The sequence below is a fragment of the Pseudochaenichthys georgianus genome, chromosome 16, assembly GCF_902827115.2.
Source record: "Pseudochaenichthys georgianus chromosome 16, fPseGeo1.2, whole genome shotgun sequence".
Taxonomy (NCBI): domain Eukaryota; kingdom Metazoa; phylum Chordata; class Actinopteri; order Perciformes; family Channichthyidae; genus Pseudochaenichthys; species Pseudochaenichthys georgianus.
In genome coordinates this window covers 30,873,591-31,013,808 of record NC_047518.2, presented here as the reverse complement: position 1 = coordinate 31,013,808, position 140,218 = coordinate 30,873,591, and the positions used below count along the sequence as shown (strand labels likewise).

At 40.5% G+C, this 140,218-nt stretch overlaps 6 protein-coding genes and 1 long non-coding RNA gene across 8 annotated transcripts; 4 read left to right on the top strand and 3 right to left on the bottom strand.

Moving 5' to 3' along the window:
- Window positions 1-17,992: 17,992 nt before the first annotated feature.
- On the bottom strand, window positions 17,993-25,427 carry LOC117460402 (uncharacterized). The gene is made up of 6 exons (XR_011644631.1): window positions 25,339-25,427; window positions 24,920-24,952; window positions 23,689-23,813; window positions 21,746-21,842; window positions 18,732-18,761; window positions 17,993-18,628 (listed from the first exon to the last, which is right to left on the bottom strand). It is a non-coding gene; the product is annotated as an uncharacterized lncRNA (long non-coding RNA).
- A 27,067-nt stretch (window positions 25,428-52,494) lies between these two features.
- On the top strand, window positions 52,495-59,367 carry tmem106ba (transmembrane protein 106Ba). Its single transcript, XM_034101790.2, has 8 exons — window positions 52,495-52,657; window positions 53,890-54,082; window positions 54,385-54,448; window positions 54,594-54,753; window positions 55,372-55,512; window positions 55,927-55,976; window positions 56,062-56,115; window positions 57,343-59,367. Exons 2-8 carry the CDS (start codon window positions 53,902-53,904, stop codon window positions 57,461-57,463), a joined length of 771 nt encoding a protein of 256 aa, XP_033957681.1. The 5' UTR covers window positions 52,495-52,657; window positions 53,890-53,901; the 3' UTR covers window positions 57,464-59,367.
- An 8,162-nt stretch (window positions 59,368-67,529) lies between these two features.
- Window positions 67,530-69,273, bottom strand: LOC139435408 (gastrula zinc finger protein xLCGF3.1-like). Its single transcript, XM_071206061.1, has 2 exons — window positions 69,241-69,273; window positions 67,530-67,994 (listed from the first exon to the last, which is right to left on the bottom strand). Exons 1-2 carry the CDS (start codon window positions 69,271-69,273, stop codon window positions 67,530-67,532), a joined length of 498 nt encoding a protein of 165 aa, XP_071062162.1.
- Window positions 69,274-80,634: 11,361 nt separating this feature from the next.
- seraf (Schwann cell-specific EGF-like repeat autocrine factor) lies at window positions 80,635-83,469 on the top strand. Its single transcript, XM_034102980.2, has 5 exons — window positions 80,635-80,952; window positions 81,363-81,458; window positions 81,783-81,887; window positions 82,646-82,741; window positions 83,161-83,469. The coding sequence occupies exons 1-5, from the start codon at window positions 80,739-80,741 to the stop codon at window positions 83,271-83,273; spliced, it is 624 nt and encodes a 207-aa protein (XP_033958871.1). The 5' UTR covers window positions 80,635-80,738; the 3' UTR covers window positions 83,274-83,469.
- A 72-nt stretch (window positions 83,470-83,541) lies between these two features.
- Window positions 83,542-107,340, bottom strand: vwde (von Willebrand factor D and EGF domains). Its single transcript, XM_034102979.1, has 31 exons — window positions 107,265-107,340; window positions 105,227-105,417; window positions 103,425-103,656; window positions 102,723-102,797; window positions 101,629-101,858; window positions 101,104-101,193; window positions 100,709-100,856; window positions 100,393-100,607; window positions 100,201-100,274; window positions 99,729-100,002; window positions 99,316-99,512; window positions 97,830-98,677; window positions 97,261-97,397; window positions 93,199-93,363; window positions 92,700-92,804; window positions 92,268-92,382; window positions 91,360-91,610; window positions 90,145-90,364; window positions 89,719-89,856; window positions 89,335-89,547; window positions 88,404-88,751; window positions 87,981-88,076; window positions 87,486-87,581; window positions 87,297-87,392; window positions 86,527-86,622; window positions 86,142-86,237; window positions 85,435-85,530; window positions 85,239-85,334; window positions 84,939-85,034; window positions 84,646-84,743; window positions 83,542-84,148 (listed from the first exon to the last, which is right to left on the bottom strand). The coding sequence occupies exons 1-31, from the start codon at window positions 107,338-107,340 to the stop codon at window positions 84,134-84,136; spliced, it is 5,223 nt and encodes a 1,740-aa protein (XP_033958870.1). The 3' UTR covers window positions 83,542-84,133.
- Window positions 107,341-113,588: 6,248 nt separating this feature from the next.
- c16h7orf78 (chromosome 16 C7orf78 homolog) lies at window positions 113,589-115,740 on the top strand. The gene is made up of 4 exons (XM_034103444.1): window positions 113,589-114,149; window positions 114,366-114,450; window positions 114,581-114,723; window positions 115,047-115,740. The coding sequence occupies exons 1-4, from the start codon at window positions 113,712-113,714 to the stop codon at window positions 115,131-115,133; spliced, it is 753 nt and encodes a 250-aa protein (XP_033959335.1). The 5' UTR covers window positions 113,589-113,711; the 3' UTR covers window positions 115,134-115,740.
- Window positions 115,741-116,311: 571 nt separating this feature from the next.
- Window positions 116,312-119,714, top strand: arl4aa (ADP-ribosylation factor-like 4aa). 2 transcript variants are annotated; one of them, XM_034103200.2, is made up of 2 exons: window positions 116,312-116,455; window positions 118,260-119,714. In XM_034103200.2, the coding sequence occupies exon 2, from the start codon at window positions 118,364-118,366 to the stop codon at window positions 118,964-118,966; it is 603 nt and encodes a 200-aa protein (XP_033959091.1). In that variant the 5' UTR covers window positions 116,312-116,455; window positions 118,260-118,363; the 3' UTR covers window positions 118,967-119,714. The 2 variants fall into 2 exon arrangements, with proteins under 2 accessions (XP_033959091.1, XP_033959089.1); XM_034103198.2 differs by lacking the exon at window positions 116,312-116,455 and adding an exon at window positions 117,024-117,171.
- The last annotated feature ends 20,504 nt before the right edge of the window (window positions 119,715-140,218 follow it).

Here is a 140,218-nt window from a genome sequence, read left to right as displayed (position 1 = left end):
ACATACAGCATCAATTCCATATAAAACATGTCAATGTTACTTTAGAAACTAATAGTAACATTAATATCATTCGGCAAAAGGCAACTATGCACAATCAATATCAATAAATCATTATCAGGTAACTGCTCAGAGTACAGAGACTACAAAAACAGAAAGTATTATGCTTTATGTAACAGATTGCTTTTTCCAACACTGCACTGATGAACATAATAGTGTTTGATATTCATAATTTACTTGCAATAGACTTTCTTGGAAAGTAAATGCTAGAAGGCACTGACTAAAATTCCCAGCTCTGCTTTTTGCAAGATGTGTTTTTGTGTTGCCTCCATTGAGCTGTGACCTTTTACCCTTGGCTGGAGAGTGGTGGATTGCTGCTTTTGCTTTGATTCGGAGTGAGTTACTTCACAAGAGAAGTTGTTCAAGTATCTCAGGTCTTGTTCACAAGTGTACGATGCAGCGTGATATTGACAGACTGATTGGTGCAGAATCTACCGTGAAGTGAAAATGATGCAGCCGTGGAACAGGAATGTCATGGTAAAGGAAGAGGCAGTGGGAATAAGTAGCGCTGAATGTTGCCAGTTGTTCTGTCTTTTTGCTCTCATCTATGTCTATGAGCTCTGCTATGACGAAAATAATGAATAAATGGATAAACTGTAAGGGGCTGAAATGAGTTTCCTTCCCGGACTATCTGGGCTCAAGGGAGAGGGCAAGGTCCACGGATAGAAAGGAGAGGCTTGGAATATAATGGCTGCTCTTTCTATGGAGGCATTCCAGGCACACCCAACTTGCAGGGGACCCAGAGCAGTCCCCCAACACATTGTAGGGAATACATATCTAAACTAGCTGTGCAAAACCCTCGGAGGATGTGGCTTGGGAGGACATTTTGGCTAGCTTGCTTGAGCTGCTACCAGAATATATTGGTTGATACTTTGCCAACCCACGGCAAAAACATTAATGAGTCTTCTACAAGAAAGATGTGCAGTTATCTGAAAATAATGCACACCCTGCAGCCAATCAAAATGAAGTATTCTATATGAAAGTGGACCATTGCTGATGTTATCATGCTTAAGATAGACCGATGAAACAGTTGTACCTATATCTGTTTGACTAGAGGAGTATCTTATTGGGGACACATGATCATAAACAAAATATGGTAAGATTTGGAGCAGAAAACTTACCGTATTCTTTTTTGGAGCTGCTTTCAACCAACCCCTGTGTGATGGATATTGAGCAGTGATTTTCATTGACTCACCCTAGTCGGTAATCATTTATTCATTCTATATAACTTGACAGGGTGACAGTATTATTAAAGTGTCAGCAACGCACTGCCTATATTTCAGCGTCTTTGCTATTTAATATCAACTGCGAGCAGCACACCAGATTCAGTCAGACCGACAAGAAAAGTATATAAGACGGGGCAGATGTAGGTGGAACTGGCAGGATAAAAACGTCAACACCAGCCCCCACCTTAAGGCTGGCAGGATAATCTTTATCAGGAGATGACGAACGAGCCTTCTCTACAGATCCGCTTTGACATTTATCTAATTACCAACATCTTTCATTGAAAAAACCTAATTTGGACAATGGTGATAGGAGCAGTCACTAACTCCACTGGATAAAAAATAACTGCCAAGCAGTCTGACAACAGCGAGATCTGTATCAACGGGTGTTGACTGACATGTGAATGCCATGTCAGACCATTATCTTGCTGCCAAGTTAAAGTGAAGCCTGCTTAAAAAATGAAGATACTCCATCATTTGTCTACATTAGATGTGTTCTTTTCTTTTTAAATGCATGGCTTGAAAAGGCATTGTGTGTCCTTCATTTACTTTGTTACACTAGCTTTATTACCATTATTAGACATCAATATGTGTTTTTCTCCTGTGGAGCAATTAACAGTTTTTAAGGACAACTACTCCAGTAATAAAGTAATGTATTGACAATTATTTATATTACAGAACATGTGTGGCACCCAGGTGGTAAAGGTTTCCGGCACAACAAATAAATGTAATATAAGATAAGATAAGGCCATTTACATAAAAGCATGATTTTTGTATAACATAAAGCGTATATAAATGTGACATTTGAAGTCTATGTACAAATAGCAATAACATCAGATTTAAACAGGAAACCACTGTGTCAAGCAGTCAACATCTAAATCGTAATATTAGTTAAGTAGTGGATTCTGGACATTTTAAATGACCTTAACTTAATGTTAAATGTCATTACATTTGTACTTATTGATTTCCATGTCATAAAAAATGTCTGAAGGGAATTTTTCAATGAAATATTTATTGCTTTGCTACCACTAGGATCATTATGAAGATTATATATATGTAACTTGCAATAATTAATTTTTGTTTAACTCTTAGTTTGAAATCATACTTCGTTATTAAATTGTATAAACATATAGACTCATCTTAGCATGGTTATGGTTTTAAAAACATTATGCTGCATGAGTTACTTCGGACATTTACTTTGACAATGTAATTATTGCATGCGTACATTAAATTAATCTGAATTAAACCTTTTAGAGCATCCCTAAACAGTAAGCAACAGTGGATTATTTGTCAACCATGTGTTCTTTTTTTGTTCATTGCTGTTTTGATATTAGTTGTGTATGTATTGAATGTAGGCCTATATGCACAATTGACAATAGGTGTTAAGATGTTAAATAAAATAAAGAAAAGATAAAAACATATTTCAGCATATTTTTTAAAGGTCCCATGTCATGGCCATTTCTACTGATCATATTTCCATTGTTGAGGTCTACTAGAATAGATTTAAATTGTGCAATTTTCCAAAATCACATCGGTTAGTTAGTTTTACTCGCTACAGCAGGGGTGGCCAACCAGTCAGAGGTTAAGAGCCACATTGTTTCTATGTTACTGCAAAGAGCCACATCAAACACACAGTCACTGATACCGCTTGTTTCAGTATTTTGTTTTATGGAGACAAGATTTCAACCACGTCACTGATGCATTTTTGTGGCATTGGGATATATATTTTTTAAATCCTCTGGAGCAGAGAGAGGAGATTATTGTTATTGATTAATGCATCAGTGTTTCTTAGGGTCAAAAACACTAAACTCACAACTTAAAATGAAAGCGTTTAGTTTATTTAATAGAAGAGAACATGTTTTTTTAAACACCTAGAATTTCAGGGGGGGGGGCGCGGGGTTCCGTTGGCGGAGCGCAGCGCCCCTCCAAGACAATGGTAGGGGAAACACTGGATAGTGTTTAATCAACGATAGGTTTTCCCCCCCTCAAAGGTGATTGATTCACTGCATCGCAGGTATTATTGTGATTGGCTCTTGGGCCACATCAAAATTAGACGCGCTGTCATCCTCTCATACTGACACCTGACACCACACATACACACGTAGGGAGAGCAGGGACGAAAGTAACACGGGACGAAAGTAACACGGGACGAAAGTAACGGAGCGATTTTATCCGAGCCCAAACAACTTTGAACGGCCAAATTACGTCAGAATTATCAGCATTCAATACTTAACAGACCTACTAAATATCAGGTTTAACTGTCAGGAGTAGTGTTGTCACGATACCAACGTTTTGGTTTCGATACCAAGTCAAGAATTGCGATTCCGATTATTTTTCGATACTTTTCTTAAAAAAGGGAAACAGTCTTAAATGTAATTATTGTGCTTTATTTCACACCAGAACCATAACCATAACACAAACTTTTAAACAATGAGAACAATAAATGAAATAAATGACAATAATACGTATTAAATCAAATTAATACATTTCTCACAGACAGGCCTCGTGGTGTCCGTAGGCTTGCCCTCACTGTCAGAGATATAGCTGAAATACATACAAATTTCGCTTCTGGCGTCTTTTTTGTCAACAAGCCGAGGCGCTTCTCGTTTTCTCACATGCTCTGGCAGCTAGCGCGTGCACGAGAGAGGGGGGACTGCAGGCACGGCTGCAGTGCAGGGATTGGAAGCAGAGCGCTGAACACACACGGCCAGTACTCGAGTTGAGGGGGGATGAGGGGGGATGGCATCCCCCCTGAAATAAAAACGGTCAAAATCATCCCCCTTCTAAAACTGCCATCCCCCCTTTCCATCCCTTATGTATTTTATCAATGAACGTGGCACTGGTATTACTACTATTTCAACATTAATTTAGCGCATTTTGAGTAAAATACTGTGGGCGAGGGAGCAATGACATTTTTACCAAGTCACTGACGCTATACTATGCGAGTGCCCTAGAGGGCGCCAGAGCGCCGTGATGCGCCTGTTTGATCGATGCCAGAAGCGCAGGTAACGGTCATCACAATGGCCAAGCGACCAGAAGGACATCGCGATCTGAGGGACTTCATATTTAAAAATACTAAAAATAAAATGTCAGGTAAGTCAAGAGTCAGTAATCTTAGTCATTACTCACTACTTTAGTCACCAAAGGTGGAATCTATGGACATAAGCAGCAATAACAACTTAGTTTGGAGTTTAGCTACGTTTTTCTCTCGTGTTAGCTAGCTGGTAAGACTCAAAACTGTTGATGAAATGATACCACCAGCACCAGAAGAGCTGAAACCCCTCCTTCAAGCAGTGAACACTCTGGTCATCTCCACAGCTGAGTGTGAACGTGGGTTTAGTCAGATGAACATTTTAACCACAACTAGAAGCTCCCTAGAGGTAAAAAGCATGTCAGCCTTGCTTTTCATCAAGTGTGTTGGCTTCAAAGCCATTGCTTAGCTAACAATCCGAAAGCAAGAGCCAGAAAAATTGAGACCAAAAAGCATGATTATGAAAATCTTTGGAAACTTCTATGAGATGGGGGAGAGTGGAGTAGGCAGCCATTGACAACATTGGTCCTATTTTGTATTATCTGTATAATCTTTTAATATTTTCATATTTTGTAAACAATTTCAATTTGCACTTAATGCCCTGTTAAAAAAAGTAACATTGGGAATGTTAACATAAAATATTTGTATTTGAACTGCAATAAAATGATGACGGATCAATATTTTTCAAATTTTTTTTCTCTAATTTTTCATGAAGTGTTTAATTTACATAATGATTTAATTAATTACGATACAAATGTAACCCTTTAGATACCAGTTTTGAAGAAAAAAAGACACTATAATTCAATATTCTAAAAACTATTTTGACTTTATTATTAGTATAATCAGTTGATCCATCTGAATAATAAATGAGGGACTGTTAACCTACAAGATTTGGACCATAGACTTCCATTATAACCACATTTTGTATCCCCTCCCCCCCTTTAAATTAAAGTGAAAAAAAGATTTTGCACTAATTGTCCTCTGCATTTGACCCTAAATGTTAGTGGTGCCATGGCAGCCCGGGGACCGACTCTAATTCTGAGGTGCCTTGGTCAAGAGCAATGAAAGAAGTATCTGAACATCCATAACATGCATGTTGTTTTAGGAGTATAATAATTATCTTTATGCTGGTTGGTCTCCCACCCTCGGCGGGTTATCAGCACAAATTATGTCCCCATATGATCAAATCCACCATCCCCCCTGATTTTTTTAACGGCAGGGTATCGCGGTACCTTTCAAGTATCGGTACACCGTGCAACACTAGTCAAGAGTCAGTGTCTCTCCCCCAAACTCACACATATACAATTCGATATGAACTGAAGAGCCGCATGAAACTAGGCAAAGAGCCGCATGTGGCTCGAGAGCCGCGGGTTGGCCACCCCTGCGCTACAGGGTGTACTTTGAGGGGTTTTGACTCTCCAGACCGTTTACATGCATACAAACCTTCATAACACACAAGGGGACGGGTAATAACCGGAAAAGCATGACATGGGCCCTTTAAATACACTTCTGTGGTTGCATCTGTAAATGTTGACAAGATATATTTTTGTCATGCACACCCACGCACCACTATGACTTCTGTGCATATTTATGAGCATCTGTAGGCACATATTTTCACAACATGTACGCTGCAGGTTCACATATAAGCTCGCCTCATTACTGCATAGTGCATACATACAGTACATAGAGCAACTTCTGATGATCAACTTTTACATACTGTACTGTATTTTCCATGTTATCCATGTATAAACATATTAACCCAGTTAGTTTGCTACATGTATTCTGTGCCTCGAGCTTTGTTTGGTTATCTTGTTGTTTTATTTTACTGAAATGTATATAATTCAAGTGATTAGATATTAGCCACGCTATGTAAAGTCCTTCGAGACAGGCTTGGAATGAAGGAAACAATGACCTTAAAGTTTAAACCTATTATGTGAGTAGTTATAATGATGCCGCTTTCGTCTCATTAGTATGCATGAAACAGTGACAGGTGACACGCCCCCACGTATGCAAATGAGCTAAGTCCCGCCTCCCATTGTTCGAGATCCTTTGATGTGAGTGGGTACAATCATGTTAATGAGCTAAGTCCCGCCTCCTTTTGTTCGACATCCTTTGATGGGTGTTATAACAGGTAGGTGTGAAAAGCCCCCCTGTGTAGTGCCTTTGTTGTCTAATTCTTTAATGTATTGATTAAGGCAGTCTCTTTGAAGTTATGCTGTCTGGCCCCTGTCCCCTCAGAGCGGAATGCGTTAAATATTTTAACGCAATTAATTCAAAAAATTAATTACCGCCGTTAACGCGATAATTTTGACAGCACTATTTAAAACAAACCCTGAATCAAATTTAGAGAGGACCATTAAGAGTCAGATGCTAGACGAAATCTACTAAAACAAAGTACTTCATTATCTACTTTTCAGCTTTTATACACAAAAGTGTATCTTTCGGTAACTTTTTGAGAGAATTAAGCATAAATCTGTCAAATGTTCAAAACAGCCTTGTTTCACTGAAATAGCCTCAAAATGCTGCTGCGAATGGATCTGGCCCTTCCTACATCCAGGACATGGTTAAACCGTACACCCCAGCACGTGCACTACGCTCTGCATCAACCAAACGACTCGCTGCACCCTCGCTGCGAGGGGGACCCAAGTTCCCATCAGCAAAAACACGTGGGTTTGCTATCCTGGCTCCAAAATGGTGGAATGAGCTCCCCATTGAAATCAGGACCGCAGAAAGCTTACACACCTTCCGGCGCAGACTGAAAACTCATCTCTTTCGACTCCACTTCGAGCGATAGAATGACTAACAAAGAACTGCTAACAGAGCACTTATATACTAATAAAGGACTGGCTTATCTATAGCCAGTTGAGCAGCACTTGAAACGATTGGCTCTTTGAAACCTGATGTTCTTATATGATTCTGTTTTCCTCAAGGTTGTGTCTTCCTGGTCGAATGTACTTATTGTAAGTCGCTTTGGATAAAAGCGTCAGCTAAATGCAATGTAATGTAATGTAATGTAATGTAAAATGACAAACTGCCATTAAGAGTCAGATGATTGACGAAATCTAATAAAACTTTCTACAGATGACTCCTCCCACTCAACGCAATAAGTCCCACCCCACTCAGCAAATCATATAAAACTAAGGACCCCACTAAGACGACTGTTGAAAACTAGCCATGGATCTGAGAAAAACCAAGTCTGATGTAGCCTCCCCTTATTATTACCAGGATAACGGATATGGGCTTAATGACTGGATGTTACAAAGTAGGGGAGAGGATGTTCCCGAAGAAGAGCTCTCCTCTATATCATATCCATGTAAGGTCTTTAGGACAAAAGAGGACCATGATAACATGACATATGAAGAATATCTTTTTTTAAAAGATGGTATTATAGATAACCTTTATAGAAACAGTATATCTCATACCACTCGCCAAGATCGCAAATGACAATTAGCAGAAAAGAAAAGAAAAAGTAAAGAAAAACGAAGAAAAAGAAAAATGAAAAGGAGAAGAAAAATGATAAGCAAACGCAGAATGCGAATGAAAAGAAAAGGGGCAAAAGGACGGAAAACGAAAAAGACAAAAAGAAGGAAGGTGAAAAGAAAAAGAAACAAAGTGAAGACATTTAAACTAGAGGATGGTGTTGTAGAGCCATTACCGGATCATAATAATCTTATAGATCATCTATCGCTAACCGACTGCTGCGAATGTGTTGAACAAATACCAAAAGCAATGGCAGAGCTTTGCTTCAATATAATGAGAGAAAAAGCACGATACTATGGAATTGCCCAAATTAGCGACAGTGCCAGCACATGTATTAAAAGACTGTTGGAGGATCTCTATTCTAGTATCGGTTGTCATTGCTTATCGGGGGTTTAAGGTTTCTTGACTAATAATTACAGTAAGAACAAAATAATATACCGATAAGCCTGAGGCACTGAGGCCACATTATGGTTGTAAATCATTTCTGTTGTTCATAAAAACCTAAAATGCAAGTCTTACTAAATGTGATATTATTTAGTATACCATATATATGGAACTTTTTTCCAATTGTATTTAGATATTTAATAGGTTTTGAAACACATGTTCCTAAAATTCTATATTGTTTTAAACATTTACAATTATTTGTCAATTGTAGCTAAAGTTCTACCAAATATATATTTTTATATTTACAAAGCGGTACATGTGTATAAGCTGCTCTTCTGTGCGGCACAGCCAGCAGTTTGATACGGGGCGACTAGGTAAATGTGATGAAAAGAGAAGATGATTGAAGTAGAGCAAACACAATCAATCCACAAGAAATTAAAACTATTACAATTGATTAATCAAACACAATGAATCAACAAAAACCACATTATTGCACTCCTTGCAGTGAATTATAAATCAGTGCTCAAGAGGCGCCTGCATGAATGTTATTTGGTAATCAGAGCAAAACAACTCCAAGATCCACAGCATGGAGGCCATCATCAAATCTGGCTTCTTTGATTTAAAGGTCACATGTCATGGCCATTTCCACTGATCATAATTCCATTGTTGTGGTCTACTAGAATAGATTTATACTGTGCAATTTTCCAAACTCACATTGGTTTCGCATACAGCATCTCTGTAAAGTATGTGGATTCACTCTCTCCACTAAACGGCTCGTTGCAGCTCTTGCCCCCCCCCCCCTCCCTGTGAGCCCAGTGTGCTCCGATTGGTCAGGACCAGTCGGGACGTTGTGAATCGCGCTAAGCTCCGTGGAGGTGTGATTTCCTTGTTTAGCGATACACAGCGAAGCACAGCCAAACTCACCCTGAGCACATACAAAGTCACAGCCGAAGTAAAAACAATAAGTGTGGCTTGATATTGAGTAAGAAAAAGGTTGATAAACGCTGTGAGAATGGGTCTGCAGAGAGAATTTCGCCGCGATCCCAACTGTCTGTTATCAGCCTGCAGCCAGGGAGGAGAAATCAGCAGAGCTGCATGCTCTGAGTGTGTGAGGAAGTCCGTGGATTGGTCAATTTGGACCAATCAGCGGGGGCTTAACGTAACGGCTCCGCGGACGTAACGTAACGGCTCCACGGATTGGTCCATTTCGTTCCGGGGAGGACATGACATCATGATGTACCCGGAAGAATCAAATGGACAGTGACGTATCTCCAACGAGGCGTTTTGGGGAGGTATTTTCTGTTTTAGAGTTTTACTCCCTACATGGTATACTTTGAGGGTTTTGACTCTGCACACCGTTTACATGCATAAAAACCTTCATAACACACAAGGGGACGGGTAATAACCGGAAAAGCATGACATGTCACCTTTAAAGCAGCTTTCATTTTACTGAAGGAGAGCACGTCCATTTTCTAGCAAAGCACTTCAAATATGTCATTCAAAAATAATAACAATCCTCTCAACTGATAAGCTGAGACCATGAGTTAGATATGTTGGTATGAAAAGGACAAAAGTTAGCAATTGACAAACAAAAGCCCACATTTTAACATACATGATTATTGTGTCATTATTTGTTTGTTTCTTAAAATACAAATCCACCATTTGATCTGACACTGTCAAACTTTGATTGATGGCAGGAAATGAAATATATAACAGTCCTTTTGAAAATGAAAGCTGATGAAAAGAAACAATTATAAGACTTTTAAAGACTGAGCCTTTGTTGTCTTTTGAAATATTCAACATCATAAAATGTCACAACTTGATATTAGAGATATTAATATCACCTTGTGGCATGTTTTCTATAATAAGAAAGCTCTTTGGTACTGATGATTAAAGCTGATTCTCAGGCTGGAGTGCTTGAGGATTACTGCTGAAATACTCAATAGTGCTGATGATTGACAAGAGCACATTATTATTGGGAATGTGGCTATGTTTACATTCACTGACAGGATATAGTTATGTACTGGGGACTTGTGGTAAGCCAGAATGTTTGTTATTACATATCAGTACATATTTGACATATTTGAAGTGTTTTAATATAAAATAATGCATTTTGAGAACTTTTAGGGTGCTTAAAAGCTCATTTGGAGAGTCATTTCCCCCCAATGCTACCCTTGCTGCCGACATCAGTTACATTTGTTCAAGGTGCATTTGTTGAGGAGGATTGTGAGACAGCTGAGGCAGAGTCCACCATCTATGGACTACATACAAGTACCTTCCCTCCCTTCAAAATATTCCCTGGCAACATTAATTCAGCACCCCCGTTAATGGAAAGCAACAAATAAAATGTCCTTTTAATCAGTTAAGAGAGTATAAAAATAAATCAATATAAGGCTATTCTTGGGCTGTGCCGCATAGTTTGAAGCTTCAATGCTTTATTGATAACATAGGCATTCAAATTCTGCACAAACAATCTTATGCTGTGCAGGTTTTTATGGAAGGAGTTGAAATGTGTTTAAAGACAGTATTTCTGCACAGTAAAAGACAAGCATTTAACTTTTTGGGAGTTATTAGTATTATCCTATTTGTAGAATAAGATTTTGATTGTGGCTGCGTGGGATTGTTTTTGACTCGCTATGCACTTGACTTTAGATCAGGGGAGTCCAAACCTTTTTCACCGAGGGCCACATACAGAAAAATATACGAAGGGCTGGGCAGCTCCCTAGAGGTGAGATATATTGCCTCTTAAGTTCAGTTATAAGCTGGAAAAATCAATCCAATGTAGGAAATGCACTTTTTGATGTCTTTTATACATAACTATGTGTCCCCGGTGTGTCAGGGAGCTCACAAAGTGTCAGAAAACAAAACCCTCTCTCTTTTCCTCCGTACCCACATCTCTAAAAAAACGGGGGTGCAAACAAGCAGATCCAGAATTCTCGTTCCTATTACGTCATTGGCGACATCCGGCACACGTGACACGTCCCAACCTATCGTCTCCGGCTCACGTGACACGTCTGCAATAAAGGGGTATGAGCAGTATGAGGCATGGCTACAATGGGTAAGCATTTCTACTGCAGAATCATGACTAGAATAAAATGGATGTTGTTCACTTCAGTCGTGAAGGACAGTATCTCACATCAACGTATTGTGCTCAGACGGGCCTTTCATACCAACAGTATCATACCCAAAGTACAATGTATTTGAGTTAATTGACTGTACGAAGAAAGCAACTCTTTTGTACTGTATTTCAGCAACATTTGGATAAAAGGAGAAGGGATGGCTGCCGGCCCTCTGCCAGGTGCAGCCACTGTATTCTGCTCTGTTGAGAGCTTTATCGAGGGATTGAAGAGGCAAGTCATCACAGTAATCTCACAGAAGGCCAAACACCATTTCAAGGTAAACTGACCACTTGGGTAGAAGAAAAGTACACATACAACTGTTTTTTCTCACAACAAATAAAATAACAGTGCAGTTTGAAATTTTTTTAGCAGACCTTTGAGTAAAATAAACAATTTCATGACCTAATAATTATGACAAAAAAAAGCAAAGGGTTCATGAATGACTGGAGTGTAAAAAAGAGAGAGAACACCTTTTTTAAACACAATGGTTTTAAACATGCAATACTTGATTTTTCGGCCCCTTGAAGCAAGCAGAAACACTCAGTTTTTATAGCAAACATTTGTTTTCTTGCTCATCCAGCAGACACGGAACAATATCTTCATGTGTTTGTCCATCTTTTACTTTCGTCTAGTTATTTTCTCTCCACACTCCTTACACAATAATCTGACTGTCTGTTTTGTTAAATGCTGAGAAGGTAGAGTACAGTGGGTTTGTAAGGACTTTCTTTTGAAAACAGCAACTTGACTCCAACCTTTATACGGGGCAATGATTTATTAGAGGGTATAAGAGGGTAGGAAAAAAATGTATGGAGTCATATTGGTTGGAGGCAGGGCCTCCCCTGGCCAACTTGGGGCCCCAAGCGACATTGTGAGATGAGCCCCCCCCACCCAACCAACAGGAGTGAGAATTTTTTTTTTGGAAACACAGTAGGCTACTTTGCAAATATAATTCCTGTTTATTATTATTATTATTATCAATCACAGTTACTTTTTTATACAGTGAGGTAAATGGTAAATGTGCCTGCATGTCGTTCAGTATGCCTTTACAGGTGAATACGTCTGCATTTCCTGCCAAATACTAGCCTCAAAAAGATTAAAATATAATTAATGCAAATAAACTACTTCTACTAATAATAATAATAATCATAATCAATTCAATAATTTAATACTATATTATTTTTATTATAATATAGTTGTAATATAGTCAAGACAAAACATGCTTATGACATGCTCAAAAACTGATATTTCTTAAATCTGTATTCAAATGTAGTTCCCATTGTCAGTAATGTATCAACAACTACACACACATTTCCATCAGTATTTCTCTGTGTTGTGGTTGACATGATGATGACTGTTAGGAGTTAAGGGGAGAGGCTGAGCATCACCATGAAATGTGCAAATTGACATAAAAATGAATAAAAGGGGAACAAATGCTCCATGTTTTTTAGGCTGTAAACTTTAACTGTTATGTAAGCCAACTAGACAGACAGTTTATCACTCTTCCTCCTGTACATTATCAGATTAAAGGCATAACATACTTCAATGAATGTTAAATAAAGAATGCTGGAAATAACTGCATCTCCATTAGCCTATATGCTATGCAGAGACTGCCTTCTTCATGTCGTGAATTGCAGCTGATGTTTTAATATGGCAATTGGCAATTTGACTTATACAACATTCACAAGTTGTACATTTGACTCATACAATAACCCACCTTCGAGTGGTGCTCTAGTTTCTTCATGTTTTGTTTTTTTTTCCTGCCGGACTGAAACTGTCTTTTCACCGACATCTCTTCACCTGCACTAGTGGCCGTATCAAAGCCGTGATTGGTCAGATGATTCATTGCAACGGTGTCAGGTTACAGACGTGCTCCCCTTGTCACCTACTCGCACTCTCGCGTGTCAGCGGGGGGTGCGCGGAGAACTGCGCACAGCAGCTGAGGCCCTCTGGGCGGGGGCCCCTGCGCAAGGCGGGGCCCCATGCAGCCTGCGTGATTGGCCTGTAGGGAGGGGCGGCCCTGGTTGGAGGACTTGGCAGATACTCGCAACAAAACTCTGTAAAGCAAAGGGGAGTTGCAGATTCATGGGATAATTTACTGCAGGTTATTCAGTTTGACACCTTTCACATCCTTCTTTGTGGTCATTCAGTACATTATCTTTATGGAAATATTGAATATAGCTGCGTTAACTATAGGCAAATAGGTGGCCTAAGCCATTAACTGTTGTTTTATGGAACTGTACAAAGACACATTATAATAATTATAATTATTGAATTGAATTGAATTGAATTCCTGTTGATGACAGCATGACTCAACGGACAATGACAATGGCATTAATACTACAAACGAGTACATATTACGGATACTACTATTAATTGCCAAGAAGACCATAACTGTGAACTGGAAAAAATCTAAAACCTCCGACAATTATTCAGTGGAGGCACAGACTCAAACAGGTCTACACAATGGAAAAGATGACAGCAAGTCTACAAATGAGAATGGACTCCTTTATCAAAAGGTGGAACGATGTTAAAAGATACCTGATGTCTAGCTGGTTGTTTTAACTTAATTGAGTTTCAAAAGAAGATTATGTAAAATGTCCCTGTGTAACCGTGTAACCGATCCTGCTCTGCTAAAGATGTCCTTGTGTAAAATGCTTTTATTTATTTGTATTTACTTTACTATTATTAATTTATTTTTAGAATTCTCTTATTTATTTCCTTATTTTAAAGGTAGGGTAGGTAAGAATGGAGAAACCAGCTCGAGTAAGCTAGAATTTGAAATTACACAACCGAAACAAATCTGCCTCTTCCTTCAGACTTCCTTACAGAGCCCCTCCTCCAACACACACGAACGCGCACATGACCAATTTATTGTCAAAGCAGTTAATATATTCATTGCTATCAGGATGTTAAGAGCATTCCATGGAATATAACAAAAAGTGTTTCTGAAGTGAATTACCTACCCCACCTTTAACTTGTAACTATTTAACTTTATTTTTTAATTCATATTCTCTTTACCATATTATTATTTGTCATTTGAATGGAAAAGTCCTATGTCAGGATATGTCTATGCCTTTTATTTATTACCACCCTTTTATTTTATTTTATTTGTATTGTTTGTTTTTATTGCTTTTTATTAATTATACCGTGTCGTGTGATGTTTTTATACTATTCATGCTCACTGCTTGTAGCACTTCGGGATTTGAAGTCAAATATTAAGTGCTTTATAAATTAAACCCATTATTTTTTATTATTATTATTGTCTTGATTTGTAAAAATTAAAATTAAAAAAATTAAAATACTACAAACGGACAGCTAGCCCAGGACTGCCTTGAAACTGGGTCTCAAAGAATGACTCATGTGGTGGAGAGGGGGCACAATGCTACAATAGCACTTCTCAAGTCAAAAACATACCCTTACACATGTGCCTCATGGTGACCAGGCTCCAGTGTATGAATGCAGCTCTTGTGACACAATTGCCCCTTTCACACCAGCGCCTTTTCAGCTCCGGCTCGGAGCTAGAGCCTGAAAAGCGCCGGGTTTTCCAGTTCACACCGGAGCTGCGCCGGCTCTTAGCTCCGGAATCCGCTTCATTTCCAGCTCCAAAAAATTGTCGGTCCAGAGGCAAGAGCTTTGGAGCTAAGAGGTGACGTCGCTTACGTCTCTCTTACGTCGAGGCGTGCAGGAAACTAAACCCACCTCCCATGGGTCGACTGTTATGCCTGCCTACAAGCAGTAGTGCCTATAAACACACTTTATAAAGTCAGGCAACACTAACCAGGCTTCGTGTGATTCTGTTTATTTGTACCTTACTTTGACCATCCGTTCACTGTTATCGATCATTGTGGAGAGAGGCAGACGTGTTGTTTTGTATTATTGCAGCTATCGGATGCAAGTAGTCAGTTTAGCTTCGGTTGCTATGCTAACATCACCCGTTTTATACCAGAGAAACTTTCAGAACAGCGTTGTGATACCAAACAGTGTCAATTCAGACTGACACACATTCACTTAGGCTAAGGGGAACTGGGGATATGCATCAGCTGCTTGTGTGAGTCGGACAGTGAATACTTTAGAGCGGCCGCTGCAGTGTGAGCTAACCGGGAGCTAACGGGGAGAATAAACTCCTGTGGAAGAGCAGCACTGCAGCGGTCGGTAAATGCTGCAGAAACACATTAATAAACAATGAACCACGGCACCCTGGAGCAAAGTATAAGGTTGGAGAAGTCGTTATTCAATTTATTCTGGCTTCGTGTGATTAAAAGCAACACGATCATCGACCCGACGCAGTTGTTGTTGTTGTTGTTGTGAGCTGCCGTAATGGCTGCCGTTGGGGGGCAAATCAGCGATGTAAACGGTGATGTCATGACGCAGCAAGGGCAGCTCTGGGGCGCCAGTGGGCGGTGTGCACAGAGCGGGAGCTGAAAAGGGAAACCGGAGCTGAACCAGAAAAGCTCCCGCTCGGAGCTAGAAACTGAAAAGCGCTGGTGTGAAAGCCGCAAATGAGATCAGTGTGTTTCAGCCAGGGCACCAGAGGATAGAGCTCTGGGATGTTCCTAATGTTGTTTGTTTGAGATGATTTACTTTACATTGTGATAAGACACTGAGGCGAAGTGATACAAACACAATAATGAAAAATGCAATAACAAAAACTCTATGAAAGTTGACGACACAAGCACCTCTGGCACTGTGCTGCACACCAAGGCTGTATTCGGATCCTTCATGAAACAATATGATTAACAGCTGAATGAGCAAGTCTCTGCTGGCAAGATACAACTAACTAATAATGAATTTTACGGCAGACAATAAAAACGGCCTTTTCCTTGTCAAGTCACGATGTAATAGGCTGTTGAATCCGCTGGTTTGGTAAAATATATATCTAGTATTTATTAGGACGGGCTGATTTGACATTTTCATTCCATGTGTGACCGAGACAGTGGACCGATCGATACCAATGTTTAATTAATAAGCTGTGTGTCTCACTCTGTGACTGGGATCATTCTTTATATACATGTCATTGCTATTTTATTATCAAAATAAAAGATTGTACAACAGTAAGGTAGAACAGCTTAAAAATGAACAGAAATTACAAATGAATGGTCAAACTGTGGAGGCAGCAACCAAGTGGGTTAAGCATATTGACTTAAATAGATCGTAACCATTGTCATCCATACCCGATCTATAGCTGTTTGAGTCCATGACGCCCTGATATCTGTTGTATCCCTTGTATTTATACGTTTTGTTTTTGGTTTTTTATTATGCATGTTTGCTTGTGTTCATATACTGTACTGTAGGTGTTCAGATTTACGATCTTGTCCCAGAAGGATAGGCTAGTTAACTGCAAGTCAGACCTGCAAAGAAAAGAAAATGTTTGCATGCATGCATCTAACCATAGGCCAAAATATATATTTTTCTGGAAGAACGTGGGGCTGATGATGGAGCCTTGTAATTGTGTTTTTTTCTTATCAGATCGAAAGTCATATTCACTGGACTGGAGCAAGAATGAATCTAAACAATCAAAAGACATGCAATATGGTTGAAACATACATCAAATGTCAGGGCAGCTTGCCAGATCAATGTGGTGACCCCTCAACATGTTGTGAGGATGTGTACTACAAGTGCCACGAGACACACTGTGATGCCATGAATGTAAGTTGTAAAGGACAGGGTTTATTTGAAGTATCTTATGTGCTCCAGAGGAAATAGGGATGTACAGTAAAGAAAAACCCTGAAAATGTAAATGTGATGTTGTTGTTTGAAACTCTAGCCACATGATGCCAAGTCTCTGACATCTTGGTAAAAATAATAAAACCTTAGATTGTTGATAAGAGATTGTCACGTTGGAAAGGAGATTTTGAAGGCTCAACAGCTGGCCCCAACTGAAGAAATGTAATATCTTAACAGATACTGAAACATGAGAGAACCCTACAAAAGCACATGTTATGATAAATGTGAAAGTAATGTTACTACAGTGTGTGATATGGCCAAAACAGCACACAACAGATTCCATTCATGCAAATTCAGCCTCTATATAAATATCGTTAAATCTTTCACGATCAAATGAAACTTTACAGTAAAAGAACATGGCGGACGACTAGCAGGAAGAGTTAGCAGTTTTCGTTTTTTGCACAACTACTACTTGAACCGTAAATTCATGAAGAAAAAAGATGAATATAAATATATGTTTCCCCTACTTTTCCAACAACTTCTAACCTAGTTATAAATGTGAAGGGTTTCCTATAGTTCTAGGGAGAGTACATTTTATAAAGGAAGCCTAAACAGAATTGCACAGATAGCTGTCCAGAAAAGCCCCCCAATGCTGACACCATTTGAAGCAGGGTGTATGGCAAGATGCAAAGCTCTCCTGACTGTGATCAGAAATGTGCCTGCTACCAATATTATAAGACTACTCAAAGCTCATATCTCTTCTAAGTGAAATGTGAGTTACTGGGAGGGAGCTTTAATCCCTCTTTTGGGTTTGAAGACAAAGGTTTGTGCTACTGCTCTAGATCTCAGACTTAAACCACGCTCACACAAACAACCACTGAGAATGCTTAATTTCAGAAACCCTATAATAGTGAATTAATTCAAGGATTTCTGAAAGAGAATGTTTCACAGAAACATCACGTCTGAGTCATGCAGATCTCTGTTGCCAGCATGCTCCTGACCCCGATAAACAGCAGGAGAGTATGGAGATAAGATAAAATAAGATATAACTTTATTGGTTAGATATGGTTGGATAAAACTACATTTCATTGATACAGCTGTTTTTAAAATGTATAAAAGTTCCAGGTCTGTGCATTTATAGGTACAGTTGTTATGCAGTTAAAAATACATTTAGTTTTGCACCCACAGTTAATTCACAGTTATAGTATACATCCTACAGTTCTCTTCCAGTAACACACAATGAGATTCAAGTTACACACCATTGGCTCACCAAATGGATTTAATACTGCACTGCTCCCTCTGCAGCCGGAGGAGGGAGGGAAGCCATGCTTGATTTGTTGACCACAATGTTATGGAATTGATTAAATACTGCATTCTGTGAAATGGGGCCCATACATCTTCCCTCAGACAAAACTGTTGTACTGATTGCTTGGCGGTAACAGTAAGCACCTGTTAAGCTCCTCGTAAAGAGACACAAAACTTGAACCCGCTATGCAAGAACTCTGGGACGGAGACTTAGGTGAAGTGTCAAAAAGACTGGATTTAATAAGTCCACAAAAACCAGGCAGGGGACAAAGCAAACTCTGAACAGAGTGGGGAGAACGTGGAGCAGGGCTGAGACGGAGGTTGGGCTGGACGTGGCAGGCAGGACGGAATGTAATGTGGTGTTTCTGGAACAGACAAAAAACAGATCAGGATTAGCATACGAAAAAATCCAATAGGAAGAGTATACAAAAGAACTAGAAAATCTAGTCAGCCGGAACTGGAGTTTACCACTGTGAGTATACGAAGAACTGGCGAAGTCTGATGATCGAACCAGAGTTTTAAGCAGCAGCAGGTGAGTGGTGGTAATCAGTGATGATGAGAAACAGGAGCGGAGGTGAGTTGGCGGAAAACGGAAAGTAGGTCAACCACGCCCAGCCAGGAAGACAGACAAACAGATAGACAAACAAACAGAAAAAAGGAGAAGGAGATAACGCAATTCCTCACAGCACCAAAGTCACGGAGGGCATTTCTTGAGAGAAGTATTTTATATTAGCCAAAACCACAATGAGCCCGAGATGATTCAGCAGAGCGGGGCTTAATATTTGCAACTACAGCATCACTTTGTGTGAAAGGGGAATACAGATGAAGGATTTGCCTCTCTGGAGAAAGCAATGAGTACTAGAAACTCTTGCAAATAGTCATTTGAACTTATTGAAACTATATAGCTACCGGTACCAGAATTTCTTTATGGTCTAGTATTGCTTTCAAATCACCACAAAATAATAGACTGGTAAATACACTGCATCTCATGTTGTTAACTTCATCTATATTTTGTTCACTTAATCTGAAATCTGATAAACAAACATTCAGATGGAAAACTCATCATCTACTTTCTTTTTAGTTGACATTACCTATAGAGTCTCTGTACTGTTTGCAAGTCAGTAATCATGCAATACAAAAATAAAACAAAGTACAACAGTAACAAGCCTCAGATAGGACATCAGGGTAAAGGTGAGTCATTTTTAAATCAAAGATTAGTATACCGTAACAGGATTGGGGTGGCTTGCCTATTTCCTCTCCGATCGCTGATTTGTGACCTGTAATCCATCCTAAAGAAAAAAGCTAGGTAGGTAATGTCTTTATGAGATCAACCGAGAGGTCAGAGTTCTTCTAAGTCTTTAAAGCAGTCTCTCCAGTGGATCAGAGACCCTCGCATGCCAACAGGGAAAGAACTGCATGGATTTCTAAACATTTGTCTGAAAGCCATATGGCAAGATAAATATTTACTTTGGGTTCCAACCTTTATATACAGTCTATGGTTCCAGCGGGTACACAGAAACCATCAGCATATGTTGTAATTATGCATGCATAGCGAGCTATATGAGGTGCAAACTAATTCTCTCTGGCTCTCTGACTGAGATATGTAGGCTATGCATAAGGGGCGTTCACACCAAGTTCTTTTCCCACAATAGTTCATGAGAAGTCATTTAGTTCTGATGAACTAAAGCAGATCGCGTTCACACCGCAATGAGTCCCTGGGGGTGGATTAGGCGAATGAAGCCGCTGACGTCACTTCTTCTTCTTCTTCTTCTTCTTCTTCTTCTGCTTTATTTGGGTTTACTGGCAGGCCGCAAACAACTTCACAGCGTATACTGCCACCCGAAGTCCCCGGAGTTGGGGCCTTCCGAGTAAATCGCCAGAACGCCGACACCTCCTCATCACTCCACCGCTCCCATGTTTTATTTTGTGTTGCCACAAGTTAGTCTCTCTGTGTTTCTGCGCTGGGCTAATGCTAATAATGATAATGCGAGGATAATAAAATGGCGGCTTTACAAAACCTTTTGGGAGTTTTACGGGGCGTGGTTTGCAATCCGCCCAGCCAATCAGACACAGGAACCTTTTTCTCCCACGAAAGTCCCTGCTCTCTAGCAGGGACTGAAAAGGGGGTAAAAATGGTTCTGATTAACTAATTTAGTTCAGGGGGCTTTTTGGTGTGAACACAAATATATCTGAGTTCGGATGAACCATTGTGGGAAAAGTACTCCGGTGTGAACGCGCCAATTCTATAGTAAGGCAGCAAATGTCTCTCAATCTTTCTGTCACTCTCAAAGACCCCACACACACACACACACACACACACACACACACACACACACACACACACACACACACACACACACACACACACACACACACACACACACACACACACACACACACACACAAAGAGATTATGTGAGATCTAACCGATCTAACTCAAGTTAGCACATGAGGCCCTCTGTTTCGCGAGTGCTCATTAAAAGGTTAAAAAAGCAGACCTGAAACTTCCGCACAGCGACATCAAGATCTGTTCTTTGAACCCACCGCAGCCCCACACTTCCTTTAATCCTAAAACCTGTAGTGTAAATACACCGAAGGCTGCTGCTATCCACCTTCTCTAATTTCATCATGGAGATTATCACACGGGTGTAGCCCGATGACACGAAAAGACACTTTAAAGGTGGGGTAGACAAGTTTGAGAAACCGGCTCAAGATACACTTTTTGATATATTCCATGTTATGCTCTTAACATCCCGATAGCAATGAATATCTGAAGTGCTTTGACAAAAAATCCATAAAAAAATGTCATCTGTGGAAGCCGTAAAAAGCACGTTCAAAATGGCAGCACACTGCTCCTAACACTAGGATGGGTCAAATGCAGAGAAACAATTTCCCCACGAGGGATTAATAAAAGTCCATCTTAATCTTAATAGATAGTAAAAGAAACTAGCTGCAACATTACAGTGAACTGACCTTTATATGTCAAATCCATGTCCCCCCTGTGATATTTGAAGGATGTTTAAGTCAAGTTTTACAAAATGTGCAGAAAGGAGCTGTGTGCGTCAACTGAAAACAACAATGTTCGCTGAAAACATCTCAAGTGTACACTTTAAAATGACTACAAGTATTTCTTATCTTTCGATTGATTCTATGAATTATGTTTAATGTATTTCTTAAAATATAAGTAAGAAAAAAAGAATAAAATCCGGAGGCAATGCACCCGGAATAAAACCCACAGTGGAAGTGTAGGAGCTACTTATGGTTGTTAAAATGTGCAAAACTCTCTAAAGACATTTGAGAAAGTGAAAAAGGAAAACATTGGAAAAACTATTTGGAGTTCCATCGGCACACATTAGCCTATATCATTTAAATTAAGTTACTTTAAGTAAATACAATCCTAGATAAATGTCCACCCACATACAGCCTACAAGTCTTACAGCGTACAGAATAGACAAGTGTGTAATTGGGACACGGAACCAGACCTTTAGGGGCGAGAAATCCATAAAATGAAGGGTGTAATCTCCAGCTGACCACTCCCCGTCGACCTCATCAAGAGGTCACCAGCCAAAGCCAATTAGTCTGATGACACACAGGAACACACTTCATTAGAATCGGAGGGTTTTCACAGGGAAAAGGGCTGCTCCTTTATAAGGATACCATTGATTAATCATAGTGACTGACAGCAATGTAATCAGCTGATGAACTCCTTGATTAATATGTTAAAATGTGTATTTATGACTGCCTGGGTAAAAATGCAATCAATACTTTTAAGACATTCACTTAGCTCTTTATCATAAACCAAGCACAATGATTTGTATACACTTGCTGTAATATAAACATAACACCAGGCTACATAAATGAGAATCTATGATGTTATAGGCCATGATATTCCTCAAATATATACCAACTATAAGTATCTTTCTCTCAAGTGAGTGTGTGTTTCACATTTTGGCCATTACAACAAAGTAAAAGGTTGTGGTTCAGTAGATGAAACAAATACTTAGCACCAGTCAATGATAAATATGTTATGCAACCGATAATCTGTTGCTTTGAGATGATTAAGAGCATACTCTCAGTTTATATATGTATTGTTCTTTACATTCAAATGTATATTTAGTGCTACTTTATACATCTACTTGATTATATGTATAGGTTTTAGTCCAAAACATAATATGTATACGACATCTAAAAGCCTATGACTTTACATGTATTGGTATAGACTAGCTACTACACTAAACCAATAGTACAATCATTTAGAGTTGTATTTAATATACAGTCTCATGTAGCTATGTCTGTCACTAAACATGTCAATGCAGTACTGTGATTGAAGATTTTTACATTTTTTACACTTTTATTTACTGATCTAAATGTTCTACATCAATCAATCAATCAATGTTTATTTATATAGCCCAATATCACAAATGTTACATTTGTCTCAGTGGTCTTCACAGTGTGTACAGAATATCAGTATGACAATACGAATATCAGTATGACAATACGACATGGCTTGGAAAGACACTTAATGAAAAAGTGCCAAGTCTTATTCACTTACATTATATGTTCCTAATATAGTATATGCATCTAAGTCTACTAGAATTAAAAACACGCTAGTAAATACTAAGTTTGCTTGAGATGTCACATATAACCATTGTTTAAGCAGCATTTCAATACATTTTTACATATTTAAATATGGTAATTTAAATAATGTTAAAACAATAATTACAGGTATAAGTAAATTCCTTGTCTGAATAAAATTGTATTTTGTATTAAGTCAACCCATCCTCTTTTTCCTTGTCAAATGTGAATTTAGTGTGACGAGGATGTAAGGAACACATTATAGGAAAAGGGAAAAAAAGCAACAGAAAATTACAAAAAACCTGCAGCACTGACAGAGAAAACCATCGCAGTGACATGCAGAGTAAGCTCCGTGTTATTGGTCGGATCTATGAGATGTGTGTTTGTTTATGACCTTGTACATAAGATCGGTGAGTAATATGCATGTAGGTGTGAGGAGGGTCAATGAGACAATGTGAGAGTGGAGCTGAGCGACGTAAAGAAAGGAATTTAAGTCGTGTTTTTTCTAGATGCTTAGATAATATTTCAGAATCAATGAATCCATGCTTTCTTGGGTAATTTTAACTGCTGGAAAAACCTCTCATCGTTAGAAATACAGACTTATCTCAAAAGGACAAACTAACCCAATAACTTGCAACATTTCTCTGAATGAGTTTCATAAAATGTAAAGATGCTTATTCTGGCGTGTCTAGAAAGTACGTCTGATTTGCAAACAAGATTGTGTGACACTTTCAAAATTCACACTCACTTCAAAATTGCTTCATTTGGGCATAAAATAAACCCACATCAACTGCCATCATGCACAATGCTGTCCCTGACAATCACACATTTAATCAATTTGAACGGTTACCTGCACTCTGAAATTACAGTCTGCAAGCAGTTTGTCCCATTTCACTCGTCAGCTGATTTACGAAAGCTCAACATAATTTTTCTTGTTTTCAACTTCGTTGGTCTAACAAGCAGCTCGAACAGAACCTGTGAAGAATATCAAGTTAACTTTTTCAAGCTATTATCTATTTTAGTAAACATTTCTTCCTGTATACAATAAATATATATATATATATATGGGGGGGGGGAAAAGTGTGTCTATAACCATCCGTCACAGCAAATATGGGTCAGTTTTATTATCAAAAGCGACCAAAAGGGTCTGAAGCAGAACGAGGTCAGATCAGGCCGCTTTTTTAGTGGCCGCTCTGCCCAGCCACTGCAAATTTGGGAAATAAAAAAAACCTGACCGACATGTCGATCTCTGCCTCCCTGCCATGCATGCCAACGCAGCACCTTCCTGCTGCTAATAGAAAATCAATCACATAACCCATAATAAATGACATACGAAGCGGAGAGCTGGATGTGGGGTCATATGACCGAGCAAGCTTAAAGTTGGTCAAATCATACAGTTAACTTGGGTTTCATACTATCTTCAGGATGCAGCCCACAGGAAGTACAATATATTTGTTTATTGTATTTAATGAAAGGATTGTTTTCTTTCTGATTGTGCTCACTTTGCTGTAAACATTTACTTGGGTTTGACAAAATATGTTTGCCACACAGCGTACGACATAGCAAAAAAGAAAAGAAGAATTGGCACCATGGATTTTTATGCATAAAATATCTTCCAAATTCTGACTAAAAGGTATTTATAGCTTTGAGATCTGCCAAAAGAAGCTATGTTAGAATCGTGGAGTCCTGAAGGTATAACTTTAGATAAGGAACTTTACAAGTGACATTATAAAGTTAACACAAAACACTGATTGAGATTTGATTGGGACCAACAGCAAAGCAATTAGCTGTTTAGAGTTCTAGGTGAGGCCCCAATTAATTTATTCCGGTAAACTACTCTGACCTCACTAATTGACCTGACCGAAGTTACTGAGTCTATGTAAGTTTACTGCTTGGCTCAGATCCACCAAACGTCAGCAAGATCTCACCTCTATTAACTCCCCGAAGAACCAGGTTCAATTAACTGTTGTTTCTATTCAGACAACTCTTTTTAATCTGTTTAAGCGATCCCGAAGGATTTTGGTATCAGTAAATGGGGTGTGTTCCTACCTAAACATGTGTGTGGCAGGGTGCAATCTTACCTTTGAAGCAGGAGAGGAGAGCACAGATTTTCCCTTTTATTGTCCCAATCCAAAAGGTGAGATCAGTTTATTTGAAGAAAAATAGGTCCAAACCAATACAGAGTCTTTACCTTTTAACACATTATAATCATACAAAACATATCAAAATGGGGTTATATATTTTTTATCTAAAACCTTAATTCATATTCATTCAAAAGCCCAAATCATCTATTCCGGTCGTTATAGCAACTTCCAGCATAAAATCATGTATTCCGGATCGTTCTATTAACTTTCCAGCATAAAACCCAAATCATGTATTCCGAATCGTTCTAGCAACTTTCCAGCATCAAATCATGTATTCTGGATACAAAGAAATTCACTCAGCATTTCAACCAAGACATTCACTCAGCTTTCAATGAAGAAAATCAAGAGATATTTACCAAGTTTGAGAGAACCTTACCGAGAGCTATTAACCCAGCTCTGAAAGACAGAGCCTACCGGGAGAGAGTATACCAGGGGTTTCCCCCCCTCTCCCCGACGAAATCCAAAAAAGCCAGTCTTTTATGCTCAAAAAACCGGATAGAAAACCCCCAAACACCTCCTCTATACCCAACCAACATATTCTATTGGCTCTGGCATAAGACACACCTTCCCAAGTTTGTGTAAAACAAAACATGACTGGACATATTCTATGACTATGACATAACCACCTTTTTGAGGCCTCAATGTGTTTCTGCTTAAGTCCGGAGCCCCCCTCCCTGCTGTGAGAGGAGAGGAAAGAACCTGCCTACTCTCTTATCAGAGATTAGGGCATAAATCATAGGCCTTACACTCAACTTAACAAACCACTTTGTTTTGTTTATGCTGTAAATATAGAAAAACCTAAAATATGAAGCATTTTCATTGTGGGTTATACAAGAATATAATTGATTATATTTGATTATAACTAACTTTCGTTTTAAGTATTTACTTCATACTATGAAGCTCTCAACACCCTCTTTTGAAAACGCAAAGTTATAAAACAGCAACAACTAAAATTGTAAGCATACATACATATTCAAAAACCATCAAGAAGCATTCTCATTATGGGTTCATACAAGAATATGATTGATCATATATGATTTATAATTAACTGTCGTTTAAAGTATTTACTTCATACTATGAAGTTCTCAACATAGCTTAGGACTGTGGTGCAATGCAAGAGAGGACATATTACTTCAATATATGTACCTTAGTAGCTATTTAATGAGCCAAATATAAAATTTGAAAACATCTGCTACAAAGGAAATTGGATAAAGAGAAGATTTAAGCACTTCATCTTCACAAGACAGTTAAAAAATTGGGTGCGTAATGAGATCACCTCGTTAACCTCATGAGAAATATTAAAAGCACAAACTTCATTGTGGAGCTTTTCCAATGCTATCAATGGATCAATGTGAATTCCTAAAAAGTTTTGACCCCTTTTCTCGATGGAAAACTGCAGTTATTTCATATCAACAGCACCTCAGCGCTTCATGCTGTGTCACACTCTCATATTACAGTAAGCACAGGAGGGGAGCAATCTCTTGTTACACCAATCTCTCTGCTGCAGCCCCGTTGTTGAAGACGTATGGAAGAACGACCTGTAGACGGTCATTATTCTCTCTCTGCTGCCATAGCAACCAGCTCAAAAAAGCAGCCTGACCTGATGTTAATATGATTTGACAGGCAAGAATGTGCATGTGTGTGTGGGTGGGTGGGTGTTTTCATTGAGAGTATGTCCTTTTCCTGAGCGTGCATGTTCCCCGCCACAGTGTGTGTGTTTCAGTGTGCATGTGTGTCTGTGTCTGTGTGTAAAGCTCATGAACTCCTCAATGTGCCGTTGCCGTGCTTCTTAGCTGAGACTTAAACAACAGTGAGGGCGGAGACGGTCCTTAGTGCTCGCGCTCTCAAGTATTAAGGTTTGTGCGTGTGACACTTAAATGAAGCTCTAATTTTCACTGAAACACCTCATTACTGCAATGTAAGAGATTTTCATATTCTAAAATGTCTTGTCCCAAAGCAAAACTCTGATACACCTGCTGATGGGGATATTGATCAATAATCGGCCCCAATCGAGTCATGGGCCGAGTCACTCTTTTCTTTTGTTTGATTAATGGCGGATGCACTATAAGTGAGTTCCCAGTGTTTCAAATACTAGTGCGTTAATATAAATATGTTTTAAACAACCAGCCTTTATTTGGTATAACCTATTTGTGATCCTAGAACGCCGCTTTAAATCTTATTTATGAATTGCCTCTAAACTAGTTAAAGGGAAATATCTGTCAATGGAAATCAAAAAATGTGTCGTTAGGTCTGGGTAGAGCTGTGCCGTACCATGCAGTGGAACTGGGCAGAACATTTAACAGAATTATTTAAGACGAAGATTAAGATGGAACTTCCTCAATTCACGTGGGGAAATTCAGTTTCAGTTAAAGGCGGTATCTCACTCTCAGTTTTTGTTAGACAGTATTTTTTGCATATTTTATATAGAAATACCCATAGTTGCGAGAATTGATATTCATTTGTATCCAGCAGAACTAAAACAATAGCAACATACTCCAGAATTCCTACAATCTATATTCTAAGCCTGGTATCATCATTAAGGACATGGGTTTCTTCTTTACATGATGTTTTTAAAACATGTTGTTCCAATACAGGGATGACACAACAAGGTAACATAAATGAACTGCATGATGACCTCTACAGCCACTATTATACAAATACCGTAGCCCTCAAAAAGCAAGAACCTCTTTGGGTGGTCAATATATGCTAAAAATTACCAAAAATCGCCCAGCCAGCTCTGAATCAATTTCCTGCTCTGCCACGGCCCTGTGCTCTCTTGTTCCCTAATAAGGCTTCAATTTGGTAAAGTAGGTGATCAAGGAGATTAGCTATACTTCACAGTCATCTCCAATTGGCCATGCTAACACCTCAATTGCCTCTGGGACAGAATAAAAAGCGTTTTATTCAACATTACACATACAAAGTGTACAAACATGCCTTGATGGGATCTGCCTATCTACTGTGGGCTACACTACATGTCTTCCTATTCCTCCTATTCCTATTCCTATAGTTATTATTTCAGCCAGAACTAACTTTCTTGTAGGCCATTTATTCAGTGAGTTGTATAACACGGCCCAAACATTAGGTGCTCATTATGAGAGTCTTCCAAAAACAGAAAGTGTAATATAAAATGTTTAATTGAAGTTTAAACCTTCTGGTATCAGTCTTCCAGTTTGTTCAGACTCCAGAGCAAGATTAATAAAATGTGCTCCAGATGATTGCCTAGGTAATTGACCTTCACCTGTGTGGGAGCTCAATTACACCACAAATCTGCAGAGGATTGAGCCGACAGGAAAGCAATCGGAAAGCTTCCAAGTGTAGTAAAAAAAGCTAACAAGCAGAAAAATCATATCAAATGTTAGCCGGTGCACCATTAACTTCAAGCTGATTATCTAGTATATATAAGAACTCTGTATACATCTAGACATTTCTTATACTACAATAAGACACTCTAAGTTCTATCTTGCAGTCATGAAAATAAACTTGGAATCTCATCAATCTTCCCTGTCTTCTTTTATGTGTAACTCACTTTAACTCCTCTGGTATTTTATTGCTAGTGTTCTCTTTTTTTAAATAGAGCATCAGATTGGATTCCAGCAGGAGTCACTCAGAAATGCTGCATGGTGCTCAAAAAGATGACATGCTTTATAAGCTGGGTGGAAATAAATACCCATCAGCCTCTAGAAAAAATGCTGGCAAACTCTAACAGAATCTGGTACGTGTATAAACCATCCACTTTGGCAGGCACCCATCAATTATGTTATAAAATGTGGATTCAGAAAATCTTTGATAGTGAAAATGGGTGGACATGTGTGGTTAGAGACATTATCTTATTATTGCTTACCATCTACCAGTCACAATTTGGTTCTTACACAAAAGTGCAACTAACACCAAAGCCAATGTGTGAGGAGGAAGCGTGTAATGTTTTCTGGAGACAGACAGATGTGAGCTGAGTTGATTCACAGGTCAGCTGCTTGAGACAACAATAACTAAAGGGAGCCTGCAAACTGCCCGAGCATGAAGATCTGCTTGGAAGTATCTGACAGACTCCCTGCTGGGGTCTCTCCGGTCCCTAAAGTGTGACAGCACAGCCAGTGAGGAGTGTTGGTTAAGTGCCTGGAAGCATACAGTAGCCCTGCTGGATATCATCCCTCTGATCCATTTCTTCTGCATCCAACTGTGTTTTCATATGTGTAACCTCTCTAAAATAGAGAATGACTGCTTTTGTTTTAAAAAGAAAAAGAGCTGCTATGTTATTACTGATTTGTTGTCTTTTAAGAAAGGGAGTTCTTCTATTTAAAAATACACAATCGCAAAACAATAAAGCCGGAAGCATCAACAGTGCCATGCGGGAGCAGATTACGGGCAGCATACATTTGTTTAAATGTAGAAAAATGTACTTTACATTTTTCAAATTATCCCTGTAGCCATTTATTTGAAAGGCGCAAACAGTAATTGTGTCATTGTGAAATATAATGGAATATAAACCGAAACATTCATCAACACTCATAAACAGCAGCCATTCTTAACACAATTAAAGCATATGTCATTCACTTAACAGCAAAGACCCTTCATTTGCACATTCAGGATTTAATTTGTTCTACATCTTTAGCAGAATTCAATATTATGTACAGTCACACGCCTGATATGTTATCCTTTTCTCTTCTCAACGCTGTCTTCTTTTCCCTGCTGCGTAAAATGTCTGGTGAGTCTTAAATCCCTCCACTGCTGGGTCAGACCATGATGAATCTGGTAAATGTTATTCAATATGCTTTATTTCCATGAAACAGCTTTTTATGTGCAGTCTCTATGGGGTGTGTTTTGTTTTTGCTGAGAATCAATTTTCCAAACAGCAAGATGTTCTGTTGTGTAATCCCAATGTATGATGAATATCGGGATGATTCCACTGCATTGACTGAACACATAACGAGTGGTATTTATGTTGTCACTGACCAAGGCACATCGTTATCAATTCTCATCTTTATTATGTATTCATCAAAGATAAAGATGAGATCAGGAAATAATTTCAAATAGTTTCATCCCAGTTTTTAACAAGTGCATTGCAATTCATTGAAGAGTTTTTGAATATTATGTTTAAGAGCTCAGTCATTACTGTTTATTTTCACTGTTGCTTTATCAGCCCTCTTATGATGCTCCGTAATCCCCCTTTAAATGGAACAGCCGTAGTCGGCGCTATATGCTATCATTTCTTTGATCTTTCTTAATAACTCAAGTGGCCTTACACTGCAATGCAGTAAATTGCTGTAATACACCACAAGAGACTTGTCAATTAAAAATGAAGTGCATGCTTTTGCTGAGCAACACTTTATAAAGAAAACAGTGGCAGGAAGCTTTTAAGAGCATAAATGCATTGAGTCACCACTCCGGGGATTCATTTATCTTCTTTTTTTTAGGTTAAGAACAAGTTGACACCAGGCATCAAATACTACAAATTCTGAATATCCTCCACTTCACCTCTGCAATATGGAGTTTTACACATTCCCTCTGAAGCCCTGCTGCTGGTTTGAAGTGCTGACACCTGAAGTAGGCTGACGTGTCCTCACCACTCAGTCCTTCTTATCGGAGACACACAGGCAGCTTCCTCACACAGAAGACCGGACCATAGCTGCCTCTTTTAACCCGTCTCCTCATGCTGGTGCCAAGGAGTTTTCATATGCCTCACGGTAATTCAAAATGAATTAGTCCTCGCAGTGTACTACACAGACTGTATTGGTTTTGTGAGTTGCAGTGACAGGAGAGGATTGTGAGATTAGGGGAAACAGACTATCCGCAACCCGCATTAGGTTTATAACAAGAATGTTGACAGCACATTTTCCTCCGAAATTTGACACAGAAAGGTTTTTTAGGAGTCATTATGATGCAAACTAACTGCAAGAAACAATCAAAAAATGTAATGGCTTTAGGATGAGGGATGTTGGCATCTTTAAGCCATGAGTGCTGGAAAACCAGAGAGAACGAGCAGTGATGGCGTCCTTTAGATGCTACTGGAGCTTTGAACAATGGCTTGTTTTCCCCCAAGTGCCTAGTGAGGGGACAAACCCACCACCACCTACTGCTGCGATATAGCTGGTGGTTATTTCCAACACTAATGATAGAAGAGGAAGTATTCTGATCTCAATTCAGCAGCCGCAGATCTGCTGAATCTTTTCGAGGATACATATTCTGTTCCTTTAGGTTCAACTTACTGTTGTTTCTTGGACTGCATTATATTTAATAATGTGAAACCTGATGGCTCATAAATATAAAAATACACTGGGAATGCATCATTTTAAAGACATGTTTTCTCTACGGTTGCAAATCATATTTTAAGGGGATATTCAGGGCCATGCTGTTTTCTGTAATTTAGCACTGGCCATATGAAACTGTTTAGGATGCCAAGAAGACAACCTGTGTCAAACAGCATTCACTTTTGATGTAACTCGATGGTTGTTGCACACAATGCAGAGAAAATATTCAAAGAAGCCTCACAGGGAAGTGATCTATCATGCCCTAAATCATTAAACCAGATCTCTCTGGTACTCAAACCAACACGAATTGATTTTTATAAATACTAATTGACCAAAATCAGTTTTCAGCACAGTTGTTGCGAAAGCATTATAGATTATTTTGGAAAAGGTTATTTCCAAAGAATACTTTTCCCTCAGCTTATAAAGATATGTATTATTCAAAGTGGTTCCTCTGAATTCTAACAAAGATGAAACAGATTCAAATAGATCTGTTATCTCTATAATGTGATTTGCTCATAGGCGTTAATGACCATGTTGTTGTTGTCAGAAGCATTCACCGCCTGAGTGCTCTGAGCACATTCACACATGGCAGCACACTGCCATCCTCTGGCTCTTTGGAAGCACATGCAACAGCCAGAGACCAAGAAGAATCACTCAAGCTGTTCAATGAAGAAACACTACAAGTACAGTAACAGAGGGGTTTCATATGATGTACTTTAAAATCTACTGAGTTAGACTCAAGGCATACATTTTTCTTAAAGGTCCCATGCATGCTTTTCTGGTTATTACCCATCCCCTTGTGTGTTATGAAGGTTTGTATGCATGTAAACAGTCTGCAAAGTCACAAACCCTCAAAGTACACTCTGTAGCGAGTAAAACACAGAAAAGACCTGTCGATGCTGCCCCAGAACGCCTCGTTGGAGATTTCTCTTTTTCTTCCTGGGTACAGTGACGTGACCATACCAAAATGGACCAATCCGTGGAGCCGTTACGTTACGTCCGGGGGTCGTTACGTTCCTCACACACACACACTCAATCTTTTCTCAGCTGCAGCTCCACCGATTTCTCCTCCATGAGACGGTGGGACGCGGTGAGGCTGTGAGTCGGTGTGTGAGCAGTGAGCACACACACAAACTTCCAGCCAGGCTGCGGGTGTGTGTGTGTGCTCGGGCTGGTTTCGGGCTGGGTTTCACTGTGTCTCGCTGTCTCGCAGACGGTCACTGAGCTCATAGGGAGGAGGGGGGGGGGGCAGGAGCTCCAACAAGCCGTTTAGGACAGAGAGTGAATACACATACAGTTGCATGTGAACCCTTTGGATTCTCCACACATAGCGTTGTGTGTTCCTTCCAAACAACTCAACTTTGGTTTCATCTGTCCACAGAATGTTTTGCCAGTAGTGCTGTGGAACATCCAGGTGCTCTTTTGCAAACTTCAAAAGTGCAGCAATGTGTTTTCTGGACAGCAGTGGCTTCCTCCGTGGTGTCCTCCCATGAACTCCATTCTTGTTCAGTGTTTTACGTATCGTAGATTCGTCAGAGATGTCAGCATGTGCCAGAGAGTTCTTTAAGTCTCTAGCTGACACTCTAGGATTCTTCTTCACCTCATTGAGCATTCTGCGCTGTGCTCTTGCAGTCATCTTTACAGGACGGCCACTCCTAGGGAGAGTAGCAACAGTGCTGAACTTTCTCCATGTATAGACACTTTGTCTTACCGTGGACTGACGAACATCAAGGCTTTCAGAGATACTTTTGTAACCCTTTCCAGCTTTATGCAAGTCAACAATTCTTAATCGTAGGTCTTCTGAGAGCTCTTCTGTGAGAGGCATGGTTCACATCTGGCAATGCTTCTTAAGAATAGCTAATTCAGAACTGGTGTGTATTTTTTATAGGGCAGGGCAGCTTTAACCAACACCTCCAATCTCGTCTCATTGATCGGACTCCAGGTTGGCTGACTCCTGACTCCAATTAGCTCTTGAAGAAGTCTTTAGCCTAGGGGTTCACATACTTTTTCTTGCAACTGTACTATACAGAGATGCTGTATGAGAAGCCAATGTGAGTTTGGAAAATTGCACATTATAAATCTATTCTAGTATACCTCAACAATGGAATTATGATTAGTAGAAATGGCCATGACATGGGACCTTTAATTTAAAAAAGTTATGGTTAAAGATATTAATTTAATGTTCTTAAAACAAGAGCACACAGAGAACTGTTTTTGGGAGTTGTGTTTCACATTATTTTAAATACATTTTAGTTTTTCAACTTATCTTATCAACAATTGTGTACAGTTCAACCCATTCAGGTAATCTTAAATGAAATGTTCACAATGAAATGCAGTCAGTATTTTAGCAGATGCGTGATTCATGTGAGAAAAAATGCAATGTTCCTTATAAAACATGTACAATATATATATATTGTTAAGATATTCCTTGATTAGCTCCTGCCATCTGTTTTTTATTTATAGACTCAGGCTCTACATCTGTTTAAAAGAGCTTAATGGAATAATATGGTTAATAATTCTAGATCATCAAAGGTGACAATGGTGGTGATTGTGGCAAAACGTACTGCCTCCAGGAACTTCTTTGACATGTTTCTGTCAGCTGACAACATTTTCCAAGAAGTGCAGCAGTCCAACATCTAGGGAAAATGTCTGGTTCACCTTTTATAGGCTAAGTTTCCAAATGCTGGCAGTCTAATTTTGTGTTAACAGTATAATGAATATCATGGCCTAACGTTCATAATGCTTTGTCTTTTTTATGATTCCTTTGGTTTAAAATGTATCTGATACATGTACCAGTGTGTACCTGGTGAGGCAGATGGTCAGTTTGTTGTGGCTTGGTCCCTGCAACTGCATCCTGGCCTTGGTTTGGGTTCATCCCCTCTGTCCTCCCCTTTCCTGTATATCTTTGGCTTTACTACAATAAACAGATTAAAAGTTGTTGTTTTTTATTAGTCATGGATTTTACCAGTGCTGCTGATGAAGAATAATTTAAGAATATTGCTACAGTACGATCCTAAATGTACCTTCTGTACTTACAGTAACAACAGGTCAAATTACACTTATATGTCTTTTTTTTATTACAAATCTTTTTTAATTATAAATCAACTAATAAATTATAATGTAATAGTATTTATCAAGATATCAAGCATTACAAAGTTAATAGAATAAGCTCCTCCTTTTACAACTGCAACATTAAAGAGTTGTACACAGGTCACAGGAGTGCCTCACTTATTATAATTCAAAGACAATGTATGAACCTGAAATGGCGTATTCTGAATAGGGATTAGATGTTATTGCGGTACTTTCAGTCTGATACTATACTAATACCTGTACTTTTACCTAGGTATAATTTTGATTGCAAGACATTTCTAAAATGTAGCATTTATTTTCCTTTTTTTTCTAAGTCCAATTTCTGAATTATTCTTCCACCACTGAGTATTTTGTTTACAGTGTTGTACTATTATCGCTTTAAAGTAAATGATCTGAATCAGTGCTTGAATTGGGCCGGTACTCACCGGTATGCAGCCACAGGTCTTCGCATGAAACATGCTCGTTCTATCGTTTCCCAGCCAATGTTTTCCAAAGGAGAGTCTGGATTCGTGCCATGAGGTAAGCTGACATTACATTTTTGTCCATGTCACGGTGAAATGTAAATGATGGGTAGTGACTGTATCGCCGTTTTAGAGATGAAGCTGCTGAAAAGACCGCAACATAAGTAAAGATAATGAATACATCCTATTAAAACCTGTGTGGCTTATATGATGAGTCTAATTAGTACAAGCAGCATAACATTTCACCATGTAACTAAAGATTGTAGTCAGGGAAATCAGTTTGACATATTGAACTAATAACAAATCACCTCTGGCTGGCAGAGAACACTCTGCTCCATAGCTTCTCTTGGACGTAAAATCACATGTAGATTTCACATTTATATTCAATTTAATATTCCATCCCTCACATACATAATACATATATATAATAACTTATATTTTGTTTTTCTTGTTTTGCTGCTGCAACACAAACATTTCCCAAATTGGGATCAATACAGTAATATCTTATCTTAATTAATTAAGAAATATAACTATTATAATTAGTGTAGCAGCTGACACCTATTTTCAATATGGATTAATCTACCTTTATTTCTTTAGTTCAATTTTGATCTATAAAAATGTCAAAATAGTGAAAATGTTCACGAGACTTATCAAAGTGCAAGGTTATATCTTTAGATGTTTTGTTTTAGCCTATGTACTGTATGTCTTAATGCTCTTATATGTGACTGTGTGACCTCCATGAAACTAATATTGTATATCTTCCCAACAGATGAGCTGACAGGAAACACTCTAACAACCACAACATTGCAAAGCCGAGTAAATGTAAATTAAAAACGATTCACAATTTCTTAATTTCTTCTTCTTTCTTGCAGTGAGGTGAAGCTGACCTTGCACTTGGTGCCAGTAAGGATGCTCCTCACGCAGGCTGAATGTTTCTCCCTCCTTACTGACACAGAAGCCCTTGATTTGCAATGCTTCACTAATTGTCATTTCCCTGGCTCCGTAGGGACACTTTACCTCCAGACTATCTGGAGATGCCCCCAACAATCCTGATTGGGAGAGCCACAAACCTGACTCATGGACCTGCATCTGGGTTGCAGTGGTGAATGCCCTGACGCCCTCACATTCATTCATAGTCCCCCACTGTACAGACAAAACACCATCAAGGGCCTGTTGTTGCCCTAGCACCCTGGCAATAAGGGAAGCAGTCACACGCTTTGACCTCAGGACAGCTCCAAAGTTGCTGGCAGTCAACCTTCCTTTCCTGAACAAATGCCAGTTTGGGTTGGTTCGCTGACCAGTGGTAGCCACCTGAATTGCCCTCTGTTGCTCCTCAGACAATGCCATGCTTGCCACAATTGCCTCAGGTCCCTGATGCCCAACAGATTTGATAATTTCAGGAACAGTAAGTGTTTCCAAGCTGTAGTGTTCCTCTTCTGGCTCGAGGGAGAGAAGCCAAGAAATTCCTGAGAACCTGCCCCTGAGTCTGTCCCTCAGCCAGTCACGATCTTCGGAGGTGGGCTCTTGTCAGCGGGTTGAATGAGTTATTGGTTGGAGGAAATAGCTCCTCCACTGAATGCGTACGTTTAGCTGCCTTTGGCTTCTTCCACTGACAGGGGGTGTCAGTGCAGCTGAAATTGTGGATGGCAAAGATGGCTAATGCAGCCGCATGACTGCATTTCCATTCTCCACGTGGGCATTCACATTTTGTGGAGAGAATTCCCTCTTCTCCTGTAGATACCTGTGGTGGTGGGATTGTTTTATTATTTAAAATATATTTACATTTGTAATGCCTTCCCAATTATCCCTTTAATTGTTTATAGCCTATACTGTATGTTTATTTCATGGATATTTCTGTGTTTTCTGGTGTGTAATATTTGTAATAAAGATTTCATGTGACACATAAAATGGATTTGTTGATGGGAATTAATGTCACTAATGTGAATAAATTAACTCTAGGTTAACGGTACTCTTGCTATCACTACTCACCGACACTATAAACCTTGTCCCTCATGCTAGCCCTGACAACACCGGTAAGCACACCTTCATCTAGGCTGCACTGTTGTACGTGTCCTGACTTGTAGTGGTTCTCTCCTCTATCTACACTTCTTGTCATCTTTGTAAAACGATATCAGACTGGTCATTGACAGCCATGACTTCTAGTTAAATTCAGTGTGGCTAAAATGAAAAGCTTTGTTAAAATATGCAAGCACGCGGAAGTCAAAGTCAGCTTTATCGTCAAAAATTCTACATGTGTTATACATCCAGATATTTCTGGATACGTATGTATACATGTCACATGTATACATAAAACAAAACAAAAAGGGCCTAGATAAACGTGGTATACATTAAACAAACAAAAAAAGGGCCTAGATAACCGGGGTATACAGTTTAAAATGTTAATAATATATTTAAAGTGTTCAAAGTGCAGTTTCAGTGCAAGTCAGTTGAAACGATCTTAAGTTGGCGTGACGTTGAAGTCGTGCGACCCTGCTGCTGTACTAGCTTGTAGTTCGTTTATAGCATAACGTTAGCATTTTGCTTCTGGCGACTAGATTTATGATTCAAAAATTATAAAAGTAGGGTTGACATGTGGAGATTATCCGGCTGAACAAAACGTGATCCCTCTCTTAAATGTGTGTCAACCACAGACCTTATTTCGAGCTATTTTCCAAAATCCTATGGAGAAATTGCATTGCGTTTTTGACGAAGGAACCGGAAGAAGTTTACTTCCGGGTTTTAAGACGCGTCACTGCGGTTCTCATGGGCTGAAGTCGAATAGAGAGGCGAAGTCACGCCCATCTACTTCCGGCCCATGGGACCCCGGAAGCGAAAAATTAACATTGAATTCAATGGAGAGAGAACACGTATCTTTTGATCCCGTTTGAATTGTGCCACGAACTACACATATGATGTTTGTCAATCTTAAACAATAAGTTCCATGTCAAAAAAGTCACATTTTGTCGTAAAACTGTTGAAATATAAGACTATGAAAAATACGCGACTACAAAGACTACAAATCCCAAATCCCATTCTGGCTCACGTAAGTGATGTCACAGGCGATAATGCTCCAAGTGGTTGCGACTCGTAATTAAAGCGAAGAAGAAGAAGATCTCATAGCCGATTTATTCCCTCCAATAAATAAATTCACTTTTACAAGATGCATGTGTGCTTTGTACCAGGTTGTAACCACATAAGTGATCAAACCACTTTGCTCGTTCTATCGATTCCCGTCTGATGAAAGGACCAGGAGTCGTTGGACCAAACATATCAGGTAATACACATGTTGTGCATGGAACATATAGTCAAGTTAGCTACCTAGCTAGTAGCGACGAGTAGCGAGCACGTTAGTTAGCATCACATTACTTAGCCTTGTCATTTTTAGTAGCCTTACCATGAAGTTATTATTTTATTACATGAAGTAAGAGCAAGAGTAGATGGTAAGTATTTCGTGAAACATTTGAAGAGTAGCCTACTGCGCCATCCACCGGGTGCTATGGAAGCAGTCAGGGAGAGTCGAAGGCAGGCAGGGAGCTTTGCATGACAGATTCTTCTGGACGTGTTTCATTGTGATGACAGTAAGGGTGAGTCAATCTGTTTGTTGGAAAGACAGTAGTTGAGTGATTACTGAGAGAAAATTATTAGAAGGGATAATTATTCAAAGTGTTACTGTTGTGTTACTTTAAAGTGTTGTTACTGACCTTTTTCTCTTTTATTTCCTTTCCCTCACCTGTAACTGCTGAGACCCTGAGGAACATGCACACTGACCTGCCCTGGCAACCTGATTTCCACTGTACGTAATAGTATTTGGTTATGGTATATTATTTATATACATCAAAGGCACAATGCACCCCCCAGAGACACACATGTATTGAGTGTGATATTTTGCATAGGTCAAGTGAAATCATCTTTACACACTAGAAAACTGTAGGAGCGGCAACTTGTTTTGAAATTGAATTTTTAATATCCGAAAATGAAGTTGATCTGTTTTCTTTATTCTTCTCTCTTCCCAGCTCCATCCATCACCGTGCTCTGTTCCTGCAGGTCCTGCTTGCTAATCATTATGCTCATATGTTTTCACACAATTACAAATAAAGTCAATGTATTGTATGACATGAAGTTGTGCTTCATTCGGAGTCAATAATACATTCATTCTGCCTTCATCCATTCTGCCTTCAACTGCACAATGATTGTGGACTGCACCGACATCCATGTAGCTGCCCCCCAGTAAGATGAACCAAGCAAAGAGGGTCAACATCATGCCCAAGGACATCCAGCTGCATCCGCGAGAGGGCTTAGACTGACCTGAGACCAGCACACCCAAACACAACGGCTCTTTTAAGAGCCACCTACAGTTTCAAAGAGTTGCAATCCTACGTTATTATAATGATTCAACTGGTTCATGTGTCACTTAGTTTACTGAACCGTGATGAATGAAAGAAATTAGTAAGGTAGTGGTTTACTGAAGTTACAAAGACATTAATATATGAGTAACAGGTCAGTGTAAACACAAGCTTCTGTCAATTATGGATAATTCAAACTATATACAAATAATATGTAATAACGTTCTAAAATAAGTATTCGGTATATTCCTTGATAGCTTTTGGAGAAGGTTGTTTTTAAGTTTACTAAAATCTATCGTTTCAACTGTTTCACTTTATAAAAAGGAACAGGTGAGTAGAGCATTATTGAGTTTCTTATTCTGTCAGTAAATTATCCAAATGAATGTTTTTCATTATTTTAGTCAACCCTAAACAAATTGATTGTACCTTTTAATAATGACGGTCGGCAAAGTTAAATTAACTTCAGAAAATCAAATCTGTTCTGAGAAAAAACTAATAAATGTTTAAAGATAGGAACTTGCCATCCCACTGAAAAACAGTCCGTAGAGATTTAAAGGCGTAGTTGTAGTTCAGTCCAACGTTTCATTTGGATTCATTTCTCCAACAGTCAACTATTTTCATAAAGAATATATATATTTTTCAAAGTCAACTTTATTGTCAATCTTACTCAGTTTGTGTTTATAGACAGAGATCAAAAAGACGTTTCCAACAATCCCAAATACGAAAAATTAAATTATACAATTTACAGATATGTAATGTATACAAATATATATATCCTATATACACCATCATGTATAATGATGGTGTATGATGTAGAAGGAAGTGTGGTAGATAACAAGTGAATATAGAGTTACATACAGATCCATGTTACAGCAAAAGATGGAATAACTAAGAAGCACGCAGTATAATAATAATGACATGCAACAATTAAATAACTGCTCAGCGTCTCCACCACAATCCCAATCTGCTGTGTCCTGTTTTCCTCCCCTCTGCATAACACCCCATCACACATACGAAACACAACGCAGAGTCTGAGGGTGTTAAGAGTATGTTTATTTAAATGTCCTCCTCTCTACTGGCCAACACAGGGAGCATATGCTGGCTGTAGAATTGTTCCAGGAGGAGGAGATTTCCATGCCATGCAGGGTCTTTGGGGATGAGGATGATGATCGCCTCCTTCTGGTCCACACAACAAAGTAGCAGAGACTCCGGTCTGTGATGTGCAGCTGCCCTTGGACCTGGTGCCAGTATGGGTGATATATGACCCACCCTCCTCACGGAGACAGAAGGATGGTAACTGGACTGCCTCCGCGATGGTCATGTTCATGTCACCAAAATCCTTGAATCTACACACAGCAAATAAACTCAAATGACACAACGAGATGTAAAAGGAGATCACACATACAGTATAGAATATAGTCGATATAAAACTGGCCGCTTCAATCTGAAGAGCAACTAAAACAAAACACGGGAGTGTACCTTGTTCTTGTGAACACTAATGTTATCCACAGCATACACAGAGACCACGAAGTTCTTAAGGAGAAAACTATTTACTAAAACAAAACACGTTAGTGTACCTTGTTAGCTAATGTTAGCTAGCTGACATTAACGTTACACATTGCACTCATATTACTCACCGAAACCTTGTAAAGCCGGTCCCGCTGCTCTTACAGAACCGACTAACTCCCCTTTCGTGTATGTACAGCTCTCAACGTGTCCAGACTTGTAGTGATTTTCACCTCATTTTATACTTTTATTCTCATTCTGAAAGAAACAGGTGAAATTTGCTAACGTGACGGCCGTCTTTGTGATGGTGACGCGTATTGTGCGAGACGAGAGACCTGTAGTTCACTGAGCGGTTTCACAAAAAAAAATGTGTAACTTCACAGTTTTACGACACATTTTAATTTTTTTGACTTGCAAAATATTCTTTTAAATTGACAAACATCATATGTGTCATTCATGGCACAATTCAAACGGGATCAAAAGATAACCTTTCTCTCTCCATTGACTTCAATGTATAATTTTACGCTTCCGGGGTCCCATGGAGGCTCCCGGAAAGGGAGGGACTTCGCCTCTCTATAGTCCATGGCTGCAGTCGAATAGTCCAAAGATCAGCTCCTAAATTCTAACCCTATCGTCTATTCCTTGACCTCTGAGTGAAACGTCACGGGGTTAAGGGATAGTGGACAGGAGAATTCAAAAGGACTTAGGAGAAGAGACTGCGGTACTTTAGAGAATCCGAATGCACTTTCACTATCCGACGTGTTTATGATGCGCCAACGGACGTCATGAATGTGCGTTAATGTTTAATAAGAACGAGGGACTACTGTAAACTCATCTAGAGACTCTGCACCGTGCTCTGATGCTGCTGCTTTGCTTTATGAACGTGGACAACAGAGAAACATATTCTTCATGACCAAAGTTGGAATTGAAATAAAAAAGGAAAGTGAAACTTATGCTCGTCACCCTCTCCCTCCTCTAGAATGATAGGAAAGGAGGTTTCAAACTTCCTTTATAACCTCCTTTAGCTTAGGAACCACTGGACCTCCCTAAACAAAAGGAGAGAAGAAAATGCTGCCCCACAATGCCTTGCAGCCGCAGCATTTGCGTCACACAACAGTCGGCTGTTCATGGAAACAAACGATTATGACCTAGAAATTATATCATGAAAGTTACGGTGCTTATTAAGCATTTTAAAACGTATGTGTTAAGTTGCCAAAGTGCTTTGTTTTGAACGTTCATCAGTATTATAATCAAAAAGAGAAATATGAACGTTAGTTTTTACTGAAATTATCAAATAAAGTCAACATTTCACTGAGCTGTGTGGAGTTTGTTCAACTTTTAAAAGATGTTTCAAATCAAGTTTTATTTATATAGCACATTTATAAACGATTTTTGGTCGAGCCAAAGTGCTGTACATATAATAAAAATAGCCTACAGTAGAGACACTTTACAGCAAATACATCAGCACAGATTGTTCAGAAGATCAGTATGAGAAAAACGACACCCTCTATCCTTAGACCCTCACATCGTACAAGGAAAAACTTCCAGAGAAAATCCACAGTTTAAGGGGGAAAAAAAAAAATGGTGATGTACACAGTGATAGGTGTTAAGGACTAACTTTTATAATAAATACATTTGTATTGATTTTAAGATCTTTTGATATTTCATACAATCATACGTATTGGGATCATTTGTATTAATGTGGACCGGAGGGAGAGGATGATGAGCATAAATTTCACTTTCATTTTTTATTTCAATTCCAACTTAGGTCATGAAGAATATGTTTCTCTGTTGTCCACGTTCATAAAGCAAAGCAACGGCATTAGAGCACGGTGCAGAGTCTCTAGATGAGTCCGTTGTTCTTATTAAACATCCATGTTGTAGTCCGCTGAATAGAAAACTAGTTTCTGAAGAAACACACTCCTCAATGTCAGTCTTGGTACTTTAATGACAAAGATGACGACACCCTGAAACAGAGCAATGCCGCAGGATAAGCTGACAAAGTATTACATACATGCATGTCATGACCAATACACATATATTCAATTACATATATTAAAGACACACTAGACTAGACAGTAGTGGAAACAGTCTTACATGAGTGAGTGGATGAACGTCTCAACTCGAGGCGGAGTGAATGAACAACTTGTGAACTAAAATGGGCGCTAGGCACTTCCGGGTCAAAGCACGGCATATCCGGGCAGCGACAGCAGTGACGCTGCCCTCTAGTGGCCGGCGATAAACTCTTCATCCCCCCCAGACCGGAAAACTATGGGCCGGAATAGGTTAACGGTCTAAATCCAGCTGCCGGCCTCGGGCTCGTAACGTGCAGGCGGCCTCCTCGCGCGGCCTGGCCGAGTAGGCTGGGGCAGCATCGGCGGCGACTGCGGCACCGGTGCGCCCAGGAAGGCACCCGTAGGAACGGTGAGGTCAGAGGACGCCTCACCAGCAGGTGCCGGTGGGGAAGCGCCCATAGCCGAGTCGCGGGGTCCAACAGCCGGCCGCTGAGCGATCCCCTGGGGCGTCGCCCAGCCCAGGTGGATAGGTGGGGGCTGATGGTCCAGAGCAGCGGGCGGCGGTAAGGGAGCAGCCGGCTGCTCACGGGCGCAGGGTGTGGCCGGCGTATAGGCACGGAGGAAGCGCCGGTTGCGCAGTGTCAAACGTCCCGAACCGTCAACCCTGATCCGATACTGGTCGTGGCCCGGCGACTCCACCACGATCCCTGACCTGTCCCATTTATGGGGGCTCGGGCCTTGCTGGTTCTGGAGGAATACCCTTTCGCCGAGTGCCAATGGGCGGAGCGGTCTTGAGTGAGTCCCCAGGGACTCGGTGGTACGGGACATACGGGTCCGAAGGGCGTCCTCCTTCGCCGCCCATGCCTCGCGCCATAGCAGGCGGATGTGCGGGTTCGAGAACTTCTCGAGGCGGTTCACGAAGGAGAGCGAGCCACGAAGGAGAGCGAGCCACGAAGGGGGCGGCCAAAGATGATCTGTGCTGGCGAGAGGTTGCAGTCGGGGTCAGGCGTGTTTCGCAGCTGCAGCATAGCACGCAGGAAGCGGTCCTGATCAAGGCCGCCCGACGGGCTGGTGTTGGACATCAGGAGGCGCTTAGCGGTCTTAATCGCAACTTCTGCCCTCCCATTGGAATGCGGGAAGCTAACAGACGACACACGGTGTTTGACGTGCCATAAGCGGAGGAAGTCCTCAGTGTGGCTCGCCTTGAATTCCGGACCACCATCGCTCGAGAGCTCCTCCGGTACGCCGAAGGTGGCGAAGAATGAACGGAGGTGTTGGACCAGGTCAGCTGAGCCCGCCAGGGCAGTACCCGCCGTAGAGCTCAGGACCTCTACCCAGCCCGAGAGACGGTCGCCGACAACTAGGTAGTGGCGGCCCCCATAGTCGAAGAAGTCAGCAAACACCTCCTCGAATGGCGTGGACGGGGGTGAGGACGGCAGGGGGGGTGTAGCCGCCCGTGACGGAGCATTGCGGTTGCAGTCTGCACATCCGTCCCTAGTGGCCTGAATGTCTTCGGACATCCCGGGCCAGTAAACTATGGCTCGGGCATGCTGCCCCATCGCTGAGGTTCCCTGGTTGGCGGCATGGAGATGCTGAAGGACTCTCCCACGGAGGGATGGGGGGACCACGACGCGGTCCCGATAGAGCAGGACGCCGTCCTGTGCGTAGATGGACTCACAGACCGATGACAGACTCGCCAGGGCAGGGTCATTTACGTCAATCCCACCCTCCTGCTCGATGAGTTGGAGGAGGTGGCCGAGGCATCCGTCAGCCGCTGTCTCCCGTGCGAGGAGGGGCCAAGAGACGGCTCCGAGCTCCCGTGCGTCTTCGCGGATGGAGGCCATGAGGGGGAAGGATGCCTCGACGTGGCATCAGCGGCATAGTTGCTCTTGCCAAGCAGATGCACAATGTCAAAGCACCATGGGAGGGTGTGCTGCTTGAGTCTAAACAGACGCAGTTTGTGATCTCATCCAGCGTACGGTCGCCAAAGATCTTCACCAACGGCTTATGGTCGGTGACCACGACGAGGTTGTCGGACCCCTGAGTGAAGTACCGCGTCTGTTCCAGACCCCAGGCCACAGCTAGGGCCTCTCCCTCGACGGCCGCATAGCGCTGCTTCGCAGGGGACAGGAAACGCGAGCCCGCGAGGGTGATCCTCCATCCACCTGGACAGCAGTCCGGTATGCCCGAGGCACAGTGACAATGTTGCTGGAGCAGGATGTAGCCAATGCCACGCATGAACCAGTCAGGGCGGAGGCAGGTACGCTTCTGCATGTCGTAGATCTCCACGCCCTCACGGATGGCCTCCATTATGGCTTGCTTGGACGCCTGGAAGGCCTCCTCCAGAACGGGGGACCATAGGAACACACGGCGTGGGCTGAGGAATGGCTTAAATGGAGCCATCGTGTCACGCAACTGGGCGTAGTTGGCCACCTGGTTGACAAGGCCGAACCAACTCCTGATGTCCGTCGTGGAGCCAGGGGTGGGGAAGTCCCGGATGGCGTCCAAGTATTTCGGGAGCGGTTCGATAGTAGATTCCGACACCCTGAAGCCAGCAAAATCGACGCACCTCTCCGCGAACTGAAACTTGTCTGAGTTCAACACGATTCCTGACCGGCCGACACGCGTCAGGAAGTCGATGGTCCTCCACCAGTGTTGCTCCAGGTCGGTGTCATAGTGGATGGTGTCATCCACGCAACGTTCCTTGCGTTCATAGTCCGAGAGGACGGCAACAAACCGACGGTTGTAGCCATCCCCTGATGACAGGAAACCCTGTGGTGCCCTGGTGTAGCGCCAACGGCCGAAGGGTGTGATGAAGGTAGTGAGGTGGCGATCCGACTCACGCAGGGGGACACTGTGGTAGCCGTTCCAGGCGTCCGTGACGGTCTTCCAGGTGCTCTTCGGGACGCGGCGTGCAAGGTGGAACGGGGACTCAGTGGCGAAGGTCTCACGTTGGCAGAACTTGTTAAGGGGGGAGAGGTCCACGGTCCTGCGTGGGGAACCATCGTGCTTCCGAGTGACTACCATACGATGGCACCACGTCACAGGCTCGCCGTATGGCACACGTTCAATGACCCCAAGGGCTTCGTCCCGCAGTAGGTCATCGTGGACCCTCCGCTGCCAGTGTAGAGGCACTGTAGCCGCGGTGTGACATGCCCTAGGCGTAGCTGCGGGGTCCACGTGCATCTCGATAGGTGGCCCTTCCATGCATGGTAGTGCTCGATGGGGGCAAGTATTGAACGTTGACGAGGCATATCTCCCGAGTAGCCAATCTTTCATCCTGTTATTGTTCTCTGGCTTACAAGGGAAAGGCAGTGCTACGGGGCGCGCCGGGGGGACCGTGCGCTGAGGACATGTGCACTGGGCGTCCCGGGGGTCACCTGGCCCCACGCAGCCGCCGTTGGCTGACCATGTCGCAATGACGGACAAGGGCTGGTCTGGCGTGTCAGCCGTGTCAGGGCTACGCCTGTCCTTGTGCCCCCCTGCAACGTCGTCCGATGGGAAGTTCGCGGGCAAGAGGCCGAGGTTGAGCAACGACTCGTAGGAGAGGTACATGGCCCGGACCGAGCTGCTCACATATACCATGGAACGGCAGGATGTGACACGCCCCCCGCTGCAGGTTGTCGAGAGCCTAGCGAAGAACGCCCCCTCGATGGACATAGGGGAGCGGTTGGCGGCTGACAGGCTGAGGCTGACGGGTCGCAGGTCGTCCCGCGAGAAACCGCAGGCCAGGAACTCCTCCAGCGACCAAAGGTCCGACTGCGCGCCAGTGTCCGCGGCGGCGGATATCCGAGCTCCGTTGGCCGAGCCCCGGTTGCCGGTGCCATCCCTCAGCCCGACTGGCATGTCTATCGAGATGGTGATTAATGCTCAGGGGTGGTCTCTCAGCCTGGACCGTCTCCATTCGCCCTTGGAGAAGATGTGGTGCTCGAGTCTGATAGGTGCTTGCCTGTTGACACCTCCGTGCGACGTAGGGGCGCGGCGTCGGCGATGGCTCCTGTGACGTCGGCCAGGGCGGGCCCCAGCTTGCACCGATGAGACCTGGGAGACCGGCTCCGACCCCATGGCGGCCTGTTGACTGTCGGACGACGGCTGTTGACGCCTCTGTCGTCGGCGGGCCCTATAGCAGCCGATGCACACCTGGTGAGGCTTAGGATTCCACCCGCGAGGCCCCTCCGTGAAGACGTTAAAGACGCTCTTACATTCCGGGCACGAGGCACGTTTAGCCCCGTCCGCAGGGCTCGGGCGGGGCTCGTCTGAGGAGTCGTCTTCAGGCGCCGGAATGACGACATGGCTGATAGGGAGGACGACGGGAGAGCGTTACGAGCCATCTCTCTGTTCTCGACGAGTGCAATTACGTCATTAACTGGCTTAACCAGGACGTCAGGTGTCCCCAGCGTCTCGCGGCGTATGTCCGAGTCATAAATGCCATTGAGCAGAACATCACGGATGATGTGGTCGGTATAGTCCACGTCCTTACCACACTCGCATACCGCATTATATGCGAATGTCTCTGCTTTACCCCGCACTCTGGCAGCGAATGCACGGAATTTCTCATCGCGTTCCTGGCGGAACTGAAGTAGCTCGGTGCGCAGGACGCATGTAGCGACTGGGATGACATGGGAACGCATGACGGTGATTAGGTCTGGCAAGGGTCCGTAAGCGGCGTCGGGGGCGGCTTTCAACAGGCTGTCTCCAAGTACAGGCCCGGCGCACTGAAACAGCTGGAAGGGGGCCTGGGCATCCCCTATGCCTGAGCCGGCGCGGAATACGTCCCAACGGCGGATGAACACGTTCCATTCCTCTATCGACACGCCCACATCAACTTTGGGCTGATCGAGTCTCGGCCGTGAGGGGCTGGGGCCTGGGCTGGCGCGGCCATGACAGGCGCTGCGTGCTGGTGGCTAAATCCATGAATCGTCAATATAGCAATGACGAGTGCTTCAGACAAATCTTGGGATTCGAACTCGCAGCCGGGGACAGGGCATCCAACAATGACCATGGTGTCGTCATGAAGAAACACACTCCTCAATGTCAGTCTTGGTACTTTAATGACAAAGATGACGACACCCTGAAACAGAGCAATGCCGCAGGATAAGTTGACAAAGTATTACATACATGCATGTCATGACCAATACACATATATTCAATTACATATATTAAAGACACACTAAACAGTAGTGGAAACAGTCTTACATGAGTGAGTGGATGAACGTCTCAACTCGAGGCGGAGTGAACGAACAACATGTGAACTAAAATGGCCGCTAGGCACTTCCGGGTCAAAGCACGGCATATCCGGGCAGCGACAGCAGTGACGCTGCCCTCTAGTGGCCGGTGATAAACTCTTCAGTTTCCATAGTTTCCCCACAGCAGCAGACGCACACAATGACGTCCGCTGGGCATCATAAACACGTCGGATAGTGAAAGTGCATTCGGATTCTCTGAAGTACCGCAGTCTCTTCTCCTAAGTCCTTTTGAATTCTCCTATCCACTATCCCTTAACCCCGTGACGTTTCACTCAGAGGTCAAGGAATAGGAGATAGGGGCCGTTTCTCAATCGTGAGGATGCTGTCTTGGTAGTCGCGTACTTCTAAGTCACTTCCTTCAGACACGAAGCAAGTATACTTCCAAGCCACGGCTACTGCCACATATGACACAGGAAAAAAAGAAAATATTCTGAACCCTTTCTTTGCCATTATATAAAAATAGTGTTGCTACAAAAGTATAAATTAGGCTTATAAGACAACTCAGATCTGAAGCTACACAGGAATCTGCTGCCAAAGTGCAATAAAAAAGACAAAATACATATATAATTAAACCCTTTTTTGTTGCATTTTAGTAGTGTATAAAAAGAAATGCCTTTCAAATAGGATGCTAGCAACACTAGCTTCTTAACCTGAATTGATAATAGACTATAATCAATTTAAGTTTGCATTCTTATACCATTTTGTACAATAATTATAATGAATAAGTTCAAACAAAAATACAGCTGATTAATAACGGTATCTAACTTGAGTTTGTATTATATCAAAAACCTGTTGAAATGCTACTGTCATTTTTACTGTCCCCCAAAAGCGCGTCAGCAGACTCCAGGAAAGCTTCTTTCACAACTTCGCCGTCTTTGAAAGACTTCATGTGTTTCGCAAGTGACTGACACGATAATATTATATGGTAGCAGGCAGCCTTGCTCTTGTTGTTTGGCCTGGTGAAAATGGACTGCTGTGCATTTAGCTGTCCTTTCAGGTCCCTCACCTTTTGGGAGCCAACGGAAGAATTAGGAGGGAATTCCGTCTCGTAGAGTTTGTGCACTGTTTTGAAATGCCGCTCCTAAATTACCCTTCTTCGATAAAGCCACGCTCGCATTGCAGATGAGACAGATGAATTGGAATAGATAGATACAAAAATAATCATCCTCCCACTCGGAGTGAAAATTATATATTTTGGACTTTTTTGCTTCTGCCATAATTGCGGTCTTGTGTGTTTGCGGACTGTCACTCCTGTTGACATGGGCCCTTTCTCATTTCTCGAACTCCCCTCCTCGACTCCTATCCTCGATACTTAGTCCCGCCCACAGGAGATGCGAGCGGAGGAGCCGAGGAGGGCAACCGAGGAGAGAGGAGGGGAAGCAGCAGGCGGTTAGAGAAATGAGAACTCCTCTCCTCTGAGCGGTCATTTTAAAGAGACGTCCATTAATGATGACAGGAGGCACAGCAGCCTCTGTCTGAGGGACAGATGTGTTCATGACGACTTATATATTTACTTTGATTCATTCACAGGGCGGTGTCATGAGACAATAATGGCTACAGATGCGGGGACACACACACATATATATATATTTATATAAATATATACCATTTCAGAATCAAGCAGAGCACTCTCATAATAACGTAACACTATCAGAGACTGGATATATCCCCCCCCCCCTCTCCCCTCTGGTCGCTACAATGTGGAAAATAAATTACGGGCCAAAAGTTGTATTTACAAGTATTAAAAGTAAGCAGAGGACACTAAACCAACTGACACCTGTCTGTCGGCTGCATCTATGCACACACTGTACCACACACACCTACACCACACACACGCATATACAGCTCCATAAACAGGCTACAGCCGTGGTGTATTTTATTGTGAAGCACTAAATGGTTTTAGAAAAATATCGACTCTTTGTTTGTAGATATCTACTAAACTAAAGCAAAAGGAGTAGGCCTGTTCTACTGAGTGATATATATTATACACACTGCTCTGCTTTCTGCACGGACCTCACAGCTGTTCTCACTGTAAACATCGTGTCGCGATGAAAGCAGTTAATAAAATAATATCCAGGGGATGCATGCAGAGCTGTCATTGGCTGAGATAAGTCCGGCCGTGCGTCACGATTCTTTGAAACATCTCTGTTGCCGGAAATGCATCCACGAAGCAGCCGTGGAGGACCGTGGAGGACCCATCAGTGTATCCTCGGTTATAGCTCCTCCAGAGAGCCTCCTCGACGCTCGATCCTCGGTCCTCGAAGTGCATTTAGAGAAATGAGATGTCCTTCAACATGGCGCGCTGAAATTCATTTCCGGGTCACTACCGGAGGACCGAGGAGTCGAGGAGTCGAGGAGGGGGATTTGATGAAATGAGAAAGGGCCATGGACAACGTCAGCGAACTATAGTGCCCACTGCCCACAAGCCACGCCCCGACACATGGGGTCACGCCGGCCAATCACAAAGCTTTGATGCGTTCATGTGCATTATTCTGGCACAGGAAGATTATGTTATAGGACATTAATGATAAAACAGAATATAAAACAAGCCCTGAAATTTGACGCATGACAACAAATATGCCCAGCGTACCTATGACGCACCGCAGCGATAGACTAGAGCAGAAAAGACATCACATAACGTTAGCATTTCGAAAATGTTAGCGTGGCTTAATAATAGTGCGAAAAGACAGCGGTTGTCGCCGGACAAGGATTCCCTCTCTCCTTTCCTGCTGAAAGATGGTGAGTGTACTCAGGGACGAGGAGTCATTTAACCAGCCGCCAGTAGGAGTCAGGCTTTACTTTCTTTTATATCCATAAAGAAAATGTAAATCTGTTTACAGTTGTTTCATTATGGATGTTGAGAGGTATCCATATATCTCTTCATTTTTCTCTCAAAGTGCACCAGATTTATGCATCTAACTTCAATATTTAAAAACAAAGCCCCGGCCTAGAGGGTGTCAGGTCCACTCCCCACTTATAAAAATAGTACTTTACCACAGCACCCCCTCTTATCTCAGATGCACCCTGAGTCATTTTGTTTCTATAATATACAGTAAAGAGACAAACCCACTAGCATTATAGGATATACTATGACTTTGAGACAAATACTTGTTTTTGGGCTGTGTAAATACATTTACTAGAAACAATTGCTGATTTAGAGTACTGGCACCTTTTTTATTCCAATTCAAGCACTGATCTGAATAATTCCGCAACCAAGTTCTGTCAGGGGCCCTTTCTCATTTCATCAAATCCCCCTCCTCGACTCCTCGACTCCTCGGTCCTCCGGTAGTGACCCGGAAATGAATTTCAGAGCGCCATGTTGAAGGACATCTCATTTCTCTAAATGCACTTCGAGGACCGAGGATCGAGCGTGGAGGAGGCTCTCTGGAGGAGCTATAACCGAGGATACACTGATGGGTCCTCCACGGTCCTCCACGGCTGCTTCGTGGATGCATTTCCGGCAACAGAGATGTTTCAAAGAATCGTGACACACGGCCGGACTTATCTCAGCCAATGACAGCTCTGCATGCATCCCCTGGATATTATTTTATTAACTGCTTTCATCGCAACGCGATGTTTACAGTGAGAACAGCTGTGAGGTCCGTGCAGAAAGCAGAGCAGTGTGTATAATATATATCACTCAGTAGAACAGGCCTACTCTTTTTGCTTTAGTTTAGTAGATATCTACAAACAAAGAGTCGATATTTTTCTAAAACCATTTAGTGCTTCACAATAAAATACACCACGGCTGTAGCCTGTTTTAGGAGCTGTATATGTGTGTGTGTGTGTGTGTGTGTGTGTGTGTGTGTGTGTGTGTGTGTGTGTGTGTGTGTGTGTGTGTGTGTGTGTGTGTGTGTGTGTGTGTGTGTGTGTGTGTGTGTGTGTGTGTGTGTGTGTGTGTGTGTGTGTGTGTGTGTGGTTTAGGTGTGTGTGGTACAGTGTGTGCATAGATGCAGCGGACAGACAGCTGTCAGTTGGTTTGGTGTCCTCTGTTTACTTTTAATACTTGTAAATAAAACATTTGGCCCGTAATTTATTTCCCTCATTGTAGCGACCAGAGGGGGGGGGGGATATATCCAGTCTCTGATAGTGTTACGTTATTATGAGAGTGCTCTGTTTGATTCTGAAATTGTATATATATATAAATATATACATATGTGTGTGTGTGTGTGTGTGTGTGTGTGTGTGTGTGTGTGTGTGTGTGTGTGTGTGTGTGTGTGTGTGTGTGTGTGTGTGTGTGTGTGTGTGTGTGTGTGTGTGTGTGTGTGTGTGTGTGTGTGTGTGTGTGTGTGTGTCTGCTTCTGTAGCCTGTTATTGTCTCATTATACCGCACTGTGAATGAATCAAAGTAAATATATAAGTCGTCATGAACACATCTGTCCATCAAACAGAGGGCTGCTGTGCCTCCTGTCATCATTAATGGACGTCTATGACCGCTCAGAGGAGAGGAGTTCTCATTTCTCTAACCGCCTGCTGCTTCCCCTCCTCTCTCCTCGGTTCCCCTCCTCGGCTCCTCCGCTCGCATCTCCTGTGGGCGGGACTAAGTATCGAGGATAGGAGTCGAGGAGGGGAGTTAGAGAAATGAGAAAGGGCCATTGTCCCCCTGTGTTGTTGTGGTAGGGTCCGCACGGTGACCACATATGACACGAGTCTGGCCAATCAGGAGACGAGGGGGGCGTTCCCATCGGCTTCATTCTCTACTGCTGTGCTGGACCACAACAAACAGCGAGGACAACGAATGTTAAGCAAGTAAAAACAAATAACAGGTAAGACGTTAGCTAACGGGAAAACAATATGTAGTTTACTGACTGCACAACATATAACAACCAGGGTAACGATATATATGCGGATTCTCCTGTTGTGATGCCATTAATTCGAACGATGTGTTCATTAAATATCAGAATTACGCGACGAAATGAAGAACAATATTGATGATGCTGTTGAAATCAAAATGTAGAGACCAAATATCTCCTTTTGGAGGAAGAATAGATTTTTTTAGCAGTGTTCATGCGGCCGGTACGTTGTGTTCTTGCTGAGTCTCTGCAGCCCAGCGGCCTGTGTTCACAGACTCATAACAGACATCCTGTACTGAGTGACAGCGTGCTGTGTGTCGGAGGCATCTCTTATTATCATCTGCACGGTGTGTCTTGTACATAATGTATCAGTAGCTTTTTTGGTGGAAGAAATATTCAGATCCTTGTAAACGCACTAATAGTCTGTGAAAAGAATCCACTACCAGTAAAAGCCCTGCATTCAGCCTTGTGGAGTTGGTAGGCCCTGCTATGTGTTATCAGCCTAATCTACTAAGTCTATTAAGTAGAAGCACTCATTGTGATGTAAGAATTTGTCATGACTCATGGTGCATTTTGCAATCACCGGCTAGTTGTACATTACCCCTCCCAAATAATGTTGCATTAATAGTACTGCTGTGTTTATGTTAGATGTAGTACCGGATCTTGTTCTAAAGTTTAAAAAAATATTACCAAAGTGCAGAAATACTCTGTTACATGTTAAAGGCTTACATTCAAAATGTTAATTAAAGTACCAAAAGATGGTCATATAAGTCCTTAAAGCATATGTATGTGTGCGGAAAAAAATAACTCTAACAATGCTATGAAAATGTTTTGAAAGGACACAAAATATGACATTATATTGCTTTGCCTACTAGCCATATCGCAATAAGCTAAAACTTAAAGCATTACCATTTTGATCCCAGGTTCTTGCCAATACAAAACCCTATAAAAGTCTGTATACAGAGGATTCAACAAACGTACATTAAGTAAAGTTAACATATGTGTCTCCATTAAGCATCACAGAATTATTTCAGTTGTATTAGGTCATTTTACCGGAGCCTTTTTTCTTGGAAAATGTGGCCTGGAATTCGTCCAGGTCCCATTTCACATTCAGACCGCTGTGTGGCATGTGGTTAGTCAGCATTTCCTGCTGTACCTACATGGCGGTTCCTCTCGGCTCATGCTATCTTTTGTGTTGTGTACAGACGGCTGCAAATATGGGCAAGTTCCATTCTCACATGGCTAACCCCAAAGACGAAAGTCAGGATGCGCTGACAGCTTCTGACGGGGATGAGGATGGAAAGAATGGAGACGTTTCTCAGTTCCCCTACGTGGAATTCACTGGACGGGACAGCGTGACATGTCCGACATGTCAGGGCACCGGCCGTATACCACGAGGTAAATCTTTATAGATATACTAACTCAACTCAAACTAGCTAAAGCTAAAAAGGCAGCATCACTTCATGTTCTCAAAAATTAATTGAGGAAATTAATTCATCACTGCATTAAAGAATACTGCATTCAGCTATCTGTATTGGTGGGTTAAGAGTACATTTTAAGTGGAAAAAGTCAACTGCAAGATATATCTGTGATTCTTCCTAGTAGTGTTCACAGTGCAAATCTTACAAAATAGTGCCTTTTTTCAAACAGCCGAATGATACAGCTTTCCTTTGATTTCCTTTCTTTGCATTTTAAAACAGGTCAAGAGAATCAGCTTGTGGCTCTGATTCCATACAGCGACCAAAGGCTCAGGCCGAGCAGGACGTAAGTCTGCACTCTGCGCTCTTCTTCAAGATTAACGGTGTTGGCTGTATGCGTGATGAAATTCAAAAGAACACACAGTAGCATGTTTCACATTGAAGTCCTCAGCTGGATTCAGGGTTTCACTTCTCTTTTCCTTCTCATGCAGAAAGCAGTATGTCACGATATCAGTGGTCCTCTGCCTGCTGCTGTCAAGCCTCGCTGTTTTCTTCCTATTCCCTCGCTCTATTGATGTCTCCTATGTGGGAGTGAAGTCCGCCTACGTCTCCTATGACCTGGACAAACGCATCGTTTATCTCAACATCACAGTAAGATTGTGTCAGCATATTCACCTTAATAGAAACACTCTAGGATGGTTCAATACGTTGGCTTGTGTTTAGGTTAACATTATATAGATTAGATTAGATTTACTTTATTGATCCAAATTGGAAAATGTGTTTTGTTACAGCACCATGTAAAGAACGCATTGCAAATGAGTTCAAAATGTGCCAAATGTATGTATAGTACCGTAATTAAAAATATGTAAGTAGGAGAAGATCATGCTTCGAGAGTTAAACACAATTTTGTTATCCTATTTGTGCAGTGTTGGCACCATAAGGCTGCACAAGCCTTTTTGTGAATTCCTCTTTGCATGTTACTGGTTCAACAACCAAAAATAAACCGTTACAGCTAGCAACTGGCTGGTGAGTAATGTGGAGTATTTCTCATCTCAAGAACCAGAGACTTCCCTCAGGGGTTAGTGGAGAAACAAATTCAATGGAGAGATTGCAATTTCAATTTAAAATGTGGTAATATGTAAGTGTTATGTTTAATAGTAATTATTATTATAATGACAATGATTACAATCTCTACAAGTCAATGGTGTAGCTCTTTAAATCAACCACTATTCTGCCATTATCTCAAGCCTTTTATCTTCTTCCATCCAGAGCACCCTGAACATCACCAATAATAACTACTACACCATATCTGTGACCAACATCACAGCCCAAGTGCAGTTCTCCAAGACGGTGATAGGCAAGGCCAAGTTGAACAACAGCTCAATGATCATACCACTGGATGAGCGGCAGGTGGGTTGAAATACATTTGACTATTCACACACAGAAACTCAAAGCTAAGACAATCTATTTATTATTATCGATTTAAAAAAGTCGATTGACATTTGGATGTCCTTAAGTTATTACAGCTGCTCATTGTTATGCCTAAAGTCACAATACCAAGACATCTCATACAGTAGCACAACTAACATACATTTTGTTTCTGTAAAGATGCCTCACACCAATGTGTTCCTCATTGTTAAAGCATCATTGTCTTGTCTTGTGACATTACAAATCATGGTACCACTTCTTTCTACTAGACAATTGGCCAGTGAGACCGTAAAATCTATACAATTGAATCTGTTTTTTTGTTTTAATTGGCATAAATGTGTATTAGGTTAATGTGTCATATTGATTTCAACTAAAAGGCTTTGATTGTTGTTGCAGATTGACTATACAGTTCCCACCACCATTGCCGATGAGATGAGTTACATGTTGTAAGTATCTTTATAGAACATTACAAAAATGTACTAATTACACGTTGATCCTTTTTTAAATCACAAACCAAATATTTTCTTACAGTGACTACTGCACCTTGCCAACCATCAAAGTTCACAACATTGTGGTCATGATGCAGTAAGTATGGCTTAACATACAGTTATTGTATCACATGCCACATTCTGATGTTTTACTTTACATATAATCATACTGAATGTATTATTACGTATTGTGTATTTTATCCTTTCATACATCAACATCCATTTCAACAACTTTGCCTCCATACACTTACATAGACTCCCACACATACTGAAAAACTGCCCAGAAACAACACCGTCCAACAGGAGATACATGGGCCTTTGGGTGCACTGCTCATTACACGCTAACACTGACTTTCAAACAGATTGCAAAGCAAACATTTGGCTGAGGCAGAAATAATCTTTATTGGTCCACCTAATCCTCTGTGGTCTAAGCCAAATAACAGCTTTCTAGCCAATTAACAGTCGACTGAATCCCAGTAAAAATGGTACCATAACACCCACTTTGCAATTCAGTGGTTTTATATCCAGACCATAAAGCCCTGAGGATCACGCTTCCCTTTAAGTCATTTAACAATGGAAGATGTGTTTATTCAAGGCAAGGCAAGGCAAGGAAAGTTTATTTATATAGCACTTTTCAACGCAAGGCAATTCAAAGTGCTTTACAAAAAATGAAAGACATTAAGCATTAAAAAAGAAAAGCTAATAAAATAAACATTAAAAGGAAAAATACATGAATAAAAGTTACAGTGCAGTCTAAAATATGAATAGTTCAATTAAACATAAAAAGAAAAAGTACATGGATAAAAGTTACAGTGCAGTTTAAGATATGAATAGTTCAATTAAAAGCAGCGACAAAAAGAAAAGTCTTCAGCCTGGATTTAAAAGTAGTAAGAGTTGCAGCGGACCTGCAGGTTTCTGGGAGTTTGTTCCAGATATTTGGAGCATAATAACTGAACGCTGCTTTACCATGTTTAGTTCTGGTATTCAAACAAAACACAAACTGCTTTTGTCTGATGCTTAACATTTTGGGAGAATGAGTCAAACAGCTGGCTTTAACAGAAAGCAACACAACTATAGTATAACATAAATATGGAAATGCAAGTCAATAATTATCTTTCTTTTGAATTACTCATAATTTCAGCACCGGTTACAGCAAGCCAATGCTAAGAAATGAAGCAGTCTAAGCTACATAGCTCAAGAGTTAGCAAAGGAGACAAAATGAGTTCAAACTAGACTATTGCAGGCTTCAGAGGTCACATTCGTCCTGAGCGTGGCTCACCTTGTTATCTGATGTATCGTTGTTGACTCTGTGGTTGTTTTTCAGGGTGACGGTGACGACTTCGTACTTCGGCCACACGGAGCAGGTCTCCCAGGAGATGTACCAGTATGTGGACTGTGGGGGGAACACCACCTCCCTGCATGGTCATGTTCAGGTCTACCAATAAAAAGAAACAGAAGGAGCCCAAGCATTAAAACACTGCTGTGGTCTAACAGAAAAACAGGCTGACTTCCACGAGGCAAATCCTTGCACAATGACAATGAAATAATGCATAGGGACATAACTTTTGTTAAACTAGTCAGTGGCTCATCCATTCTTACGATTCCCAAACACTTGCAAGAGCTTCTTTGGGTTGAAACTTGTCAAACAGGCTGTTAAAAGTAGAGAAGACATATTTTGCATTACTTGCCTCAAGGTTTGTTGTCATTTTTCACCCAGGTGCCAACAAAATAAGTTATGTAATTTAATATTCACATAAATGGATAACATTCCCATCATGTTTTCACTGTGTTTTCACTGTGATTCCTGAACAATTACATTTCAGAAAGCATTAGTTTCAGATATGATGCACTTTAACTAGCGATGCACCAATCATTCGGCCGAAACCAAAATCATATATATGTTTTTGCCTTTGAAATGTACAAACATGCCGCATAATGGTTCGGTTATGGTCACACACACACTCACACCATATCGTCATTATTTATGGTAATGACATAAAGTGTGTTATTATACAGATATGGTTGGACTGTAACTGGGCACATTTTTGGAGAACATGTTAGTTAATGGTAAAAATATGTATTGTAAACATTAAATTCAACTTTTATTTTCAGGAAAGTTGCAAAGCTGTTTGTGTAAATTATAGTTCTTGTTGATAGAAAGGAAATCTAAACCAACAGGTCAGACTTGAAACATAATTGACATCGACCAAAAATGTGCAGTTGGTGCATCTCTAACTTTAACCTGGTCCATATCTATAGATATGAATGAATGTAGAATGAGTATCACCTACTACTCTATACCACTTTTAATGAAAAATACAACCAAGGTTCAAGAGTGGAATTTTTTTTGCTGTTTCTCTTTTTGCTGTCAATTTCTCTTTTTTTATTTTGCTTTATAGAAATATGATTCTTTATTTGTGTAGCACTAAACGGATGATGTTTTATATTGTATCAGTTGTTATTTTTGCTCAGAGTTCTTTAGCTTGGGTATAGGTAGTGTAAGTATTTTTCTTATGTTTAGCTAGCATTCACCTGAGTGATTTAAAAGCAAATGTGACTACTGTGAAGACTGCTACATATTGTTACAAGGTAACAAGATTACTGTAAAAGGGATTTATAAAAAAGGTAATTTATAGCTAATGTGAAGCATTAAAGTGGTCTATAAACATGCTGAACTGTGTAAATATGTCACATCTGTCTTGCTTCCTAACATGCTTTATCTGGATTCATTGCAATTTCTTCCCTTTCATTGTGGTTTTATGTTTGTGGGCTATGGTGTAATTTGCAATAATGTGTTTAATATTCTAACACACTTTAACTTGTATCATGAGTGGACTGGTTTTCATTACATTACATGTCACTTGTAAGTCGCTTTTATCCAAAGCGACTTACATACTCAGTATTGTGGGCAATCCCCACAGGAGCAATTTGGGGTGAAGTGTCTTGCCCAGGGACACAACGACATGCTGACTGCAGTGGGGTTTGAACCTGTGCTCCCCTGATCCCAACACCAACGCACTACCCACTGCACCACACGCCCACGTTTTCCTTTGTTTCTTTTAGTCAAATCTTATCATGTTGTGTTGAAATTTAAAAAAAGCTCAAAATGTGAAGTATCTAAAGGTTTTTGATTATACAGTAATTAATTTGTGATCGGACAGATATGATGAAATGCCATAATGCAAGTTTTTCTAACTATTACTACAATTTCTAGATTCATAAGAAATCTGTAATCACCCATCCCTCCTTTATATTTGATGAGATAGTGTATATTTGAAAACCTCTACACAGGGGTTTTGTGTTTTTCATGCATTAAAACAATAGAATCATGCCTCATTTTAAAAGCTCTTTCAATGTATTGGATGTTGTTATTCTCTGTACACACTGGGGGGTGCCATGTGGTCTCAGCTAAACTACAGTTGTACTCAACTAACTGTGGTAGCTATAACAAATAATCTAAATGGACTTTTTAGTCAAATGTTGTTTACAGTACAGTTTACTACAACTTTAAAGGGAGACTAAATGTGTTGACCCGGTAATATAATTGCATGTTTAATGTAGGGATGAAACTAGCAAGTATTTTAGTTTTTCATTACTTCCCTATTCATATGGTGAATTGTTTAATCTTTGGACAATTCATCTATAATACAAAATCCACATACATTCAGTGTATTAAAAAGGAGAGTAAATACTGAAAATATTTAATTGTGGGCATTGATTTCTCTTGAAAAGAACACCAGTTTTTAAAATGTATCATTCATCAAAGTAATTGCAGATACAATATATGTCAATTGGCTAAACTATTTAAAAAGTAATTGTTTCAATGCTAGTTTATGAATAACCATGTTGCAGACTGAAAAATACAAGATACTGACAATATTTTTTGATTCAAGACTCTTACCAGCAGAGTTGGGTGTAACGCATTACCCAAAAGTAATAGTATAACGCGTTACTGTAATAATATTACTTTTGTCGGTAACGGAGTAGTGTAACGCACTACTTTTATAATTCAGTAATCACACTACAGTTACTAACATTGCCCCGACACGCGTTACTTCGTTATTTACTAAAATCAGTCATAAAAAAACCTCAACAAACACCTGCAAAGAACACATGCTAAGGTGAAACTAAGGCACAGCTATTTGTTTCTTCTCTGATTTCCGGTTGTTGCCTGTTTTGAATGACGAATACACACTACCGCCGCCTGCTGGCAAGGAGAGTTATTGCCACTCACGCATGCGCAGTTCGTACGTGCTCGGCTGAAGTCTTTGCGGTGTCTGGTTCCAGTGCAACACATGGCCAACACGCAGGAGAACACGCCGACGCAACAGCGTGAGCAGAGATAGACTGCGCAAAATATACAGATAGCAGGAGACAGAGGACAGCCACGGTCAGATAGGAAAACATTCAGGATCTGGATCAGTCTTATGCGACAATGGAAACTGAACTAAAGAGAACATTTGAAACTTTAGCAGTCTGCGTGATCTGCCTGCAGGGAGGGGCGGGCCGGCCCTGCGAGTAAGGTAACGAGTTACTTTATATAGAGAGTAACGAAGTAACGAGTAACGAAGTAGTGTAATACATTACTTTTTTTTTAAAAGTAATATGTAATATGTAATATATTACTTTTTTTTAGTAACGACCCCATCTCTGCTTACCAGTAACAGCCAGGGCTGCAATGGAAATGCCATACATGATATAAGAAAAATCTGTTTAAATCCTTTGGGGGGATAAATATGATATACAAATATACAAGTCTGATCACTATTCTGATGTTTTACGTTTGAAATCCTTACAGACTTACTATGTTTTGTTTTTTGTCTGACTTATTTGATCCCTTCACATGTCAAAAAGTATGCAGATTAGGACTTAAACATTGTAAAACAATATATATATATTTTTTATTTCTTTCTTTCACTACACAATTCTGGCTGTGTTGTGACTCTGATATTCTCCTTGCTGGAGCGAGAAGCACAAGATGTCCCCAGTGTATCACGGTATGTTCACATCTGTTGCGCTCATTTAAACACCAGTTCACTTCCTCTCTGAGATCCAGCTCAGTGGTTTGGACCGGAGCTTCACTGGGATACACGTTGCCAAAAAAAACACACACACACACACACATGTGTTTTTCTGTCAAACATTTGTGAGAGATGTTTGCCCATTATCTTGTTGTTTATTGAACAAGCTTATATAACAATATCAAATGTATGTGTTCTCTTTATTAGCAGAATAGGCTATAATCATTTAAATATTTTCATGATTTATATACATCTTCAAATACGCCAAGTTTTGCAATCAATTACATTCTGTTATTTTAGTCTTTTTGAGTACTAATAATAGGTTATCATTGTCAGGGAAAATGAACTAATCACAGGTAAACAGTTTAATAGTTAGATGAAATAAAGCTGAATTGATATGCTTGTGAAATCTGTGGAAATGTAACATGCAACTTTAAAGTTATAGGCTGATCATCCTGACAGTTTTGCAAATTGTCAGGCAGCATACAGAACTTTGTATCAAATACCATTGTAGTTTATGGCATGCAAAGTGCTTCAGGCTCCTAGTTTTCTTATAGGAACATTACAGTTTTCAATAGAGGAAAATTGAATAGTATGGAAAGCTAATTAACTACTAGTTCTCATAACAGAGACCCAGCAAAGAGGACACCCACATCCGCTATTGATCTGGTTGTGTTATTGCCATTAAAGCAGACCTCCCCCTCGCCCTGTACTTTGTATAGACCCAGCACTTCCTCTCAGGTCAAAGGAAATGGCTTTTCCACATGTCTTCTTGAAGTCACATCTCCAAACAAGTCTTTCAGAAAAAAATAGAATCTAGCTGGCTCCAAAGGCCTGTGCAAACCATATACGGTGAAAATGTATCACTGTACACATTAACAAGTTTACAAGAATGTTGTTCTTCTGTTACTTTGACAAAGTGTTTGCTACACAGCGTGCGCTTGTGAATGTGTTTACATAAGATGAACAATTATAGCTGATTTTTTTCTCCATCTTTGTTGAACTTTGTGAAAAAGCTTTATGTTGTATCTTTCAGTAAATTGTTGTGTTTGTCAAACTTCCTTTAGGCCTATTTCTTTGCTAGTGGTGGGAGAACAATAGCAAACAAAAAGGCTCAAATAGACTCAGAATTAAATACTACAATAGAAGTGATTGTGATAACTTTTCACTGAGATTATCTGGTGTAGAGTATGAAATAGGCTTAGCATAAATGGAAATAATAAAGTCCATGGACCTTGAAATTGTACAAAATATAATTGTGTTAAAATATACTGAGTTGCTTTCTAACACCTGTAGTAACATGATTATTATTCATGTTAGGAAGCAATGTCAAATCAACAAGAGCTATTCTTTAAAATTAGCTACAAAAAATACAGAATTAACGTTACCTTCACACAGTTTGGACAACCCTTGCTCAGTTGTGCAACATCTTTTTGCATAATTTGCTAGTTAGCTTGTTGACATTCAACAGGGAGAACAACTATTCACAGGTAAATAATTTTTTTTATATCAGAAAGTTGTAAGAAAAGGAAGATGCTTTACTCCAGGATTCAAGCAGAGAAATGCAAGATTTTTCTTTTCCATGACCAGTTGTAACATTGCTACGAAGTCAGCAAACTGCATAAGAGAACATTTAGTCACTTTAGGATGTGGCTCTCACAGACTATTACATGTGGGGGAGATTGCTGCTCTGCAAAACAGTGGTACACCCACAAGGAACCAACATCATAATAGTGTAACTAAAAACATTTTAGTCACCACCAGAGACTACATTATGCATTTCAAAAGAAATAATTCAGTGATAGAAACCTCAAATTGCTTTAGAGTTCTTGGTTGTTGTACCAAAACCCTGCAACTGTGAAAGAGGTGCAAACTGTTGTTGCAGAGAACTTCTTGTTTTCTACAGTTGTCTCATTCAATATCAACATTGAGAACATCTTTATCTAAAGTGTAATTCTTTGGCTATTTTGTGTGAGTGATGTCATTTTGAGATCGTAGTCTATAGCTGTACTGTTTGTGTGATTTGTAGAGGGGCAGCAATCCAAGCGGTTTTGCCAAGAGCGGCAAAAATGTGGCAGCTACAAGACGTTTCCTAGCACTTGTGTAGAAGCAGGCCTTGTTTCTAAAAAATAATCCCAGTTTTAATTTAAATTTCCTTAAATTGCCAGAATCTCAGTTTTGTAAATAAAAATGATGAAAGGCTCGAAAATGACATTCCCAGAACAAATGACCATATCTTTCCTTCTAAAAGGGTTAAATTAATAATCTTTTGTCTCAAAGCAAGGTTACACCTGTGAGTTGGATGTAGAAGTGTCAGAATCAATATAGATGTTTTTATTTTAAAGTAAATTCAGATTGAACACAGTAAAAAAATGATTGTGTCCGTCCAAAAAAAAAGAATTACTTATAATGAAAACCACCCTTGAATGATGGGATGGACTAAAAGCTTTAGGAATCCAAACTACAACATATAATAAGTACCCTGTATCAAGATTGATGCAAAACAAGTGAAATGTGACCTTTTTAGAGAGATTTAGCACACAAAAAACACTTCTGGGGTAATTTGGGTGGATTTTCCATATCTCTGGCCCCCCTTGGTCGATTTTGCTGATTGACATCTCTTTCTAACCATCAGAGCCAATGGAATCGAGGGGAACTCCCACATACTCCTTATTTGGTAATGTGTGTGTGTGTGTGTGTGTGTGTGTGTGTGTGTGTGTGTGTGTGTGTGTGTGTGTGTGTGTGTGTGTGTGTGTGTGTGTGTGTGTGTGTGTGTGTGTGTGTGTGTGTGTGTGTGTGTGTGTGTGTGTGTGTGTGTGTGTGTTTGTGTGTGTGTGTGTGTGTGTGTGTGTGTGTGTGTGTGTGTGTGTGTGTGTGTGTGTGTGTGTGAGACTGCCGCATAGCCAAGACCGGAAGCTGCGATAACTCTGGTGGCTACCATTAGCAGCTAACTTTTACTCTCTGATTTTTACAAAAAAATGGAATTATGGATTATAAATAAAAACAATTATTACCCAGAAACATTATCAATCTATGGTTAACCGATTCAGCCTCGTTTTTTCTCATTGTAATGCCATTGAACCAGGGACGTGCACAGACATTTGGAGGGGCTATTGCTCTAAACTGGAAAAAGGGCCTCCCCCCGAAAAAAAACATAAGACCTTTTGAAAATTGTAACTTGTTTTTAATGTAAAGGAAACCAAACGATTATTACATCAACTAAATTGAACAGTAATTCACATCTCATAACAAAATAAGCTAAGGTGACTACTTGCATTCGGTGACTTGATTTTTAAAATGTTTTGTGGTCCATATCTCATTAAAATATCTAATGTTAGTAACTATTAAAGACAAAATGGGGACAATTCTGTTCTAATGTAGTTTGACCATTGTAACTGCTGTGCAGACATACTGATAAAATAGGGCATCTAACTAATTACCTTAAATAAACTCACTAATTAATGAAACCAGTTCAATACGCATTATTCTTATTCTTATCATTCTTTATGAGCGCAGTAACGGTAAGGTATCTAATTACTTATTTATTTAGTATTCCATAACTTAGTAACAGAGATGGTCAAACTAAAGTGGTAGACATGTCAGAAATCCTACAATGAAGCGGGACATTGAACTGTTCACCCGTGAGAAGGCGATCAAGAAAAGAGAGCGAGCGGCCCCATTGAGGGAGTTTACAGATGAAAAGACACAGAAAGACAGAAGCACAATAACAACAAGTAGGCTATATTTCGGTGATTGTTTGTAAATAATCGACGGTATCAAGAGGAAGTAAAGTCCCCTGGTTTGTCCCTTATACCCTAACTGCCATGAGACAACTCAAAATCAAGTTTCCAAAATCCGACACTGAGGTGGTCTTAACGCAGATGACAGCGCAGACAAAGTGTGTTTCCCGCCGCGAGACGCTACAATACTAATTGTGGGCTTATGATTCGGCCACAACAGAAAAAACAAAAACAAACTCTCTCTCTCTCCAGAGGGGCAGATCAGCCAAAAATGCCAAACGGGCCGTTGCCCGGGCAACATTAGCCCGTACCTGTGCACGTCCCTGCATTGAACCAGTCTTTTTGATCAGATTGACAGAGATGATCTCCCGTAAAAGCTCCGTAAAGGTACGTGTTGTGATGTCTGTGTTTGCTTCCCCTGTCAAGAGTTCGGATCACTCAGTGATGATATATATACCCAAATAATCTGTGGAACCTCAGCTTTAATCGGATATCTTGTATGTGCAGCTACGATAAGTAATAAGGGTATCTTTTATCTTGAGTTCTGTGCCAAAGTGCGTTAGCATTTTTCGCTCAGGGGTCATTTAGATGCTTCTTATGAGACTTGTGTTTTGTTTTGATAGAAATTATTCCCGTTAATCTGGTATGACACATTAAGAAGCACTGAGACACAGTTTTGTGAACAAAAAACCTGCAGCCCCCTCCACAGGGGGCTCTCGGGCTAAACCAACAGTCTCACTCCCTGAGAGTCCAATAGCGGCGCTTCGTCAGGGTCCTTTGGCGTGCAGTTGTGACGCACCGAGTCTCCTTCAGCTTCATAAACGCACGCAAAGAGCTTTCAACTGATTGCAATGTATTCCCATCGGTGGCGGTATTTGACGCTCAGGGAAGCACCGCATCGGTCCATGTCGGCGGCAGTTAAAGGCAATGTGAGCGTCCATTCCCATTGGATAACGGAGGATTTTACACGTTCTCCTTACTGTCGATTTATTTTACAGTGATATCTGCACTACTCATCAACTCAAAAACACCAGATTATCCTTGTTAATTTCACAACATTGATTGGTTTAAATTGTGTACAATGCTTTTGTATTTTCCTCCCTTTTTTCGGAGTTTAGGATGGCAGAAGACACTACACTACCCAGAATCCTCAGCTATCGTTTGGGACTACACCATGTGCTTTGCTTGACAAACCCAGTGATTAGTCCTCAAGCTCTGTGATTGGATCTCTAATCGTTCATTAAAGACTGTATATAATGGCTATTTTGCACATCCCTTTCAAGATTTTCTAAGGTTTATTGACATATCATATACACAACTACGGTGTAGTTATGCAATGAATGGAAAACTTGGGTCACAGGTTCCTCAACAAGACATCTATCAATATGTGTGTATACTGCCACCAGTAAACTGTCGTATTCTGCACATTTCTTATTCTATCTACATACATCTTATAAGAGTATAACAAATATGTATAATCCGTATGATTGTATGAACTATGAAAAGATCTTAAAATAAATACAAATGTATTTATTATAAACGTTAGTCCTTAACATCTATCACTGTGTATATCACCATTCAAACATCTTTTAAAAGTTGAACAAACCCCACACAGCTCAGTAAAGACTGTGAAATGTTGACTTTATTTGATCCTTTCAGTCAAAACTAACGTTCATATTTCTCTTTTTGATTATAATACTGATGAGCGTTCAAAACAAAGCACTTTGGCAACTTACCACATACGTTTTAAAATGCTTAATAAGCACCGTAACTTTCATGATATAATTTCTCGGTCATAATTGGTTGTTTCCGTGAACGGCCGACTGTTGTGTGACGCAAATGCTGCGGCTGCAATGCATTGTGGGGCAGCATTTTCTCCTCTCCTTTCGGTAAGGGAGGTCCAGTGGTCCCTAAGCTAAAGGAGGTTATAAAATAAGTTTGAAACCTCCTTTCCTTTCATTTAGAGAATTGGAACGGCACTTATCATGGCTGCCACTGACGTATTTCCGGGTCATTTCACTTGGTTAGGAAGGTTCCTAAGCTAAATGGACTATTGGAACGCAACCCCGATCTCTGTAGATAAATAAAGAACTGTGACAGATGTGTAATATTTAATGCAGCCAAACCATTTATTACAATGCATTCATGTGATGACTTTCAAAGAGTAGAGCAAGCACTGCTGAATAAAGTTTCTCCGAATCGAAGGGGAAAAATACAAAAGCAATGTACACAATTTAAACCAATGAATGTTGTGTAATTAACAATGATAATCTGGTGTTTTTGAGTTGATGAGTAGTGCAGATATCACTGTAAAATCAATCAACAGTAAGAAGAATACTTCATTCCGGGTGTAAAATCCTCCGTTATCCAATGGGAATGGACGCTCACATTACCGTCGCCGATGGGAATACATTGTAATCAGTTGGAAGCTCTTTGCGTCCGTTTATGAAGCTGAAGGAGACTCACAACTGCACGACAAAGGACCCCGACCAAGCGTCGCTATTGGACTATCAGGGAGTGAGACTGTGTTGGCTAAACAGGTTAAATTACCACATATTTATAACATTATTACATTTAAGTGACTGTGGTGCCTTTGGTGCTCTTTAGGGAGCTTTGTGTGTGTTATTGCTGTGGAAAAAAATACAAGTTGACAACTTAAGTGCATGCATTTTAATATTATTGAGAACATTTGATCAACTTTTAAATCCACACAACATCTTTTAACAGCGAGTTGTGTCAAACAATCCACCTCACTCTTTATGAACAGTCTGCACTAGTGAAGGTTTTCCCCCATTCTTCTCACAGTGAGCACAGACGTCAGGTTTTTCTCCAGTGTGGGTAGGCTGGTGGAGCTTCACACTATATGAGTCCCTGAACTCTTTCTTCCACTGGTCAAAGGTGAAAGGGTTTTCTCCAGTGTGGGTTTGCTCGTGAATCGTCAAATAGCTTGACCTGGTATAACTCTTCTCACACTGGTCACAGGAGTAGGGTTTTTCTCCAGTGTGGGTTCGCAGGTGAACCTTCAAATCGCCTGACTGGCTAAAGCTCTTCCCACACTGGTCACAGATGAAAAGTTTTTCTCCAGTGTGGATTATCTGGTGGACCCTTAAATGGCCTGACTGCCTAAAACTCTTCTCACACAGGTCACAGGTGAAAGGTTTTTCTCCAGTGTGGGTTCGCAGGCAGTGGCGGCGCCAGGGTATGGCTGGGGTAGGCTACAGCCATACCAAGAAATGGCTTAGCCCTACCTTAGCCCGACCATGAAAAATTATGTTAAAGTAAGCATGTTGAGAACACGGATTGTGAAAATCTACCGGTCGTGTCCATAACATACAAACTGATCCTGCTGTAACAACAAGTGCACGTTACCGACGCAATATGGTTGAGACCATTCAGGCTTATGCTAGAGGGGTGCAAGGAATAGTCTAAGTAGTGGGGGAGTTTTATACACTAAAGGTGTGAAAATTCTCTCGCGTTATAATATCAGCGCGGCCGCAGTCAGATCAAAATGCCTCCGAATGCAATTTGAATAGACCTACAGCCAATCAGAGCAAGGAAACGTTGGGTCTGCTGCGTCATGCATTACTGATACGTCGATACGTCACGTTCACAGTGAAAGGTCCCCAAACTCGCGCCGAGTAAATTGCAGACAGACAGCAGAACTTCTAGGATTAATTGTATATTTCGGATGGATAGATTTGTTCTTAACCCTCTGGAGTCGGTGGACGCGCCGGCGCGTCCAGGTGCGCATAATTTTACGTAATTAATCATATATTTTCGATTATAAGGAGTAGAAACATGATTCAGATATCCGCGGAATCGCTGGAAGGGTAGCTTTCCAGCAGTATCTCCTGTGAGACTGTAACCAGGGCACAACAGCCAATATGGCCGCTCAAAGCAGCTTGACTTTACACTGTGTGGGATTGGTGGATTCGTGTGTCCGTCAAGGAAATCTCAGCCGGCAGACATCACGGTCTGAAATGACCAATGGACATCGAGAAATCACTAAGGACCTACCCACCAAGTAAAAAAAACATAAACGTGTCTCCCATCAGTTTACGTCAGTGTGGAGAGCCTTTGATGGGAATTCCGATTCCCTTCGGGGACACGAATCTTTTGATTCAGTTCACTTGAAAGATTCGTTCACTGATTCGTTTACCGGTTCGCGAACGACTTCTGGTGATTTGCACGTTCGTGAACGATTCGTCTTTGTACTTAATTCGTTCAGTGAGTCTTCACTACTGCCGAAGTCCGTACAAGAAGTTTGCTGGTGTAACATTTATGATATTAAAACACATTTTACACCTCACCTTGTTGCCCCATGAATTATGCTCTGGGAATAGGCTACATATTATTTAAGAAATATAATTGGCCATTGTTAAATCTCTCATAAATGTGTGCCTGACTATACGATGTATTACAGCAGGCTAGCACGTTATACTTTCAAACCCATGCATGTACTATGTGCTTAAATCCGAAAGCATTAAACTCCATTTGGCCGAGTTCAAAGTGAATGCAAAAATATATCCTCTACATCGGTGACGATTTATTCATATTCTATAGTATGTACCCATCTATGTATACCTTTAGCTAGCGGCTAAGCTAGTGGGACGCTACGGAGCCCAGCTATCCGCCCTCTGAAGCTTTTAGGGCCGACAGGGAGAGGAGAATGTCCTGCTAACGCTGTGTGTGTGTTTCACATTAGCGGGACGCTATGGAGCTCAGGTATCCGCCATCTGAAGCTTTTAGGGCCGACAGGGGGAGGAGAATACAACGCTCTGTGTATTTATCGCTAAGCTAGCGGCTAAGCTAGCTGGACGCTACGGAGCCCAGCTATCCGCCCTCTGAAGCTTTTATGGCGCATTTCCACTGCAGCGGGTAGCCCCGTTTAAGCGTCCTGAACCGTCCTCAAGCGGCCAGGCCAGTTTTTGGTGGCATTTCCATATAGCCTAGTACCGGCTAGCGGGTACTTTTTCCCTCTTTTTCCGGCCCCATAAAATCGTGGTTCTATCAGACCAGGCCAGGGCTGTGACGTCAACACTCGACTGCTGATTGGTCAGAGAGAATCGTCACAAGATCGCGCGCGAGATCATCCCTCGCGTTACATATATATCAAGAAGCAAGCTTGCAGCATTTTGTAAACGGAGGAGCTACAAAAATGGCAACGTCGAAGAAAAGCACACCGTGGTCGACCGAGGAGGTGACGACGTTCCCACATCTCATTGGGGATGATAAAATCCAGCGGGAGCTCGACGGAACAACGCGAAATGTGAAAGTGTTCCAGGATGTCTCTGCACAGATGCCCGAACGCTGATTTTCGAGGACTTTCCTGCGATGTAGGGAAAACGGCAACGGCTTTACTGGAGTCCCTGCAAGGTACGCTCACTTCTAACAAAGAAGTCTATTTTATCCTTACATTAATGTTCGACAACCTGTGCTTTTATGGAGCCCCGAAGAGCTACATAGCTAGCTAAGGCAGATAGCCTTAGCTAGAGCTATTGTTTGCTAACACCATATGTGCCATTGTTTACGTTCAGTTTTTCTTTTCTATAGTTGTTGTTGCTATTTAGTATTGTGCTGCAGTAGTTTGTGGAATTAACAAGTCATCTTGCTGTTCTAGATGATTACATTGGGACTCGTGAGGAGGAACATTCCCGAACAACGGGTGATGGCAGTGTTCCGTCCACATCGTCATCGAATCCAGAACGGACCCCAGCCGATGACCCTAACCCGACTCAACCACCAACACCGAGTGCCATCACGACACCGCAGCGTGTGGTTCTAGGTAAGAAATAGAAATGGCAAAACGACTGGAATTGTGTTTTGTTTTTTTAAACCTTGGATCATCCATCGTCAGTAATTAAAATAAGCTATATCACTGTGTGGAAATGCTCTGTTTCAAGTAAAGTCTTAGCTAGTAAGCAGCTAGTACAGTTGTGTGTGACATCCTATCATATACATATATTTATATTCATTATCAACAGGCTGGACATAATGTAATTCACTTTCACAATCATTGTAAACATCTAGGGCCAGAACTTTCTTTAGTTCACCTTACTGTTGTTCTGTTTATACATGTTATTCTTATATCCTTGTGTGACCTGTACCTGTCCTGTGTGTTTTCCTTATTGCTAATTATTATCTTATTGTCACCCAGGCAAGAGGAAACGAGGAGGAGAGGATCGGGCCCAGCAGGAACGGCACCATGACTGGGCAGCCGACGTGGCCCGTCTCCTCCGTGATACTTCAAAAAACTTTAATAGTTATTGTACATATTATATATTTTTTATCTAGTTAATTTTTAAATGCAACATTTGTACTTCCTTGTTTATTTATTTTCTTTAAAATGTTCATTTTATATTTACAATTCCATGTATATTTATGTTGGCTGCAATACAGTTTTACATTTTTTATTTGTATTGTTTAATGGCATGCCTTTTTGATACAACATTTGTATTTTTATACTGCCATCAATAAAGTACTTCTTTGACTTATCTTATCTCTTGTTGATAATGAATGGCACCCAACATAAAAAAATCATAAACATACATGAATTTATAAAGCAATAACAAACACCATCAGTTAGGAAAAAGCCCCTTACTTTTAAGAGATTTAAAGCAAGAAATTGAGTTTGCTAGCTTGAGGTCCTACTCTAAAACATTATTACATGTTTATTTTGTAATGGTATTAAGAATACATGATAAATACATAATACATGTAGAAATTGCTCAATTGTAATACCCTCGTTCTACTAGACTCAAACAACACATTCCTTATATATTTCAAAGATGAGAGAACAAAATAAACCTATAACCCATTCAAGCAAGCTTTTAACATGTCTAGAAGAAAGATTGAGGTTATATATAATATATTATTTTATGTTGTGGATACTTTAGTCTCCATCCATGTTTACAATTGTCCACACTATTTTACACTTGCATTTATGAATATAGTTTTGCTGTGTTTTACACTTTAGTATTTATGTTTATAGTTAGCTTTGATATTCACTTAATTTATTAGAAAGATTTTCTTTTCATGATCTGATATTTCCTCAAATGTTCTTATTATGGGGCAGTACTTACTGGTGCTTGAAATTCAAATATTTACTAAATATTCAATTCAGATAACATTTGTTTAAAACATTTGACAAACACATGTATATGAAAAAAAAAAGATGTATTTATGTTCAATACAATGAATGCAATACAATGCATATGTAGGTATTCAGGTAGCGCATCAAAGACACCTTGATACACTGCTACCCCAGGCTCTGCTGCTGGTGCATTCCACCCATCATCATAGGCCTCTCCATGACTCTCGCAGACGTTATGCAGAGCACAGCATGTCAGCACCATGGATTTCACAATAAACAAGAAAACGATCGCTTCCACATCCTCCATTGTTGTGTGTGTTTTGTGAGTTGTGTCGCATTGAAAATGACGCCACTGCAGTTTTACCCAGCGTCGCTCCGCCCAAAAAGCCGATCGTCCCGCCTACACTGCGTTGCTACCCCAGGTCCTAAACTGTAATGGAAATGCGCCACGGCCTCGGACGGCCAGCGAGGCAGCCCGAGGCCTGAGCGAGGACGCTTAGGGACGCTTAAACGGGGCTACCCCGTTGCAGTGGAAATGCGCCATTAGTGCCGACAGGGGGAGGAGAATGTCCCGCTAACGCTGTGTTTCACATTAGCGGGACGCTATGGAGCTCAGGTATCCACCATCTGAAGCTTTTAGGGCCGACTGGGGGAGGAGAATACAACGATGTGTGTATTTATCGCTAAGCTAGCTGGACGCTACGGTTCAGGTATCCGTCCTCTTTATTGCGGACAGGTTGAGGAGGATGTCCCGCTCCTGTGTGTGTGTGTGCGTGCGTGTGTGTGTGTCGGAGCTCAGTTGAGAGAGCTCTGATTACAGTACACTGTAGGAAACAGTTCTGAACTGTTTCCGCCAATTCTTTAAGTTCGTCGTTCGCGAACAGCTTCTCTTTAGCGGCGACCATAGACTGTATATATAAAGGCGGCGACTCAAACAAACGAATCGTTTTGTGGGAGGAATCAGTTCATCTCGTTCACTTCAAAGATTCGTTCAAAAAGAACGAATCGTTCGCGAACGACCCATCACTAAGAGAGAGACAGAGAAAATGGCTAAAAAAAGTTGCCGACTTCACTCGAGATTTTTTTCGCTAGCAGCAGTGAATAATATAGAGCCTCAGATGTTCAGAACCTGAAGTCTTCGACTCTTCTGAAGAAGAAGAACACAAAGACAACAACAAGGATCCATTTGGACATGGGTAAGTGTAAATATTACAGTAATAGTGTGCTGGCAATGTGTGTGGAATACCGCGAAAATGAACAATAGGTTTATTGATATATATTTGTTATCAATAGTCATGAACTTTTTCTTGGGACAAAATAGACTACATTAGCAAACGTTTACTCTGTGTTAACGTTATTTTGGTGTGTAAAGTGAGATTACATGTGTAGATGATTAAATTAATCATTTATTCGTCCCACAACGGAGACATTTACAGTGACATGTTTTTGCCATCGATTATTTTATCATACTGTTCTGTACAGATGAGACTGTCATAGATTTATTTATGTGTGCCTGTTATTATGTTACCGTCCTGTACAGGTGATACTTTGTAATCAGATGTAGCCTATGTATGTGTGTCTGTGATTTTATACTGAATGTAAAGTAACTGGAAATACCTGTGTGTGTGTGTGTGTGTGTGTGTGTGTGTGTGTGTGTGTGTGTGTGTGAGAGAGATCGAGAGAGACTCCTTTTCCAACCTCCCAAACTTTCTTTTTATGTGTGCATTGCTATTTCTGCTTGAGCAACATTTTACTTGAACTTTATTTCAATGAAATTAGTTGTAATTATTGTCCTACATTTTTATTTGTTTTACAGAGATGTTTTCACAGCTTCAATGAGCGTGAGTCCATGAAGCTCTTCTCACACTGGTCACAGGTGAAAGGCTTCTCTCCAGTGTGGGTTCGCTGGTGGACCTTCAAATTGCCCGATTGGTTAAAGCTCTTCTCACACTGGTCACAGGTGAAAGGCTTCTCTCCAGTGTGGGTTCGCTGGTGGACCTTCAAATTGCCTGACTGGTAGGGCTGGGCGATTTTTTCGGTTTTCACGATTAATTTGCATTTTTACTTTCCTACGGTTTGTGAAATGGCTGAACCGAAAAATCGCGATTTTAAAACATTTCTAGACTCCGCAGATTTGTTTTGCTTTAAGGGACTCCGTAGTAGCTTACTCTCTCACTTTCCAGAACGCGCACAAAACTTAGCCACATTGCCTGTGACTACCCGATCTGCAGCTCTGCCCGATCTGCTGTTGTTATGCTGTGTTCGTTGTTCGTTGTTGAGCATAACAGAGGACTCAGACATTGTACATTACATATATAACTAAACACGCCTTTTCTCCTCCTTATCTCTTTCATGACTTTTCATTTAATATGGTTTTGAACACTGTAATCAATACTCAATACAGGAAAAACTTCACGGCTGGTTTCATTTCTGGTAGTTCCGGATGTTGTCTCATGCTACCCACGTCTGTAAACAAACGTATTCAAATAAACTGTACCTTCATTTAATATTCAGCAATAATAATAGCTCGACGTCTATACAGTAGTTGTAGTGTTGAAATCAGTAGGTTTCGGTGTGCAACACTCCGTGTCATATCGCTACTAAATTCACCTCTATAGTAAATGGTATATTAGCCACATGCTAAATGCTAACCGGAGATGAAGGCTTTTCAGAATAAAAGCTTAACAACTGCGCACGAGAACTTCTGGTTTTTCAGTATAAAACAGCATTTAAACTGACGGTATGTTTAAGGTACTTTATGCCATCAAAAACATTGATTTTAATTTATAACACTGTGCGCATGTGCAGAGCTGCAGATCGGGTACAATCACATTCACCGCTTCACCGACAGACGTACCATAAAAATGTCCACGAACACAGATGAAGAACTCATTCCTAAAAAAGGTGCTACTTCAGTTGTATGGAAGTGGTTCGGTTACAAGCGGTCATACATAGAACAAACAACTGTTCTGTGTAAGGTCTGTAGAAAGACAACTTCCTATAAAGTTAAAGGGATGTTATTTTGTTTGAGGGTATTTTTTTATTATTCATTATCATTATTTATTATTTGTTGTATTTCATTTTACAAGTTTTTTCAGGGATGGCCTACAAGAGATTTTTTTTCAGTTTGATTTAAAAAAAATCTTTGCACATTAATGACAGCCAAGTGCCGTGGTGCTGTTTTTATTTTATTTTTTTTATTCTTGAACAACTGATTTGTTCACATAGGCCTAGACTACTTGGTAATCTCATTTATTTTTATTGTGTTAATAAAGAAAATATGTATTGAAATTTTGCCTTGGTCTGGTTTGTTTAGAAAAAATCGAGGTTTAAATCGAAAATTGTCCATTAGTTAGAAAAAAAAATGTTTAGGCCAAATCGCCCAGCCCTACTGACTGGTTAAAGCTCTTCTCACACTGGTCACAGGTGAAAGGTTTTTCTCCAGTGTGGGTACATTTGTGGACCTTCAATATCCCTGAACTCCAGAAACTCTTCTCACACTGGTCACAGGTGTGGTTTTCCTATCGTGGCTGTAGACTGATGTTGATCAAGCTGTTCTCCGATGATACTCTTCTCCCCCTCATCATAAAGTCTATCTGGGTTTTTGCAGGTCTCTTCCTATAAAACAAAAACAAAAATCAACAGAGAAAGTGACACAAGTGTATTAGGACACATATGAATGTCTTGATGCAAGTAAAAAATGGACGTGACCGAAGTAAAGTAAGGTTTTTAATGAAACCCGAGAATGCATTCTGACTCGTTGTGGCCTAAAATACAGCTTAATAAAGGAAGAAGTATAAATACCCATTAACTTGATACAACTTCTGCACAAAGACACACTGATTGGTTGTTTGATTCAGATTGATTTGTTGTTATTTTTTAAATAAATAGCGCCGTTAGTTTTGTATTCTTATACACATGAGTTGTGAGGAGAACTGAAGAATACTTCCCTCTGTTTACAGAGCATGCAGCCCAACGAATTATGTTGTTGTGTTTGTATTACTTTTATGTTTATTACCTTCCTAGTTATCTCACATGCTGTGCATATTATTGTGTGTCTAACACGAAACTATGTTTGTCATTTATACTGTTTTTTTGTATAGTTTTCACGGTGGATTCGGAGGAATAAACCCGTAATGAGAAAGCCACTTGTGTCTGCCTGTGCTTCGATGGAATTACAGACTTTGTTGTTGTATGTATTTGTGTCATCTGTTCCCTCTAGCTTAAATAGAGGGTTGCGCTATGTATGTTACTTTGATGTATTGTATGCAAAATCCACCATTGTTCCGAAGTATACTTTTATCTGCAATACGGTCTGTGTTATTTTCCTTTGGAAAATAAAAAATAAATAAATAAAAAAGGTTCTAATTCAAACAGTTTTTTAAAAATAAACAGCAAAATCATAAACTAATCCTCACAATAAATATATTATATAATATTGTCTGAATCTTAACGGCAATACTGCACGTTGAGCAAACTATAAGCAGTAATGAATTTCCTTAACCCTTGTGTTGTGTTCTAAAGCTGTTACCGTTCATGGTGTTCGCGGGTCAATTTTGACCCATGATTTATTTAAGTCCAAAACACACACAAAAAAAGACTATCATCCAATATTACTTTAACTACATCATAACTAACTTATTATGCATTCATAACCGTACAATCCTGTTTTCATTTTTATTTTATGACCCAAAACACATTACACCACATGTTGCACACGTGCATGTGTGTGTTCAGGTTCAAGTGTTAGTGTACATTTTCTTTGTGAAAGGTCGAGTTCCCTTTGGGGGAGGGGGACAGAGGGATGGGAGACCAGGGGTGTTTCTCAATGTCAAGGAAAGATGCTCCAGAGTCACTATTTCAAGGATGCTACGTCATCGAATCCCGCCGAAGAACTGTTCCAATGTCCAGGCTCCTTGGAATTCTACCGAGCCCGGCGTACTTCATAGCGAGACATTTCGAGGCTGCACGTATATCCTCCGCGGTCTTAAAATCCCCACAATGCTTTGCGCACGGACCAATTTCCAAATCTTTGGCGGAAATTGCGCTCCATTTAAGGCGGAGCCTCGCATATGACGCACGCCTGTTCCACCATTCTTAGTTTTCCGAGGCACAGACTATAAAGGGCACAACGTTTCATTCACTAATAAAAGTCAAACACATGTTTGTTTCCACTGTTTTATTGTGTGCATAGGCCTGTCGCGATAACCAATTAATTGACTTATCGTACGATAAATAAAAATGAACTCGATAACTTTTCTGACCTCGATGAGGATGTGACTAGTAGTTTGAAAGGATGTAATTGCATTATTATTATATACAGTGGCGACTGGTCATTAGGGGCAGCCCCACCTAGTGTCAGCAGAAAGTTTTAAAAATAATGATTACAACAAAATGCAAAAAATAAATAAAAGAATATGTAAAATATATTTTAAGATCATGTTTAATCATCTGATTCGTCTGTACATTGCTGTGGTCTGTGTTCTTCTAATAGTGTCTACAGTGTGTGCCTATTGAGCTGTTTAGAGCCATGTGGGACAAAACCCGATCATGCCCCTCCCTCTCACTGTAAGTGAATGGTGACTGTAAAAACTACACTGCGCATGCTCAGAGTATTGTCCTATTTAATGTGTGTGGCAATACGTCATCTCACATAATTCAGAGCTGATTGGCTGTAAGTATGTGTGCCGCAAAAAGTGTGGTATGTGTGAAGAGGAGAGGAGAGAGGTGCAGATTTGCCAAAAGCCAACATGACCACCCTGGAACTTCTGACTTTCCTACAGGAGCAGAAAATGAACGAAGTGTATCCAAATATGTGGGTGGCCCTCAGGATCGCTGTCACTATTCCAGTGACAGTTGCTGCTGTGGAGAGGAGCTTCTCCAAATTGAAGTTCATTAAAACATACCTGAGGTCGTCAATGGCTCAAGAACGCCTCAATGGATTAGCTTTAATTTTAATAAGCATCAATCGCGAGGTTTCGGGGGAAATATCATTTGACGATACAATAAATGAATTTGCAGCAAGGAAGTCCAGACGTGTCCGACTTTAAGGATGTGGACTAATTAAAGGACACAATAACATCGCAGAGACTTGTTGTTCTGATTGCCTGTTTCATTTGATTTATAGTGTGTGTAATGTTGTTCATTATCTTAATTTATTTGCAATAACCTCATTTGTAAGAGCTCCGTTGGCTATATTTGTGTCCACGTTTGAACTTTCTTTTCTTAAAGTTTAAGAGAAGCTACTTTTGTTTGATGAGTGATTTTCATTTAATAACTACAATATTAATAATAAGGATAAAATAAATAAATATGTTAGGGAGGGCATATGATTTCCATGGGAGGGCACACAACACGTGCTGCGGGCCTGCGGCACAATATATATATCAAACAGCAAGGCCAACAGCATTGCGCAAAGACTTATCGCAAATACATACACAAATAAAGGGCAACATAGAAACCACTTTTGAAACATTGTGTGCGTGGCAGCACAAACACTGGTAAATCACGAGCAAGGCACACTGGTTAAGGATGGCAGCTTCCTTACCGTTGCACTCCGAGTGAAATAGTAGAGACGGAGACGATGTACTGCTGTTAGCTCTATTATGGCATTTTGCATGTCGAGGTGTACGTTGCTGTGTGGGGAATGCTTTCCATTATTTTGGCCAACTCTGCATCTTTGTACTGCAGCGTACTCAAACAGCGATAGGAAGAGCCCACTGCCTGACTCGGACATGCTGCGGAGTGAATCGTGGTCACCTCTGATGCGGCTTTCACACCAGCGCTTTTCAGTTTCTAGCTCCGAGCGGGAGCTTTTCTGGTTCAGCTCCGGTTTCCCTTTTCAGCTCCCGCTCTGTACACACCGCCCACTGGCGCCCCAGAGCTGCCCCTGCTGCGTCATGACGTCACCGTTTACATCGCTGATTTGCTCCCCAACGGCACCCATTACGGCGCTCACAACAACAACAACAACAACAACTGCGTCGGGTCGATGATCGTGTTGCTTTTAATCACACGAAGCCAGAATAAATTGAATAACGACTTCTCCAACCTTATACTTTTCTCCAGAGTGCCGTGGTTCATTGTTTATTAATGTGTTTCTGCAGCATTTACCGACCGCTGCAGTGCTGCTCTTCCACAGGAGTTTATTCTCCCCGTTAGCTCCCGGTTAGCTCACACTGCAGCGGCCGCTCTAAGGTATTCACTGTCCGACTCACACAAGCAGCTGATGCATATCCCCAGTTCCCCTTAGCCTAAGTGAATGTGTGTCAGTCTGAATTGACACTGTTTGGTATCACAACGCTGTTATGAAAGTTTCTCTGGTATAAAACGGGTGATGTTAGCATAGCAACCGAAGCTAAACTGACTACTTGCATCCGATAGCTGCAATAATACAAAACAACACGTCTGCCTCTCTCCACAATGATCGATAACAGTGAACGGATGGTCAAAGTAAGGTACAAATAAACAGAATCACACGAAGCCTGGTTAGTATTGCCTGACTTTATAAAGTGTGTTTATAGGCACTACTGCTTGTAGGCAGGCATAACAGTCGACCCATGTTCAGGGGAGGTGGGTTTAGTTTCCTGCACGCCTCGACGTAAGAGAGACGTAAGCGACGTCGCCTCTTAGCTCCAAAGCTCTTGCCTCTGGACCGACAATTTGTTGGAGCTGGAAATGAAGCGGATTCCGGAGCTAAGAGCCGGCGCCACTGCGGTGTGAACAGGAAAACCCGGCGCTTTTCAGGCTCTAGCTCCGAGCCGGAGCTGAAAAGGCGCTGGTGTGAAAGGGGCATGACAGGGTGGACATTTTGAGCTAAAGTTAGCCTTTACCCTGCCTGTGTTAGCATATTTGCTAGCATGACCTTGGATACTTTATGAGGAATCAATCACTTTTTAAAATAATAGATTTCGATTAATATCCTTCATACTTAGGACTAACAGGTTGGACATGTTATGTTCAAACACATTAAACAAAATTGACAGAAACATCCAAATCAGTTGTAAGAGCAGTAGAAACCCACACAGCTAACCTCAGTTGAATTTCCCGCCTCTGGTGTCATTTAAGTTCATAGGTGTGATGCATAGACTGTATGGTGTGATGTCACTGATAAATATGTATTTTTTTTAAAGGGACAGATACACAGCTCAACAGGGTGGACAGCGACCAGCGGGGACGAACATTAAACCTTATTTTTTTACTTAATTTTTTTACATTTTGAATAAAAACATAATTTGATTACATAGATTTTGAATAGTTAAATAAAATAATAATAACATATTTATAAATTAATTTGTTTTTAATAGCTATATTTTAGATCTAAGTTGAATGACAAGCAGTGGGGACATGGAAAAACTCCTCGATATCCCTTTAACCAAAGCTTTTAAAATAAAATAAAAAAACTTAGATGTGCATATCATTGTATTAATAATAAATTAACAATTGAACACACATGAAAAACTAAATGTAATTAGTATTTGTCCAGATTTAGACAAAAAACAACATATTTTGTACTGGGGACACCAAAGGCACCCTATACAAGAATAGGGCAGCGTGAGATTGAGAGTGAAAGCGTGTGTCACACGCCAGATGCATGAGAGTTGGCAACCCGTCTAAATTAGCAAAAACGAATGTTTGTGTGACGCGCCCACTTTCCAAACTCACCACGCATCCAACCCCACCACATCATCCGGCCCCTCACCGCTCTCTCCCCGCCCCCCTGCCCACGACTGCTCGCCCCGGTACTAACCTGTAGTGTCCGTGTGTGCACAGCGGGGGCGTCGTGGGGAGGTCTCTCGGTACTTTCTCCTCCATCTCCTCAACCCCTTTCTGTTTCTTTCTCTCTCCCATAAACAAAACGCTAAACATGGGTCTTGTGGGTCTCTGTTCAGCGGTTCTTCTGCTCTCCCTGGTCGCTCTCTGCTCCGCCGCGGGTTCGGACGCCCCCCGAGGGGTCGCGGTCGGGTTCGTTTTTGACCCAAAAGCGAAATGCGAACCGCTGTGCAAACACGGAGGCGTCTGCATCCGCAACAACACATGCTTCTGCTCCAAGGGCTATGAAGGAGAGACCTGCCAGTATGGTGATGTTACTAACTTTTATTTTTGTTTTTTACCTGCATGTATATGTTCTCTTATTAGAAAAGTGTCAGTAGAATATACAATAGCCTACATGTTTTATATAGCTAGCTATATGTTCCTCCTCTAGAAGAAATACGTTTTTTCAAGTGTCATGCTCTTAAATTTACACACATAATGCATTTTATAAGACTGTAATGCTAAACTAAAATGCTAACTAAAATGCAGATTATTTTAGGTTGCTGTCAGGATACTGAATGTAGCCCTATATTGAGTTTAAGAATCTTGATTTCCAAATCACCAAAAGAGAGCATATAGTATACCTCTTCATCATAATGACTTATTCTACTTTAACTTTTACAATATTTAAGATTCACACTTTGAGTGTTAATGTCAACATTTTGTGTCAATGCAGCCAATTGTTATCCCAAATGTAAGAATGGAGGAACGTGTCTTCGTCCTGGAAAATGCAGATGTCCTCCAGCATATGGAGGACGATACTGTCACAAAGGTAAGGGTTTGTTTGCAGTTATTTGTAATTTAAATATCTTGTTGGTTCAACAATTGTTTGGAAGTTGTTAAGTTCTTGTCTATTTTTAATTTCATTGTCGACATTAGTCTTAATGCATTTGTTCTGCATCAATCCTGTAGTAACTGGTACTGTAAGGGTTAGAAGATAAATATGTTGACTTGCAAGACAAATACCAGGACAGGGGGAATTTAGGAATGTGTCTAAGTTAAATATTTCAAAAATAAGTGTTGACAAAATACTTAAGGACAGGACAGTTGAAACTATCATCCAGCTTATCACAGTGATCTGTGTCTCTTTCCACAGTGACGTGTGAAGACGGCTGCTGGAATGGAGGGGAATGCAACGCTGTTAACGGAGTGGCCAAGTGTATCTGCCCCTCGAGCTGGACCGGCTCAAAATGCCAAGATGGTCTGTACATTTTATGATCGTATCTAATTACCCTGTTGACACCAAAGGTCAAAGTCACCAAATGGAGCTGGTCTCTCAGCAGGAGCTATTCATCCTCAGCAGCACACTAAAACATTTTAAATACTTATGGTATTGGTTCCAAGATGCTGTCAGAATGGAAACCAGCTATTCATAACTCAGTTGTTATGAATTACATTTAAATGTATGATGTGTGAATAATGGGTGAAACATTTGCATTGGCAGTAAAGTGTAGATCAAGTTGCGCATAGCAGAAATGTCCAACAATCGTATTGGTTGAGATTAACTTAATAAAGCTAAGAAGCAAATTGGTTCCTTTTCCTATTTACCTCATATGTTTTTGCTATAAAGATAAAAGAGTCTTCACATGTTGGGATATATGACTATTCCCTGTCTTGCTAAGAATTCAATGAGATGTGCGTTACTTGCTAACTTAACATAAAACATGGACATGGGGGTAACGGCTAGGCTGGCTAAGAAATATACCAACACACACTTTATCAAACCGCAACATATTGTTTTTATGCTTCAGTTTTTGTTTGGATTCCACAAACGAGATGTGTTAAATCATATATCTTTAGAGGTTTGGGTAGACTGGTTTTGTTTCCTTCAGGCAGAGCCAGGCTAAACCAAATGATTTATTCCTCTAGAAATGTTTCTGAATCCAGATAATGTGAGCTCAGATTGTTTTGTTTTTCGGCATGCTGAATGTCTTTCTATGTATTTTCTTTCCCCTGCAGCTATCTGCCCACAAGGCTGTAGGAACGGGGGAATGTGTGTGGCTCCAGGAATCTGCAGCTGTCCGGAGGGATGGCTGGGTGGTGCCTGCCACACTGGTGAGTTCAACCTGCTCCCAAAGACCAAACACTTCCACATGCATGAATGCATTTACAAGCCTGATTTATTTTTGCTTCCTTTCCCATCCATTCAAAGTTTTGTTCTTTTTAGATTTGGTTGTGCTTTCCCAGGATCCCTGTTAACTGTCTTCAACTTTCTCTGAAGATAAATGTTAGCTATCAGTCTGCCAAACAGCTGATAACTGTATAAGTCAAATGTATAAATCTGCTAAGGTAACATTCCTAGCTAAGGGTTTTGCCAGATGTGACACAAACCCAGACCTGGAAATGGTTCGCACCTCAGTTTCTGGATTTGTAGTGTTGGGATTTACAAGCTCTAGTTATAAACTATGATACTTGTTTCTTAGGTTTTACAAATGATTAAACATGTTGTTTTGTTTCTTTTGTCCCTGCTAAAGCTGTGTGCACTAAGTCCTGCCTGAATGGAGGAAAGTGTATTTCTCCAGACAAATGCCGCTGCCGCCGTCCTTTCTCTGGCCCTCTCTGCGAGGAGAGGAAGAAGTCCCACTAGTGCCGAGTCAAAGGTCACGGAAGCCCAAAAAGAGGCTTTATGCAAATGATTCAATGATTTAGCTGAAACATGTAGTTTTTAAATTTGTTCTACTATATTTTGTTGTTTTTAAGAAACCTTGAACTTTTTAAGTGTTGTCACTTGACTGTATAAACATGATATGTACTGTAGCTTGCCAATAAATGAATCAAAGAGATGTGCATGAATCAAGATCATTTTACCAAAACAAAAGCACATAACTTGAACATTCTTTATTTTGTCACATAACTTGTACCACAGTGTCATTTTGTCTGATATTTTTTTCATTCAAAAACAAAACCCTATATATATCCCCAAAACATGGTAATTACTCAACCCCCACAAACAATATATTAATGAAAGCAAAACTGAAAAAATCATTTCAACTCACCATATCTTCAGTCTTAAACAAGTACCTGATGTGAACCTCTACATGAGCCATAATCAATAAAGCGGCATAGCATTTGAACAGTGAGAAACAAACAGTGCCGTTTGGCAAAGTTTTAATTCAGCTAAATAGTGAAACATCCAAAGCTAAAAACCTATTGGTGATAACCTACACTTTATGAATGAATTATCACAGTAACAGATTAATTTGTCATCTACTCATTTTACATAATACTGGGCAGTAACATTCACATATGTGGAAAGTCTCTGCTGATGCCTTTACCAGATGTGTGCTACTGTGAGCCTTGAGGTAGTGATATACAGAGCAGACAAGTGCAATCCATCATGTCCCCCTGTTAGCCTTCACATTTGCACAGTCACAACAATTTATGATGCCCTCCTCTTGCTTTGCGCATTGTGTAGCTCCTATCTTCCCATTTCTCCTCTCTCCTCCATCATGCTTGTGATGCCTGTAAAGGTGCAAACAGAAATAAATACACAGAATCATTAGATTTTCCATGCTATGTTTAAAGATACATCGAAGGTGGCCTTTTCATTTATTTGAAGCCTAAGTCCAAGTTGGTGCCTTTTGTTTTTCTTGGTGTGCTGTAATAGGAAACTATAGAGCAGAGCATCAGTTTATTCTGAAAGATAACCGTTGTAAAAACTTAACAAGTGTTTTAATTTGTTTGTATACTTCAGTTTACAATGAATAACTGGTGAATATATATGTGTTTTCAACCTGTCACAGAACACATCTATGATGCAGTCTCTCAACCATCAGATGGCTGTCTTGAGATGTTGTATCATTGCTGGACATTTATCTTTCAGAAAAACAGTTGCTTAGCTCCGTGACACAACCTGGGGCTAACAAATCCCAGTGGGAATATAACCCTGGAGTTCGTATTGCTTCTCCCACTGGGCTACACAGAGACCTGTACATATAAATTGCGGCTCCTTTTCTGACCTTTGTAGCACAGGTGAAGCCCTTGTAGCCTCTCCGACAGTAGCAGTAGTCAGGAAGGACACACCTGCCTCCGTTCAGGCACCACTGCTTACAAACCGCTGAGGAGAGCATCAATATTACAGGAGTTAGCATGTGTGAGTAAATCATTTAAAAAATAATCAAAAGAATAAAGTGATAAAATACATTTGTCCGTTTATCCTGACAACAAAAAGCAAATTAGTAAAACATAAAGTTATGGCAGGGGACGAGTGTACGGTGTTGAATATCCTTTGTTTTATCATGAATGAACTCACGTGTCTGACACTGGAGACCTTCCCAGCCGGAGGGACAGTGGCAGGTGTTTGGTCCCAAACACTCGCCACCATTTTTACACTTTTGCAGACAGACAGCTACAGTGAGAAAAACAGAGTGAGGCTGAACTCAGTCTGCAGCAGCTTCGTCATGTGGGCAGAAGATCTGACACAACTTGAACGCTTTAACAATGACATGGATTAAAGGAACTGTAACAAATGCAGATTAAATACATCATTTCAAAATTTTAAATATACTTTTGCTATATTTGGGGTGTATAAATAAAACATGGAGTCACTCACGTATGTTGCACCTCATCCCTGTCCACCCTGATGCACAGGAGCATGTGTTGGGTCCTACACACTTGCCTTTGTTCATGCACATTGGCTCACATACACCTGCAATACCATTTTTATACATTAGGGTGAGATATTGAGAGTGGTCTGCCAGTGACGAGTTTCACTTTAAATAAGACTTAAAACATGCCAGTTTACTCACTCCTTTGACACCTTTTTCCTGTGTAGCCTTCAGGGCATGAGCATACATTGTTCCTCATACACTGACCTCCATTCTTACAAGGTTGACTGCACACAGCTGAAAAACACAATAATATTAAACTGAAAAAATTATCCATCCTCTTCTACTGTACAAGAAGAAAGCCCCTGACCCTGTACTGTGAGGGAGTAAGGGCTGGCATGATTCAGCCAATTATAAATGTATTATTGGTGAAAGTAAACTCAGCATTGCAACCGAGTCTCAGATCTTTTTAAAGTATGCTGTTAACTTTGCTGATACTTCTGCAAGTTTCTTTATTGATTAAATGTATTATCACAAACTCTAAATTCAAACCCAGAAAGAGGAAGTTCTTCATGGTTTTGCAGATTGGTTACCAACATTGTATATGTTGAGAGAAACGTGAAGCTCTTAAATTGATGAATTGACAGGTTCTGATTGGATGCAGCTGCAGGGAAACTGCATTATACCACAGGTAGACTGATAGAGTTTACATAAAAAGCCGGTATCAGCTAACTAATACATCTCTTTAACGCTGTTACTGTAGTGTATTGTCTTTTCACGCAAGCTACCACCTCAAAGAATCTGACCAAGTGCAATTAATAGAGACAGGATTTTTGCACACTCCTTCTCAGGGGTTGAACAGCAGAGCAGTCAGATGTGTCAGTGCGATAAATAAACATCAGTTTTACCAATTTGACACTGGGAGCCATAGAAGCCGCCGGGACAGGCACAGATGTTGGGCCTAATGCATGTTCCTCCATTCAGACAGACGGGGTTACATACAGCTGAGGAAGACACAAGGACACATTTAGATTATACAGATTTGTAGTTTAGAGTTTTTCTTAAAATCTTTAAGTATAAGGCAGACAAAAAAAGCCTGTATGTTTTCCTGTGTTACATCAGATGTATTGTTTTATTAAATCCAAGTAGTTTGTCTTATGATTAAATGGTGTGCCACCCAGCAAGGGAGTCTATAAATATCAAGGCTGTGTTAATTGTGAGGGAAACTTTACAATAGAAACCTCATGTAGATGCATTGTGAATATACACTTGGTGACAGGTGTAACCTTGTACCTGAGTAACATGTGGGTCCGTACCAGCCTGCTTGGCATTCGCAGACATCAGGAGAAATGCACTCTCCTCCATTTTCACAATGCCTATTACAAACCACTGAAACAGATAAATCATTATTGACAATTCTAAATGTGCCGACCACTCAAAGGTAATGACCGGAAATGAAATCACATTATTAACGCCTGCTACAGGTGATCATGAGTGGTATTGATAATCTCATCTGAATCTCCATAAGAAAGTACATTTTGATATTCCCGTTAATGTTGAAATATTCCCTCAATGATCAATGACTTAACCCTAACCCTAAATCAACATGACTGACTCTAAACTCAAAGTCATTGTTTCATTGCAATTCATTTGATTTACAGCAAACTAGAATTACTGCCTCGTAGTTGTATGCCTATCCATGTCATAAATACCGCCACCTCATCATTTTATGCTTTTGGAAATTTGTGTGAAATTGTCCAAATTATCAGATGAATGGAACGGCCATAAAGTGTTGTGTGTGTTCTCAGTGCCCTTAACCATTTAACACCAACATCTTTTTCAGTTCCTCCTTGGGCCAAGTGGATATTTATGACAAATGTGAAGACATTGGCTCACTTGTCCTGAGATATGGCAATAATGAAAATGGGACAAACTGAATCAGGTAAGTGGACAGATTGAAAACATAATGGACGCCGTCAATCTCAGAGACTACAACTTTAATACAAACTGTTTGCACATCACAAAATGTTTCACCCAATCAAAGTATTATGATAACAACTCACTGATTTCACATCTGGGTCCCACATATCCATAGGGGCAGGTACACAGGTTTCTGGCCAGACAGGTGCCTCCATGCTGACAAGGCGGCTCGCAGCTTGCTACACACACCGACACGAAACAACACAAGGACTCACATCAGTATTCTGTGCGTGTCAGCATGTTAGACAGGTGTGAATATGAGCTCAGGTTACCTTCCTCACAGGTGGGCCCGCTGTAGCCCGCAGGACATTCACACACATTAGGATTCACACACCTCCCCCTGTTTTTGCAGTCAGGTCGACACACGGCTGAGTGGCAACAAAATTAGACACGGATAAATGAGCCAAGTCCTCAGAGGTGATTTAACAGTAATGTGCCATGACAGCATGCAGAGTGCTCCAAGGTTTAACTATCATAACACTGTAAGTTGCCGAGGTGCCAACAAGAGTGATACTGGAAGTGGAACAATCAGATCGCTTTACTTTGTCCTCAGGGCCTTATCCACTACTAGTGACACATTTAGCAACACAGTGAAAAGGCAAGAAATATATTGAAATTCATTCCCAATGCTACAGTAATCACATTCACGGCTCTTCCTCTACAAACATTAAAATATATGCAAATAAAGCGTGATAATGCCGCTGGTATATCGCCATGTATTGACACTGATACATTTGTTTCCAGCACAATAATAAACATAATCTTACCAATATGGCAGTTGTATCCAGTGTAGCCTTCCATGCAGGTGCAGGTGTTGGGCAGAGTGCACGCCATGTTCCTCCCACACTGGTACCTGCAAACAGCTGAAATCAAATGACACGGATACTTGTAGAAATGCACATATGATGGGAAAACATGCCACTCTAATGCACTAAGAAGTTAGACTGAAACAACTAATCGCCTCTTTAGATAATGTGTCCTGTAAAAGAAATCCCAAACAATGGTGGCTAGAATAAATGTGGGCATTTTTAAATGTTGGTCAAACAAAAAAAAGCAGATTGAGGGCTTATGTAATTCTTCTTCGATCATTTAAACCCACAACCTTTTCTCAATAGTGGCAACATGCACAAGTATGTTTATACATCATAGTCACAAACACAAAATGAAATGTTCACGTTGCCAGTCGGTACCTTCACATATGATTCCATCTCCGGTGTAGCCGTACGGGCAGCGGCCGCACTTGAAGGATCCGGTGAGGGTGGGCTCACAGGGAACACCGGGGGAGCAGGGAGAGTCAGCACAGGTCACATGGAGAGATGGGGACTCCACTGTCAGCACAGTGGTGAGGTTGGTCTTTCTGTCATCAAAATAACCTCTCCTGACACTAGACATGGTGGCCTCTGGTCTCCGGCTGTCAGGGGGTCTTCTGGGCGAGGCGGGGGACGATGAAGAGGAGGAGGTGGGAATTGATTCCTTGCTGGAATTTGATTTGACGATTTGAAAATGACCATCTCCTCCCCTGGTGATTGTCCCCTGCCCTGTAAAATACTGGGAGTTAGAGGATATGACTTAAAAATCTAACAAAGATTTAGCCTCGGTATGTCAACATTAGAACATTGGATCGTGCCATTTTGTAAAATCAGAAGGGTGTTCAACAGATCCAATTCATCCAAACTACCCCATTTTAAGGAAAGCAATGTCGACCCTTTCTGTTCATAGTATTCATAATAAAGCTTTTGTTTGACTTTTTTCAATTTTGTTACTTATCCTTAAAGATTATAAATTATTTGAGCAACTAAAATAACCAATTTTCTCAACCTTTAGTTGCTCTTCCGGTTTTATGCGTACCATTAGCCTTCACTCCTACACATAGAAATAAGTGTCATGTAAAAAAATAAATAATGGTTTTCATATACGGAAACTATTCTATATGATAAATTGATACATATAGATATAATGATACATACATATGATAAACTACAAATGTGTTTCAAACTTGCTTGTGGATTTTCCAAAAATATTTTTAATAAAGCCTTCTGTTCAATTCCAAACCCCAGAGCATATCACCATTTTTATTTTACAAGCCGCAGTTTCAAGTTTTTTTATAAAACAATGACTTACCTGTAGCTTTGCACGTGCGTCCATTTCCATGGAGACCTGCAGGACACGGTCCACAGATAAAGCCCGCTGAGACGTGGGTGCTCTGGAAACACTGAACCCCGGGGTGACATGGCCTTCTGGAGCAGGGCGACGGGCTCGAGGATTTGGGCCTCGATGAAACCTTCAGTACTCTGGCTGGTGTCATCAATGCTTTGACAGGAGAGTCTTGGTTTCCTTGGAAACAAAAAGGATGAAAACAGCCTCAAGCCGACAAAAAAATGTGCATGTATCAAAAGAAAGAATTAGACAGGTGTAGAACTTTTGCGTTTTCTTATTCTTAAACGCATGAAAACAAACCATGATTTTATTCTACTAAATAACCTCCATTTAAGCTAGAAAACTTACGTGTGCAGATGTTCCCGTCACCACTGTATCCTTGTGGACAGACTCCACAGAAGAAGGAGCCCAGCGTGTTGTTACAGCCCACTCCAGGGAAACAAGGCTGTGAGACGCACTCATCTATATCTTCTCTACATGTATGGCCTGAAAGCAGAGAAAAACACCAGTCAATATGTAGTTGAAACATTATAACATTACTTAAAAAGAAGAGAAGAAATTGGGATAGATTTCCTTAAATGAAGGGCTAATAAGTTACCTTGTTACTACACTGACCCTGAACATGACAAAAGTACAGAAGCTTAACGTTTGGCTCTCAGTATCCGTATCAGTATCTAACTGGCTCCATAATGTCCATACTTAAACCAATGTTCTTAGTTAACCATCAATGTTACTGTATACGTGATGTTAAAAGCTCTGCAGTGTAATCCCTACCTGTCATTCCAGCAGGGCAGATACAGGAGAAGGAGTTGGAGTCGTCAATGCAGCGGCCAAGTCGACAAGGGTTGGGTTTACAGTCGTCAACGTCCACCTCACACCTTTCACCTTTAAATCCATCAAGACACACACACAGGTATTCCCCGCTGCCTGCAGGAAGGTTGGTGTTGGTCACACAGGAAGCTCCATTTAGACATTCACAGGAGTGCACAAACACCTGAAGGAAAGAGGACAAATAAACATGTCTGTAATCTAAGAACAACAACCCCTCATGAGGAAATCATAACACATGCAAGAAAAAAACACTTGTTGTCTAGTGACTGATCAAATACACTAAAGAAGGGAAATATGAAAACAAATCGATGAACACATACAGAGATGAACAAAAAAGATCCCTTTGGTGAAAATGTGGGTAAATATAAAAATGAAAAAGCTATTCTAAGTAAACCATATACTATCTCTACAACAGAGAAGATCACATTTTCTCAAGAGTTAATATTGTTTCTCGTGCTTTTCTGCCCAACCTTAAATTGCATTTGGAGCTGTGAGCAGCTCTTTCATTGCCTGTATGCATTGCATTGTGGGACAACAATATCCATTAACATGAAACAAATAAAACATCAAAAAGATTTTAAAATGTTTTTCACATCTTACTTGTTTTTGTTACTTAAGCACAAAGCGTGCTTAAACTGAGTTATTAAGTTGTGAAAACAAAGAAGGGCCATGAGCAGAGAAATACATTTCATCAGCTCCCTCTAGTGGAGGAAGCTACAAGTAATTGTCGATTAAATGCTCTGGACTACAAGGGTTACTTTTTTGGACTCCCAATAATTCACATACCTGTGTAAAAGGACTTACTCTCAACCCTTGCTTATAGACTGTAATAAAGCTTCTTAGAAGAAGTTACATTTGACTGTACTAAAGGATAATCTATTCATTTAATGGACCAAAGATGTTTTTTTAAGTCCTTATTAAAAGAAAATAAATGTACATTTGCAAAAGACACATTACAAAATAACAAAATAATAAAAACAAATGAAAAAACAGCATCCACATCTTTCATTTTATATTCATCCCCAGAACAGAAGATAACACATAATTCAAACAGAGAATTTAATTTAACCCATGACTCATAAATCCAGTCCAAATCTACTTGAACTTATCAAGTAAGATATGTTTACGTCACACAAGGAAAAGAAACACAAACATTACCTGTATGGAGGCTCTGGTCTCAGCGTCGCAGTCGTCCGTCACTGTAAACTGGAGAGTGTGTGTGTCTGTAGTTTCAGTCCTCCACCTCACCAGCCCATCAGGAGACAGAGATGACCCTTCAGGGCCCGATTCCAGGGTGAAGCGCACCACTGAGCCCTCAGGGTCCCGAGCTTGTAGCTGATAGATGAAATCCCCCCCCAGGAAGGATCGGAGATGAAACGGCAACGACTGGAGCACTGGAGGCTCGTTCTCTGATGGGAAACACAATTCATGTGCTGGGTGACAAACAGCTTGAAAATGTGGGATTCAGTGAAGTCTATACCTTCAGACAAAGCTTACAAAAATATATCGGCCAGGGAAATATTAGCAGCTGCGATTGTTTTTATCTTTTGATTCTGTGTATGCATTTGTGGACAGATGTTGTCAATGCAATAGCGGAGCAATACTGCAGTGATTCAGTCACTACACTTTACAGGTGTGTAGCAAGGGGGTAACATTGGAATCATCCTTATCAATAATCCCCACTGTGTCGTTCTATCGTTGTGATGCAGATTAGAGATTTAACTTCTACATATTCTGTCATTTCTTCTGAACGGAGTGAGCACTGTTTGACCTACTTGAGGTTAAAGTAGCAAAGTTGGTCTGAAAGTGTAACAATGAGCTAAAGCTGTCCTGATATCAGCGCCCCGGGGACTAAAGCAACTTCAATGGCTCCAATCTGCACAGAGCTGCTGACAGATTATCACAACAGCCCTGAGCAAATACAAGCTAAAAACTTAGTGATGGCTATCCAACCTCAACTCTACTGAGGAAGTGACACATCACAAACTTTTTCATCTTAAAATGTACATTATATTCAAGACTTCTTGAGCTGTGAGAGGGACCAGATGAGAAACGATTATACATACTCTCTGCTATGGACCATGTGTGTTTGGACGAGTCTGGGCGACATGTGAGGCAAGGGCTGCTGGGATTGGAGTCTCCCTCACTGTAACACAGGCCGTCAATGCTGCACCTTTTCTCCTGGAGGCAGGGACAATAAATAACAATCGTGTTCAATGTTTATTATTCTTTGAAACATGAAAATATGTCACTCAACCAAGACCTACTACAGTGAGCTACATAGGTATATGTATGTGCGTAACATGACAGCAGAATAATAAGGCATTTCTGTAAGATATTTGCTAACCATGCTACAAGTATTTCGTTACAATTTAGAAGAAAACATAGATCTGTAAAAATAAACCGCAGGGCAAACATAGATTTGAATGGCTTGTTGGCAGAGGCTCAGATTGGCTCTATGTATTAAATTAATATCACTTTTTGGAAGGCTGTCTTACCCTCAGGGTGCAGAGGACTTCAGTGTCGAGGCTGCAGATCTGGCAGGCTCCGTCATACAGAGTCAGAATCTTGGCGTTACTGTAGCTGTAGCCATCATTGGAAACCTGCCATCAGCAGAAGCGTGATTACTGTGGATCACTGGGAAAAGGCATTAAACAAATAAACTGAACTGTAGAGAGATGAACTGTTTTTGCTCACAGTTAGTAATGTTTTACTGCTCATATATTTCAATACAGTTCTTTAAAGTCTGTGAAAAATGTCTCTTTGATTTAAATTTGATTCTAGGGAGATCCTTCTTAGTGATAAATGTTACCAACAATATTTACATGTTCTTACTGCTGTACAATTATTTTCATATAAAAAAATCAATTAATCTAAGTATGTTCCTCCAGCAAACCTTCACATCTGTATGACTTAAGTTTGATGCTAATTCTGAGATTTTGAAAAGCGCTCGAGGCTGTGCTGTGCATTACAGAAATGGTTGGAGACGTGACAAACTTTGATCTGCAAGCGGGCCAGGGGTCTGTGTGATGCTGTTTCCAGGTCCAGGCCTGCAGGACCCCAGCTGTCCTCCAGGGGGAGCTTGCACTCCAGAGCTGTCGTATCCAGAAAGACGGCTGGGACTAACTGGGGCTCGTCCAGAACCCACTCCCAATCTTCAAACTTCACAGGAGACACAGAGGGAGAGAGTGATAAGCGATGCAAAAGTAATGAGATGACAGCTTTATTTTATCAGAATAGGGAATTGATAAAAGGGCATGTAGGCTGAAATGGTTTATACTTGATGCAAGGGGTTAGCAGCCTGTGAAGATACCGACGTCAACAATTTGGATTTATTGTTTATTTTTTTGTTTTCCTGCGATGATGGTTCTTCAGGACTGCTTCTTAAGCTCTAATCACACTCTCGCAGACTTTTCCGGTGTTTCTAAATTAGATGACAATGTATGTGTGTCGTTTAAGAGGAAAAGATGCCTGTTTTTGTTGTTGTTATTACTGTCAGGAAATGTACAACCTAACCCTGGTCCGCCCAGTAGTAATAGTCAGATCGCTACTCCTGCTGATTTTAAAGCTAGGTCTGGGTTGGGTTTCATCCACTTGAATGTGCGCAGTCTGTTAGGTAAACTAGATTTTGTCCGTATCTGGGCAAAATCGACTGACGCTGACGTCATTGTTTTATCAGAAACATGGCTAAACAAATTTATTTTGGCCTCTGACATTGCCTTAAATTGTTATAATGTGTATCGTACCGACCGGCCTAATAAAGGTGGTGGCGTTGCCATTTATGTTAAGAATAAGTTCAGTGTAACCGCATTAGTTTCCAAATCGATCAGTAAGCAATTTGAATTTTTAGCCATAAATATAGAAGTGGCAAAGGGTCAACAGGTCATGGTCGTGGGCCGTTACAGACACCCCTCAGCTGTCAAAGACTCCTTGTCTTCACTAGCAAATCTTTTATCACAACTAGACTACAAGGAAATAGTGCTACTTGGAGATTTAAACTGGGACTGGTTAACTGCAGTGTCAGAGGATTTTAAAAACCTTTGTATCTCATTGAATGTTACTCAGATTGTTGACAGTCCTACTCGCCCAAATATTAAGTCCCCTAATAAATCCTCCCTAATTGATCTCATTCTAATGTCTATGGGGAACTAATGTTCCCCATAAATATTCATCTGTGGGAGTATTTGCAAATGATCTGAGCGATCACTGTGTTGTAGCCACAATTAGGGACACTAAGGTCCAAAAGGTTAAACCTCGCATTATCATTAAGAGAGACAAAAAACATTTTGTGGAGCAGGGTTTTGTGCATGATCTGTTTGATTTTGATTGGGGTAAAATCGATCTGTGTGCTGATGTTGAAACCGCATGGTCTTATTTTTATCTTGGTTTTATGGAGATCATTGATAGACATGCACCCCTGCGTAAATTTAGAGTAAAGGGACGAGACAATCCTTGGTTTTCTGCTGAGCTGTCCAGTCTCCTTCATGAGAGAAACAAGGCCTGGGCAAAGGCTAGGAAATCAGGCTCAGAGATAGAGTGGCTGCGTTTTAGGCAGCTAAGGAATAGCTTCACTTCACATGTCAAAAGTGCAAAGTCGAAGTACTATCTGTCAGTTACCACAGAAAACCTAAATAAGCCGAGGAAATTTTGGAAAGCAATAAAATCGATATCCACCGGTGAGATCCGTAATGAGCTACCTCCGTGCCTTACCACAGCATCTGGCTCTATATCGGACAGAGCCACTATGCTAAATTGCTTTAATGAGCATTTTGTGTCCTGCGGTTCTATGTTTGATTCTGTGACTAACTCTGCTTCTCTCTGAACACCCCAATCCGTGACTCTGAACAATGTGGTCTGGAAAACCCTTTCAGTTTTACTCCTTTTACTGTCAATGTTGTTCATGAAGCATTATCTAAACTAGATCCTAGGAAACCGGCTGGCCCGGACAACGTAGAACCTTTCTTTTTAAAGATAGCTGCAGATTGTATTGCTCCACCTCTTACTTCTCTTTTTAACCTCTTCCTCAGCACAAATACAACTCCAAAAGTATGGAAGTCTGCTTATGTCTTGCCTTTACTGAAAGGAGGGGAGGCAACTATTTTAAATAACTATAGGCCAATCTCTAAATTGTCAGTTCTGGCTAAGGTGCTCGAACGACTTGTGAGTGAACAAGTAAAGGAGTTTTTATGTATAAATGACATCCTGTCTAAACATCAGTCAGGATTCAGAAAGAAACACAGCACCATCACTGCGACAATGAAAGTGGTAAATGACATTACTAGTATTTTAGATAATAAGCAGAGTTGTGCAGCTCTGTTTATTGACCTTTCCAAAGCGTTTGACACCGTTGATCATCGCATTTTAAAGCAGAGGCTACTCAGTATTGGCATATCCAGCCTTGCAGTGGGGTGGTTTGTGAACTACCTCTCTGAAAGTTCTCAATGTGTTCATTTTGATGGACTGTCTTCTGAGTGGTTAAACATTTCTAATGGTGTACCACAAGGTTCTGTTTTAGGACCACTTTTATTCTCCATATATATTAACAGTTTAGGTGATAATGTGGATGAAACTACTTTACATTTGTATGCGGATGATACTGTAATGTATTGTGCAGGTCCCTCCATTAAAGAGGCTGTTGTTAAATTACAGGCTGTTTTTAACACTATTCAGACTCAGCTCTCTGAATTAAAGCTTCTTTTAAATGTGGATAAAACCAAGGTAATGCTCTTTTCTAAAGCAAAGAAGACACCAGAGCCTGTTTTAGATATTGTAACTACGCAAGGAACAAAACTTGAAGTTGTTGCCTGTTACAAATACCTTGGTATCTGGCTTGATGATTGTCTTACTTTTAAACTTCAGGTCACTAATCTGCTTAAAAAGCTGAGGGTTAGGCTAGGTTTCTTCTACAGGAACAAGTCCTGTTTCTCATTTGAAGCCAGGAAAAGGCTAGTCACTGTGACCTTTTTACCTGTGCTGGACTATGGTGATCTGATGTATATGAATGCACCTGCCCATTGCCTGGAAAAGTTAGATGCTGCGTATCACAGTGCTCTGAGATTTGTTAGGCAGGTCTGCCTTCACTAACTGTACGGAGGCTCAGTCATTGGTACATGTTCATTTACAAAGCCATGTTGGGTAAACTACCTTTTTATATCTGTTCTCTGATCTCTCGACGAATTGAAAGTACGTATTGCCTGAGATCTCATGATGTTGTTTTATTAAATGTGCCAAGTGCTAGGACTGTCTTAGGGAAGAAAGCTTTTAGATGTCCAGCTCCACTAAATTGGAGCAGTCTGCAAACCTGTTTAAAACTGAGCACTTTGGTTCCCCTGCATCATTTTAAAACTCGGCTGGGTGACATGCTGTTTGATACTCATGGTACCTGTCACTGTAAATAGAGTTTTGTAAACTGTACCCTGTACATTATGTTGTATGTCATCCTTATTGTTGTTCTGTTGTTTTTATGTTACATGTGTAACTAATGTCCTGCAGGTCACCCTTGAAAAAGAGATCTTTTGATCTCAAGGGGCTTCACCTGGTTAAATAAAGGCTACAATACAATACAATTGTATTGTATAGTGAAGAATTTCCACGCAGTACCATCCCCACTACATCACTAGATGTATATAACAGCCTCAGTCCGTGCCATGCTTTGATTATATCCTCATGTTAACTGCCAGATATTTTGAGCTGTGTAAGCAGGTGAACTGGACTTATATCCAAATAGCTTGTATTTTTACATTTAAGGGATATTCTTTTAAGTATTAAATGCATGAAGAAAAGACAAAATAAAGTTGCATAAATGTGCCAAACGAAGTAGTCTGTTAAAAACACCTCCCCCACTCTCTGGATTTGACTCCTTATTTGTAAAACATCAGAATTAATAACACATGCAATCTGAATTCCTCTCAATTGTTCTTCCATGTGTCAAAAAAAGAAAATAATGTATAACTTGAAGCTTTAAAAATGTGTTCAGACAAGAGGATGATTGCATAGCAAAGACAATGTGCAAACAAGGATGGAAAGAATAATGGAAAAAGAAGCTGAAAAGCTGTGTACCTTTTCTTTAACAAACTCACACTTGAGCTCGTAGGAGTCCTTGAAGCCTTGACCGTAGACCTGGATGGTGGAGCAGTCTCCCTGTCGCACGTCACAGAGACCCTCCTTCTCCAGCTCAGTGATCTCTGGGATCTGGTCTTCACAATATCAACAACAAAAAGTACATAAACTGTTAGACCTGAGAATGTATTGAACATCACAAACCATTATGTCTTGCAATGTAAAGCGTCTTTGAGCACCTGAAAAAGCGCTTGGAAATGAAATGTATTATTATTATTACAGTTGTTCTGTAGAAAAAAATAGATGTCTTCAAGTAACTGATACATATATTACAGTTAGGCTATATGACATAGCGATGCCTTAAAATGTTCTTTTGGTGAGGGTGTGCTCAATTTAAAGTAGTTTTCTTTTATTTATTTAATTTGAGGTGAGCTGTAACTATGTTTTTTATATAGATATTTTAAGCGGTCCAATCCAGTAGAAACAAAATGTATCTAACTTAAATCCCTCTTGTAACTGTACCTCTTTAGAACCAGTGTGTCTGTGTCAGTGTATGAGTAGTATTTTACCAGACAGCACACTGCAGTCATATGATCCAAATCCTGGGAAGCAGACACAACCCCACTCTGAGCACTGGCCGTTCCCGTTGCACAGATTGGGACATTTGAGGACAGCCAGAACATCCTGGAACTCTTCTTCTCTCCTCCTCTCCTCTATCAGCCTCCTCTCACACTCATTTTCCAACAGTGGTAAAGTAGCATTCAGCCATGACTGGTCATCTTTCAGCTGTAGGTCAGTAACACACATGGCCTCCACGCGGCTTATTATTGCCTCTTCTAACAGGCGGCCGCATCCCAACGCTATGCTGGAGCCGGCCACCACCTGCTGACACTGAGTCCTGGCCTGCTGCTCCGTCAGGCCAGAAGGTGTGGGCCACGTTAGAGGAGAGTCTGTTTGAGCTGCTGCTTCGTGGTCCTCTGGGAAAAAGTAGGAGAAGCCCTCCAGATCAGACTGGCTGAGACTTTGGTGTGAAGAGTTAGAAATGTGACGGTGGGTCGAAGCTCCATCTCTGGAGGTTCGCAGGGAGAAACTTCTCTCACGTGGCTGAGAGTTACTGCCTCTGCCCTGGGGGGTTTGACTGGATTGACCTGGAGGCAGCGGCTGTCTGTCGCTTCCTCCGCCTTTGAGTAGTTCCACCGAGCTGATGTACTCGGCTGTGACGTCCAGAGTGGGGATGACACTTTGAAGGTTCACGTTGCCGTGATGAGAGCAGAGGGAGTCGGTGGAGGTGACTGATCGAGATCGGGCTCTGGAAGATGTGAGGTGGGGCCCCGACTGGCAGTTACAGTACTTGCGGGGGCTCGGTGTGCTCAGATGGGATGGCACGGTGTCAAACAGGCTGCTGCCAGGGGGAAGCCTGACAGAGGGAAGGAGGAGACGTCAGGAAGGATGAAACAGGGTTTGACAGGAGGCTCTTTGATTGATACAGTAAGAGGCCCTGTGCTACCATGGTTGATATTGTGATGACAAGGGCAGACTCTCTAAGAAATGCACAAGTATTCAATTTATGACCCAAATTGAAACTTTGTGGCCCCGGGTTTTTGGTTACAGAAACCATCATAGGTCTTTTTTTCTAGATGATGTATGCTAGAACAAAGCTTTGTAGAAGATACTAGGCACCAGTATGACTATTTTAAAGGGCATCCTGAAAAGTTAGTTAGCAAAAATATGTGTTTAGCTCAAGAGCTAATACTTCACAATAGTTTCCAGACTTCTGAATCCAAATTCAAGTATGAAGAAACAAGATAGTCATCTTATTAACAACCTTTAACCAAACGCAAAAATTACAAACAATCCCTCAAGAATTTGCAATATATTTTTCTACCTAAAAATAAATATTAATTTACATTCATATATGAATTACCTTAAATGACCTCCTATCTGTCCATTCTGTCCTTTAACATGCCAGCGGCATTCTTGGAAGAATTGCTCCTAGCATCAACTATCAAAGCTTTTGTGTAAACTGACCCATACTTCACTGTTAAAATTACTGACCTCCATTCTGAGATAAAAGCAGGCAGATGCTCCAGTATGGCGCCCCCTGCTGAGTGGAGGTCGTTGGCTGGCTGGCCGTTGTAGGTCCCACACAGACCCTCAGTGTGGCCCCGGTCTGAACTGGGAGCTCTCAGCGTGAGACTCATCCCCCAGTCTGAGACGTCTGCACGAACAAACGCTCCTGACGAGAAGGTGATCTGCGAACAGGTAAAGATTCAGGACAATCAAATGAAGACCGAGCGCATGCGATTTATCCACAACGAAAGATCCAGCTAGATTTTGGATGAGTTTGTCACATATTTGATGGCTTTTTGTGAATAGATAAACCTCAATAAACAAATAGCTGGTCGTGCTCTGTAGTTTTGCACAGGTTGTTTAACATTCATTATATTCAGTGTCTGACTGGTCCTCACCGTGACTTTGCGGCCCTGGTAGGACTCTGTGATGCGAATGCCGCTCTTGGTCAGGTCTCTGTTCTTCAACGACAGGTGAGGTTTGGTTTCACCCATTTCTCCGTTGCACATGTCAAAAGCGATGACATCGCCGCCGTCCCGCACCACGAATCCACACACACATGAGGTGGCGTGCACCACACTGCCACACTCCCACTGACGAACATGGACCTCAAAGGGCCTCAAAGTGCTCTTATAGAGGACAAAAGTGCCGACTTGGTAGTTCTCATAGGGCCTGTAAAACAAGAAAAATATTCACAAAATGGATGACCCCTAATTTGTATTGACCCTTAGATATTATTGTGGTACAGTGCATTCACTATTGACAATTTAAAACTTCCACATACAATTCAATCTGTTGAATTGTATGTGGAACAGTTTAGAATACAGATTAAATGAATTCCCTTTTCAACCTAACAAGAGACTGATGTACCTGCCATCAAATGTGATAATGTGAGGATCAGTGAAGGAGTAGCAGAACGCTGAAGGGACATCCTTCACAGTTATCTGGAATGACAAATACATTTTTTCTTTTCTATGAATAAAAATCCAAACCTCAGGAATTAATAATCACAAGGTTAATAACATGTGTTCAAATTCCACCGGGACAACATCATCTGTTTACCTCGACTGGTTCAGGTGAGTATCCATTCCACAGAGAATTCTGTGTGACGATAGATTTAACAGAGATCTGAGTCGTCCTGTTGCTGTCTTTATGAAAGTCAGTGACGGGGCTGAAGTGGATCAGTGCTCGGCTGCAAACCCCGTCTGTACAGGGGCCCCGGGACAGATGCACCACACAGGACGAGAGAGACAGATCTGCACCCAACAAACCGTCATCTGTAACAAAACAGGGGGAAAGATAGTAGTTATTTTCATGATGGTATAACAGAAAATGGAAAAATAAAGTCTATGATTGTTATCTTGCTCTGAGCTCTCACCTTTGCTGCTGGTGCTGAGCTGTAAAGACAGAGTGCACGGCTCTGCAGAGGAGGACGACTCCTCCAGACATGGGACAGGAACTGTGCTCTCCACCAGCAGCTCATACAGCCTCCCGTCCTCAGACACACTGCTCACCTCTGGTCTTAGCTGCACAAAACAGGTATTAAACTGATCAGCCCTCTTAAACAATGTGAATCACAAACACATTACATTCAGAGGGAGAGGATTTAGGCAGATTTTTACAGGAATATCATTAAAACACACAGACATGTATGCAAAAACAAACAAGTGCACAGATGTGTCTCTCTATACTGCAAAGATAATGTCGTGGTCAAACACATACTGTTCATCAAGAGGCACCACACATAGACAATTTGAGATTACTGTGATATACCCTAATCCCGGCAAAGAACTCCAGACTTTCCACTGAAGCACCACGGATGTTAGGCGAGTCCAAGAAGAAACTGGAGCTCGAGCAGTAGATCTAAGAGAGGGAGAGGATTTGATCAAAACAATTATGCCTGCATTTTAAAGGGGGAAAAACAGAGACAGGGATAGGGGTAGAAAGATAGCGAGCGAAATAGAGAGGGAAAGAGAACGTGGAAGTAACCGTGCAGCAAATAAAAGGGAAGACAGTCCTTGATTATTCCTATTTCCTAATTGTTGTAATCCTATGATGAAAAGAGTCAGGACCATTTCAGGAGTAAAGGTTAAGTATTAGCTTTACTTAGCCTTTGTTTATTATTGAATGATGTCTATATAAACATTCTGATGTATATGTGTTAGTTTTCCTGAAACTGCACTGTTTATTACTTTTCACGTATTTTGCAAAATAAATGTGCTTGATTTTGTCTTTGGAAACCACTTTTAGTCCACTTTTAAAACTACAAGTGAAACACATTGAGCTTCTGCACCAGACCTTGTCCCCCAGACGGAGGTTGAAGCCGTCCAGCTCGATAAAGGCGAAGGTCTGGAGGGTGGTCTCCTGTTTGAGCTCCTCCTTCCTGCCCTCAGGTGAGAGGCGGGACCAGGCCACCACGTATCCCAGGGAGCTGTTGGAGCTGCTGCTAAAGCTGCACTTCAGGAACACCGACTTTCCTGTCACCTCTGAGACAACCACTGGTGCTGATGGAGTGGGAGGCTGCTTTGCTGGTGGAGAAAGAACAAAGAGTAGGTGGATGAGTCAGTGGACCATGTGTTTTAGCTTAAATTATACATATGCACAGGTTTCTCTCACAACAGAGGTGGAAAAGGAAGCCAATTAATTAAGGTTATACCTCGTGGCAACTGAAAGGCTTTTTCCCTGTTGAAACACAACATTGTGAACTAAAGCCAGTTAAACAAAGTAATGTTTTTTGCAGAGATCCCTGACCTCAACACCATTCAGAGTCAGATATCTTGAGGAAGGTCTTCACAGAAGTGTGGAGGCTGTTTTAGCAACATGTTAATAGCCATGGTATGAACTATGAGAGAACTTTGTCTACAGTATTTCGTTAATGTGTTTATGTATTTTTGAGTTATACAGTGTTGTTGACCCAGTGTTGCAAACCTGTAAGTAGAGGACAATAGCTTAAGCTGAGGAACATGAATTCATAAAAGTGAGCAGTTTTATACAAAACATATTCAGAAAGCGCCGCTGTCTGAATTTAAATCTAGAAAGAGAGCTAGGAAATCATAGAAAACTGGGTTATTATGTATGAAACAAGTTATTGAATCTTATAACGTACAGTGACATTTCATTCATCTCTTGAATAAACCTCCCTTCTCCTTTCCAGCTCTGCCAGCTTCCTAAAACCTGCCTTGGCGTAATTCACAACCTGTCTGAGGGCTGTCGCCATGGAGACGAGGCCCAGCGGACGCCGGGACACATGCTCAGCTCATTAAGAGGAGTGGTGAGGGGCCACCAGTGCATTCCTGACCGCATGGCAACTCCCTGACCTCCTGATTGTTTTGGTGTTTGACCTAACACGAGGAGACAAGCGTAAGCCATAAACACAGTAGCAGGATTCTCACTTGTACATGTTCCATCAACGTTAACCTCGTCAGGGCCACAGCTCGGCGACGCTGCGGGTGAAGTGTCCGACATCTCTGTTAGATAAATAGGAAAGCAATAACACCATCAGCTACATGTATTAATCAACATTAATAACATAACAGATTCCTCTTCTTTGAAGAGCAGAGACTCTAGGATTTTTTTGTCTGAAAAGTCTTGATGTATATCCTCAAAACCAAGTTCAAGCCTCACACTGATTAATCTTGTGCAGTCTTATTCTCAAGAGGATAATGTTGTTTCCTGCCTATATGGTGGCACTATGGTATCATGTTCGAATGATAGTAACACAACCTCATCATAACATGAAAAAAATTGTTTATTTTCTAGTGCTAGTTGAGATCTCTGCCCTATTTCTGATATAATGGAACTAGGTGAAATTTGGTTTATGGAGCCCAAAGCACCAAGAAAATACATTTAAAAAACTTGACACCAATGTCTCTTTCCAAGAAATGATGACATTGTTACTCAAGATAATCCACAGACCTTGTTATGTGCAGTTCCATGTATTTTACAAACTTCCCTCTTTATACCAAACTTAACAAACCGTCTGACAGCACAGAAGTGTGTAAGGGTGCAAAAATGAGAGGTTCATTCTTGAAACAGCTTGTAATCGCTCTAAGAGAAAATGATGAGAAAATAATGGACTATTTGTCCGGACATACCCTGAGCGCAGTATGCCATGCATCCCTGCGTTGGCTGTAGCAGGTAAACATAGAAGTCTCCACAGTTGCGCACGGTGACCGGGATGCGGAACATGCAGCAGTCTTTGCCGGTGCCTGGGAAAAGCTGCCAGGCAGCGCAGGCCATCAGCTGCCTCACCTCCAGGGGCCCCGGCAGGGCCTCACCTTCAGCCAGGGACAGCCACACAGGAGCCTGAGTCCCACAGTGGTTCACCTGGATGTTCAGAAAGAGATAGAGAGGAGAACATGGGGCATATTAATTAAAGCTTTTAGTGTTCTTAGAATAATAAGGACAAATGGAAAAGGTGTATTCTTTGCATGTTGGACCAAAGGTGGTTATAATGTCACACATGTTCACAGCGATCCTCTCTCCCTCGCTTCCCCCACTCCTGAGTCTATCCATCGCCCAGGGTGACACATTCCAGCTCTCCTTGCACTGTCCTTCAAAAATGTGTACTCACAAACACACAAACATACATGTGTGTGTCCTCAAATGCATTTGTATTCATGCACGCAAACACGCACAAATACATTTTTGACACAAAGACTGAGGAGAGGACAGAGAGTTTCCACACATGAGATCACAGATTGGGAGTTAGAGATTCTGAAGTAATTGATGTTTGAATTAACAAAGCTAAATCAAACGTTTGGAATAGATCAGCCCTCGTTCACCACATGCTTCCCTAAAAAAGAGAACACCAAAGTTATTGACTTGATTAAATCAAAATGCGGGGGTCATGAGAATTGTGTGACCTTTACTGAGGTCAAAGTTGGTTAAGAAAAAATTGGATTCCTGGAGTCTGACTTGCAATTGATTTAGTGCGATTTTACACAATGTGTCTGCAAAAGAAAGTCCCACAAGTCAGAGCGAACTGAAAAATGTTGCCTATATTGTTTTGTCTTTGCAAGACAGAAAACCCTCTCTTTAAACCCATTTGTAAGGAAATGCTTTGCAGCTGGTCAACATACAATATACCTTTTGTATGTCACAATCTCCACATCTTCGCTGCAGATGATGAGCTAAAGCAGCTGAAGGGTTAGAGAGGTGAAATTGTAGATCAAAGTTTGACAGTTTGGAGTCCCTGACTAAGTATCTTAAGCCCACGATTGATGAGGTGAAACTACAAACAAAGCAAAATGACTGCCGAAGTTTCAGTCCAGCAAATCCTGCAGATGTAAAGAACAGCTGAATACATGTCAAGAGATTTTTGGAAACTCACTGGTTCAGGGCTTTGAGAGTTAGATGAGTTTAGTTTAGTTTATTTATTTTTTTCGAGCGTGTAAAACCAAAGAAAATACAAATGAAACAAAAGATGATACAGACATGATACAGTACTATACAAATGAATGCAATAACTAAACGAAATATTTAAATAATAATTGAATAATCTGTAGTATCATTGTCTGATAACAATAAACAACAAAACTTTAGCTAATTACACGTCCGAAAAGGGGTCGGAAGAAGTTTACACTTATTTAATCCGACCCCTTCTCCCTTTTTTTCACTTTTTTTTTTTTACATCTTAATATACGTATGAGAAGATCAATACTACTTTAATATCTGTATGCTAAATATGATACTAAAGCCAACTAAAGGTAAGATTAGCTTAGCATAAAAGCAGAACACAGCTTGTTTGGCTCTGTTAAATTTTCTTAAATCCACCTACCAGCCCAACATGTAGTTAGAGCTTTGCTGTTTAATTTGTATAATATAATACATGAATGAAAACCAAGGGATGTTTTACAATGAATGAAACAGGAATCGGTGTATGTAAATCATTTACCTCCACACACTCGGTGGGCATGCTGGCCGGCTTATCAAAGATCTGAAACTGGTACCAGCCCGGAGAGAGGGAGTGGTCGCAGATGAACTCCTGCAGGGCCGACTGCTGCACCCAGCTGGAGCTGAAGGTGGTGCTGCGGTAGGGGTCCTGGAGGATGGAGTGGCCCCCGGACACACACTCTGGAGGAAGCTCTGCAAGTCCAGGTAGAGAGACAGAATACAGTAAGCACTACCAATGTATAGCTTTCTACAGGACAAATAGTAACGTGTGGAAACCCACTGCCCAGTTCCTCTGTGTTCAAGATACAAATCTTGAATTGAAAAGCTTACACACAGAACATAAAATGCACTGAAATGAGAAATGTGGAATGCATGATATTATCAGATCAGGTTATGGATACATTCACTGAAAAAGCGGAGAAAAATGTAGCAAATATGAAAAAGACCATCAAATATGTAACATTTATAGTTATAGTTAGTTTTATAGTTATAGGTTCAAACATGTCGTAAAAGCAAATGGCCATTAAGATGAAAGCAGAGAGGAACACAAAGAGCCGAGCTGTAACTAAGAAGTACAGCGAGCGTCTGTGCACCGCAGCAACGTTTTCGGGCCCTGAGAGTTTACGTGAAAGGTGAATGATAGTCTGTCTGAGTCTGCCAGTGACAGACAGACAAGGCACTGAGAGAGACCACAGGAGCTGTCAAAGCTGCCGATAGACAGACTTCATTCTCAACACCTTGTTGCTTGAATTTGGAACAACGTATTGGCATTAAGTATATCAATATACATAAACCTGTGAGTCTACTAATGGACCTCATAGACAGGTAAGGTTTTGAGGTATTACAACTGCTGTCCACTGGTTTTAACTACAACATATAAATCCCCTCATCTTCTCTCTGCTCTTTAAACTATCATGATAACCAGAGCCTTAATAATATAATAACATAACCTTAAACAGCAGCACAAGGGAGCAAGCTGGTCGCTCCCAGCAGGATGTGACTGCTGATGTTTAAGATATGGTTGCACATGAGTTGTAATATAAGGGGGAGAAGGCACTTTGTATTCATCAGGTTGTGGTAAAGATGTGCTGGAAACGTTCTAAAGCTTGTCATAGGAATGTTGCGAAGACTTTAACTTGTCAATTTGAGGTCAAATTCATTTAAATCAGGAGGGAAACTTTTTATTTGAATAATTCTAAAGTAATGTGTTTGACACAGAAAAATCTAATCAAAATGATAGACATCTTTTTCGAAGCTTTAATAGAGTGAAAGGAATTCCTAAAGGTTGAACTGAGGTCAGCAGGTTAATGTCTCTAAAGCACACAGTTTAAGCACTTTGGGATAGAACAGCCAATACAATAAAACCTGAACATCTTTGTCGAGGAACATGCCAAGGCAACCTCTGACATAACACAGTCATTTTAGCTTGCCAGAGCGAAGAGACAGAAAAATATCCAAACTGTGACCCAGAAATATCAGCCAACTTTTAATAAGTTGTGTTGCCTCAGAGTTAATGGTGACTTTGACTGAGTCTGCCTCAGTGCTGAGTGACAGGCAGACGAGCCACTGAATGAAACCACAGGAGTTGTGAAGGCTGTCAATGGAGCGACCTCCTTCTCAACACCTGGTGGCCTCAGTCCTGATCAGCTGTACAGGAACTGTGAGAGTTCACATCCTGTCTACCTGTCAGTGAGTGGCGACCCTCTGTTTCCAATGACAGCACAATACCTTACACTGTGGCCATGAGACTTTGAGGTATGTGGCCTTGGATGACATGATGGATGAGAAGGTGTCAGCCTCTATTTGGCAGATGGACACAACAAATCAAAGAGGAAGCTCAGTACTTTAAACTCCTTGGTATACAGTAATTAAATCCGATTTGTAATCCCACTTTTGGTTTGCATTGTTTTAATTACCGAGGGAAACGGCAGAGAGTAGTTTAACAAATTGTATGTAACATTTCTGGAAACAGTGATTGCGCAACTCCTTTACCGCGTTTTAAGACTACATATTTGAATTACTTGGAGGTGGTCGCTTACCTGTTTGTGCGTGCATTGCGTTAGGAAGTAAAAACACAACCCACGTAAGAAGTTTGGAAACGGTTTCAAGTCCCATCGTCATGATGCGACCAGCGCGCAATCTTCTAACCAAACAGCTCCAAGCTCCGAGCGCAGAAACAAGCGCAGCAGGAGGAACTCCGGGCGAACTTGAGGTTTGCTGAAGCCACTGTTGGTGGGAGTGATCGGAGAAGCTGTCGGCTGATCAGAGGCGCCGGGCTGCAGCATCACACTGCGTTAGGAGGGGCATCAGCCGCGTGCCCCAACATCCACACACAGCTGCACACATCTGCCGCTGAGCAGCACGGGTCACAGCACAATGAAGATGCAGCTCTTATTCTCAAAGATCACAATGTTTAATCGGTTTAATTAAAAAAGCTAAAGATGTATAGATCTGTGTGTTGATCTGAGAAAAATGAACATCTCTTTCACCCAGAGCTGGGAGTGGTGGATGTAACTCAGTAGCCAATATTTACAATACCTATATTTTAGCAAGTTCACAATTATACTGACTGTCCATTGTATGCTTTTTGATAGGCTACTTCAGTTGTTTTCCCAGGGATATATTGTATTCTGACTGCATTGCATTTATATATATATATATAACACTTTTAATAATGAGTGCTTTTTACGATATATATATAGCTATCCTTATATTGTATGATGCAGTACTATAATACTAAGCCACTCAATAGAACAATTGGTGCGATTCAAAATGTGAATTGCTGTTGAATTCTGGATTCCCTGTAAAACGTAAAACGCTTTGACATAAAGTAAAAGCTTAAATATGATTATAAAGGACAGGATGTTCATTGAAAAAGGTGAAAGGTCAAAAAGCATGCACAGAATAACGACATAACGGCACAGGTCAAAGGTTCAATTATACTTTTATTATAATCAAAAGGGACAAACTAGGGTAAAGCATTAACTATTCAAACATTATGGACTCTCACTCTCACTCTCATCACTGGGCGCTCTGTTATTCAAAGCTTGTATAAAATCAATTATCTGCATCAACTTACAGTAAGCCTGTAAAATGATCTGCATGTTGCAATGTTTACTCAATGTTTAAAGAAGGGGAAAAGCAGACTGATGGTCCAATCATGGAGTTATATTTTACAAGTCAACACTCCAAACCACTTAAACAGATGGGCCACATGCTACATTTTTCAGGGAAACAGCTTCAGCCAACAAGTGGGATTTTGGATAAGCCAGATATCACAGTCGGGTTCTTTCCAAACAGCTCGTTTCCCTTCTCACGGTTTTACTCATCCAGGCTACTCACATATAGAGTTTCACTGGCAGTACCAGAAGAGCTGGAGCGGATCGTCCTGTTGAAAACTATTGAATAAGAGCAGCAGAATAAGCCAGGAATAAGGTGTACAATGGGTTATTTGGGTCAGTTATGCTAATATAAAAGCTAAAACGATTGATGAGATGCAGTCTTCAAATCACGGTGAGAATACAGTCAAATATAAGCAGCTAGATGTTGTCTCAAATATGTTCACAGAGCAATTTAGGGCTACTACTAAACATTTGATTAGCTTATATCTTGATTAAGTGGTTACTCATTTCGCTTTTTAAATTGAGATAATAATGAAAATATGCCCACCAACATTTCCCAGAGCCAAAGATGGGGAAATAATATATTTTGTATTCATAGGCCGGCACCATACATTTGCCTGTAAAGAGAGTGAAATTATTAAACATTTATTAAGATATTAAAATATTTAGCTTGTTCAAACCGAGAAACTAACTCTAAAGTAGAAACCATTCTTTAAAACCTAGACTGGTGATTGTTGCCAATAATAAGCAGGAGGAATATTTAAGTGCACTGTTGAGTTTCAATAAAGTCAGTAAGACAATAATCTGTGATTAACGATGATGACTAACCCTTCAGACAGTCCTTCCTGCAGGTCTGCAGAGGACCAGTGGCTGACAGCTGTGCAGGTCGTAGACAGTCTTCTCTCAACGTGGAGGTGCCTGAATGTCTTGGTGAGACGCTCGTCTGTCGGACTCCCACACGAGGAGAGATATAACCCCTCCCTCGTAAATCTCCTGGACCATCAACCTGCTCAGAGCCTGTAATAGCCATCAGGTAGAAACCCAATTTCTTCCCGTCTGCTCATGCATCCTCTTACACAACCGGCAATTCAATCTCCCATATGGAAAACATCAAGTGACCATATAAACAGTACATGGCATGAATGAGTTTGTAGCTTTCAAGTTACATCCAGGGAGCAAAGAAAAGTGGTAACTAAATGGGGATAAATGGCTTGTTTGATTCTATAATCTACACATGAGCTCATTTTGTGCAATTTTCTCTCATTATAATCAGTTATGCGTCGTGAGAGTAATGGCAGCACTGCAGTGTCCCCTGGGAAATGTGATATCAGCTAAATGATGCAGGAAATGCAAACTCTATGCAATTACCCTAACCTCCACTGACAAGACAACTGTTTGTACAACTTTAAAGTGGATAAGGAGCAGAAAAGCACAAGAACATTATTTAAGTACAGATCAATCAGCCCTAAAACCCCGGTCCAAAACGAATACATGCCAGATATGTATCTCAACATGTACACACTTTACCAATTTGACCTTTTTGTCTTCCTCACTGTTGTTTCTCGCTCCATCATCTGCATGTAAAAATAAGAATAACGTGTTAAAAGGATGAATTCCGCACAGGTCTAAATCAGCACTGTTTTCAGTTAAAGGTAAAAGTGCTTTTTGTTTTGGGTTAAGGCTCTGTGCGGCGGTAGGCTAGGCTACTACCTTTGTTGAGTCCCTGTGGAGAAGATTTGGATGTCTACATGTAATCATTCCTTTGCTTGTGTCTTGGCCAACGCACGGATGATGTTATGGCATCAAACAGGGTGGAAAAAGGTCTGAAAGTGCCATTAAAGGCTCATGTACATCATTCAGGGCGTATGATGGAGAACATTGAAGCTCTTTGTTATTTGGACTTGGGTTCAAACTTCTCCAAACTCCTAGGGGCAAGTAATGAAAGAAACTAGTAACAAGTAACAGTACCTCAGAATTGTGCAGTATTTAAAAAAACGTATGTACTTAATGATACTTTCCACCTGTGAAGAGCAAATCACACGCAATAACTGCTCAGGGTGGGTTTGTTTTGTGCCCGCGAGAAGGAGCTGCTTTGTTTTAGATACTTTAGAGGACAAGTGTGACCTGAGAGCAGCTGGGTCATGACACAAGCTATTCCTGCTTTTACCACCGACATGCAGCCTCCAGACTCCCTCCACATACCCCGACCCATACACTCCACGATGCAGTAACACCTCCCCCAATCCTACCAGAGTCAGACACAACTGTCAATACAAACAAACTGTTATTGGATTGTTGCAATACTCTGATTAGCCCACCAAAATATATAATCTTTTCAAAGCCTATTCTTCCCAATTTAAACTTGTGAGGGAAGTGAGGGCAGCAAAGAAAGCTATCGTGTGAAACCAAAACTGTTTTCATGATTGAAAAAACATGTTTTCAGTTCCTTTAAATTCTGTCAAAAGTACTATTTTCACCAAATTGAACTACATCTAAATTCTAACCAAAACTAGACATACTGTATAATGACTTCTGTTATTGTTATTTTGTATTTTTTCAAGGTTTTGTTATGGTTTTGAAAAAAACATACCTGATCTGAAAATAAATCAGTAAAAGCTGAAGCGGATGAAGATGGAAAAATAGAAGAAAAGGAAGATTCTTCATCATTAAATGAACATTTAAAACGCAAGTGATTTATCAACATTTATGATATTTCCTGGTTTATCACATTTCCTTGATTTACAGTATACCTTCTTCTCTGCCTGACCTGAAATGAAAGCAAATATGAAAGGGAAAAGGAGCCTCTTATCTGAGGAAATGGGCAGTGATGGTAGAAAGAGAAATCCTCTCTTGCCTCAGTGACAGTGCTCAATAACAGTAAAAACAGATGGAGGTCCTCCTGACACAACATCATAGAGAAGCAGGAAGATGCTTTCCTCAGCACAGTAATCGGTTTCAGCTTGTTTCTAATTTATTCAGCAGTTACATAACCATCTTTTAAAAAGCTTCTGTGTGTCACAGCATGATTTATCTTGTTCCTCTTTCTCCAACAACAATGCAATTAGGCTCCATCAAGTTGTCAGAGTGACATGATGGAGACGTCTTTGAAGCCACTCAGCCTGTCACGTCTGACAAAAGGCTCCTGTAATTGTTACAGCCGAGGCCTGACTGCAGTGGCTGTAAATGTCACTGGATACAATGGTAGGAGATGTTCAGACACGGGGCTGAGGGGTCGAGAGGAGCCCCTGAAGGTGGCAGCTCCTGGTTTAACAGGGCTGGAGGGGTCAGCTCCTTCACAGGCGCTGTTTGCTCTCAGCTCAGGTTTCCTGTTGCCTTTGCCCCCGTGTGTCAGCTGTCAGAGTCGATACGCAAAGGGACTGCTGCAACAACTGTCTGGGAAAACTCTGCTTCGTACAGAACCGTGTTTACATGAGGGGAGCTGCTCTGCTCACTGTCTGTCTGGCTCTGGTGAAACACAGACCTCTGATGTAACCGTTTTTCTTCCATAATCATAATCATAACACTTTTGGACCAATACAGGAGCTAAGACTAAGTTTACAATGACTCCTCAAGGGAAATATGTTGCCTTAAAATGATTTTTTTTAAAAGCTAAAAGCAGCTTAAACGTTGTACTTTAGGTATAGAGCAATCAAAAACTTGCATTAAAATATTTTTACTACATACAGTATAATGTTATTTTTGTGTAATAATTCCAAACATATCCACAACCATAGACTACTATTGCTGATGCTGATTTATCTTTCTATTTTACTTGCCTCGTCCATTTTTCTGTGAAGTATTTATTTATTTTTGTCCAATTAGAGGCAGGTAAACAACTCGAAAGAATGCTAATGAGAGCACTGGGAGGAAATCAAAACATAATGTTACAGACTGAGAAACACCAAAACAATTTGCTGAAAAAATGATCAAGACATAGATTAGATGAAGTTATTGCTGATTTTGGGAGACAATACTTCCCCATCAAAGGTATTCATTAATTTTGTTAATATACAAATATTGATGAATACAGCTTTAAACTTGATGAAAATCTTAAAAACACAGCTGTTTGATAAAGATCACAGTGATGTATACATAACGGGATAATAATCATAATTTATAGCATCCAGAGAAATGTAAAGAGGCATGTCTAACATATTTTAAATCCATCATAGAAGGTAAGGTTGCTTCAACAAAGGACCATGTGAAAGAATAAAGGTACAAAAGTTAGATATATAGTGCGTGCTGCACGGTAATGTTTTACCGTATATTTATATTTGGCTATTTATGAGGTAATACAAGCTAAGCTTCTTTCCAGACTTTGTCCCTGTCCTTTGTTGAAGTTCAGTCAGTAGAAATGTAGTGATTATAGACGTCAGCGTTACGCTCCCTGAGTCTGGAAGAAGCATCATCTCTACACGCCAAGTCCTGGCCCGCCGCTGCACTTTGCAAACTGTAAGCACTTATGATGTTGGTAAAGTTAACAAGGGCAGTTTATCTCAAACAATTATCTCATTAATTCTATTACAGTGCTTTACATTCTCTGCCTCAGTCGGAATTTTACAACTACAGTTTATAAAAGGACAATACTAACAGGAGTGAAGACTGCTTCTATGAAAATAATTCAAGGTATCTCTTTATACTTTCAATGCATGAGCTTTACTCTGACTGCAACCAAATGAAGGATATGCTGCCATCTAATGGAAGGATCCCAACATGGCAAATGAATACACACTTTTTTCTGTGGGCACCTACATAATTAATGTACTTCAGTACAGTTTGAGGTATTTCTATAGATTTTATATTTGTTTGTCTTGACTTTTATTTACTCGTTTGTCTGTTTGTTTTAATTGATTTAATTGTGTGTCTATTCACATTGCCCCTTTACTACTCTCTCTTTTCTCAATATCTTTCCTTGTCTTGCTTTGTTTTTATTTTTTAAAACGATATAAGTATCTTTTTATATTGTCCTGCATTCGTTTACATAATTTTCTTAATGTGTAAAAGTGAAACTAAATGTAAAGATTTATTTTGTCAAGCCTGAAAGAACGATTGTAAATACAGAAGATGCCATGATTTCTTCTATTCGGAGGGCCTTTGTTTGGACAGTTGCTAAGTTTTTGTTTTATTGTCCCACTGAGCTCAGCCCACTTTTTGTTAAGAAGACTAAAGACACTGGTTACCAAGCAGCACTTTTTATATGTTGTGCCTCAGTGCCTGTAATCAACCCTTGTACCACTGTCTGCTCCTTTCACTGTGTTCCTGACATCCTAACAATACAAGGGGAAACTGGATTTAAGCTAAGACAAATCAGGGGATATCTGTAGCGAATTCAAGGTAAGCAAATACCTTTGTTAATCAACAATCATGGCTCCATACAGTTTATTGCATCCGATGTCCAAAGTGTGCATGGAAGAAAAAACGGAATTCTCTGCTACTCAGCATCTCTCGTATGCAAGGAGCAAATGGTTTCAACTCCCCGACCCCGAGACTGAGAGCCACAGCGACGTGTGGATCAAACCGCCAGATTTCTCTCTTAAACTGTACAGGTCTCTGTCAGTTCCTCAGAAGGAAGAAAGAAAGACACATTCAAATCCAGCAGTACCACCTTCAAGTAAAGCACAGAGGAAAACTGGAACATTTCTACCGAGGGTTTTACATGAGGGTTTCCGAAGAGAAGAGTCTCCAAAGTTCCTCACATCATACAGGCCTCCCGATTCTCTTGAGTCCGAGCTGATGTTTGTCAAGACTGGGAAGTACCTTTGTTGGCCTTACAAGAACCCAAAACCACATAACTTCAGACCGGTAAGTGTCTGCAAACAATAATACGTTTTATAACTTCTTCTGTAAGTTTCTCGTGTACATTCAAATGTTCATATTTGTGAGGAACACATAGGATGAATCGAAAAAAGCAGACAGGGTCATGTCTTACATTTGAGAATATAGCATTTGTAGTGTTTGATTTGTCCACAAGATGGCGCTAAACACAAAAGTAAGTAAATAAAACAACTTTGATTTCAGCTCAATGAGGACCTTCCAGACATAGTTACTACATACGAAAGAGATCCTGGTAACCTGCATTTAAAGTTGAAGCACTTGGACATTAGTGAGTGGATTAACTTCATGTTTTGTCATTTTTTGAGTGTATTTCCGATCAATCTAAGTCTAAGAATATGGTATTCTGAATATTTCCATGTGTGCTGTACTGAATGAATGAATATATTACATTTTTCCAGTTCAAAACACTACCACCAGGTCAGACCTAACTTCAAGTGATACCGAGAAAGGGATGGACACATATAGAGCTGCCGAGCCAAGATGGGATGCGAGGCTCATACTCCCTCCGCTGCTCTGGCCTCCAAAATCAGCTTCCTATACTGTCAGTGGTGTTTTGGCATCATAAAAAAATACTATGTCAAATTGTGTCAGTTAGTTGGTTTTCTTGTAATGGATTACTCTTATAGTGTGGTATAGAAAATAAAATAAAAGCTCTACTTACATTTAACCTACTAATTACTCCTACCAAAAAAACATGTGGCATCTGGTGATGTAGAAAGCGGAAACACACCCTGTTAATTTAGATCTCCTGACTGAAGCTGCCTGTTATATTTGAATATAATTGTAATCTTTATTATTAACTGCAATTTAGACAGTTTGGGGCTTCGTCTGTTTTAATACTGACGTTGAATATTTGTTTCACAGAGACACAGATGCAGAAGAGGAGCGTACAGTGCATTCTTGGATCGTGTGGAAGAGAAACTCTCAAGATCATGGAAAAATAGATCCTAACTTTGTCTTTTTTACCTTTTTAAAAATCAAATGTATATGTACATATCCCTGATAATGATCAAATAGGGACATATTTGGAGATTCTAGTAGCTTTAAGGTTCTGGCGGTCAACATGCAGGGACTTTGGGGGTCATAAAGGTCATAAAACCACATTAAGACGCCCACTGACCACGGACAGCTGCTCACCCGGTTCCCCAAGAATTATAAACACGCGAAGCCTGCACATGTTCGAAGCATATCTGAAATAGCTGAACATATGCGTTCAAGGAGTAATCCGTGACTCTGGGCATAACTCGCAGACTAAATATAAAATGAAAAGAATATCAGTCACTGCATTAAACCTCATGACCCACACGCTGCCATGTGTTTGTGTTATTTGAATCCCCTGTTATCCAGTCAAATGCTGAAAAATGTAATGTAATCTTCCATCTCATGCATGGCAAATAAAGATACTGACCAGAGCTGTTGTGTTCAAATCATAGGTTCAAACGTGTATTGGCAGTTGTGAACAATCTTTAAAATGGAAAACACAGATAGTAAAATTAAGAAAAATCCTTGAAAAACAATAAACTTAATCCGAGTCTGTTAAATCGTCTTATAAAGTAAGCTTCAGGAAATTAGCACTTAACTACTTAAGAAAAAGCTAACAAAACAATGTAATAAACCCTAAACAAAATCTGAAAGGTTTCAGCTCTTGCTTGTTATTTTCCATTATATGAAAGATTTTAAGAGTGGTCAGTATGAGTTAAAATTGGCAATTTTTAACATGTTTAATTAGCTTAGAAACAAAAAAGAGGGATTTGATAGCTTATCCACAAGCATACCGTAATGAATGCATTAATTAATCAATAATTAAAATAATAAATATTACTCATTATACTTGGACTATATACATTCTGAATAATAAGTCGTGTGTTGTACTCTAATATATTTTAGTGCTAATACTTAAGAAATGTATGAATTTAACTTGTTTGTATGTCTACACTGTGGTATTCTGACTATTAAAAGAGTACTTCTTCCACAACAGGACCATGTTCTTGTTAAAGTACTTATTTCTGCGTGAAAATAAACAATTTGCGACAAAGGCTACACAAGAGCTTAAAAACAGAGACAGGTTATGTAAGCCTCTGGTGTTTGTTATCCATTCCTTCATGCATGATGGGCCGTAGTAGCGTGGTGCTTTTCCTGCTTTTCTGACCAATCATTTTAAACAAAAACACGCATGGGGCGGCGCTGTTTCTGCAGACACATACACTGCATTCTCTCTACACAAAAACGGACAGAAAAGGGAAAACACGCTGATTCGACACGCTGAACCTCCGGTACGTTTTAATTGTAACGGCTATTCTGGTGTGGCTATTAAGATAGCTAATCTACTAGCATACCGTGGTGTTTCTATGCTAGTTGAATATCCGTGTGTGGTTGAATGTGGGCTAGAAATACCGTGAATGTTGTGAAGGATCAAGCTTGTAAAATGGCTGGAATTTAGAAGTGTTTTTAGGGCTCTTGGACGACATATTTTGTCAGATCAACTGTATTGGACATTTGCTGATACAATGCATTACTGATCAACGTAAAAAGTGCCTTTTTATAGCATTTGCATTCACAACTTTTAAATGAAATGTACCTTTGTTGCCTCTCCTGTCGTTTTTAACAAAGAACATCGATTTAAAAAATATTGGGTTCCCTTACCACATTTATCTTGGATCAATAACGACACATGACACATTCATGTCAAAAGTAAAGTAGTGTGACGGACAGACAGAGCAACAGGTGATCCTAGTTCCCGGGCTAGACATGTGATTGACAGCCGTTTTAGCCAATCACCTGTCGGAGAATCTAGTAAGCGCACCAATAGAAAGCACCCGCAGTGTTCGTGTGGGCCAGAGCCTGGTGTGGGCGTTTATCCAGACTGACAGCAGTGTCCTCAGCGTTGGATTCACACTGGGACACAGGACAGACAGACAGACAGGGTTGTGTCCGCTTCAGAGGAAGGATTTGCTGTCGTTGTGGCCGACATACAAGGCGTAAATACACTGTGAGTTGAATTTTGGTGTGTTTACACGATAAAGGACTGCGTTTCTGTTCAGAAAGTATTAGGTGTATTGTGTTTTCTCTACAGATGGCTCAGATTGAGAGGTAGCACATTTTGGAATGTACATTGAAATGCCTTTGCTCACCTGTCGTGTGAATCCTCTGTAGATGTACTCTTTACCTCATATGGGTAAAATACAGATTGACTGGAAAATAAGCCCTATTCTAAAATATAATGAGGGATGTAGTTGTATACTAAAAGGACAGTAACACACTGCAACACTAGCAAACAGGGCTCCTGTAGGAATGTTACATTGAATATAAAGAAGTTATTTTCGATGTATGGTGGCTGTTAACTCCTCATTGTGTGAAATTAAGTAAATGTCGTTTTCTGCCATGGTACATTGGCTAATTATTTGGCTCTAATACAGCTGTGTAGCATACAGTATGACTTTGTGTTTTCAAATCAGACTATATTGCTTATTGCTCAATAGTCTTTCCTTGTCATTGAGGATGTTCGGTGACGCACAACTGTGGATTGTGGACTTGGACTGAGTGACATGGAAAATGAATATGCCCATTTGTTTTGGTCCTCATATGTCTCCTTTCTCAAAGCAAAAACAAGAAAACTGCGAGTGAACGTCACCAGATTTCAAATGTTATCATGTTCATAAAAAAACACTAAGATATTACTGTCATGATGATTTAATGCTCATTTTGCTTTGCAAGTAATAAAGACACTATCAAGTTATTCACAGGGATTTGAGCTATTGATTATATAAAAAAATCTCCCTCCACACTACAGCCCTACTTGATCTAGTATTAACATCATTTGATGGTGGCTTATGTTTGCAAAGTTTAGATAGATGTTGTTTTGTAACTTTCATTACTAAGTTTGTTGACTTTATGACTCTTCTCTTACGTGGTCATGTTTACCCAATGACAAAGCAAAAGACACAAGTGAATGTAGGGAAATGTGATCTTCCATGATCCTGTAATTGCAACTGTTGGCCACAGTCAAAGTAACACAGTCTTGCTTTAATTGCTACTGCTTCTGTTTCACCCACAATAACACTTGCAGTTTGCTTTCAGGTAATTGCTGGAGCCTTTTTGGAATATCAGCAGCTCTGAGGATTTGTGCTGGACTGGAATAGGATCAAATCTCCCAAACCACCAATCCTCCCTCATGAGGAAAGATGGGGAATGGATTGTCTGAACAACCTAGCTTCGTCTCAAACGTCTCATTCTTCCAGTCGTTTCACATTGCCATCCTTGGCCTGGACTCTGCAGGCAAGACCACCGTTCTGTACAGACTGCAGTTCAATGAGTTTGTGAACACGGTGCCCACCAAAGGTTTTAATGCGGAGAAGGTGAGAGTGTCTCTGGGCGGCCACAGGTCTGTAACGTTCCACTTCTGGGATGTAGGTGGCCAGGAGAAGCTACGCCCCCTGTGGAAGTCGTACACGCGATGCACGGACGGCATCATATTCGTGGTGGACTCTGTAGATGCGGAGCGCATGGAGGAGGCCAAAACAGAGCTCCATAAAATCGCCAAGACCTCTGAAAACCAGGGGGTGCCCCTGCTGGTGGTAGCCAACAAACAGGACTTGAGACACTCTTTGGGACTTGCTGAAATTGAGAAATTACTGGCTCTGAAAGAACTGGGCCCTGCAACTCCCTGGCACCTGCAGCCAACCTGCGCTATCATAGGCGATGGACTAAGGGAGGGCTTGGATAGACTCTATGACATGATCCTTAAAAGGAGAAAGGTGCAGCGGCAGCAGAGGAAAAAGAGATAGACTTGTTCTGAAAGACGAACATGTGAAAGACTCGACTGCTCTTATATGTGAAGGATATTGTCCTGGGTGGATAGAGGCATCCGCTGCAGGTCCAGATTCAAAGTGCTGAGTTGTATCAGTGAAGAAAATATTTTTGACTGCCGGTCTTGTGATGATGATGATGATGATGATGATGATGCTGTTGGTCAGGAAGTGACACTTAAAGGAATACAGAATGAAGATGAGAAAGTTTCAGACATGTGTGGAGATGATATACAAGGTTTAAATGGATTTAAACGCACTAAGGGTTCGGGGTCTGGAAGGGTGATAGAAGTAAAGGATGCTGTATGTTTCAGAAATGGCTGTTCCAAATAATATCGCCAAAAATACTTTGGGAAAAGGCTTTTGACAAGTTGAAGGTTTTTTTTGTAAATATTGAAAAGTGTTTTATTTCACCGTTTAATATGTAATTATTATATCTTATTATTCTAACACTGGACTTTCTTTGTGAAAGAAAAGTATTATCGTGCATTATTGCATTATTATCGACTTGCTTGCTGTCTTATATCATTTTTTTATAAGCACTTTAGATTTCTACTTCATATGAAGTTTACAGTTTTTAAATACAGCATATTGTGTTTGATTCAACAGCGATGTTTGGGGGAAATACAGATGCTACTGTAGTTGGTCCAATTTGACCACATTGACATTAGACAAGTTGTGCATTATGTTTTGCTTAATAAAGCATTTAGAGCAATGTGGCAGTATGGAGGGTGTTATTATGTCAACTTTGTTGTTTATGAGTTTAAAAAGGAGGTACTCAAAGATGTCAATGTGCCTTTAAAGAACGGCACTAAACCAGCAGTGTCCCCAGTGGAGCTGCTGTACAGCTAACAATAAACGTTGTGCTGTCACCCGTGTTTGTAATGCAAAGGGTTACAGAGGAAAAAAAACATGCTCAGTCAACCTATCCTTAAAATGTCCTCAGTTTCATTTCAAAGCAACATGCTCGCTCATGTTCACACAGATACACACCCACAACCTGAAGGTCCATGTCAATGATTTATGGCTGGTGTGAAGAGCTGTAGTGTCAGCAATGGAAACGTTGACATTCCTTTACCGTAGCTTTATTTCTCACTAAAAATAACAATTTGCATGTTGTGTAATGAGAAACATGTACGCATACAGATGTTACACTGCTGCTGTCAGCCATACAAATACTTAAAAACAACCCAAAGCTCTTCACAGTAAAAAAGCGAGTCCTTCCACCATCGGCTGCTGCAGTGTAAAGGGTTAAGCGATGTATTCATTCGTCACATACAGAATCAGGACTTGGAAATGTTGTCAGGGCGGTCTGGAGACCAGACCCAGTGCAACTGGCTGGGGCAGGACACTGTGAAGCCAGGGGCATTACAGAGTATTTTTGGACTAAGCTGGGTGGATACGTAGCTCAGTATTTTTAATTTGCTCTCCCATTCCTTTGAAACAATTAATGCCTGTGAAGCCGGACGGGCCCCTGCAGCAGCTGGCTTTCAAACATAACTGTGATTCAGATTTGCACTGCTCACAGGCTGAATGGCCAAACATCCTCACCATATATTCCAGTTAAATGTGATAATTATGGCCTTGATTTGAGGTTTTGGTGCTGTATCTCAGGGGGTCTATTGCATTTGAAAATAGAAACTACATATCCTTAGCACTCTGAGCAATTTAAATCTTTTTTTTGTTGCTTTTTACACCTTAATCATACAGTTAAAAGCATTACAATTTTTTTTAATTCCTGGATCTTTGATTATAGTGTCGATTCCCAGAATGCCCCTTTTCTCTCAAGTTTATGAATCATGTTTTGTTATGACAAAGGTGCCTCTTCTTAACTTGTTTTCGAAGGAAGGAAACTCAAAGGTCAAAGGCGCGTTCACACTTTTCCTGATACTATTTCCTTATCTCTAAAAGCCACGTCAGCCTTTAGTGTGTTTGTAAGTCAATGAACATGTCCTGCTTTGCCTTGTATTGACTTTGGGGCAATTCTTTTGATCTGCTGAAACACTCGCCAGAGGATTTCCGTTGGTTATTGGCTTGGTAAAGCAAAAAGCCTGTTACCTGTCTTTTGCTGACTCAGTTTAATATGTCTAAAACCACATACAGAGATTAAAACTAACAATTACTTTACCGGATCATTTAATAACTTTTCACTTTTCTTCAGTCCCATCCTTTATCTCAGCCTTTATCCATGTTCTGGTAATGTCTTTAGTGAAAGGTGGATTAGAGGGAATCCATCTCGTGTCCAAGGTCAATGCATTAACCCATTTACCTCGGATGGGGTGCTTGGCACGAAAGTCTCCGACTGACAAGAAGACAAAGCACACTGAAGTGTCTTCTTGGGCTTTACTTCTTTAGAGTAGCTCATCCATGAAGGAATTATCTCTCATTATTGCGATTACAGTATAGCTTGCTGTACTGCAGATACGCCTAGGGCCTGATCCAGTTTGGCACTTAGTTTTACAGGTTGGGCCGCACACAGCTGATGAATACTGTACAACATCTTCAATAATGTTTGTGTTTTGTGAAGACGTGTGTGAAGCAATGACATATTGGATGACGAGGAGTCAATTCCACGTCAAAGTTTTTATTTTAATGACATCCTCAATGTTCCTCAACATAGTCACACCCTGGAAACACTCAAAATGGACTCTCAAGTATACTTCTACATAATGTTGTCTTCATCCATTATAATTATTTAAACCCACCTTTTAAGGAAATGATATTGGCAGATGGCTGTACATTCTACAATACCCATGATATTTAGCCATTACTGCCTCAGCACTTTTAATAAGAGCAAATTCAGAAAGCTTTGTTTCAATTGAGGACAAAACGCAACACAAATTCAACCAACATTGACCCATTCTGTAAACCTGGATTGGATTCTATCTCAAATGCTTCTTGGGAATTGGTGTTGACTTTTGGCTTGCAGATGTAAGGTACCGTTTTGCTTCGCACCAAAATAGAAAATTACGAAACGAGTATTGCAAAATCATGTTTCGTATACACATGTTTTGGTGATTCAACCGGGTGAACTTCATGTTCACACAAGCCTAGAAAGGGCTTCAACCACCAAGTACATAATATTGCCTTTTCAAATAAAGAAAAAAATAACAGGAATGAGAAAAAACAAATCCCACACATAAGGTTGGGAACAGCCACTAATTGTTAATCAATGTGGATGTATGCATCTTCCTTAGCCTTACCAAGACAAGGCATTTAACAAGTTAATTCTCTTTATCTTGTAAAAATCAATAAAATCAATTTTGTTCTGGCTAGTAAAGTTTAATGTGTCATTTTTAAGCACAAGTTAGCATTCATCAACAACATGATGAATCTTGATGAATGTCCAAGCTTATGATAAACTGAGCTCTTTTCATTGTTTTGTTTTTTAAAAAGGATGACAATAAGATATTTAATTGAGTACTAAAAGCTGAATTTATCTGGAAAATTAGGATTGCATTAGGATACATTTAAATGGTCCATGCAAGGAAAAATATTTAAATAAATGAGATGCATGCTCAGACACAAAGAAATGAAAAATCTTTCTGTCTGAAAATAGGCTAGTTTTGTTGTGATGCTGTTGCTAGGTAACTTTTACATTTATACCATAAAGCTGTTTATCTGCATGGCCAGGTCAGAGCGATGTTTTGTGGCAAAATGCACAACTTCACTTTCCCATAAATCCACCTCCAAAGGGTTCTCGTATTTTGCTGAGTTTAGAGATGTATCCCATTGTGTACTTAAAAAGAAGAAAGCAATATATGCACACTCCCAGCCTGCTTATTATGCAAGGTTATCATGATGGGATTCATTATTTTCCCCCAGTCTATTGAGAGCGAGTGGCCTATTTACATGTGAATTCCTCCCGTAGCCCTGAAGCCTCGCTCAAAGTAGCAAACGGGGCCACCTGCAAGGGGAGAGGGGGGAAAAGGAGGAGGAGGGAGACGCTGTTTGAGGAGCTGGAGAAGTGCACTCCTGTTTTCTTTGGTGCAGAGAAGAGAAGCCGGTTTCATTAATCCTCAGGATCCATGGAGACAGAGTGAGCTGTGGCAACACGGACACAGGAAACACAGACAGGCGTTTTTTGCTCACCTGAATACTGATCCTTCATCAGTTAGAAGCGCTGTGATGCCGGTCGGACTTTTTTCTCTTAGTGTTGCTCAATTTTATTTTCATGCCTAAAAATAAAAACTGAACAACATTTTCTCCCACAAGTACACCTAAAACTACTAAATGATCTGCGTTGCTTAATATGTTTCATAGGTCGTTATTCAGGTCCTTATTTAACTTTTGTCTTTTGCTTAAGCTGTCCAAGAGGACTTTCGGGAAATTCAGTCATTTAATGTTTACTTTTTTTTTTTGTACCTTTTACGTTTCTTTTCTCAATGTTTGGGATTTGAGTAGCAAAAGTCAGCACACAAATGTTCAACTTTATAGCCTTTTACTTGTACTCTGATACACTGAATGGAGAACACAGGTTTGTGTCAAAACTAGGGTGAAAGGGGTTCATAAGAGGATATGTAATCTAATCAAATTACCAAGCTAGTACCACTACATGTTTTTAAAGCTCGCTTGGATGCTACAAAATCAGATGCTGTTGGTACCTGTACATGTGGTTAGATATGTAAATTGCTGTATGATGTCCTTTTGTTGTTCTGTTGTTTATCTTTTTATGTCTTCTTGTGGAACCTACTGCTGCAGGTCTCCCTTGAAAAAGAGATCATTGATCTCAATGGGATTTTACCTGGATAAATAAAGGTTTTGAATTGAATTGAATTCAATCAGCTATAACTGTGCAACACTAGCTGTAAGGCTATTTTGATAAATAATAATAAATATAGAAACATTGCACTGAATTCTGATAAACTGTCCCTTTGGCCTTCAAGCAAACATAAATGATCAGTTACTTTGATCATTTCACAGATAAATGTAGTTGTATTACAATAATGCTACAAGACATCCCTTGTGTGCTGCAACATTGTTTTTCATCACAGATGGGGGACAGTGTTCATGGAGTGACATTCCTGGGCTCAGCCTGTGTGGAAGCTTCTTTGTTGAGGTGATGATTGCTCGGTCACCTCTCACTCTCTGTCTGCGTGCACAAAATGACGGGCAAATTACTTTTTCATACCATTTTGACCTTGAACCTTGGGCCACACAGTTATACCCACTCAACATCCACAACGCAACCATGTCCAGACAAAAAAAGTGGCCCACAAAGAGCCGTGTCCCCTCCAGACTGGGTATTGTGAAGCACAAGCCTGTGAAATCTGTCTTTGGTCTTGTTTGGGCATGAGGGATTACGGTGGGTTTAGGCTGCGGTCTCCAAAGCTTTATGTTCACACACTGACTGATGGGGAAATTCATGGCGAGCAGTGGGCCCAGTGGAGTTTCATCATTCAACAGAAGAGAGGCCCCAGAATAGTTGAAAGATTTAGGATCCTAGAGTTCCTCAACGTGTCATTAAAAACAGAAAGGAATAACATAACACAGTTTGCTGGAACAGAAACTTCATTAACACAGTAACAACCTTTAGAAGAAATATTCAAATGTTTGAAGAGGAGTTAAGGAAGAAAGAAAAAACACAAAATAATTTGGTTTTCCTCTAACAACAACTACACATTATCGGATATATTCTTTAAATGTAGTATCAATGTGTATTTGAAGGGGACAGTCTCTGTCTCTAAAACAACATTTTATGATAATCTGCAGTGGAACATTTTTGTTGTAACATTTTTGTTGTAAAATGTCACAGTCTGTTCTCCGTTTAATATTGCAATGCATCTGTTTCAGCCTGACATTATCATAATGTCTTTTTGTGAGAAACAAATCACTGGACATTTGTGTCAAGTAGACGCTCCCCCTGTGTGATAATGACATTCAAATCAGATACTGTCTGTAATTCACCTAAACGCCTCTTCGCAGTGTCAGCCCTGAAATTAATTCCCAAACCAAAGAAAAAAGCCTTTGGAAAGGGTTCACATGGCGGTCATGCACATGTCTGCTCTATTTAGATATTTTAATTGCATGTCTGCCTCATGAGAGAGGGTACAGTCAGGAGGAGGGAAATGAAATGCAGCCCAGGTCATATGTGGCTTTAAATGTTCACAGGGCATGGACACTATAGACTTTGTTATTTAGATGTGTCTGTGTTTGTGTTTAAAGTAGGAAGGAAATATTTCCCTCCTGAGTTAGTGGTAATCATGCTGTTCAGAACAAGTGGGAATTGGTGTAACATGTTACAGTTTTATATAGGTATATGTCAATTATGATTTGTAATCTTCTCAGTTCCATCCCAGTTTCAATTAGCATTTTTTTTAGTAAGGGAAACCTTTTGATCACATCAGTCCATCTCACATTTTTCTCACAGTGTTTTGTTGGTGTAAATAATGAATCTCAACTAAATCCTGTCGTGCCACCAATTTTAATTTAGTGATCTCAAAATCCCCACTTCTGCTTCTTACTTAAACCTTGAGACCAAATGTAGCTGCTCTTACTTCACATTACCACTAAATCTAATTGTTCTGATTGGAATCACATTGGACCAATAGCCGTTTTCGTCCTCGTGGGGCCGCAGCCTTAATCTAATCTGCAGAGAAACCTAAACGCTGCATGTTATTCCAACTCTAAATGAGAGGTCTCTCAACTGCTGTGTTGTGTATTCGACTCTCCTTGTGTAATGAGGCTCGACGCTGCTGACCTCCTCTCGGTACAAACAGTATGACTCCCATGATATTGGCAATAACACTGAGGTATTTAAACAGCCACAACATCAGGAGTCTCCAGTAGTTCATTAACTGAAAAGTGAGGGCCGAATAATGAACTGGGCTGTTTTCTTTAGCAGGCATGAGGAAGGTGCTGCTTTTTATATTGATGTAACTCAATGAATAACACCCCATGTCAGAGTTTTCCAATCTGCTTTAATTTCCATGGCGATCTGAGCTGGCCCTTCACAGCAGGAGCCTGCAGTTTCATAAAGTAGAAGTGTGCTGCCTGAGATATGGTGAAGTGCAGATAAGAAAGGATTGATGAGGTTTTTACAGAGTCTGGGTTTCACGGTTGTCTGTGTGCACGCATTCCTCTTATCTGCATCACAGTCTCCCTGGAGGTACCCGTCTCACCTCTGAGAGTTAAGAGGCTGTACTTTGTCTTGTCAGTTGCAGGGTGTCAGAACGTGTGACGTAGATCAGGTCATTATCTTTAAAAACAACCCAAAAAGTCACCCTTTGAGGTGATCAGAAATATTATCAAATGCCCCCTGCTGCTGTATCAGGGTCTGGCTCTGGAGTGGAACAATCAGGTTGCTGGTTTTCTATTGCGGCTTTCACACCAGCGCTTTTCAGTTTCTAGCTCCGAGCGGGAGCTTTTCTGGTTCAGCTCCGGTTTCCCTTTTCAGCTCCCGCTCTGTTCACACCGCCCACTGGCGCCCCAGAGCTGCCCTTGCTGCGTCATGACGTCACCGTTTACATCGCTGATTTGCCCCCCAACGGCAGCTCACAACAACAACAACAACTGCGTCGGGTCGATGATCGTGTTGCTTTTAATCACACGAAGCCAGAATAAATTGAATAACGACTTCTCCAACCTTATACTTTTCTCCAGAGTGCCGTGGTTCATTGTTTATTAATGTGTTTCTGCAGCATTTACCGACCGCTGCAGTGCTGCTCTTCCACGGGAGTTTATTCTCCCGTTAGCTCCCGGTTAGCTCACACTGCAGCGGCCGCTCTAAAGTATTCACTGTCCGACTCACACAAGCAGCTGATGCATATCCCCAGTTCCCCTTAGCCTAAGTGAATGTGTGTCAGTCTGAATTGACACTGTTTGGTATCACAACGCTGTTATGAAAGTTTCTCTGGTATAAAACGGGTGATGTTAGCATAGCAACCGAAGCTAAACTGACTACTTGCATCCGATACCTGCAATAATACAAAACAACACGTCTGCCTCTCTCCACAATGATCGATAACAGTGAACGGATGGTCAAAGTAAGGCACAAATAAACAGAATCACACGAAGCCTGGTTAGTGTTGCCTGACTTTATAAAGTGTGTTTATAGGCACTACTGCTTGTAGGCAGGCATAACAGTCGACCCATGGGAGGTGGGTTTAGTTTCCTGCACGCCTCGACGTAAGAGAGACGTAAGCGACGTCACCTCTTAGCTCCAAAGCTCTTGCCTCTGGACCGACAATTTTTTGGAGCTGAAAATGAAGCGGATTCCGGAGCTAAGAGCCGGCGCAGCTCCGGTGTGAACTGGAAAACCCGGCGCTTTTCAGGCTCTAGCTCCGAGCCGGAGCTGAAAAGGCGCTGGTGTGAAAGGGGCATATGAGAGCAAGATTCCTAACTCCTACACGGTGTAAAACTTTCGAGGGGTGGGGAGGGAAAGGGGGGGGGGCAGGGGTGGCCTGGGTTACTTCCCCCTCCCTCAGAGCTATAAATCAAAAATAAATGAAAGGCAGGCTCCCCCGCCACATATGGTCCACAGGACTGCGTTGCACCAGTTAATTGCACTAAATGTGTATGTATAGTCTAAATATGTTGTGACTTTGGGGATGTCTTATATCTATTAAAAGACTTAAATGGGTTATCTAGCATCATCCAAAAAAAAACACAAATGATATGTTTAACTTGACTGATAATCCTTTCCAATGTAGTTAACTTGATGATGTGTTTAATTACACCTGTAGAAATATTTTTCTTTGACATCATTTCATCTAGCGTTTTTTCATATTGTGTTGTATTTAATGTATTATTGTGTTTGTTTTAACACATTAGTAAGCTAACATTAATTGTGTAAGCTGGCTCAGTTAGCTACAATACGTGACAGTTACACCTGAAAGTTGCAGGGGTTTAACTGTTTAGGAACAACTTTCATTATGTTAAAATAAAAAGATAGTTTCACCATGCATGCATTTCCTTCAAAAATGTATGCCACTTGAAAAGCTTTTACTAATTTGCTGGAACTGTTTTTAAAAACTGTAGCTATTGTTGGAAAGCTTTTATTGCATGCGTAACTTTTGAAAGTGTATTCCACACACATTAAAAATCATTTGTTTATGCTGACGAAAACAACTGACTGTAGTTGTGAACTTGTTCTGTAACAATTTAAAACAACAGATTGTTTCAGGCTTAGTTACAGTAAGAACTCACCACCTCCCTTCTCTCTTTCTACTCTGTTTCACATGGCAGTAAATTCGCTGCCCTGAACTGAGCCAACGTTAAGCCTCTTATCACTGCCTCTCCCACAGTGCTCTTTTGTTCGTCTTACTCTCAGTTAAACCTTGCATGTCAGAGTTTGTTTTTTATAACTTCACTGCTTCCAATGCTTACATGTAAAAATGACCCATCAACATGTGATAATACAGTCTAAAAAACATGATAAATATCGTCAGAGATAGGTTTGTATCCCTCATAATGAAGTCATTTAATATTGTAAATTACTCAGATGATTGGAGTTTTCTGCTGAATTGCTGCAGTAAAGTATTGAAATGACTAATTGTGACCTTCTCTAATAAACTGACACTCAGTGAGTCTTTGGTTAAGCTGAAGGGTCTTCCTCGTAGATTTGCCTGAAAAGACTGACGGTCCAGTTAAAGCAGAGTAATCTTCTATCCTTCACATGTAATTAGCTATGTCCTTCATGCTACTGAGTGACCCCCATGGACATGTTACCTTCTCAATTTAGAATCATCTACCATAATTCATTTATTTTCAAAGTCTGTGATTGCCATATAGAGCCCTCTCAATAAATACTTTGTGACAACAATTCTTGTCTAGTTACACAAAGTTAAAATGTTATTTTTGGTTTGCAGCCATGCTTGTGTCAACAATATGGAACCCCTTGAAGAAATGGTGATTTGTTAAAGAAACTTACATGGTGGTTTCTGTAAAACATCTCTGAAATTTGATGTTCGAAACTGAAATCCACATTTTGAACATTACAAAGAACGTATTCACTGCAGTAGTTGATTGATTGTGTTTTTAATGCTCAGGTATTCACAATATTGCAACACAGTCTCACAGCATTTCGTGTTATAGTCACGAAATTAATCTCTTGATTCGTGTTCACCAACACGATTTCTCCATTTTTTTCGTGTAACACAGAACGATTTTAAAAACAATGGAAATAATAACAAATTAGAAGGAAAAACAGATTTAAAAAATACAGTTTTCAGTATTCTGACACAGAACGATTTTAAAAGCAATGTATTTCTATTGGTAGTATGTTTCCTGCCTGCACCAAATAATAACAAATTAGAAGGGAAAAAAGATGACAAAAAATACAGATTTCAGTATTCTGAGGCTCTGAGCCCCATTTCTTTTCCTCGCGGACAGTAAAAAATACTCCGACATTATACAATTTAAAATAAAAGGGATAGGGTTAGGCTTAGGGGAAGATATTGAGTAAGAAAATGTTTTTATGAAACACACAGCTTCTGGTCTTCCAAGGCCCGACCGGACAGAAAGACATGGTGCAGGCACAAAACACACTACCAATAGAAATACATTGCTTTTAAAATCGAGACTGGGTTGAATATTATGTTAAGCTCCTGTGCACTGGCAGTTGAAGAAGAAACTCTGCAGAACCCGTTTGTCACATCTGTCTGCATTTACAGACACCTTTCCTCCCTTATGAAAGGCTTTGTTATAATCCCCCTTTGCACAGGTTGCTCTACTGATTTAGTGTTTGTTTCTGCATTTATATTCATCCAGAAATATACAGCTACAATGAGATATATCAATGATTATATGCTTATATGTGATTTATGCGTATACAAAGAAACTATAATTATTCATTTTCCTTAAATACAATACAAATTGTAAAATAAAACACAAGAAGCCATTGTTAAGTGACAGACTACACCATTATTAATTTAGTCTAGTTTTCAATATTCAGCACGGAAATTGATATTCCTTCATGACTTAAAAATATATAATCAACATTGAAATGAGGATTATAGAGGAAACTTTTATGTTTTGTTTGTATGAGTATTTCGACAGTATTGTGCAAAGCTAAAGCAAATGCATAAGATAAAATGCAACACTGATGCAGTCCTGCTCTTTTAATATATTCAGAGGAACCATAAACCACCCAAAAAGGGCTTTAGAAATCCCTTTCTCTGCCTAACCTGAGTCGCAGTAAAAAAAGAACAGACTGATAAAGTCTCTCTTTTTGCAATGTGAGCTGAAATCCGAGACAAGAGTCCCAAAGCTAGATCTCAGCGTTACAGACTGGAGCCTCATTAGCAATCTATCTTTGCGGCCATGAAAAAAAACACAAAGTAGCTTTGTCTTTGGGCTCCGTTTGATATGCTGCAGCGGGGCCCCTGGGCTCAGAGACACAGCGAGGACTGAAAGCAGAGACTTCAAAAGTAGCCAGTGTCTACCTCCACCTGCCTCTGAAGCCACAGAGAAGACAGACAATTCCTTGTTCGCCAGAGGAGCAATCACTACATTTCAATGGTGCCCCAAAATCACTGCAATGATTACCCTGAGCATCTGAAGCCACAAAATACATTATTTTGAAAACTTATTTGTATGTAATGACTGGCTTGAGTCAAACAGCTTGTTATCTACATGTCAAAAATGCTGCAGGAACTTCACTCTGGGGATTTCAGGGGAAGTTTTTCTTTCTTCCAGCCGCGGGTATCAGCGCATGTCATGGATGTTGACATTGGAAAAACTTGAATGGAAGGAAGAGTGAATGATGAAGAAACAGGAAGTAAAACTAGTGGAGGAAAAGTAGCCTGTGCGCAGTGATAATGATAGATTACAGAAATGTTTTTGAAGCAACATCGCTCATTTACAGCTGTGTTATTTTAGTGTGAGCATAAATATGGTGTGCTTCTCCCAGGCAGATGCAACTCAGTCTGTATATCAGGTTATGTTTGAGAAAGACTCCCAAAGCAATGCAACATTTAAGTTTTCTAGCAAGTCAGTACTTTTTGTGCAAGGATTTATACAAATCTGACCTGGCGGCACAACATCAAAGGATAATACACCTCCAGCACTTTAAAATGTGTAATATGACATTTATACTATGATGATTCACTGTGTATCCATACCTAATTTGAATATGCTTAAATCATAGATTGTCCTTTTAGGTTCTTGGATGGCAAAATGCAAATAAAGAAGAAAAGCACCGCATATGTTTTGTAATTAAAACAACAACAAACAACATGAGTCCAGATATGCCCTTTAAAGACAGAGTGGTAAGCCTGCATGTTGAAACAAAACAGAACAGTTTGACAATGTTTCTTGACAAACTGGATAGTGTTCTATACGTTCAGCAGCTTTTATAACAATAAATTCTCTCTACAGGGAACGGCCGTGACACACGTGTTTGGCTCGGTGTAGACCTGTTTGACGGAGCAGGTGTATCCGTGGCCGGCAGGAAGTCTTTACTGCCGGCTCTGCACACTCTCTGGTGGACAAACACGTGGGCAGAGGCCGTTCTGGGAAGGAAAACCTTGCAGCAAACAATCCGTCGTCAGCCATTGTCAACATCTGCATTTCGGCGATAAAAAAAAAACATAACTCAATGATGCTGCCAAAATAATTTCATGCAACATGTTGTGGCATGACACAGAATGTGACATTTGTACGGCTTTCTCTGTATTCTCAGTCCTAATCCCTTTCTGGGAATAGCCAACTGACAAAATATCTCCTATTTGATTCGCTTTTGTCTCATAGCATGTTGGCGTTTCTATGAGTGGTGGGGCTGATAAGGCTATTTTAAATTCAGAGTGAAGCATCATTTCACATCTGAATTTAAGAGCTGACAGCACGTTTCCCTAAAACACCCTGAGGAGAATTGTGGTCTGACATGGTAACCTGAAATATGTTACAATGCACTTTTTAGAACTCCAGAAGGAAATTCAGTCGGCAGTGCAGAAAATAGAAATAGGTTATAAAACACACTATTAAAGGGAAACACATTATCTCCAGGATAAAAAAGCTAATTGCTTCCTGATGGCTACAGTACAATTTAATTGGTAGTAATTATTTTTGATAGTTTTTGGAATAAACATGTTAAAGTCACGTATTTTCATATTGTTGCATTTTATTTGTGTCTGCAGAGCCAAAGATACCATTGAGGACAATGAGCCTCAGTCCTTTGTGTTGTATTGTGTTTTGTGGGAATATGTGGGGGTTTGTTATTTGAAAAGAAAAATGCCTAGCTATATTATAGGCTCATACCATTATATTGTGTATTCAACGTACGTACATGTACGTACTTTTAGGCAAACACAATAAATGAATAGATGTGAAAGTTGATTTGTTTGCTACGACTTAGTACAAGTTCGATGAGAACGATGAGTGAATCAAAACAATAAAAACTGACTATTGGTCAGAGCTTCAGAGTTGGGCAACAATTCTCATCTGATCAGAGGGTGATTCTAGCATCGTGTTTAGCTGCAACAGGATGTCACCAATACCACTTTGTTCTATTCAACTGACATATTGATTAGTATTTGTAACATGGAATTTGCCATTGCTTGTAAAGTAAGAAGAATTGCATCAGCATCTCACTTGCTAGCATCAGTTGGCGCACATGCCTTCATGGATGCTGCTGTTCTATTTCTGCAGCGGGAGCAGTGAGAATATGTGGGTTTGTTTTGCTGCCACGCAGTTGCCCTCAGCTGTCCCATCACTCAGCAGGGGAGGGTGCATACCCTAATTCCTCCCTTTTTTTCTCTCCCCTCTCCCCCCTTGTTACTCTTAGTTGCTCTCAGAGACAAACGCAGGCTAGACGAAGCAACTAGGTCAACCTCCAGCTATTAAACTCCTGTGTCCCCGTTGAGACAGCGGGACAAATGGCTCCCACTTCAACTCAGACCCAAACAAAAGACCTTCACATCCATCGGAGACCTCAGCCCCACTTGCATCCTAATGAAGCGAGAGTGGAGGGAAATCCACTCTCTCTCTCATTTAGTATGCTCACTGACCAGGAAACACAATGGGGTTACACAATTACATAACGGGATCCTAGTGGTGATAAGGATGGGAAGACATTTTAATCAGAGCTACTGTCTGATTATTTGTGTAGTCTAGTGCTCTTAGTAAGCCTGTTGGCAAACATGCCATAAATGAAACACACACAAAAACTCACCAAATCAAGTCAGTCAAATCAAATATAAAATGAAGTTTCCAATCATTTGCATTTCATTATGGGGATGTCCCTTCCCTCCTGCTACTGATTGATTGCAAGTGGACTCCCCAAATGAAACCTGAATTATTCAAGCACAATATGGCAGGTCAGGCTGTATTCATTTCCTGTTCAATCAAACAGTTTGATGGGTATTTAGGAACCACTGAATATATCAGTAAAGAGAAATGGGAAACTATCTTTGAAAAGTACCCCAAGAATAGACAGCTATCTTTAAGAGAAATGTGCGATATTAGACTTCCTGTATTTAAAAGTATTTTTAATTTAAAGAAGAGTCTATGCTAGCGACCTATTGAGACCTTACAAGTCAACAAGCTAACATGCTCACAATGACAATGCGTATGTCAATGTGTAACAAGCCAACCCAGTCTCACGGCATTTCGTGTTCACCAACACGACTTTTAATCTATTGATTCGTGTTCACCAACACGATTTGCCCCTTTTTTTCGTGTTGCACAGCACGATTTTAAAAGCAATGTATTTCTACTGGTAATGTGTTTCGTGCCTGCAGGCTGCAGCACGTCTTTTTCTCCGGTCGGGTCGAGGAAGACCGGAAGCTGTGTGTTTCATAAAAACATGTTCTTACTCAATATCAAGCCACAGTTATTGCTTTTATTTTAAATCGTATAATTTCGGACTTTTGTTGTCGTCTGTGAGGAAAATAAAAGGGGCTCAGAGCCTCAGGATACTGAAATCTGTATTTTTTAAATCTTTTTTTCCTTCTAATTTGTTATTCTTTTCAAAATAACACACTGTTATTTACTCACCAATAACACACAATTATCCTTGCTTTTATTTATTGGTTTAATTCCATAATCTCGGGCTTTTTTGGTGTCCGTCAGGAACTGAATTTCAAAATAAATATAACCGGAAACAGACGTAGGCATTTCGAGCGATTACCCAAGATCCTCAGCTATGGTTTTAAGCTCGCTGATTGGATGTGTTAGCCACAATGCATGCTGGGATTTGGTGTTTATATGATATGAAATCCGGAAAACATTTTAAAAGAATAAAATAATACTTAATTCCGAGTGCTCTTGCTTTTCTCTTTGAAAGTCATCACATAACGGCATTGTAATACACGGTTCGGCTGCATTACATATTACAGATCTGCCGTAGTTCTTTATTTAGAGAGCCCTGATGAGAAGACCTTTGGAAAAACTGGAAGAAATGCCGCCGAAACGGAATACGTGACGTGGATCATAAATATATCAACAATTAAAGAACATCTTCAATTTCTCTTCACACAATACGTTTCCTTGCAGTATCAACACTAATTCGGCTGACTTTTACATTTGATCTAATTCATAGATAGGTTATATTTACACCATAACGGTGCACAGCTGATAGAAAAGGACTGTAGTTTTTAAAGATATTAGGCTACTGATTTTCTTTGAATGTAAGAATGTAAATACTGAGTCTGAAATAGTATAGCAATATGCTGTAAAATGATGTGAAAGCATGCATAAAACTATACATCTTCAGATGTTGTACATACACACTAATAATACAAAGTTATTATGGCTGTATGTACCTTGTGTGCACCTCCTAGTGGTTAAAGCACGTTATTGAATTATTGTTTTTATGTGTTATATTTGATTAAAAAATATTAAGAGTACATACTTTCATAGGGGGAAAGTATAAATATAGAAATATAGAATATAAAAATCAAGAAGATACTATAAGTGATCTCTACAATATCAATCAATCAATCAATGTTTATTTATATAGCCCAATATCACAAATGTTACATTTGTCTCAGTGGTCTTCACAGTTTATACAGAATATCAGTATGACAATACGACACCCTCTGTCCTTAGACCCTCACATCGTACAAGGAAAAACTTCCGGAGAAAACCCACAGTTTAAAGGGAAAAATGGGAGAAACCTCAGGGAGAGCAACAGAGGAGGGATCCCTCTCCCAGGACAGACAGACGTGCAATAGATGCCGTGTGTAAATTGAAAAGATAATACATTTGCAACATAGGTAGTCCAAATGTTTGGAAATGCATGTGTGTATAATAGGAAGATGAATCCACGAGGATATCCATCCAGGACCGATGATCCAGGACCACAGCCACGACTCGCGATCTAGGGCTCGCGATCCAGGACACAGGACCGCAGGATCATCCATGACTCCGGATCCCGGCGTATATAGACACCAAAAAGAAAGACATTTGGGGAAGCTGGGTTAATCGGAACATGAGAGTACACAGGTATAGACAGAGAGAAGGAAGAAGTAAGATGTCCCCCGACAAACTAAGCCTATATCAGAAAAACTAGGGGCTGAATCTAATCAGCCCTAACTATAAGCTTTATCAAAAAGGAAGGTCTTAAGCGCACTCTTAAAAACGGATAGGGTGTCTGCCGCCCGAACACAAACTGGAAGCTGATTCCACAAATGTGGAGCTTGATAAGAAAAGGCTCTGGCTCCCATTGTACTTTTAGAGATTCTAGGAACAACCAACAACCCTGCATTCTTGGAACGCAATGCCCTAGTAGGACAGTAGGGTATAATGAGTTCTTTAAGGTAAGATGGCGCCTGCCCATTAAGGGCTTTGTAGGCGAGAAGAAGAATTTTAAATTCTATCCTGTGTTCTATAGGGAGCCAGTGTAAGGCAGCCAGAACAGGAGTAATGTGGTCCCTTTTCCTAACTCTGGTTAGTACACGAGCCGCAGCATTTTGAATCAGCTGAAGCGACTTGACTGACTTCTTGGTACTCCCTGATAATAAAGAGTTACAATAATCCAGCCTAGAAGTAACAAATGCATGGACTAGTTTCAGTAAATAAATAAAACAGTTTAGTGCAGGATGTACAAAGATATTAATAGGAGGAGGTGCAAAACAGAAAAACGGATTAACCTTTATTTAAACATTAAATAACAGATTAAGGTCTTTGGGGGTATCTATCTACAGATAAATATTAAGCCTGACAAAGTACTTAACATCTAATATATTGCTTTCCTGCAATGTTAACTATGTTGAAGCACTTATTTTAACTGATATTATACACATTAATTATACTCTTATGTATGTAGATAAGAAATGTGCAGAATATGACAGTTTAATGGTGGAGGTACACACATATTGATAAATGTCTTGTAATGCACTGTTGAGGAACCTGTGACCCAAGTTTTTCATTCATTGCATAACTACACCGTAGTTGTGTATGATATGTCAATAAACCTTTGAAAATCTTGAAAGGGATGTGCAAAATAGCCATAATATACAGTCTTTAATTAACTATTAGTAGAGAATAACGAGTAATGAATATACTTTATTACTTGTTTCCATTCATGTCAATTGCAGATACATGTTTAGTCTTCTCAAGCACCAACTATCAAATATCTCTCCTGATTGTTGGCACTTGACAATCACCTTACCTGAATTTTACTCAGGTGTAACTAAAGTCTGATTTAAGGGTTGTTTATATTTCACATCATTAATCAGAATCTGCAAAGTAACTCAAATAAATACAGTGGAGTAAAAATACCAGGTTAACCTCTGAATTGTCGTGGAGTAGAATTACAAAGTAGCAATGAGCTGTCATGTGGGTATATATTAATGCTGCGCATTATGGACACAAGCGATTTTCACCCATTTATTAATTATATGTTTTACATTTGATAACACCAATGTGTTTAATACTGGCAACTTCTAATTGTGGGAAAAACGAAAACGTTCAGTAGAGACGTCCCATAGAACATTTTACGAAACACAATAGACAGCATGTGTAGTTCTGGGGGGGTGTTCGATTCCAGTTTTGGATAGTCTGGCGTAGTTTAGTTCCATTTCACACAGCTGTTTGACGGGGACTGTAGTCCTAAACGATAGCTGGGGATTATGGGTAGTGTAGTGTCTTCGGCCATCCTAAACTCAGAAATGTTGACAATCGCAATGATGCTCGAAATGTCCCTTATAGGCCTACGTCTGTTTCCGGTTATTTTTATTTTGAAATTCAGTTCCTGACGGACGCCAAAAAAGCCAGAGATTATGGAATTAAACCAATAAATAAAAGCAAGGATAATTGTGTGTTATTGGTGAGTAAAAGAAAAGAATAACAAATTAGAAGGAACAAATATTTAAAAATACAGATTTCAGTATCCTGAGGCTCTGAGCCCCATTTATTTTCCTCACAGACGGCAACAAAAGTCCGAAATTATACGATTTAAAATAAAAGCAATAATTGTGGCTTGATATTGAGTAAGAACATGTTTTTATGAACCACACAGCTTCCGGTCTCCCACGACCCGACCGGAGAAAAAGACGTGCTGCAGGCAGTAGAAATACATTGCTTTTAAAATCGTGCTGTGCAACACGAAAAAAAAGGGGCAAATCGTGTTGGTGAACACGAATCAATAGATTAAAAATCGTGTTGGTGAACACGAAATGCCGTGAGACTGGGTTGAACAAGCACAGCCTAATGTTTAACATTTGAGTTAATCATGTGGAAAGCATGTCGTTTTTCAGGTATGTGCTCCTCAACATTATGACCCGATGATGTACGTACTTGCTAGAAGAAAAACAAAGGATGTTATACAAATTCAACCTGAAGGGAGCATGAATGTCTCTACACAATTGCATAACAATATATCCAAACGTTTTTAAGACTGAAATCACGACTGTAAATGTAGTGGCCCTAAAGAAAAAGTCAGGGGAGCCATGAATATCTGTAAAGAAAATGTACGCCGCCAACGCCTCCAGTAGTTGTTGAGATATTTCAGTGTGGACCAAAATGGTGGACAAACAGCAATCCATGGATCCATGGAGAGAGAGAGAAAGCTAAAATACCTGAGAGCCTAACCTTCTTTCTTTCTTGGTACACCCTCTAAACAAACAAAGCTCCATTAATCATTTGATAACCTATCATGATGTCACTGAGCAAACAGTAACAAAAGCCACTGGGCTCATTATAAAGCACTTCCTGCATCACCGTTTGTTGATGTTTCTCTTAGCAGGTGCTGTGAACGTGCTGTGCGGGGACAAATGTGTAACTCAAAACCCCAAATTATGGGCTGTGAAGTCAAGCAACAACAAGCATTACAGCTCTGTTTGTCTGCCGGTCTGTCACAGGTAGTGGGTTAGTTTAAGAAGAGGAAGATGCGTTATGTATGATCATTGTTTTTGACTTAAGGGTTGAAACCACACGTGAATGAGCAGGACACATGAACACGAAGATGTAAACTGAGAGAGAGGGTAAAAAAGACAGCTGTAGTGAATAAATAATTCTGTTTTTTTCTTTGTCTGATCAAGTAATACTCCTGACCTTTTTGTAACAAGCATATTTCCCCTTGTAATGTAATCCAAGAGCATCAATATGGGACTGAATTTGCATTTTGTTTTCACTTGATCGGTTTATGTATTTTGTTTTAGAAACTTCAAACTATTACGATGTCTGAAAAAATGCTTATTTGTTTCAAGAGAGAAGGAAAAGACAAGAGAACACTTACTCATTAGTTAACTTTGGGGAATCTGTGCATTTATTGACAGCAGCTTAAGTGTGTGACAGGGAGACAGAGACTAGCATTCAACTTGAAAACAGGTTACCGTTTGCATACACACACACACACACACACACACACACACACACACACACACACACACACACACACACACACACACACACACACACACACACACACACACACACACACACACACACACACACACACACACACACACACACACACACAACGGATCAACAGTATTACCTCTAAGTATATGTTTTAAACAGTGCTGTTTTCTCAATTGCCAAAACAGTCATTGTGCATCATTACACATGATCGTGCAACACCATAATGACAGCAATTTCTGTATTTTTGTACAAATGCTATTACTGTGCTTTGAGGTCAGTTTGAAAAGTAGTTCAGTTTCTATTTTCTCTCCAGAGAGTATTATTGTTTCCTTGCTGAACTGAACAGATTTGCAAATCCCCAAAATATACCTAGGTTTTCCAAAGGGTTTATACAAATATCCGACCCAACATACAAATAGTCCTTATTTTATTTGAATGATTATTTATTTCTTATGTTCCTGCCTGGGCGGGTAAAAACAGAGTAACGTCTAACTTCATCAACATTTAGTAACTGTCTAAATGTTTTGCACACTATGTTAAAGTCAATATAGGCCAAGATGCGTAAAATATGCTAACATGTGTATAACAGCTAATTACTTTGTTCTGTTTATTGTTGGTTTGCACTTAACACAAAGTACAGTTAGGGATACAACTGCACAGATATTTTTAGCCATACATTTAAGTATTCAAGTGTTGAACAGATGTTGGCGCTAGATAAAATGTTCACCAATGTTATTAAAGTTGATCTTGAGAGAGACCTAGTGTCTCTTTAACCTTTTCTTTTTTACATTTGAAGTTTTCATGCGAAGACTTCTGTGAGGATGTAACTGGTATGTGTGTGAGTGTGTGTGGTTAATCCAAATCATGTGTGGATCAATGTCACGCTTCACATACAGTACAGCATAACTCCCAAACAGGAACGCTCTAAATGAGGAAGGTCCTGAACATGCCATATTTGTGAAAAAAGTGATGTATATTCAGACTATTATCATTCACTGAACATATTTACATAATATGTTTTATATTACCTAACTCACAGGTTTTATCTTTTTTTTTCCCTTTTAAAAATAACTATGTAATTCTCTGTGAGTGAATCACACTTTATTTTGCTGAGAAAATTATGATAAACTTATCAAGTGTTTGCTTGACTTATCAAGTGATCGGTCAAACGTGAGGACTTCCCATGACCTCATGATGGTTGAACTGTAAATCTGAAGCAGTGGCCCTCTCTTCTTTAACGACACCCCCCACTTTCACTGGGTTGAAAGAGAGAGAGGTGGGGAGTGTGGAGGGTAATACACTGAGGCAGGCACAGTGCAGTCAGCTGGGAGAAAAATGTGGCTTTGATTGAAGTCAACTGTTGAAGCAGGAATTATACAGCTTTGAAGTCTCTTGTAAAACTTTTGATTTTTCCTTTTTTCATGGCATAGGTCTGTTTGGCTATTCTCATTGCAGATGCCAGTGAAGGTGATGTGTGTAGATTGGAGT

Coding starts and splice junctions, on each gene's coding strand:
- tmem106ba (XM_034101790.2), top strand. CDS start 53,902: ATGGGCAAGTTCCATTCTCACATGGCTAACCCCAAAGACGAAAGTCAG. Junction 54,083..54,384: donor CACCGGCCGTATACCACGAG/GTAAATCTTTAT, acceptor ATTTTAAAACAG/GTCAAGAGAATCAGCTTGTG. Junction 54,754..55,371: donor TCGTTTATCTCAACATCACA/GTAAGATTGTGT, acceptor TCTTCCATCCAG/AGCACCCTGAACATCACCAA.
- LOC139435408 (XM_071206061.1), bottom strand. CDS start 69,273: ATGGAGTTTAATGCTTTCGGATTTAAGCACATA. Junction 67,995..69,240: donor CTTTCGGATTTAAGCACATA/GTACATGCATGG, acceptor GTATGGCTGTAG/CCTACCCCAGCCATACCCTG.
- seraf (XM_034102980.2), top strand. CDS start 80,739: ATGGGTCTTGTGGGTCTCTGTTCAGCGGTTCTTCTGCTCTCCCTGGTC. Junction 81,459..81,782: donor AGGACGATACTGTCACAAAG/GTAAGGGTTTGT, acceptor CTCTTTCCACAG/TGACGTGTGAAGACGGCTGC. Junction 82,742..83,160: donor GGGTGGTGCCTGCCACACTG/GTGAGTTCAACC, acceptor TCCCTGCTAAAG/CTGTGTGCACTAAGTCCTGC.
- vwde (XM_034102979.1), bottom strand. CDS start 107,340: ATGGGACTTGAAACCGTTTCCAAACTTCTTACGTGGGTTGTGTTTTTA. Junction 93,364..97,260: donor GTGAGTTTGTTAAAGAAAAG/GTACACAGCTTT, acceptor TCTCCTGTGAAG/TTTGAAGATTGGGAGTGGGT. Junction 88,077..88,403: donor AGATGGAATCATATGTGAAG/GTACCGACTGGC, acceptor ATTTGATTTCAG/CTGTTTGCAGGTACCAGTGT.
- c16h7orf78 (XM_034103444.1), top strand. CDS start 113,712: ATGGCTCCATACAGTTTATTGCATCCGATGTCCAAAGTGTGCATGGAA. Junction 114,150..114,365: donor AACCACATAACTTCAGACCG/GTAAGTGTCTGC, acceptor CTTTGATTTCAG/CTCAATGAGGACCTTCCAGA. Junction 114,451..114,580: donor GTTGAAGCACTTGGACATTA/GTGAGTGGATTA, acceptor ACATTTTTCCAG/TTCAAAACACTACCACCAGG.
- arl4aa (XM_034103200.2), top strand. CDS start 118,364: ATGGGGAATGGATTGTCTGAACAACCTAGCTTCGTCTCAAACGTCTCA.